Here is a 144179-nt window from a genome sequence, read left to right as displayed (position 1 = left end):
CATGTCTTTGGCACCCACTGCACTTCCTCAAAGCTTTTACTGCGTCTAAGTGCATTCCGGGCCAGTAGTACCCGACATTCATCATCTTTGCTACCACCATTCTCAGTCCAGCATGTATGCCACAGATTCCTTCATGTACTTCTCTGATCAAATAGTTTGCGTCTTCTGGGTCAACGCATCTCAACAACGGCCCAAGGTATGATTTTCGGTATAAGATTCCATCAACCATTTGATAATGTTCGGCCTTGTATTGGATTTTTCTTGCTTCAGCTTTGTTCTCCGGGAGTATCCCAGATTGAAGGTGTCACACCCTGGCTTTTGCGGAAGCGTGGGTTAATTTGGTGTGACTTCTTAATACCATAGCTTAATCACAACAAAGCTATATGTAAATAAAACCATGCAGATCATCCATTGATTTAAGTTTGAAAAGTAAAATACCATAACATTGTCTTAAGGTGTTGATACATGCAACGAAAATTACAACCTAATAACATAAAAACATTGTTTGAAGGACACAACCACAAATTTAAGATAGACGTAGTTTAAGAACTGTGACTCGTCCAGGTAAAAGCCACAACCCCTAAACTTGGATGATCCCATAACTCTAACGCAGCGTGAAAACGTAGCATACCGTGCCAGATCCATAGTTCCCTGAAATACATGTAAGTTGGAAAAATCAACAATAATGTTGAGCGAGTTCATGTGTAAGTGAGTATGCAAAACCTTTTTAAGTATAAAAATCCCTGGTATGTAGCAAATAAGGAAAAAGAGATCACCAATGGTTTGGAAGGCCATTGATATGTGTGAAGTGCAAGTAGGAAGACTCAAACCTAGCGGATTTTGCGTTGGGCACAAAGTCACCCCGAGGTCCGTTCTGTTGGGCCTGGGGCTGGGCTCGCTACACCCAGATAGATCTACCGCTTACGTCTCTCGGTCCTACAATGAGGATTAATGGCCTCCAGTTCCCGCCTACCCACTCACATGATCTAAGTAGTAACCCTCCTTACGCTAACCATACCATGTAAAAAGTACTCGTAACCATAGTAACATAGTAACATGTGTTTCACCCCGCAGTTAAAAACTGAAAACAGTTAAGAGAAAAGGGGGACATGAACTCACCGAAGTGCGTCTGTGCGACGACCTACACGTACTAACTTCTATTAGACGGACGATCGTGCCTTGGTTTAAGGTTAAATGTCTTTGGGAAATAGTTAGGCAACTTTTCGTAATTACACTTCGTAATTATTTTGTAAATATATTCCTTCCCAAGGATGGGGGTTTTAGTACAGGTGCGTTCATATAACTCCGAAATATATTATTAAGTCTCACCTAAAATATATTTTATTTCATTTGTCCAAAATACTTTATTTCCAAAATATAAATATTTTTCCCAAAAATATTATATTTTATTCCATATAATTATCCAAAATAATATCCTTGTCAAAATACACACTTATGAGTATTTTCTGAAAATACGTAAGTTACGTTGTAAGGTTCGGGTGGTATAAATAATACCGGCGTAACTTAAATATTTGTTGTGACGGCGTTCGTATTATTTTGGAGCCGTGAATATCCAGTGTATTCTAGTGATATTATTTTTACCCTAAAAATAATATTTACGTAGTTCACAAAATAATCATAAAAATTTACACAAGTGTTGTTATGAAAATATATATTCTAAATATATATTTTAGCAAGTTTTATTTGTGAAAATCCCACCTCCGACACTTGGTTATTTTGTAATAAAAATCATGGCGAAATTTGTTTGGAAAAACAAGTTGAAAATATATTCATAACACTTGTCGTAGAAATATTTTCCAAGTGTGATATTTCTGGAAGAATTTCGCCAGAGTTTCCTTTCCTCTGTAACTGGAGGTGGCCACGCTTTCGAGCGTATCATTTTCTTTTAAGAATTCAAATCAACAATGTTCCCAACATTAACAAACAATATTTCAACATTGACTAGATCAAAATAGATATAAATCGCAAAACACATGAACTTGTGGTTTATGTAGAAGTGCGTAGTAACTTTCCATTTTTTTATAGATCTTTCTATTTTTATAAATGAGATTGGTTTCTCGAAAATCTTATTTTTACAGAAAATGCATTTATACATCTTCTAGTCAAAATTTTACAAAAATAATTCTTTGTTAAAACCTTTCGTTACACAAGTGTCTACACACTTGTGTGTTCATAAAATCACCTTTAGTTTATGAAAGATCCGGTTTCTAAAACATGATTTCGTTTGACATTTGGTTCTTCGAAAATACCACTCGTAGATCTTTAGATCTACTAGTTTTGGACTCTATGTTATAAGAAAAATTCTTTTTACACAAGTTCATGTAAATAAGTAGTGGTGTTATTTATTTGACCACTTTCACACTTAAACATACACTAGGTCATGTTCCATAAACATGACTTAGCCGGGGTTAGATGACGATCCGGACTATTATTAGCATAAAACAACACAAGATAATCATAACAAAACTAGTTTCACAAGTTTTACACTAATATCTATCCATTAACCACCTAGTTCATCATCTTTAGTAGACTTTTAATTTTGTTCTTACATGTTCATGATTTTCAACCGTCAAAATTCTTATTAACCACTTTAGAATAGAACAATAGGGTGTTTAGAGTCACTTACTACTAGCTCGAGGCTAGGGAAGAAACTAGACGAAAAATAGGCGGTTAATAGCGTTGTGGTGAGGTCCTTGCGATCCCGTATGCACCGAGCCTCCTTGTATGAGATCCTTCACACTTGAATGTGAATAAAACGCCTTGATAAATTTGAAAAGTGGTGGTGGATGGGGCTTGGTGGTCGGCCGAGAGTAGTAAGCAAGAGGGAGAGAATGAAATTTTTCTAAGTGTGTAATGTAAATGAAATTTTGATCTTGCATGCAATTATAATAACCCATCCTCCACCATTATCCGTTAGCTAATATGTAGTGTAGATATTAGGCCAATCAAATAAAATATTTAAAATGTAAGTGGGTGTGTCTCACATGGGGGAACAATCGTTGGGGGGGGGGGAACATGGTTAGTTTTCAACTAACTTTGTTAAGTTATATGTAGTTTAGTTAATAGGAACTTTAATTAATTTACTAGTGTGTTATAATTTATAACGGGTGTTAGGGTGTTCGGGTACCCTAACTAGCTCAGAAAAGGAAAAACAATGTCCATGACAATATTTTTATGTTCCGGGTAAAGTCCGGTCGTACGGTTGGATATCAATCCGTTAATGTGCTATATAAGCGTTTAAAGTGCCGTTAATATTATTTTTAGTGACACAATTTATTCCCGACACTTTGGAAAGTGTCTAGTATTATTTTTCCAACTTTTTGCACTTTACTAGTTTAGATAAATGCTGAATTTTTATTTTAAGTGCAGAATTTTGTTCTCAAAGTACGTTTTAGGCACATCCGGTCACTATAATTATCACCTAGTGACGCAGTTCTACAATCCTCACCTCCTTACACTCCCTACTAGTGTAGTAATCTATTCCCGGCTCATACTGGCCTTAGAGACAGTAACTGTCTGATGCTGGCTATGTCAGCATGTTTACTGGGTATCCCGTATAGTGTGCTCACTGTGCTTTTGTGCATCAAGGTTATCACTAAGGTTTGTGTGCAAATAATAGAGTGACAGTATAAGATGTGATGCAAGAGTATGTATGTATTAGAAATCCGTAAGCAGTTTAATCACAGTTGTAAGCCAGCACAGTAATTGAGCAGTAATTAAATATTAATTAATTCGTACGGATACCTGGTTTGGTGAGGGTTGTCACATTCTCCCCACGTTAAAGAAATTTCGTCCCGAAATTTAAGCTCTGCTACTAGATGCAGGGTTCTTAGGAAATAAATGGGGGTATTTCTCTTTCATACGATCCTCACGTTCCCACATGAATTCAGGTCCATGCCTTGCATTCCAACGAAATTTGACGAGTTTGACACTGCTCCTACGAGTTTTGTTAACTTTCCAATCCGTGAACTCAACAGGTTCTTAAGTGAAGTGGAGCGTGTCGTTGATATGAACTTCGTCAACAGGAATGATCACTGTTTCTTGTGTTGGACTCTTCCTTAGATTTGATACATGGAATGTATCGTGAACACCATTGAGTTCCGCAGGTAGGTCCAACTTGTAGGCTACAAGCCCAATCCTTTGCAGGATTCTGAAAGGGCCAATGTAACGCGGATTCAACTTCCCACGCTTCCTGAAGCGTGCCACACCCTTCCAAGGCGAAACTTTCAATAAAACCATATCCCCAACTTGAAATTCCAAAGGTTTCCGTTTTGGATCCGCGTAGGCTTTCTGTCTTTCGCGAGCCGCTTCAATGCGTTTTCGAATTTGTGCGATCTTGTCTGTAGTCTCCTAGACTATTTTGGAACCAACAAGCTGTCTATCACCTGCATCAGCCCAGCATAGTGGTGATCGACACTTGCGTCCGTAAAGAGCTTCAAATGGCGCGGCTCCAATGCTGGTGTGGTAGCTGTTGTTGTATGAAAATTCGACCAATGGTAAATGATTATCCCAGCTCCCACCCAAATCCATAACGCATGCTCTCAGCATATCCTCCAAAGTCTGAATAGTTCTTTCACCTTGCCCATCAGTTTACGGATGAAACGCAGTGCTCAAATTCAATTGTGAGCCAAAAGCTTCTTGGAAGGATTGCCAAATCCTTGATACAAATCTCCCATATCTATCTTATCTATCTGAGATAATCGAGAGAGGCACTCCATGACGTGCAACAATCTCTCGCATGTATATTTCTGCCAGTTTACTCGTGTTGTCCTTCTCTTTGATTGGCAAGAAATGTGCGGACTTTGTTAGGCGGTCAACTATTACCCAAATCATATCATGGCCTCTGGGCGTCTTGGGCAACTTCGTTATGAAATCCATTGAAATCTGTTCCCATTTCCACTTGGGAATTTCGGGTTGTTGCAGAAGTCCTAAAGGCTTCTGGTATTCAGCTTTCACCTTGGCGCACGTTAAACACTTGCTAACATAAACAGCAACGTCGCCTTTCATTCTAGGCCACCAATAGTAATCCTTAATATCTTGGTACATCTTATCCGCTCCTGGGTGGATAGAGTACCGTGATTTGTGGGCTTCATCAAGGATAACTTTTCTTAAACCACCAAACAGAGGAACCCAAATCCTTTTCATAAAACATAACGTTCCTTCCTCGTTTGGCACTAACTGCTTCTCCATCCCACGGAGATATTCCTTTTCAATGTTCCTTTCTTTTAGAGCCTCTTTCTGAGCGGCACGAATGCGCAAAGCGAGATCCGTCTGGACGGTCATTTCCAAAGCCCTAACCCTTATGGGCTTGATCCTTTCTTTTCGACTCAGGGCATCAGCGACCACATTCGCTTTCCCTGGATGATACTTGATCTCGCAATCGTAGTCGTTCAACAATTCGACCCAACGTCTTTGCCTCATATTAAGCTCTTTCTGGTCGAATATGTGCTGCAGACTTTTATGATCCATAAAGATTGTACACTTTGTACCATACAAATAATGTCTCCAGATTTTCAGCGCAAATACCACTGCGCCTAGCTCCAAATCATGCGTGGTATAGTTCTTTTCATGAATTTTCAATTGGCGTGAAGCGTAAGCTATAACTTTCTGGCGTTGCATCAACACGCAACCCAATCCTTGACGCGAGGCGTCACAGTATACCACGAAATCGTTTGTACCTTCCGGTAGTGCTAAGATCGGCGCATTGCAGAGCTTGTCCTTTAACAACTGAAATGCTTCCTCCTGTTTGATTCCCCAATCAAACTTCTTATCCTTCTGCGTGAGGAGTGTCAGTGGTTGAGCGATTTTTGAAAAATCCTCAATGAACCTTCGATAGTAGCCAGCCGAACCTAAGAATTGTCGAATCTCGGTTGGCGTCCTTGGAGTCTCCCAGCTCTTTATCGCCTCGATCTTTGTGGGATCAACATGGATTCCATTTCCATTAACCACGTGTCCAAGAAACTGGACTTCGCGTAGCCAAAACTCGCACTTTGAGAACTTGGCGTATAATTTTTCCTTTTTCAGCAACTCCAAAATAGCTCTTAGGTGCTGTTCATGCTCGTCCTTCGTCTTCGAGTAAATTAAGATGTCATCGATGAACAAAATTACGAACTTGTCGAGATACGGCTTGCAGACTCGGTTCATTAGGTCCATAAAAACAGCAGGCGCGTTTGTTAACCCAAACGGCATAACTAGGAACTCGTAGTGTTCATAACGAGTTCTGAAGGTTGTCTTCGGGATACTCTCCTCTTGTATCCTTAGCTGATGGTATCCGGATCGAAGATCGATCTTAGAGGAAAAGCTTGAACCTTGGAGCTGATCGAATAAGTCATCGATCCTTGGCAGGGGATACCTATTCTTGATAGTCAACTTGTTCAACTCCCGGTAGTCTGTCACACCCTCAAAATACCACGTAGGGAGTATCCCTATTAGGCGTGTGACCCACTAGCAACGAGCCACCAGTTACATTGAATCCATAAGTTTAAAAATAAGGTTTCATCATTTAATATTAAAATCCAAACATAAGTTATTCGACACCAGCAAAATTCAGCGGAAGCGTTAACGTATCACAATATAAACATTTTCCAACAAATGTAAGAACCAATGTTCAATGAATAAAACCAATCGGTGTGAACCATGACCACTCATGCCCTCCAGCCAGCAAGTTCCTATTCCAAGATACCTAACGACCTGCGAGCATGTAACAAGTGCATCAGACAAAGCTGGCGAGTTCACAGTTTTAGAAAACGTTTGTTACCCGTTGTATGTAAAACAATTCAATAACCAATGCAAGTAATATTGTTAATATCTCGTTTCCGAACAATGACGGCTCCTGAAATACACGACTGCCCTTCCCACGTACTCCTATCTAGTACTGGGCCAGACTGGGTCATTAGTTCACCTCCGTCCTCTACAGGCCCGGGGTGAGGGTGCCAAACCTAAGTAGCGCTACTAACTAATACCCGATGAGGGACTTACAAAAGATGATAGGTGAGAATATTAACCAATATACCCGTTTTTACCCCAAAGACTTATCCCCCCTTGGGATACCCACTGACTGTCCCCAACCACTGGGACGCATGCTCGAATGTAGTGAACTCACCTTGATTTGCTCGGTAAAGACTGGTTAACTGCTTTACAGTCGGTCAAACACGTCCTATCATTGTTTACCAACAACGATCAGTTTATATTCACATTGCATCACGTAGGTTGTCACGTATTACACAAATAGCAAACAAGTACGACACATATCCCTACTGCTTATCATAGCAAGTGTACAAGCCACAAACACCTTCAAGTTACAAGTTCGTATTCTTCAATATCATGCGATCAATTAGCTAGGTTCACAAGCTAGACCCCATATTACATAACACACATTCAGGTCACAAGTTATTTCGTTTCACGACATGCCCGACTAACCACCCTTACCCGCTCATTACCTCATTCACAGTTAGATGCGGCCCACTTGACTTTACCGATGTACGTGTAACGTGTGCGAGTGTGTGGCCCAGGTTTGTTTGGCCGAAATCCAGCTCATGGCCTATGGCCCATAATTAATTTACTAAGGTGATCCAGTTGTAACCCAATCCGGCCCAACCCACTATGTCTTAGACATTGACCCCTATGAGTGCAGCCCACAACCAACAACCCACGCGGGTGTTTACTTAGTCACATGGCCAGCCCCCATTATTCAAATGTACAGCAGGCATGGTCCATGTGCCTATCATTGCAGCCCAAAATCCTTATTGTTCAGTCTAGCAACAAATCGAAAATTTCATTTCTTGAGTTATTATGCTATCTTTTTGTATGATCCAATAAGTTGATGTGTAAATCATGCCAGTCATGTATTCTCTCAATATTCATGGCAACCTTTCTTTTTATAATTAACCATCCGAGCACAAAACAAGACACCTCTACTTCTCATTAAGTATACTCGGTTCATCAACATCGCACATAGCATAATATTACCCATTCCCTATTTGAAATAATCGGCCCAAAACAACCTGTATGTTATTGTTTCTATTTTGCTATTACCCTTATTATAATCGATCCTCGGTTTAAATCATGAATTCATATATCATAACAATTTTAAATCATCAAATGTAATCTATCATGATCCATTAGTTTATTTACATGGTTATCACATCTGATCAAAAGCATGGCAAGTCATCGATTAATGGGAACATTTAGTAGACTATATCCATTTTAATTACCAATTTGCACACATAACAACAAGCACATGCTTCCTGACAATGCACATGCAACTTGAAACATAATGGTAGACAATATGAAGTGATCATTATCAAATTGGCTGCACTATCATTACATCTCATGCAAATAATCGGCCCACAATTCTCTTTTAATCCATATCCATCTAAATCAATTAGTTTGGGTTTAGCAACAATCATTTGATCATACAGTGTTATGTTATTAGAATTGAATTGTCATTAAAATCATGACCCTATGAATTAACCATTTAACATTCCCAATCATGATCCTAACCTGTTACTACTCGATGACCATTAACGGCTCACCAGACATTAACACTAGCCGATTACCCACATTCAATTCTACTTAACCTACCGAATGATACATCCCAAAGCCCGACTTCCCAGCAACATACTTTATTCATATAGCATAGATGTCACATATCACATGTAGGTATTTTGTGTTAATTCGGCATACATATAACAAGATCAAACTGAGTAGAATCTAGCATGAATATGAATCACTAACCACAAGCTTGTTTCTAAAGATTGATGTTTCGAAGAGGGGGCTGGGGATGCGTCCACTGTTGTCACGATCCAAGAGAGGAGTAGGGATAATTAGGGTTTGCCAATAATAAAGTATTCTTATACAACTCTATGCCGATAAGAATTTAAGAAGATGGACTCGGTTTACTATAGTTACAAGATCCTAGTTCAACACATTCAAAGCCCATGAGGAACGGGCTCAATTCTAAGGTTCAGTTGGGCTCTAGACCCAAGCATAAGTTTGATGTGATTTCATATGTAAGTATGCGGGCCAACATATGTTATTTAGCCGAGTTATCACAAACGTCTAAGTTTTAACGGAGTTAAGATCACAATATCAAACGTCACTAACCTTAAAAGTTCGGGTTGTCACATCATCCCCAACTTGAAAGAAATTTCGTCCCGAAATTTGACAAATACGCACAGCGAAGTGAAGTGATAAATCAAGATTGTTGTGGATTTTTCCTCAGGTGCCACATCATCCCCAACTTGAAAGGGAATTTCGTCCCGAAATTTGCCAATATTAACAAACGTCGACACAATCGTTTAGATAACTGTGGATCCTAGAGTTTACTCCGACCATTGCGTTCCTACGTGAACTCCGGTCTACGTCTTGAGATCCAACGAACACTCACCATTGGAACTCGACTAAGTTAACGAACCTTCACTTCCTGGTCCAGGTGTCCGATAAATTCCTCTAGTAAAAGTATCGCATGCGTTTCATCAGACAACCACTGCCTTAGATCCGAAACATAAATGACATCGCGTACGTTACCGATTCGTCGGGTAACTCGAGTGTGCAGGTTACGCTACAGATTCTTCCCAGACTGTTGAATGGTCCATCATGACATCAGTTAAGCTCGCCATGTTTTCCAAGCACTCCACACCCTCCCAGGGTGAGACTTTCAACATGATACGATCGCCCACAGCGATCTTCCAGCGTTTCCCAGGTTTATCAGCTTTACTGATGGTCACGCATTGCCGCCAATCGATTCCCGATCCAATCAACCTTCCCAAGAGTTTCGAGTACCTGTCCTGGACCAGTAATTAGGTTGTCACCCACCTTGATCCAACCAGGAGATTAACGTTACTGTCCATGCAATGCCTCAACTGAGTTGTCTGGACACTCGAATGGTAACTGTTGCAGTAAACTCAACCAAGCATGTCTTCGAGTGTCTGAATGATTCGCTCGCTCTGACCATCTGTTCGAAGGTGATAAGTAGTGCGCATGTGTAGACGTGAGCCACAGGATCTGCGTGTTGCCTGTTACAAATCGGGTATAAACGCAGATCACAATAAGAGGTAATAGAAGTTGGCACCCCGTGCGTAAAAACCGCCTCTCCCAGAGAAATGTACACAAGCTGCGAAGGTTCTCTAGTTTCCTTGATTGCAAGAAAGTGTGTTGGTTACGTGAGACAGTTAATGATTAATCAGGTGATATCGTTTCCGTTTCGAGTTTGAGGTAGGCCAGTGATAAATCTATGATAGCCTGTTTCCCCTATCCACAGGGGTGTTTCTGTCTGCTGCAACAAATTAGATTGTTCTTGATCTCCTACCTTGACTTTCGCACAACTCAGATATCGCTCACATACATGGTTATACGGGCCTTCATGCCCTGTCATCCACAAGAGATCCTTAGATCCTAATACCTACTATCAAAACCCAGACGGGTAGAATGTCGAGACTTGTGTGCTTCGTCCTACACAAGTTCCTTAAGGTTGCCGTATTATGGAATCCATATTCGTTCCGTGAGGTAGCAAATATCGTCCACCCTACCAAAGGTTGCTTCCCCATGCCCCGCATGGGTCAATATTGAGATCTCTCTTCCTTCAGTTCCTCAGTTTGAACAAGGCGAGTCTGATCAGGTATGTTAGAGTCGATAACAAGATGCAAAGCTCGTGCACGTCCAGATTTCATTCAAAAGCTCCATCCAGTATTGCCAACACATGTTTAGCTCTCTTGAAACAAGGGTACACGGGAGGCCCTTGTGATCGGTCTGAGGGGTGCATTCGGCACCGTCCACGTAATGCCTCCAATTTAAATCCCAAGACTACGGTTTCCCCATAGGTCATGACTCGTGTAGTTCTTCCTGTAAGTCCACCACGTAAGCCATCGCCCTCTCATGTTGCATCGGTGTGTAAACATTGCAAAGTTGGGATTCGAAAGCTGAAAAGACGTCCTCCTGTTTTGTCTCTCACAACGCCGCACCCTACTGTGCCAAAGAGGTTTAAGCTGCGTGATCTTCGAAAATCCTGTGGTGAATCTGCGACAGAGTCTAGTGTGACTAAGAAGTCGCTGCATCCTCGAAGGGATCTTTGGTGCCGAACAATATCTAACGGAATGATTCTTTAGCAAGATCTACGTGTATTCCCACTTCGTTGATCATATTACCAAAAAGGTATCTCTCGAATCCGGAAGTTACCTTTAACAAGACTTCGCGCGGAGTGTCTGCTCCCTCAGAAGCCCTAAAATAAGATACAAATACCGCCCATGATGTTCCTCCCTCTTGGAAATGATTCAGAACGTCATCCCTAAATACGGTCGATTCATGTGATCCATAAAGCTACTGGTGTGTTGATTAACCCAATGGTCATGGTGTGCAAAGTCGCAATGGCCATATTGCGTTCGATATGCCGTTTCAGGAACATTCTCTTCTTGGCCTTCCGTCAATACATGGTCGAGGAAAACAGTTCTTGATTGTCACCTTGCTGAGTTCTGGATAATTAGTACACATACGAAAATGCTTTATCTTCCCGAATATAGCTGGGGCTTCCCAAAGCGAGTAAAAACTATTTCCGATAAAACTACTGTCCAACAGTTCCTGTAGATAGTCCTTACAACCCCCTGGTGCAAAACGGTATGCAGCATGAGTAATCAGGGTTGTCTCTGTCGTGAGGTCAAACTGAGATTCTGCCTAACAGTGGTGGAAGTAAACCTGTAAGCTCTTCGGGTAGTACACTGAGAGGAGTCTCGAACAATTTCTGGGCCTTCATAGCTGATATGGCGCTAACCTTTGCACCACTCTGTTGATGTAGAACAAATAACGATTCCCCACCAAAATTTTTCTCCCCACAAGGTATGTCTGCGCGATTTTTGAATAACCAGTCCACACTAACTACTGCATTGTAACCATCAGGGGTAGTAGGAGGAAGGTCGATGTCGAATACTTGTCTCCCAAGGTCGAGTTTGCATCCCAGCGAACATATAAGGCTTCTATTGACTTGCATCAACCGACTCCATAACAGGTTCGGTTTCAAAAAAAAAACATCAGGGTTAGACAGAACAAGGACGATGCGAATAGCTACTCATCCAAGCTATCGTGTTGCTATTACGCCTGGTATAGTCTATGCCAATACTGAATGTCCTTCCACGAGCTTCATTCTCAGTGTTGTTTTCGTCACGAGAATTTCCAGTACTGTCGTCATTCCCTTGGTTGTCGTCCCCTTAGCACAGTCAATCCCTGTCGAGGTCACCTTCGTTTCCATACTGTAAGCTACGATCACGAGTACCTTAATGTTGCCATGACTGTTGCCTTTAATATTGTTGCCTGTAACGGTGTCCTGCGTCCTTTCACCAACAAGGTCCATCTTTTCACATTCCATCTTTTCACATTCCATGCCACCTCCTAAGGCACTACTCATGGTGCCGGCGGTTGCATAGTCCGTTCTACAGTCGATCGTCATCGATGTTGCCCTGATTGGTTCGTAAGGGTCGACTCCCATGAGTTGCTGGCTAAGGTTAAGGATTCAATTGGAGTCAAATCACTGTTGTTTGTTACCGGTAACTAGGGTCATTCAAATGCTAAAGTCGGTAAGGTACTACGTTTACCCTCTTGTCCATCGTTCTTGCAAGTTGACTGAGTAATACACGGTACGCCACGAGAGTGTTGCAGAAGTGATCGCACTTCAGGGTCTAAGGCATCAACACACTAAGTTCCAGCAAACAAAGATAAGTGAAGGAAGTATAGTCCAATCATTTGACGCTGAGCCATCCAACTCAGGGATGTTCGTACTAGCACCTAACATTCTACACCGTTCGCTAGGCGTTCAGGTATGTGATCAGGTGATACTCGATAGCATCGAGATTCGTAAGGATTCAGGAAGGGGTGAAAAGATCATGTTCGATTAGGAGATAATCACTGCTATGACTCCTATAGACTGCTGAGTTCTAACATAACATCAATTAACAGAGCGGAACCCCTCTCACACTCGTTAAGCCTCACTGGGACTCGCATGCACCCCCCATTATTATTATGTGTGCACCCACAATAATATTGTGATTTGCATGTTCATCTCAGCTCCTCCTAACTCATGTCAAATGGTTCCCCAACCTCGAGTAGCAAACAAAGAGCATCACGAAGGGTAAGTCATGAATGTTTAGGGAAATACCACCCTATCAGTCACATAACACATGCAAGTAATACATGAATTCATTATGTTGTGCTAAATGTGTAATCACATGCACTATCATATGTAAGTGTTCGCTAGTTATACAGTACAATGAGTATACGAGAGACGAACCTTGCAGTCTGGAGCTGAGTGTCATGGTCGTATTCACGTATTCAGAATTGTTCGGTTATAGTCTGGTTTTACAAAACGTTTAAAAAACCAAGTTCACTATAACCAATGGCTCTGATACCAAACTGTCACACCCTCAAAATACCACGTAGGGAGTATCCCTATTAGGCGTGTGACCCACTAGCAACGAGCCACCAGTTACATTGAATCCATAAGTTTAAAAATAAGGTTTCATCATTTAATATTAAAATCCAAACATAAGTTATTCGACACCAGCAAAATTCAGCGGAAGCGTTAACGTATCACAATATAAACATTTTCCAACAAATGTAAGAACCAATGTTCAATGAATAAAACCAATCGGTGTGAACCATGACCACTCATGCCCTCCAGCCAGCAAGTTCCTATTCCAAGATACCTAACGACCTGCGAGCATGTAACAAGTGCATCAGACAAAGCTGGCGAGTTCACAGTTTTAGAAAACGTTTGTTACCCGTTGTATGTAAAACAATTCAATAACCAATGCAAGTAATATTGTTAATATCTCGTTTCCGAACAATGACGGCTCCTGAAATACACGACTGCCCTTCCCACGTACTCCTATCTAGTACTGGGCCAGACTGGGTCATTAGTTCACCTCCGTCCTCTACAGGCCCGGGGTGAGGGTGCCAAACCTAAGTAGCGCTACTAACTAATACCCGATGAGGGACTTACAAAAGATGATAGGTGAGAATATTAACCAATATACCCGTTTTTACCCCAAAGACTTATCCCCCCTTGGGATACCCACTGACTGTCCCCAACCACTGGGACGCATGCTCGAATGTAGTGAACTCACCTTGATTTGCTCGGTAAAGACTGGTTAACTGCTTTACAGTCGGTCAAACACGTCCTATCATTGTTTACCAACAACGATCAGTTTATATTCACATTGCATCACGTAGGTTGTCACGTATTACACAAATAGCAAACAAGTACGACACATATCCCTACTGCTTATCATAGCAAGTGTACAAGCCACAAACACCTTCAAGTTACAAGTTCGTATTCTTCAATATCATGCGATCAATTAGCTAGGTTCACAAGCTAGACCCCATATTACATAACACACATTCAGGTCACAAGTTATTTCGTTTCACGACATGCCCGACTAACCACCCTTACCCGCTCATTACCTCATTCACAGTTAGATGCGGCCCACTTGACTTTACCGATGTACGTGTAACGTGTGCGAGTGTGTGGCCCAGGTTTGTTTGGCCGAAATCCAGCTCATGGCCTACGGCCCATAATTAATTTACTAAGGTGATCCAGTTGTAACCCAATCCGGCCCAACCCACTATGTCTTAGACATTGACCCCTATGAGTGCAGCCCACAACCAACAACCCACGCGGGTGTTTACTTAGTCACATGGCCAGCCCCCATTATTCAAATGTACAGCAGGCATGGTCCATGTGCCTATCATTGCAGCCCAAAATCCTTATTGTTCAGTCTAGCAACAAATCGAAAATTTCATTTCTTGAGTTATTATGCTATCTTTTTGTATGATCCAATAAGTTGATGTGTAAATCATGCCAGTCATGTATTCTCTCAATATTCATGGCAACCTTTCTTTTTATAATTAACCATCCGAGCACAAAACAAGACACCTCTACTTCTCATTAAGTATACTCGGTTCATCAACATCGCACATAGCATAATATTACCCATTCCCTATTTGAAATAATCGGCCCAAAACAACCTGTATGTTATTGTTTCTATTTTGCTATTACCCTTATTATAATCGATCCTCGGTTTAAATCATGAATTCATATATCATAACAATTTTAAATCATCAAATGTAATCTATCATGATCCATTAGTTTATTTACATGGTTATCACATCTGATCAAAAGCATGGCAAGTCATCGATTAATGGGAACATTTAGTAGACTATATCCATTTTAATTACCAATTTGCACACATAACAACAAGCACATGCTTCCTGACAATGCACATGCAACTTGAAACATAATGGTAGACAATATGAAGTGATCATTATCAAATTGGCTGCACTATCATTACATCTCATGCAAATAATCGGCCCACAATTCTCTTTTAATCCATATCCATCTAAATCAATTAGTTTGGGTTTAGCAACAATCATTTGATCATACAGTGTTATGTTATTAGAATTGAATTGTCATTAAAATTATGACCCTATGAATTAACCATTTAACATTCCCAATCATGATCCTAACCTGTTACTACTCGATGACCATTAACGGCTCACCAGACATTAACACTAGCCGATTACCCACATTCAATTCTACTTAACCTACCGAATGATACATCCCAAAGCCCGACTTCCCAGCAACATACTTTATTCATATAGCATAGATGTCACATATCACATGTAGGTATTTTGTGTTAATTCGGCATACATATAACAAGATCAAACTGAGTAGAATCTAGCATGAATATGAATCACTAACCACAAGCTTGTTTCTAAAGATTGATGTTTCGAAGAGGGGGCTGGGGATGCGTCCACTGTTGTCACGATCCAAGAGAGGAGTAGGGATAATTAGGGTTTGCCAATAATAAAGTATTCTTATACAACTCTATGCCGATAAGAATTTAAGAAGATGGACTCGGTTTACTATAGTTACAAGATCCTAGTTCAACACATTCAAAGCCCATGAGGAACGGGCTCAATTCTAAGGTTCAGTTGGGCTCTAGACCCAAGCATAAGTTTGATGTGATTTCATATGTAAGTATGCGGGCCAACATATGTTATTTAGCCGAGTTATCACAAACGTCTAAGTTTTAACGGAGTTAAGATCACAATATCAAACGTCACTAACCTTAAAAGTTCGGGTTGTCACATAGTCAATGCACATACGAAAACTGCCGTCCTTCTTCTTGACAAACAGGACCGGAGCTCCCCAAGGTGAGAAGCTTGGTCTGATGAATCCTCTGTCCAGCAACTCTTGGAGGTGTGTCCATAATTCCTGCATTTCTGACGGTGCAAGTCTATAAGGTGCCCTAGCTACAGGCGCGGCGCCTGGAACTAAGTCTATACGGAACTCCACTTGCCTCTGGGGTGGCAATCCTGGCAAGTCCTCAGGGAAGACTTCCGGATACTCCCTTACGACAGGGATGTCTTCAATTTTTGGCTCAGCAGCTTTCTTATCCACGATGTGTGCTAAGAATGCAACACATCCCTTCTGTAAATACTTTCGCGCTTTCAAGCAGCTGATGATTCTTAAAGGCGTATCACGCTTTTCACCATGAACCACAATCGTTTCACCATCTTCGGTTGGGATGCGAATGATCTTCTCGTGGCAGACAATTTCTGCCTTGTTACTTGATAACCAATCCATTCCTACTACCACGTCGAAGCTTCCCAACTTGACTGGTAGTAGATCCAAAGCAAACTCACGCTCTCCCAATTCGATTACACAACCTCTGACCACTTCATTAGCTTCTACTAACTTCCCATTAGCCAGTTCAATTGAGTAGGGAATATCTAATTTACTAGCGGCTAACCCGAGCATATTTTTAAACTCTAACGATACGAAGCTATAATCGGCACCAGTATCAAATAAAACGGATGCAAAGCGTTGGTTTATAGGGAACGTACCAGTAACAACATTGGGATCCTGGCACGCTTCCCTCGCTTCGATATTGAAAACCCTTCCCCGTGCTTGGTTCAATTCTGAGCAGTTTCTTTTAAAATGCCCAATGTCACCGCAGTTAAAGCAACCAAGTCTTTGACCATTTCCTGCTCCATTCCCAACTTGATTGCTGTTTTGGTTTCAGCTTGATTCGCGTTGTTGCCTCGATTTCCATTTCCTCCATTATTTCCTTGCGCACGATTTCCATTTCCACCCCGGTTATTGTTTCTATTTCCAAAACTTCCTTGGCCTCCCCGGCCAACAGTGGCCCAGCAAGTATCCTTCGAGTGACCAACCTTTCCACATGCTTCACATACTTTTGACCCACACCGGCCAGAATGGTGACGCTGGCAGGTGTTACACTTGGGATGGGTACCCATATACCCTTTTCCTTTCTTTCCGCCACCGGTTGCAGCTTGAACCGGTGCGCTCGGTTCTCCGTTCCTGCCATCACTGCTTGTGCCTTGTTTGAAGTTCGAGAATTTTCTTTTATTACCCCCGGACGACTCTACGTGAGTCTCCTTCTTCCTTTGCTCAACATCAGAAAACTTGTTCAACCTAACAACCTCCTCGGTAAGCGCCACACTTAAGTCGATGGCTTCTGTGATCGTTGCAGGCTTGGATGAGGTAACCATACTCATGATTTGTGGAGCTAAACCCCAAATAAAGCGTTCGATTCTCTTGAGTTCTGGTGTAACCATATAAGGTACCACATGAGATAGGTCGTGGAATCTCTGAACGTATTCTGCGATTTTAGGACCATCCATTTTCAAATGCCAGAACTCGGTCTCCAACCTTTGTATCTCAGCATGAGAACAATACTTCTTCCTCATCAACTCCTTTAACTCAACCCAGGTCAATGCGTAAGCAGCGGCTTCACCAAGAGTTTGCATTTATAAGCTCCACCAGGACAGGGCTCCGTCCAAGAATAGCCCAGAAATGTAGGTAACTTGCTGGTCTGGAGCGCACTTGCTCATTCGGAGAACAGAGTCTGTTTTCTCAGCCCATCTTACAAAAGCAACAGCACCTACAGTGCCGTCGAAGTTTACGGGCTTGCAGTCTAGGAACTGCTTGTAAGTGCACCCATGTGGTTGATGGTTATTGTCGTTATTGTTAGAATTACTTCCTTCCTCCTTGTGAGGCTGTGTACTGTGCAATGGCGGCAGCGATGATTTGTTGAAGTCCTGCCTCGTTGGCAGGCATGCGCGGATCGCGTTTTGGTGGCATCTTCTAAAAGATGGTTCACGTTGGTCAGGTGATAGTAAGTAAAGTGTACGTATGTAATATCAACACATAACATCTCATGTTATAAATAAATCACCCATATCGATAGCCTCTGTAATGGTTGAGGGCTTAGAGGTAGTAACCATGCCCCTGATCTGGGGTGCAAGTCCCCAAATGAATCGTTCAATCCTTTTGAACTCCGGTTTGACTAAGTAGGGGACGACCCTAGACAAGTCGTGAGATTTCTGGACGTATTCAGGAATCTCTGGTCCGTCCATTTTCAATTCCAGAACTCCACCTCAAGCTTCTGGATTCCAGCCCTAGAATTGTATTTCTTCTCCATCATTCCTTTGAGCTCATCCCAGCTCAGTGCATAAGCAGCATCTGTGCCAAGGGTCCGAACCTGAAGGTTCCATCATGAGAGTGTATCATCTAGAAATAACCCTGAGGTATAGGTAACACTCCGTTGGGGCGAACCGTTACTCATTCTTAGAATGGGGTCAATCTTTTCGGACCAACGAACAAATGCAACGGCGCCTCCTGTTCCGTCAAAGTTCAAAGGCTTGCAGTTCAGGAACTGCTTATAGGTGCAGCCAGTTGGCGGGTTATTTCCAGTAATGCCATCGCTGTGCTTAGAGCGGAGGGCTTCATGTCGTGCATTTGCCTGTGAGATGCGTTCTTGCAGCTCGGCTTTTGTCCTTGGCAGTGTAGTACTGTCTGTGACACGTCTGGTTGGCGTTCTCTTCTGTCGAAGTGGTATGAAGTGGGCTAGACAACATTTCAATTGTCTATGAGATACATAGCACCATAAGCCATCATGTAACCACCCAATTTTACACGTAAATATACTCAATGTATGAGTGGGGAAATAAATTTCTGAGCCTTCACATAGGCTTGCCAATTTGGCTTGTTGCTTGTAATAGAATGAACTCGAGGCTACATCGCCTCGCCTTGGTCATTCGTTTTTTAGTTATTTCCTGCTACATTGGTTTTCCTAGGTCTTTAGCTTTACTAGTGCGTATATTTTCCTTTAGATGGGGTTGTTCGTGTAGGGGTGTTAGAGAGTGTATCGTCTCTAATTCTTTCTGAATGATACTCCTCTTCACTTGCTTAAACGTCGTTTCCTCAAACGCCTCGTATGTAGGTAGAAGTGTTAGTCATGAAGTAGGCTAAGATAGGCTTCCTACTTTCTAACGTGCTCAAGCACTGATCTATGGATTGTTCTACCAGATGAAGGTGAGGACACCTATAGATAAATTTTGTGTGGTTTTCATTAGCTTGACCCGCAGAGTCCACCAGAATTTCTGTGCACTACAAGTCGTTATTACGTGGGCCCCGTAATAATAAATTGTCTTGCACAGTTACCCCAATTTTCTCTTGTCCAAGCAGATGATCCATCAAGGAGCAACAGCAGGTGCATTGGCATGAACAGGGCCATGCTCCAATGCGGGGTCAGGAGCAACGCCTGGCTCAGGGGCCACAGTCGGCTCCGGATCAACAAACTCCATCTCAAAATAAGTTGGACCAACAATAATAGGGTCGACAGGGGCTACAGGATCCTCCAAGTGCTGGTCTAAGTGTATGAACTCAATGTCATGATCGATAGCAAAACTAGGGGCAGGGGCAGGGGCAGCGGATGATGCTCTATCAGGGTCTATAACATGCGAATAGTGTTGCGCCCTGCGCGTGTGATGGAGCAGATGCCACAGACTTGGAAGAGTCTGGACAGGTGAATGGATAGGTGCCTCCTCTGCAGGAGCATCCGCGAGAAGTAAGAGATCGCCAGTAGCTATGTGGGCCTCGCCCTCAAAGTCGTCCTCTAGTGGATCCTCGTCAAACAAGTCGACGTCGTCGTCAGCACCTACGTCAAGGGGCATGTGAACAATAGGGTATGCGGCAAGGGGTACAGGGGCAGGGATCACCGCGAGCGGCAAATCCCCAGCGATAGGGCCATCAGCGGGCTCAGCAACGACATCGGGCAGCGCGAATGGCTGAAAATCGTCCTCATCCGTGCTGGTGGTGTCTGACGTGTACACCTCACGCTCTGATGACACCATGTCGTCCGATACTATAGGCATGGGGTCTGTGGCGTCCGACTCTCCGGTGCCTGAAGAGGAAGCCATGTCGTCTGTACTACATACACACATATGCATAAATATTCAATCACATAGTCAAATAAGCACATTAGTCCAATAAGCAATCAAATAGTCCTCCTAGTCCCACTAGCCTCCCAGCCTCCCAGACTGACTCCCTAGTCCCACTAGACAACTCTCCCAGCCTCCCAGACTGACTCCCTAGTCCCACTAGACAACTCCCTCGGCCTCCCAGACCGAGCCTCAGCCTCTCAGACTGAGCCTCAGCCTCCCAGACTGAGCAATAACTAACAAATAAAATGTGCTCAACATTTGTTTGTAAAAACGTTTTGGATCTGGACTTAAGTGGTATGCAATGTAAAAATGTTTTTGTGAGAGCCCTAGTGATCATAGTCTAGACTCGAGAAGGAATCCTAGTTCGCTATGATCAGAGCTCTGATACCAAGCTGTCACACCCTGGCTTTTGCGGAAGCGTGGGTTAATTTGGTGTGACTTCTTAATACCATAGCTTAATCACAACAAAGCTATATGTAAATAAAACCATGCAGATCATCCATTGATTTAAGTTTGAAACGTAAAATACCACAACATTGTCTTAAGGTGTTGACACATGCAACGAAAATTACAACCTAATAACATAAAAACATTGTTTGAAAGACACAACCACAAACTTAAGATAGACGTAGTTTAAGAACTGTGACTCATCCAGGTAAAAGCCACAACCCCTAAACTTGGATGATCCCATAACTCTAACGCAGCGTGAAAACGTAGCATACCGTGCCAGATCCTTAGTTCCCTGAAATACATGTAAGTTGGAAAAATCAACAATAATGTTGAGCGAGTTCATGTGTAAGAGAGTATGCAAAACCTTTTTAAGTATAAAAATCCCTGGTATGTAGCAAATAAGGAAAAAGAGATCACCAATGGTTTGCAAGGCCATTGATATGTGTGAAGTGCAAGTAGGAAGAATCAAACCTAGCGGATTTTGCGTTGGGCACAAAGTCACTCCGAGGTCCGTTCTGTTGGGCCTGGGGCTGCTCGCTACACCCAGATAGATCTACCGCTTACGTCCCTCTGTCCTAAAATGAGGATTAATGGCCTCCAGTTCCCGCCTACCCACTCACATGATCTAAGTAGTAACCCTCCTTACGCTAACCATACCATGTAAAAAGTACTCGTAACCATAGTAACATGTGTTTCACCCCGCAGTTAAAAACTGAAAACAGTTAAGAGAAAAGGGGGACATGAACTCACCAAAGTGCGTCTCTAAAAAGTAAACTCCTGGTCAACCTGCTGTGCGACGACCTACACGTACTAACTTCTATTAGACGGACGATCATGCCTTGGTTTAAGGTTAAATGTCTTTGGGAAATAGTTAAGCAACTATTTCGTAATTACACTTCGTAATTATTTTGTAAATATATTCCTTCCCAAGGATGAGGGTTTTAGTACAGGTGCGTTCATATAACTCCGAAATATATTATTAAGTCTCACCTAAAATATATTTTATTTCATTTGTCCAAAATACTTTATTTCCAAAATATAAATATTTTTCCCAAAAATATTATACTTTATTCCATATAATTATCCAAAATAATATCCTTGTCAAAATACACACTTATGAGTATTTTCTGAAAATACGTAAGTTACGTTGTAAGGTTCGGGTGGTATAAATAATACCGGTGTAACTTAAATATTTGTTGTGACGGCGTTCGTATTATTTTGGAGCCGTGAATATCCAGTGTATTCTAGTAATATTATTTTTACCCTTAAAATAATATTTACGTAGTTCACAAAATAATCATAAAAATTTACACAAGTGTTGTTATGAAAATATATATTCTAAATATATATTTTAGCAAGTTTTATTTGTGAAAATCCCACCTCCGACACTTGGTTATTTTGTAATAAAAATCATGGCGAAATTTGTTTGGAAAAACAAGTTGAAAATATATTCATAACACTTGTCGTAGAAATATTTTCCAAGTGTGATATTTCTGGAAGAATTTCGCCAGAGTTTCCTTTCCTCTGTAACTAGAGGTGGCCACGCTTTCGAGCGTATCATTTTCTTTTAAGAATTCAAATCAACAATGTTCACAACATTAACAAACAATATTTCAACATTGACTAGATCAAGATAGATATAAATCGCAAAACACATGAACTTGTGGTTTATGTAGAAGTGTGTAGTAACTTTCCATTTTTTTATAGATCTTTCTATTTTTATAAATGAGATTGGTTTCTCGAAAATCTTATTTTTACAGAAAATGCATTTATACATCTTCTAGTCAAAATTTTACAAAAATAATTCTTTGTTAAAACCTTTCGTTACACAAGTGTCTACACACTTGTGTGTTCATAAAATCACCTTTAGTTTATGAAAGATCCGGTTTCTAAAACATGATTTCGTTTGACACTTGGTTCTTCGAAAATACCACTCGTAGATCTTTAGATCTACTAGTTTTGGACTCTATGTTATAAGAAAAATTCTTTTTACATAAGTTCATGTAAATAAGTAGTGATGTTATTTATTTGACCACTTTCATACTTAAACATACACTAGGTCATGTTCCATAAACATGACTTAGCCGGGGTTAGATGACGATCCGGACTATTATTAGCATAAAACAACACAAGATAATCATAACAAAACTAGTTTCACAAGTTTTACACTAATATCTATCCATTAACCACCTAGTTCATCATCTTTAGTAGACTTTTAATTTTGTTCTTACATGTTCATGATTTTCAACCGTCAAAATTCTTATTAACCACTTTAGAATAGAACAATAGGGTGTTTAGAGTCACTTACTACTAGCTCGTGGTTAGGGAAGAAACTAGACGAAAAATAGGCGGTTAATAGCGTTGTGGTGAGGTCCTTGCGATCCCGTATGCACCGAGCCTCCTTGTATGAGATCCTTCACACTTGAATGTGAATAAAACGCCTTGATCAAATTTGAAAAGTGGTGGTGGATGGGGCTTGGTGGTCGGCCGACAGTAGTAAGCAAGAGGGAGAGAATGAAATTTTTCTAACTGTGTAATGTAAATAAAATTTTGATCTTGCATGCAATTATAATAACCCATCCTCCACCATTATCCGTTAGTTAATATGTAGTGTAGATATTAGGCCAATCAAATAAAATATTTAAAATGTAAGTGGGTGTGTCTCACATGGGGGAACAATCGTTTGGGGGGGGGGGTACATGGTTAGTTTTCAACTAACTTTGTTAAGTTATATGTAGTTTAGTTAATAGGAACTTTAATTAATTTACTAGTGTGTTATAATTTATAACGGGTGTTAGGGTGTTCGGGTACCCTAACTAGCTCAGAAAAGGAAAAACAATGTCCATGACAATATTTTTATGTTCCGGGTAAAGTTCGGTCGTACGGTTGGATATCAATCCGTTAATGTGCTATGTAAGCGTTTAACGTGCCGTTAATATTATTTTTAGTGACACAATTTATTCCCGACACTTTGGAAAGTGTCTAGTATTATTTTTCCAACTTTTTGCACTTTACTAGTTTAGATAAATGCTGAATTTTTATTTAAAGTGCAGAATTTTGTACTCAAAGTACGTTTTAGGCACATCCGGTCACTATAATTATCACCTAGTGACGCAGTTCTACAATCCTCACCTCCCTACACTCCCTACTAGTGTAGTAATCTATTCCCTGCTCATACTGGCCTTAGAGACAGTAACTGTCTGATGCTGGCTATGTCAGCATGTTTACTGGGTATCCCGTATAGTGTGCTCACTGTGCTTTTGTGCATCAAGGTTATCACTAAGGTTTGTGTGTAAATAATAGAGTGACAGTATAAGATGTGATGCAAGAGTATGTATGTATCAGAAATCCGTAAGCAGTTTAATCACAGTTGTAAGCCAACACAGTAATTAAGCAGTAATTAAATATTAATTAATTCGTACGGATACCTGGTTTGGTGAGGGTTGTCACAGAAGGTATGCGATTATTGGAGTCATCCATGATGTTGTTCCTACTTGAATGACGCTTACTTCCCTTTGTGGCACTGATGGGTTGCTCAAAACTTCTATGCGTACATCCTTTGCCAGGTGTTGAAAACTTGTAGATGCGAGCTTGCTCAGCGCGTCTGCTGGTTTATTCTCGCTCCTGTTGATATGGTGCACCTTGTAGGAATAGAAAGTTTGCAGCAATGTCTTTGCTTGATTCAGGTAGAGCGCCATTACGTCTCCTTTGGCCTCATATTGCCCATTGACTTGTCCGGCCACTAACATGGAGTCTACGTGCGCTTCAATGTGTCTAACTCCCATCTTGATTGCCAATCTTAAACCAGCAAGGAAAGCTTCATATTCGGCCTCGTTATTCGTGCTTTTGAAATCCAACCGTATGGCATACGTAAATTCATGTTTGTCAGGGCTCACCAACCGAAGCCCTGCGCCTGCGCCGTCTTCGTTAGACGCGTTGTCTGTGTATAATAACCACGGTTCTTCTACTTGTTGTTTTTCGGCTTTCTCCATTGCTTTACATTCCCGATCCTTGTCATCAGGTACTTCTGTCATGAAGTCTGCTAGCACTTGGCCCTTGATTGCTGGTCTTGGCCTGAAAACCACATTATGGCCCCCGAGTTCTATTGCCCACTTTGCTAGTCTTCCCGAAATCTCTGGCCTTGCGAGGATGTTGCCAATATTATAGTTTGTTAATACGTGAATGACGTGGTTGGCAAAGTACCTGCGTAGCTGTCTTGAAGCATGGATTAGCGCGAACACTAGTTTTTCCATTATGGCGTATCGGGTTTCTGGATCGGTCAAGGTTCGCGACACATAGTAAACTGGTGTTTGGACACCTTGTCGATCAACGAGTAAAACTGCTTCGACTGCTCTGTCAGAGGCTGACAAATACAATACCAAAGGTTCTCCCTTGACTGGTGCAGTTAATGTTGGCAATCTGATAAGGCAATCTTTCATCTCGCGGAATGCGCTCTTGGCTTCCGGAGTCCACTGGAATTGGCTTTTCTTCATGCAGTTGCGGAGTGTCTTGATGAACGGGAAAGATTTGGCTGCGTGATTGGCTAGGAATCGGTTGAGTGCTGCCAATCGTCCTGCCAATTTTTGCATCTCTTTGATGGTTGATGGGGAAGGCATTCTGTCGATTGCTTGAACTTTCTCAGGATTCACTTTGAAACCATCTTTCGTAACAATGAAACCCAGGAACTTTCCTTCTTCCATGCCAAAAGAACATTTCGCTGGGTTTAGCTTGATACTTACACCTCGCAAGGTGTCAAATGTCTTTTGAATATTCATCAGCATCATACTTTCCTCTTTACTCATAATCACCAAGTCGTCCATATACACTTCGATATACTTGCCGATGGCATCTTTGAACGTTTCATTCATCAATCTCTGGTAGGTCGCCCCTGCATTCTTTAGGCCGAAAGACATTTTGGTGTAGCAGTATAGCCCTGTCGGCGTGCGGAATGCGGTTTTGTCTTCATCTTGGACGGCCATTTGGACTTGGTGGTACCCCTTGTAGCAGTCAAGGAAGCACTTCGATCTGAATGTTGCTAGCGAGTCAATCATTTCATCGATATCTGGTAAGGCGTAACAGTCGCGCGAACATGCCTTGTTTAGATCCTTGTAGTCTACACACATTCTCCAACTACCGTTTGGTTTCTGTACCATTACTGGGCTCGCCACCCATGTTTGGTATCTGACTTCCCTGATGATTCCCGCATTCAACAGCTCCATCACCTGCTCTTTCATAGCATCGTGTTTTATGTCTCCTAAGTGGCGCTTGGCATGTACCACCGGTTTTGCTTCTTCTGAGACCTTTAGTCGATGTTCTGCTATGTGCCGTGGAACACCCATCATGTCAGCTGGTGTTCAGGCGAACACATCCATGTTTCGAACAACAGCTTTTTTAGCGCCGCGCGCGTTAGATCGGACATTGCAGGTCCTAAGGTAACTGTCTGTTCTGGGTACGCGTTGTTCAATACCCATTTTTCTGCTTCCACGCGTGGTGCTGGTTTGCTTGCCTTTGCAGGTCTGACTTCATCTGTTGCTAAGACCTCCTTGCTTGCGTATATTATTGCTATCCCAGTTTCTGTTAGGAATCCCACAGCTAAATGCGGACCGGAGCAAATCATACTGAAATCTCCTTGAGACTCTCTTCCTAGGAGGATATCGTGTCTTGAATGTGCGGGCAATACCATAAACTTGACTTCTTCTGTTCTTGAATTTCTTCCATCCGAGAGTAACACCGGGAACGATATCTGCCCGAGAGGAAAGACGGCTTCATTGCAGAAACCAGTGAGTGGGTAATCAACTGGCTCTAAGCGCGCCTTGTCCTCTTGATCGAATTGATTAAAACATTGTTCATATATGATGTCCGCGGTGCTCCCTGGATCAATGAAAATGTAGTCGGTTTGGTAGTGACCGATTGCGCCCGGGATGACTATGGGTCTTCTTTCTCTTGGGCCTCCTCTTACAATAGGGAAAACAACTTGCCTTTCTTGCCACGAGTCGTCTTGTGTGCGCTTGTTATAATTTTTTCTTGGCCTTCGCGGACCCCCTTGAACCATGTAGGTTTCTAATTTCCGGAGTTTTTTGTTATCTGGCCCTTCTTCTCTTCATTGAATTTGGCGGTAGTCGCGCTTTCCGCCCTTTACCAAATGAGTGAGCTTTCCATCTCTCAAGGCCCTTTCTATTTCTTGCTTTAAGCTAAAGCAGTCGTCAGTTAAGTGGCCCGTGTCTTTGTGAAATTCACAGAAAAGATTGGGATCTTGACCCCTCTTGTTTCGCATTTGTAGGGGTGGTTTGAACTGGTGATTCTCGGTGGCCAAAACCTCGGAAGGGGTCTTTGTTAGTGGTGTCCACTGTTTCTCCCTGTTTTCTCTTTTTACCTCTTTCCGGTGGGCTATCTGATTGATTGTGTGGCGCGCATCCTCCCTTGCTGGGCTTCTTTCTCTATGACCGGACGCTTTCCATGGTTGGCTTCTGCCCTTTTTGTTGTGCCGGTCATTGTGGTTATATCCGCGCTGATGGTGATCATCACCAGTCAACTGTTTGTCTGTTTGCGCAATGGTCTTGGCTGCTTCAATGAAGGTTTCCCAATCTTTGGGTCCTCCATCTCTTCCTTTTACTCGCTTGATTAGATGGTCGCATTTGACTGCCCTCATGAAGCGCGCGCGCATCATCTTCTCGCCTACATCCCCAATTTCCAGACATTCTTTGTTGTATCTGGTGATGAAATCTTCCACGCTTTCGTGGTCTTTGCGCCATATGTTTAAACAATCAGCTGGATCTCTGGTGTGCCGACGTTGCTGGGAGAAGTGTGCCAGGAACTTTTCCCTAAAATCGATCCATGATTTGATCCTTCCTGCTGGTAAGCTGTCAAACCAAATGCGCGCTGCGCCGACGAATGTTTGCGCGAAGAGATGACACCAAGTTGGCAGATTCCATCCACCTGTTGCTCCTGCGCCATTAAAAACCTGGAGGTGATTGTCGGGATCTGTCAAGCCATTGTATTTGCCCACGTTGTGTGGCAATTTTGTTTTGTCTATGGCTGTAGGATCGTTTGCTGACCCGAACGAGTCGTTCAGAGGTTAACTCTTGCGTTTCAGATGCGGAATAATAAGAAATACAAGTAGAAGTAGCTTGTTCTCCTTTCTAACTGCTTGTTTTATTGATTTGCAACGTTTTACAGCTCGATCTTCACACCGGCAGAGCTTCGGCGTGGAATTTCACATACACACTATGAGGATCGCCCTAATGACAACTATATATAGGCGTTCTGGTCCACTCATGTGACACATGTCCATAAAAGCGGTCCAGACATGTCCATAAAAGCGGTTCCAGACATGTCCATAAAAGCGGTTCCAGACATGTCCATAAAAGTGGTCCAAGAACTCTATGACCCTATGAGCGATCCTAGGCTATAAACCCTATACAGACTCTTGTTTTCTCGTATTTCATGCCCTATGTTATACAATATGATGTAAGACTTGATCCTAGACACCTAGACGGAATCAACAGATGTAGTGCACCAACAGACTCCCCCTCAGATGTTGATGGAGTCGCCAACACACCTTGACTGTAAACTTATGTCTTCACATCTGCAGTCTAGATCAGTCTCTGGGCTTTCTCTTTCTCTCTATCTTCAGACTCCCCCTCTCGATTTACTGGTATTCTTTTGTTCTTCAGCAACATCTTCAGGATCGACGCCTGGCTATCCTGCATAAACTCTACCTCAAAGTAAATTTCTTTCACATATATACAAACATATATCACTGCACCAATACAGATTCTCTTTCAAAACGAACACAGATTGTGATGAACCACTTGAAAGGTTAGATTATAAAATATTTAATTTCACACAAACACTCCCCCACAAGTATTGCTCATCATGTTTAGCACTCGGAATTTTGAAAATCAGCTATCCAACATCAGTTGTCGAAAATCTTTTTGATTTTTTCAAAATTTATGCTAAAACACACCAAAAATCTTTTTGAATTTTCTGAAAGCAAGTAAAATGCAGAAATAAACTATTTACAGATAATATTTTTGTGAACTCGTGCAAGAGGATCATATCAGTTTATGAGACAAATCACCAACACCGTTAAGCTTTAAACATTCTCAGTTCTAAACAATTTACCTAGATTGTCAGTATGTTTGTCCACTTAAATTTTCAACACAAATTTCAATCGATTCGAGATACGATATTAATGTTTTAGAGACTTAAACTTAATTGTGTATCACTCCACTTGAATATACTCCTGTATCCAGATCCCAAATATTCAGTCTTACAGGTGAGTATACCACAGATGATATCTGTAAAAGGGTTAGATGCGAAACCGTGAGAGCTCAGGTCAGAACTTCCGTTCAGCAGAGAGATGACGGTTCGACTTTTGGTGGGTCCCCTTTAGAGGATCTTTTGCATTTCAACAGCAGCGACTATCAATTTTATTGTTTCATTAGCATGCTGAGGGCTGTGCTTTTTCAAGCATATGCAAAAAGTATTATCCGGGGACTAGGTCAGAACTTCCATTCAGCAGAAGTCCCGGGATAATACCCCAGATATCACTGAGTATAAAGACCTAGTATCTCAGAATATGGGACCTTTCAAACAAGATTTCGGGGGTTACCCATATATTCAAGAATAGTTACCCACTAATCAAGCAAGTTTAAATTTAGGTTTATATCTCGTTTCAATTTACTAAATGTATGAAAATCTACTGACACATCCGCAGTAAGATTGTTTAACACTTTTTAGACTATTCAATTCTTTAGCGTGCCGTGATAGTCCACTGATGTACTATCATTTCCTCTTTTTTGCAACAAAACTCATTTTTGAATTTTATCATGTTTTTGGCTTTTTTCAAATTTTCAAATGTTTTTGGATTTTCTGAAATTTCCCTACTCCCCCTAAAATGCAAACACATTTTGAAGAAAATTTTAAAACTTCTAGACTCTTGACCCACTAGAAACATAAAATGCAAAACAAACTGTACAAAAAAAAAAAAAAAACTTGACAACTGACACTGAATCACATCAAATCGCCATTCACTAGGCATAAACAATCTGAACTCCCCCTATCACAAACCATTTTCTCATTTAGATTTCAAAACACTTAAGTTTGTTTTAATCAAAATGACTTTTCCGGAAAATGAATTTGTGTTGATAACAACCACTTGTAGGTCTATCTTTTAAAAACGGGGATGTGGTTCATCATCTTGTCTATCTTTTGCCATGGATAGTAAATCAAGTACAATTTAATGTCCCTCATTTACCATTTTCATTTAAGAACCTTCTGTACCACTTGTAAATGTAATTACTTCAAAGTATACAAACATCTCAAAATTTAACCACAAATACCACTAGTGGGATCAAGATTACCACTTGTAGGAATGTTACGTCTACATCACCATTTTACCAATCAGGATGCCGATTCCTGCTTCGCAATTACCAACCTGGAAGCTCCGGCGTAATCCTTCAACCTGCAAAACATTCAAACACTATTCAAAATCTTTCAAACAAATTTTTCAAACACTAGAAATATGCCGATTCCTGATCCACGATATAAACTTGGGATCTCCGGCATAGTCCTTCAACCATCATGGGAAACAGACTTCCATCCAAGTCTTCTCAGACTTGATGGCTTTCAGTTCTTGAGCTGTAGGGTTGTATGTTGCCTTTTTAGTCGCATAAAAATCTTTAACCCCTTTAGCTCTCCCACTCAACATCTTCCCAAATTCATCCTTTTCTTTGTAGAACTGATTTGAAATATCAGTTTTTCCAACTTTCTTTTTCACTTCTTCAAACTTCGATGATGGAAACTCCTCATCATTCACTGAAATCTTCTTTTCAACCTGTGGCTCTTCTGGCTTTGTGGAACCAGATTCATCGCCGACATTCACTTCACCTTTCTTCGCAACCCACACCTGGTTGTCTTTTCTTTTCTTCTCATACTTGTTCTTTTGTGAACATTCACCAACCTCGAATTTTGAATTCTCAAAAATTCTAAGTTTTTCAGTCGGTGATTCAACATCAACAACTTTCTCTTTCATTTTCTGAGAAACTCCCTGTTTTGTTTTGGCATTCTGTGTACAGTTCCATACAATGTGACCGACTTCATTGCATCTGTAACAGGTTCGAGTCTCTCTTTGATAACAAACATCAACTCCATTCTTCTTTTTCTCAGTAAGAAACTCCTGGTTTGACTGTCTCCAGAACGGTTTCTTCTGTTCCTCCTCAGCGCTTCCACCTGTCACAAATTCAGATTTTGTTTTAGAATTTTTCATATTCTTACCATTTTCTGGTGGAACAAAACCAAGACCTTTCTTTTTGTAGCTACAATTTTGGTTAGGTTTCTTTTGAAAACCAAAACCAAAATTGTTGCCCTTTTTCTTGTTTAGACGTTGTTGAACTCTTGAAGTGTATTTTTTAGGTTTTTCAGTAAGATTCAAATCTTTTATTTCAAAAATAGTAATTTCTGTCATTTTGAAAACCTTTTTGATCATGTCAAAGCGAACACTTCTTATTGGAAACTCTTTATTGTAATATAATTTGTCCGAACCATTCAAAGTATACACAACCTCGAATGTTTCATCATTCAAATCTGCCTTTGACAATAAAAATTCTTTACTATAAGACCGTTTAACCGACGAATTTTGGCTGTTGACTGACGACTTTGACTTTCCAGACCCAGATTTCGACTCAGACTCCTCATCAGTATCCAACACCTGATCGACCACCTTTTTAATTAACTCAGACTCATGATCAGTATCGGACGAGGTATACGTGACATCTATATTATCTGGTAAAATGTCAGTTGTGTCGGTTTTAAGCTTTATATTGACTGCTTTTTCCAATTGCTCCTCATTTGGTCTCCTAGGTGAATAACCATCCCAAATCGGAGGCGGACATTTGTTGTAACTAACAGTCGATTTCTTACCACAGTCTTTCTTCTCTTTCAGCTTCTCATCTTTGAAAGCTTCCATACCTGCAACAGTTGGGTAAGTACGGTCAATGAGATAATCAGAAGTAGTATAGCTTAACAATAACCGCCTAATTCTCTCATTTTCAATTTTTTCCGTTTCCAACTCTTGCTTCCAGTTGGCACTCTCTTCAATGTAGAAATTTATAGCTTTTTGCTTTGACATTAAAGTTGCATTCATCATTGTCAGCGCCTGTTCTCTTTCTGAGTTTGTTGTTTGGAGACCAGTTCCTGTTTTGTTCAACACGTCGTACGATTCCTTCACATAATTGAGGTTGAACAGTAACTGCTCCTTCTTTTTCTCGTACTCAGCTATGATGTCATCTTTTGCTGCACACTCTTTGCAGGCCTCCAAGCACTTTTCACACGGCTTGACAACTTCAACAATCTTCTCAACTTCTATTGTTTTTACAACTTCAATCACCTTTTCAGCTTCGGTCACCTTTTCTTCTTCTTTCTCTTTCTCAACTTCGGTAATCTTCTCAGCATCACTTTCAGCATTTTGAACATCACCATCAGATTCTTTCTGTTGTTCTCTAGCAGCTCTTTTCTCCTTTAGTTTCTCCATGCGATCTGCAAAATAAACATGAAAACTTTTAGGAGAAAGATGAGTTTTTGCAATATTTATATGTTTTTCTTCCTCATCATCACTGCTGCTGTGATCAGGTGACTGATCAAACTGAACTGATTTATCAGACTCAGCATCAGAAACATCAGAAATAGTCGGTGTTTTATCAAAAACAACTGTCTTTTCTGAAACAATCTCATTCTGTACACTCTCATCAGAACTAACAACATATTCAGCATTTTCATCTGAATCTGCTGAAATTTCTCCAGATCTTTCAGAAATTTCATCATCAACACTATCTGAATTTTCATCAGATGTAACAGACTTTTCATCCCCACTGGATACATTCACTCCAATCGATTTCATCCAAGTAGCAAACAAATCTGGCTCTCGGACGATCTTGGCAATGAACGCTTTGAATTTTCCCTTCTCATCCACAAACATATCCCAACTGAAACCTTCTGGTAGTTTCTCATCATCTTGATCGATAATGCGTGCAGCTGTGGCTTCAGATGATATATAATCATTCCAGCTAAAATCTACAACACATGCTCTTTTGGAGTCTTCAATCTTTCTCCCGTGAGCTGTCTGCGGTTCTTGTGATTGACCAACTTGTTGATAGATAGCTTTGCGGTAGTAATCATCTTTCCCGAATGGATTCTGTGCTCCGCTAGCTTCTCTTCCTTTGCACTCCCGCTTGAAATGGCCTTTCTCCCTGCATCGAAAACAAGTAACTTTAGATTTATCAAAACCTAAAGTAGATACATGAGCATCTAGAAAGTCATTTCTCCCGGTAATAGTTTTGAATTTCTCAGCACGTCGAAGAACACTTGCAAGACACCACTTGATATCCATGAGTTCCATCTCTTCGGCGTCTATCTGATCGTAATCCTCTTTGGTAAGCATAGGATTTCCGATCCGACCAGCAACAAGACCTTCATAAGATAATAGAACTGAACCCAGAAGTGCCATATGGTCTTTTGCAGTGTCTTCAGAGAAGCTTTGACCTTCTGGAAGGTTGAGAGCTATGTTGCATTGAATCACGTATCCGTTTCCAGTTTTTGTACTCTGAGACTGAAAGCTTGTGTTAGTCTCTTTCGGATTCACACTCGGAAACGATGAAAACCCGCTGCTAATCTTGTTTGAACCCTGATCAGCTTTTTCTGATGAATCTCCAGCACTGAAAGCAGTTTGAATCTTTGGGCTTCTTTCAGCTTCAGAAACTGGAATACTACCTTTATAATACATCTTTACATCCTGTTGACCACTCGGGTTATTCATCCTGGCTATCTTCTGTTGTTCCAGATCCTGTCCCTCTAACTTCTCAATAAACTGTCCGATTGTCAGTCTGTCATAAACACCCGTGTTTTTCAGTATCATCAAATACGTTCCCCATTCTTTCTGAGGTAACGCATCAGCCAACTTATCAACATATTCTTCACGAGCTTTATCGACACCCAACATTGACAATGATCGCACCAAATGACAGTATCTCTCGATCAACTTCTTAGTGTCCTCTCCTGGCAAACTACAGAACAAATCAAATTCTTTCTTAAGCAATGCCTTCTTGCTTTTGATCATACTTTCACTGCGCTCGAATTTAACTTTAAGAGCATCCCATATCGACTTAGCAGTTTTGTCGTGCTGTAACAAAATGAATATGCCTTCTTTAATCGCCTGCTGTAACAGACTGATCATCATTTTCTCTGCTCTGTACATTGCACGTTCTTGTTCTGAGAACTCGGATATTTGTTTAACAACTTGCAATTCTGTTCGAGGCAATGTGTACTTTTCCAATATGCATTCCCACGATCTGAGATGATTTGCCTGAACCCAGTTTTCAAACCGATCCTTCCACCCATAATACTCCTCAATGCTCATCAATTTCGGGGGTTTCTGGGTAGTTCCCGTTTCGTTTTCTAGATTCATGGCTTGAGCAATCGTGGCTGGAGTAGTCGATGCAGCAAAAGCGTTGTAAAACTCGGAATCCATATTGACTCGGCACGATTTTCAAGGCAAGTGACAGAAAAGCGAATCAACTTAATGTTCGTCCGAGCGAACCAACAGATAACCAAAAGAGCGAACCAAATTGATCCAAATAAGCGATCCAGAAATTGTTCTAAGAGCGGTCCAAGATTGTTCGTTCGAGCGGTCCAAGATTGTTCGTTCGAGCGGTCCAAGATTGTTCGAATGAGCGGTCCAAGATTGTTCGAATGAGCGGTCCAAGATTGTTCGAATGAGCGGTCCAAGATTGTTCGAATGAGCGGTCCAAAGATTGTTTGAATGAGCGGTCCAAGATACTAATTTGGAGCGAACCAGAACCAAATTTGTATGATAAGCGGTCCAAAACGTGATCTAAGAGCGGTTCACGATGACGTCACTTCGAGCGGACCATATTGCTAACATGATTTGACCTGTTAAATCTTCGAATTTTGACCTCAAACTTTCAAGGGTTTTTCTTTGTATGATAATGAACAATCTGTGAGTTTTTGAACGAAATTTGACCGTGAAATCTCCTGGAAATGAGAAAAGAAGGTGTAGAAGTGAGAAGAAACACTGAAAATCAGCTACAATCTGTAGAAAACCTCCTCCCAAGCTCTGATACCACTTGTAGGATCGTTTGCTGACCCGAACGAGTCGTTCAGAGGTTAACTCTTGCGTTTCAGATGCGGAATAATAAGAAATACAAGTAGAAGTAGCTTGTTCTCCTTTCTAACTGCTTGTTTTATTGATTTGCAACGTTTTACAGCTCGATCTTCACACCGGCAGAGCTTCGGCGTGGAATTTCACATACACACTATGAGGATCGCCCTAATGACAACTATATATAGGCGTTCTGGTCCGCTCATGTGACACATGTCCATAAAAACGGTCCAGACATGTCCATAAAAGCGGTTCCAGACATGTCCATAAAAGCGGTTCCAGACATGTCCATAAAAGTGGTCCAAGAACTCTATGACCCTATGAGCGATCCTAGGCTATAAACCCTATACAGACTCTTGTTTTCTCGTATTTCGTGCCCTATGCTATACAATATGATGTAAGACTTGATCCTAGACACCTAGACGGAATCAACAGATGTAGTGCACCAACAATGGCGGCTGTGGCAATTTCCTTGATGAATTTTGAATTTTCAGCCATGTCGTCTGGACGATAGCTCAAGGTGTAGTCATGTTCTGCTTTTGGGTTGTACCCTGCGCGCTTGGGCGGTTTGTATGCTTCATGATCTGGGTGCAATCTGCTGAATACTGTGCTTTCCCCCTTGTACGTCGGATCTTCTTCTTCATCGTCCCATTCAGCGTTCATGTTGCGCGCGCCCAAACGGCTTTGAATTGGCCTTCTTTGAGAGTGTTGTACGTAATTGCTTTCTGTTTCGCCATAAGTGTCGCGCGTGTCGTGCGCACTTGGTTTTCTGATGTTTGGCACAGGTCCCTTCTCTGCGCGCAAGTTCCATGCATTGATCTGCTGAGTTGTGTGCGTACTCAGAGATCTTTGTGGTGGAGTAACAAATGCGGACTGGTTGGCTTGCGCTTGGAGCAAAGCTTGATGTGCGCTAAGTTGTTTTTAAACGAGATTTATAGACGCCATCTGTTCAGCCTACCAGGAAGCCAGAGTTTTTCCTTCGGGTAGCCCTAGAAGTGCAGAGAAGTTCAGTTGTGCTTGTTCCGATGGAGCTGAGGGGCCAGGTCCATGGTTAGGTGTTTGCACTGGTGGGGGTGTTTGTTGGACTACCCCAGATGAAGGTTGGATAGTGGCTCCGTTTGTAGTTCGGGTGATGATCCTAGTTGGAGGTTGGAAAGTGGGTCCAGTTGTGGTTTGGCTAACAACCCTGGATGCACTTCCAAAGATACTAGGAAAATCGTTGTTTATCTGCCCTTCTTGGATGATTTCGTCCCTTTGGCCCCTTTGGACGTGTGCTGTGTCCGAAATGAGCTCAAAGGAAGAAACTTCTCCGTCCACCTGGTGTGAAGGGTTTGTTTTAGCCATTTTGACGAGTGTTTTTCAAAGAGAAAAGAAATGAGTGTGGTTTTTGCAAAAAGCAGATGGTGCCAATGATGAAACACATGATAACGCTGAGGTTAATCTGTGGGGTTGTTTCTTCTGTGGGTTCAATCTCCTTTCTTACTCGTGAAAATGACCTGGATCCTGCAAAACAGCAACACCGTTAGTCTCGTTAAGAGGGGAATATGGGGGTTTCCCTCTTAACCAGGCTCCGGCGTGAGAATAAGTATTGTTCTGAGGGAGAATAAACAGTGTGTGTTGAGTGTGTGAGTATGGAGAGAAAGATGATTCAACCTGAATGATGAAGGGTCCTATTTATAGCCGGAGGGTGAAGGAGGGAGGAGCAGCTGTGCCAGCTGTGGTTGCGCGCCAGCTGTTCGACCAAGGGGAATATCCTCTTGGTCTCCTCTGCCATGGCCAGTGTAGTGGTACACGTGGCGCGCTTACATTTGCTCATTTTGGAGACGTCGTACTGGCGTTGTCAGACTGCTCCTTGATTTGTTGCAGGCCTATATGGCGCTCAATGACTGGTGACACGTTTTGTCCTTCTCGTCGGACGGAGCATCTTTGGTGCCACCTTGATGTCATCTAGAAGCTTCTAGAAGCTTCTGGATTACCTTGCTGATGTAGGCGCCATGTAGGTTGAAAAAGTGGTGTGATCCTTGCCATGTGGGCAAGGAATTGGGACCATACCTCTTCATCCCCTCTTTTGAAGGTGACGTTACCCTCAACCCAGTGGTTTGAGTCAGCAAGGATACAATCCCAAAGGGTCAGAATATTGAAAGATAATTAATTAAGTTATTAATGAGAAAGTGGTAGGCCCCACTTTTGAAGGTGACGTTACCCTCGGCTAAGTGGTTTGAGTCAGCAGGGATACAATCCCAAGTAGCCGGTTTAATGTATTAATAGTAGTTTACATATGAGGGGTTCAAGTCATTCGCACCTCCGCCATCCAATACCAGTGGGTATTGAAGGAGGTCCTAGTAAGCTTGAACCAGGTCCTTGCAGGATCTATACACTGAACAAGGCAAGAACCTTACTAAACCATTCCCTTAACCCCTGACCATATAGCCAACATACCTCTATATAAACTGTAGAGACATGAATGGTGTAAATCTTTTACTTTATATAGACAGTAAAGTAATGCCAAGACACCACGGACAAATGATAAAGAAAATTCACCTTCAACATAAGAAACTAGTTATTAAAGTCATTAATACAAAACCAAATAAAAAGTGCCGAATAATTAAAAATCAAAAGTAATACATAAAAGACTTGTCTTCACCAAGTGATGTAAGAGGCTTAACCAAACATGGCCTTTGATTGGTAAGAACTCTTACAATCAATCTTGGATCCTGAGACTACTACACACTCTAAAGATGGATGATGGTGGTGGGTGTTGGTGGTGTAGTGGTGGTGGAGTGGTGGCAAAGTGGGAGAGTAGTGGCTTGCCAAGGGATGCCTTTGAAGTGAACCAAGCACCCCTATTTATAGCCTGCACAGAGCCCTGGCCACTGCCCCGTGTCCATGGGCACGCCCCCGTTGCCAGCCTTTTCTCTTCCTTCATTAAATGCAGTTGTCAGCAGAGGGTCCCACACAGCCCCGTGTCCGGCGGGCACAGCCCCGTGGTCAGAATCGTATCTGTACTATCAATAGTTTGCAAGATTCTGCGTATCTTAGCGTTGACCACGCCCCGTGTCGAGCTGGGCACGCCCCCGTGGTGGGCGTAGAAGCTTCCACAGCTTTGTCTTTTCTACAGGTGCCTGACCACGCCCCCGTGTCCAGTGGGCATGGTCCCGTGGTCAGTCATCTGTTTCTTTGTTTGTGCTTTGGGGATGCTTCTGAGGGGTCGAGCATGTCACGTTTATTCCATTTCTTTGTATTTATGTTGGTTTTGGTTGTATATTTGCTCCTTTTGCTCGTTTAAGCTCATTTGGTCCTGTAATTTCAAAAGGAAGACAAAAACACTCTTTTTCCAACATTAGTACTAAAAAAGGGTTAGTTTTATGCCTCATTTGATGTAATTTATATGTTACATTTTGCACACATCATAAACTTATGTGTATTTTACCTTCAAGTATTCAAATGGATAGCAAGGGTTCAGTCCATAGAGACACCCTGATATTCGAATATTTGGATGGTGTAATTTACTAAATTGAAAATTCAATCCTCGGGACATTTTCATTTATGCATGAGTTTGAGATCTTTGAGAACTGAGTTGAGTTAATCATGGATATCACTAAAATGGGGGAGGAATGTTTGTAATTTTAGTGATTATCAACATTTATAGTTGTATTGGATTAACTCGTTGAATAGGCATTCTCGTTATATATTAATCAAGTTAGGTGATGCAAGAATGGCGGACTTGGTTGTTATAACGAGCTAGTGTGTTTAATCGGATTCGGCCGAAGATGTATTTTTTGTGAAACATTCAAGACCGGCATGGAACTTACTTATACCGTATGCTTGCCAAGCAATCAAACCTCCTCCTTTTTAACTATAAACCTTTGTAAATATCAAGAGGACTTTGGGAAAGGGTTAGGCTTGGGCTAAGGGTAGGTGGTCTTGGTTAGTGGTTAGTAAAAAGGGCTAAAAGCGTAAAAAGCGTCGGTCGTCGTAAAACTTTTTGTTTTTGTGACTTTTATTCAAACTAAGCATATTCAAACAAAGTTTCTTTGAGGAACTTGTTTGTTTATTGCTAGACTTTCATTTTTTTATAGGAAACGTCACAAGATAACCAAGCTTTTTACTAAAACAAAGGGGTTTAAAAGAAAAAAAGGGTTTTGGTGGGTAAAGGGTGTTTGTTTTGTGGGTTTTGAAATGAAAAGGTTGAGGCTCAAAGGGGTTAACTAGGGGGATTTTGGGTAGGTGATAAAAAAATGAAAAATAATGGTGTTGAAAGGAAAATGGGTTAGTTCTAATGCCTCCATCATTTACTTACTTGGGTTTAAGTTGGTAAGGATCGGGAATGTATCGTCGTGGCAAGTTCTAGAGTCGTAAGAACTAAGCGGCTATTCACACAAGAAACGAAAAATGAGCATTTAGTTTAAAGATATATGCTTGTATGCTCAATAAAGGCTCAAAACTCACTTATTGTGGGAATGGGTTTATAATGTGATCAAGTATATATATTCAAATTTTAATTAGATTTGTCATGCCTTTTCATAATTTTCTTAGTTGCTTCTTTTTATCACGATGCTATCGGTTGTAAATTTGTAAAAATATAACCTTTTTAGAACTTGTTATTCCCAAATTAAACCAAGACAAGTAAGAAAAAATGATTTTTTTTTTGAAAAAATTTGGGGTGATTAGTGATTCCAATAGAGTTTTGTGTAAGGCTTGCTATTAGGACTTGTGAGATTCAAGGTTTTAGCATCCCCCCACACTTAAATTACACATTGAACTATGTATCCCAAAAATAAGTTTTTAGGTTGATTGAATGTGTAAAAAGGTGTTGAAAAATAAAATTTTATGTTACTAGGCGTCTGGCCACGGCCCCGTGTTGGTCAGATTACCAGTAACAAAATTTAATAGAAGGTTGGACCCGGGGCGCGTTCAGTGATTACGACCCCGTGTCACACCCTGCTAGTTGCGGAAGCGTGTTGCGTGTGACGTAAGAAAGGTAATCATTGCCTCCAATCATGTATCACCGGCTCAAGACTTGTTTCCTGAAATACATGTAGTTTTAAAAAGTCAACAAAAGTTGAGCGAGTTCATGCGTTTTGTATGAGTTCCAATAAACTTGTAAACATTTGAGAGATTCCTTTGAAAACAAGTATGTAAAGCGTCTACGAATAGATCAATTAATGTTTTGCAAGAACATTAATGTATGTGAAAACATAGGGAGTACCCAACCCAAGTGGGCTATTATTAGTGTCGAATCCCCTCGACTGTGTCGAATCCCCTCCACTGTGTCGAATCCCCTCGACTGTGTCGAATCACCTCGACTGTGTCCAATCACCTTGACTGTGTCAAATCCCCTTGACCGTTGTCGAATCACCTCGACTGGGACATAAAAGCACTCTAAGTAGTCATAAATGGACCATGAGTGGGGCTCGGCCGTACCCGTTAGATCTAACCTTTGTCCATGTTTCTTATGAGAGTTTTTGGCATTTCAGTTTCAGCCTATGCTCACATGATCTAATAGTTCATTTCATAGCCAAATCATACCATTGAAACATATGTAACATGTATTTCACCCCCGAGAGTTATAAATTCCAAAATAGTTAAGAGAAAAGGGGGACATGAACTCACCAGTTTGCGTTCCGTGTACTATGATATCGAAGTGAGCGTCCGTACGTGTCAATAACCTACATGTGTACTAATCTCGTTAGACACTAGGTCTTTCGGACCTCGTACAAGTTGTTCATCTTGAATTCTTTATTATGTTCTCGTTTGTCATCTTTGGAACAACTTTGTATTTTAGAGCGTTGATAGCTTACTCGCTCGATTGTTATGTGCATACATGTATTCTATACGTATTGAATTATAGGTGAACGGGCTTCACCCTTCATATGTCTTCGTGCCGCACACACGTGTAATTGAGCCCTTGCTCATGCCATTGGGCCGAGCCCATGTCATCTATGTTACCGTATCTAAACCATGTCTTAATGTTATTGGGCCGAGCCCATGTCATTGGGCCGAGCCCATGTTATATTGTCATTGGGCCATAGCCCATGTATTAAGGAATTTGGGCCTAGCTCATTACTAGCTTTGATAAGCCTAATTCTAACTTTATGAGTCCATTAACATGATCTTGCAATTTTTACCAAAATGTTACCAAGTAGTAAACTTTAAATAAGTTCATTTTTCCTACGAAAAATACTTGGAAATTTGTATAGTTTTCGACTTTCCAGATTCTTGTTATCGATCGTTTAGATATGTGCTCGTTTTAATGTCTAAAATATGTTATTTTGGACTCGACTTTGTAGTAACTTGTTCACGATATCGATACGCCCAATTTGTCATCATCAAGTGTTATGTATTTCCGTTTCGACCATTCTATTTAATTGTCCGATTTTACTAGCATTTCTTGGACCATGTAGGAACATGTATGTGTATTTATTTTGATCACCCTATAGGTATCTAATACATACATATATATAGCACACATTACATGCACTTAGCAAGCTTCCAAAAATATATAATTTTTCTTACCAAAAATTATATTTACACATTGTTATATTTTTACCCATTTATTTTTGTAAAAATATAAGTTTAAGTTCATAAGAACTTCTTGAATATTTAACCCTTAAATATTCCCATCAAAGTTTCCATAATGACGTTTAAGACCACTAATCGCGTTTAACCTTGTTAATCACCCTTTAATCCCTCTTTAACCGTGATTATATTTTTAGAAAAATTCGCCATAGTTTCCCCTAAAACTATGACGTTTTCCCACGTTATAAAAACGCGTTTAAATCACCAATCAATTTCCAAATCACCCTTAATTCATCAAACTTACACTTTTCATTATCTAACCTCAACACTTCATGAGCTTGTATATATATACACTTTTCCATGTAGCAAAAAATTAGACTTTTTAATATGAACTTTTATAACAATTATTTTGTATAACTTATCCTAAAAAAAAGAACAAGTTCACTAATCTTCTAAAATTAGGTTTTAAGTTCATTTAAACCCTTATTTCTCCAAGTATTCCAAAAGTTATATACATGGCTCATGAGCATGAAGATGATGATCTTTTATGACTTAAACATATCCATGTTTAAATCATGTTTTTAAGTTCAACATAACCATATTATCATGCTTATAAATTACTACAACATATAAGCATTAAGATCATCATAATATCATTTTTTATACAACTAGTCTTAACATAATCAACATAAATAACAAGATTACACTAACTAGTTGCACTAATCTACACAAATTAACACATAATATGGTTATATTTAGTGTTTATTAGCTTTGAGATTAGGGTTTTTGGTGTGATCTTTATTAATCTTTGAGATGATCAACTTGTACATCCATAATCTATACATAATAATGAACTTAAATAAGGTGTTTAGGAGTCTTACAACTTTGCACAAGATGATTAAGAAGATTAAGAAGATGTTTAAGCTCCAACCAAGCTCCTAATGATCTTCCATGCTTAATCCATGCATTAATGACATTAATGTGCCTTGAAAGTAAGTAATTTATGGGGTTTAATGGTGATTAATGAAGTTTTATGGTGGCTTTGTGGGGTTCCTTGTTTGGCCGAGAATGGGAAGACAAGAATGGGGTTTTGGTTTTAATTTTCTTGTGATAATAAATGATAGAAATGGTAGTCTTCAAGTTATGGTGAAATGATGGTGTAGGCTAAATAATTTCAACAACCATGTCACAAGCCATACTCCATATCTTTCAAATTTCAAACAAGGTAAAGTGGGTGGGACCCACTAGTTAACCGAATTGACCATGGGGGGGGGGGTATCATATGATTTTTTTTTATATAAAAATGGTTAAAAATATAGATATTTTGGTCTTTAACCAAAGTACGGTGATTTAGGGTTTAATTACACCATTAAGAGGTAATTAGTGTTTCGGAACCAAAATTATTATTAACTAGATCCCTAAACTAGTAAAAATCATGTTTTGATACCTTGGATGCCTTTCGTTCTGTCGTCGGTGGATTTACGACACTTTTGTGGCGTACCGACGGATTTTGTCGCGAGTTGTTATTTCACATCCGAACGATGTAGGGAGTGGTTCCGCGTTCCAAATTAGGCTTAACTAGTTCACTAGAGTTTTCATTTGGTTGTTACGATGACAGAAATACTGCTTACTAGCTCGTCGGTTCGCTAACAGACTAGTTTAATGCATAGCGATATAATATCGGAAGCTTATGATTCTGGTCATCTCATTGATATCCTTAAAATGTTTTAGTGTGTTTTTCATCAAGTGACATAATTCCTAAGTCCCGGAAATGCTTTGTTATAGGTTCGGACAAGTTAAAAGTGCTATATTTTTAGCCGAAATAGACATTTTTGAGATTAGGGCGTTATACCGGAAAGTCTTGTTTCTTTGCAAGATGTGTTTTCATAATAATGTTTTCTTATATAAATGGACTCAGTTATGTTATCCGACTGTCGTTTTTCAGTGTTTCGGTCTGATTTCACAATTTGCTGGCATGAATAGTGTAACCGTGAATAGTGCACGTGGCACTTTCTACCAACACTTTTAGGACATTGTTTGCCTGATTTCGCAATGTGGCGAAAACCAACATATGTTTTAGCATTGTTTCCTTGTCCTAACCTTGTTATCCAATTAACGACACTGTTACGTAATTAAATTACGCTAAATGCATGAGATTATGTAAATAAAATAGTGATTAGTTTGTACGGAATTGTCAGTTTATTGCCATTTGTCACATTCTCCCCCTGTTAAAAAGAATTTCGTCCCGAAATTCACGTTGAGTTATCCTTTAAGGGACTCTTATCGACCAGGTGGAGGGGTACTTTGTATTGATCTGAACTCTACGTTCCCATGTATTCTTAGGTTCGTGACGTGAGTTCCAGCGGACCTTTACTAGTTTTATACGACTTCTCCTTGTCTTGTGGACTTTCCAGTCCATAACCTAAACAGGTTCTTTGGTAAACTGGAGTTTGTCGTCTACGTGAATTCCATCCGCTAGGATGATAACTGTTTTCATTTGTTGGACTTTTTTTAAGATTCGACGCCTGAAATGTGTCATGTACGTTACTGAGTTCTTCTGGCAGTTTCAACTTATACCCGATGGTACCGATCTTTTCTAGAATTTCAAATGGCCCAATGTATCTCGGGTTTAGTTTTCCGCGTTTCTCGAATCTAGCTACGCCTTTCCAAGGCGAGACTTTCAGTAAGACTTTGTCTCCGACCTCGAAGACTAATGGTTTACGTCTTCTGTCCGCGTAATTCTTTTGTCTGTCACGAGTGGCTTTGATACGGTCTCGTATCTTTGCTATCTTGTCAGTAGTCTCTTGGACTAGTTCAGGGCCAATGAGATGTTTGTCTCCGACTTCCGCCCAACACAGCGGTGATCGGCACTTCCGTCCGTATAGTGCTTCGTATGGGGCAGCTTTGATGCTTGTGTGATAACTGTTATTATAGGGAAAACTCCACCAGCAGTAAATGAGTATCCCAGTTTCCGCCCAAACCATCACACAGGCGCGAAGCATGTCCTCCAACGTTTGGATGGTTCGTTCGCTTTGTCCATTGGTTTGCAGATGAAATGATGTGCTTAGATCCAGACGAGATCTAAGCGATTCCTGAAATGATTGCCATATTCTTGACACAAAGCGACCATCGCGATCCGAGATTATTGAAATAGTTACTCCTTGACGTGCTATTATTTCTTTGAGATAAAGCTCAGCTAACTTCTTCTTTCTCGCGAGTTGGCAAGAAGTGAGCTGACTTGGTTAATCGATCGACGATAACCCAAATCATGTCATGACCTCGAGAGGTCCGTGGGAGTCCTGTAATGAAATCCATTGATATATGTTCCCATTTCCAATCGAGAATCTCGGGTTGTTGTAATAGTCCAGATGGCTTTTGATACTCGGCCTTGACCTTTGCACAAGTTAGGCATTTCCCAACGTAGGTCGCACTATCTTCTTTGAGATTAGGCCACCAGTAATATTCCTTTACATCATGATACATCTTATCAGATCCGGGATGTATTGAATATTTTGACTTATGTGCTTCGTCCAACACTAAGTCTAGCAATCAGCCAAAGTAAGGAAGCCAGATTCTTCTCATGAAGTACCTTGTGCCATCTTTGATCTCTTCCAGTCGTTTCTCTAATCCTCGCAAGGATTCTGCTTGAATGTTCTCCGGCTTTAGAGCTTCTAGTTGTGCATCGCGCACACGAGTAGTGAAGTTCATCTGAATGGTTAACTCTAAAGCTCGTACTCGTAAAGTTTTGATTCGCTCTTTCCAGCTCAAAGTATCCGCCACAATTTGCCCGGATGGTACTTGATTTCACAGTCATAGTCATTCAACAATTCTTTCCATCGCCGTTGGCGCATGTTTAATTCTTTTTGATTGAATATATGTTGAAGACTTTTATGGTCTGTGAATATGGTACACATAGTACCATAGAGATAGTGACGCCAAATCTTTAAAGCAAATACCACTGCGCCCAACTTCAGGTTGTGAGTGGTATAATTCTTTTCATGAACTTTCAATTGTCGTGACGCGTACGCGATGACTTTTTCATGTTGCATTAGAACACAACCCAAACCTTGGTGCGATGCATCACAATACACCACAAAGTCATCAGTACCATCAGGGAGTGATAAGGTTGGTGCTTGGCATAGTTTATCCTTAAGTGTTTGAAATGCCACTTCTTGTTTTTCACCCCAATCGACCTTTTTATCCTTTTGAGTGAGTGAGGTTAGCGGTTGAGAAATTTTTAAGAAACTTCTCGATGAATCTTCGATAGTATCCCGCTAAACCCAGAAATTGTCTTACTTCCGTTGGGGTCTTTGGAACGCTCCAGTTCTTTATAGCTTCTATCTTAGCTGGGTCCACATGAATTCCATTCTCGTTCACGACGTGATCGAGAAATTGGACCTCGCGAATCCAAAATTCGCATTTTGAGAATTTAGCATACAAGTGTTCTTTCTTAAGTAGCTCCAGAATAGTTCTCACGTGTTGCTCATGTTCCGCCTTGGTTCATGAGTATATTAAAATGTCATCAATGAATACGATCCCGAACTTGTCGAGATATGGCTTAGATACCCGATTCATCAAATCCATGAATACGACGGGAGCGTTTGTTAGGCCGAAAGGCATAACCAGGAACTCGTAATGCCCATAGTGAGTCCTGAACGCTATCATAGGAATGCTTTCCTCTTGGATCCTCAGCTGATGGTGTTCGGATCTTAGATCAATTTTGGAATAGAAGCTAGAACCTTGTAATTGTTAGTGCATTAATGTCTATCGCCTCCGTCAATTCAAACCGTAGCTGAAACAGAAGAAGTTTATTGCTTATACTGTTAAATTCTAGGCTTTATGTTGTATTTAGTAGAGAAAAGGCAAGGTGGCATAATTGTAAATAAGGAGAGTCTCCTTATATCCTTTGCCTATAAATAGGAGCCTTAGGGTTTCATTTAGAGACTTTTGGCCATTTGTGTAACTTGGAGGTTAGAGGTTAGAGAGAGAAAGTGCTCCAAGTGGTGATTCAAGGTTTGTACAACTTTCAGATTTATCAATGGAATCACGTTAAATTGTACGGTTTGTGTTTCGGTCTTGTTCGTGCACGGATTCCGCACGTCGCACGGTCGTTTCGCAATCGATTCGGAGTGAAAACCGAGACCTACAGTAACTGATCGAACAAGTCGTCAATCCTTGGTAAAGGATACCGGTTCTTTATGGTTAACTTGTTCAGTTCTCGGTAATCTATACACATTCGAAAGGTTCCGTCTTTCTTCTTGACAAATAGCACTGGAGCTCCCCAAGGTGAGAAACTCGGTCTATTGAATCCTTTGTCAAACAATTCTTGAAACTGAATAAATAATTCCTGCATCTCCAAGGGTGTGAGTCTATATGAAGCTTTCGCCACCGGTGCAGCTCCTGGCACAAGATCGATACTGAATTCGACTTGTCGCTGCGGAGGTAGTCCCGGCATGTCTTCTGGAAAGACTTCAGGGTATTCCATTACCACAGGGATGTCCTCCACCTTGCGCTACTCGGCCTTCTTGTCGACCACATGGACAAGAAAGGCGATGCATCCTGTTCTCAGACTCTTCTGAGCCTTCATACAGTTGTTGGTCAGCAGCCGTGTGTCGTGTTTCTCTCCGTGCACCAAAAGATGTTCTCTCGTCAGAGAGGAGGAAAAGAATAATAGTTTTCGCAGCACAACTACTTCTGCTCGGTTGTCGGCCAACCAGTCTATGCCAGAAGTTAAGTCGTAACAACCTAATTGAATGAGTGAAAAGTCGTTACTGAATTTTCGTGCTCCATGTTCGAGTGTGCATCCTTTGATGTCTTTCCTGACTTGACTAATTTACCATTGGTCAATCCTATTGAATGGGAGGACGTCTTGTTTACTTGACTCGGCCAAGCATACTTTGAATTTTATGGGGATGAAGCTACTACCGACACCGGTGTTAAACAAAACGGATGCAACGGGTCGGTTGATAGGAACGTATCAGTGACCCTTAATGACTTCACATGACTTCGCTAATTCCTCATTAGCTAACTTGATAGAGCAAGACATGTTTAACCTACATGACTCTAATTCGTGTATATGCTTAGTATCTAAAGACACTAAGTTAAGCCGGCGTTGGTATCCAAAGAATTGATACATGATGGTTGTAGAGTAGAGCATACCCCTGGACTTGCTTACTCACTAGCTTGATTCATACTTAACCATCCATGCTCGTAGTGACCTCCTTGCCACAGTACAAACCACCTCGTTCATTCTTAAATATAGCTAACTCATTAGTTTCTGTTTTGTGCCAAGTCTCACCACACTGCTACTCTTGTCACTTTTGCAAGTGCCCTCATGATGAAAGTTTCACCTATTTCATTCCGAATTTTGACAAGTTATTAGCATACTTCTTAATGCGAGCATCGATTATGGCAGTAATCGCCTTCGCTTTACGTGTCACGGGATTTCCCTTTCTCTTAAAACCCTCCTTGGGTAGTCCCCCATCCTCTCCACATCCTTGGCGAGACTAACTGAGAGAGTTACTTAAAAATAAATCTAGGTAGGGTGACATGATGTGATCATGATTCGGATCTCAGGGCTAAACCCAAAATGTAGCGCTCAGTGTGTTTAGATTCGAGTGTTATCCAATATGCAATCAATCCTTGACAGATTGTAGAGGCGTCGGGGTAACTAACAACATTAGCTCTAATCATGATCGAGTTCTAGAGCTCGGTTCCCAAACTTGGAATTTTTCCACTAGCGAGCAATACTCTTCTCGCTTAAGATTCTTGAGTTCTTCCCACAATAACATCTTGTTGTATTACTCCCTATAGTTTGCACTTGGAGATTCCACCAAGTTAACGCCTCATTCAACAGAAGGATATTAGTTTACCCAAAATGTTTACTTAGGAGTACATTTATTAGCAAGGTTAACTGACTTCCTTGTCTTTATCTAACGGATAGAACTCATCGCACCTTCCGTATCAATGAGGTCTCGCGGCTTATAATCCTGAAAAGCCTTAGGATTAAAATCTAGTGTGATTGCATCTCCAAGTGTGGCATTGCCACTCATTCTCGTCCTATCGGGATTTGAACCACTTGAACTACCGGTACCATCAGTACCATCACTAGTGTCGACTCGACAACCTCATGTTGTTCCATATGACCTCTAGTTCAACTTTAATAGTAGGGCGCTGATTAACTGACCCTCTTCTAGGCGTAAATTTTCTTGTCGATGCCACGTTGTTTCCGATACATAGTATCATTGGGTCTAGGCTTTTATTTGGACAGATGTAGCCTATTATGCGCCTAAGAATTAACAATGTGATTGGTCATGGAAACCTCAAGATAGCGTTGCTCTGGTATGTTTAAACAATGATATACATGAATAAATGCATTCCAAAATGCATAGTACCTCTTGAGTGTATTAGCCATGTGCCTAAATGGGAAAAGAAGTAGTTCGTTGAGGAGGAGAAATCAAACGGTCGTTTCCAATTTTTACAACGTGTATCCCATACTTCCTGGATCTCGATCGCCCAAAGTAGGAAAAATCCTTCGCCGCACTAGCCCGTGTGACGAATACGTTGATACTCCTTGAGCTCCATGAGCTTCGACAAGATTGTTATAATTTCCATAGATGTCGAATAATAAAATGAAATAGTTGTAGCTTGGCTCATGCCATAGTATTCCTTGGAATAAGACAAATATCAAACGACGAAGTTTAATGTAATCATCTCCGATAATAAGATAAGGTAAGGTGTCATTGACACCAAAGAACTAGCCCATGTACAAGAATTTCGAGAATGTTGAGGAAAAATCCTCCACGAGTGGCTAACGAGTTTTGTTTGCTTTCGATGACTAGTCTCAGACGACTCGTGTTATAGATCGAATGTTAAGTGCAAACAATACTTGTAGTCTTCCTGTATCGTAGAGTGTTATAGTAACCATTCCGGTTAGTGTTCTACTAGATAGAAATTTGAACAACTTAAAATTCGAATGGATAGTGACCTCTTGGTTTGACCCGCAGAGCCCACCAGGATTCCCATGCACTACAAGTTGTTATTACTTGGGCCCCCGTAATAATAAATTGTCTTGCATGGTCACTCCAGTGTCTCTCGTTCAAAGCAGTCGATCAGTCAGAGAGAGGAGTCTATTGTCTACATACCTTCAACATAGAAGGGACCTTCGTGCTGGTCCACGTGCCAACGCCCATTGTCATTATTCGTAAAAGGGCACAACGTAAGACAAAATAGAAATATAGAGAATCCGTAACAATAGCAACTAGAGGGGCAACTTTAAGATGAGTACTTCATCTCCCTTTTCTGGACGAGAGTGTCATCAATCACGATTAGTACGAGCCTCAGGGACCTCGTCCCACTAGTAGAGTTGTTGTCCAAGGCCGCCACCTCCGCCTCGTCGTCACTACCGAAGCCGGACATATACCATCCGAGGGAAAACAACCATCTTCCACGGGATCAATGCTTTAGGGTCTCGCTTAGGGACCACGACCACCAGAAGCTTCGTAATAGACACGAGGTCATCATTCTCATCATGTGAGTCATGGGTAATAATAGAATTCATAGTCGAGGGTATTTTCGTTCTTGGCAAATATTTCGTACAACATATATACAAATACATTATATATATAATCACTAAATCTCATGTTTCACATGTAAGCCTTAGTGTTTTCAAGTCTATTCCTTATAGACTAAACATGTATTGAACCATATCAGATACTTATGATTGAGCCCGCGTGATAGATCCTCATGTTATAGTGACACAATGAAAACCTTTTGTCATTTTGTCATACTTTTTGAATCATCTTTGTAACGTTATCAACTTTGTTTTCATTTGAGAGCCCTTGGCGATTGTAGACCAAACTTTATAAAAGTTTGTCGCTGGTTCACTACAATCGGAGCTCTGATACCAACCTGTCACACCCTGCTAGTTGCAGAAGCGTGTTGCCTGTGACGTAAGAAAGGTAATCATTGCCTCCAATCATGTATCACCGGCTCAAGACTTGTTTCTTGAAATACATGTAGTTTAAAAAGTCAACAAAAGTTGAGCGAGTTCATGCGTTTTGTATGAGTTCCAATAAACTTGTAAACATTTGAGAGATTCCTTTGAAAACAAGTATGTAAAGCGTCTACGAATAGATCAATTAATGTTTTGCAAGAACATTAATGTATGTGAAAACATAGGGAGCACCCAACCCAAGTGGGCTATTATTAGTGTCGAATCCCCTCGACTGTGTCGAATCCCCTCGACTGTGTCGAATCACCTCGACTGTGTCAAATCACCTTGACTGTGTCAAATCCCCTTGACCGTTGTCGAATCACCTCGACTGGGACACAAAAGCACTCTAAGTAGTCATAAATGGACCATGAGTGGGGCTCGGCCGTACCCGTTAGATCTAACCTTTGTCCATGTTTCTTATGAGAGTTATTGGCATTTCAGTTTCAGCCTATGCTCACATGATCTAATAGTTCATTTCATAGCCAAATCATACCATTGAAACACAGGTAACATGTATTTCACCCCCGAGAGTTATAAATTCCAAAACAGTTAAGAGAAAAGGGGGACATGAACTCACCAGTTTGCGTTCCGTGTACTATGATATCGAAGTGAGCGTCCGTAGGTGTCAATAACCTACATGTGTACTAATCTCGTTAGACACTAGGTCTTTCGGACCTCGTACAAGTTGTTCATCTTGAATTCTTTATTATGTTCTCATTTGTCATCTTTGGAACAACTTTGTATTTTAGAGCGTTGATAGCTTACTCGCTCGATTGTTATGTGCATACATGTATTCTATACGTATTGAATTATAGGTGAACGGGCTTCACCCTTCATATGTCTTCGTGCTGCGCACACGTGTAATTGAGCCCTTGCTCATGCCATTGGGCCGAGCCCATGTCATCTATGTTACCGTATCTAAACCATGTCTTAATGTTATTGGGCCGAGCCCATGTCATTGGGCCGAGCCCATGTTATATTGTCATTGGGCCATAGCCCATGTATTAAGGAATTTGGGCCTAGCTCATTACTAGCTTTGATAAGCCCAATTCTAACTTTATGAGTCCATTAACATGATCTTGCAATTTTTACCAAAATGTTACCAAGTAGTAAACTTTAAATAAGTTCATTTTTCCTACGAAAAATACTTGGAAATTTGTATAGTTTTCGACTTTCCAGATTCTTGTTATCGATCGTTTAGATATGTGCTCGTTTTAATGTCTAAAATATGTTATTTTAGACTCGACTTTGTAGTAACTTGTTCACGATATCGATACGCCCAATTTGTCATCATCAAGTGTTATGTATTTCCGTTTCGACCATTCTATTTAATTGTCCGATTTTACTAGCATTTCTTGGACCATGTAGGAACATGTATGTATATTTATTTTGATCACCCTATAGGTATCTAATACATACATATATATAGCACACATTACATGCACTTAGCAAGTTTCCAAAAATATATAATTTTTCTTACCAAAAATTATATTTACACATTGTTATATTTTTACCCATTTATTTTTGTAAAAATATAAGTTTAAGTTCATAAGAACTTCTTGAATATTTAACCCTTAAATATTCCCATCAAAGTTTCCATAATGACGTTTAAGACCACTAATCGCGTTTAACCTTGTTAATCACCCTTTAATCCCTCTTTAACCGTGATTATATTTTTAGAAAAATTCGCCATAGTTTCCCCTAAAACTATGACGTTTTCCCACGTTATAAAAACGCGTTTAAATCACCAATCAATTTCCAAATCACCCTTATTTCATCAAACTTACACTTATCATTATCTAACCTCAACACTTCATGAGCTTGTATATATATACACTTTTCCATGTAGCAAAAATTTAGACTTTTTAATATGAACTTTTATAACAATTATTTTGTATAACTTATCCTAAAAAAAAAGAACAAGTTCATTAATCTTCTAAAATTAGGTTTTAGGTTCATTTAAACCCTTATTTCTCCAAGTATTCCAAAAGTTATATACATGGCTCATGAGCATGAAGATGATGATCTTTTATGATTTAAACATATCCATGTTTAAATCATATCTTTAAGTTCAAATAACCATATTATCATGCTTATAAATTACTACAACATATAAGCATTAAGATCATCATAATATCATTTTTTATACAACTAGTCTTAACATAATCAACATAAATAACAAGATTACACTAACTAGTTGCACTAATCTACACAAATTAACACATAATATGGTTATATTTAGTGTTTATTAGCTTTGAGATTAGGGTTTTTGGTGTGATCTTTATTAATCTTTGAGATGATCAAGTTGTACATCCATAATCTATACATAATAATGAACTTAAATAAGGTGTTTAGGAGTCTTACAACTTTGCACAAGATGATTAAGAAGATTAAGAAGATGTTTAAGCTCCAACCAAGCTCCTAATGATCTTCCATGCTTAATCCATGCATTAATGACATTAATGTGCCTCGAAAGTAAGTAATTTATGGGGTTTAATGGTGATTAATGAAGTTTTATGGTGGGTTTGTGGGGTTCCTTGTTTGGCCGAGAATGGGAAGACAAGAATGGGGTTTTGGTTTTAATTTTCTTGTGATAATAAATGATAGAAATGGTAGTCTTCAAGTTACGGTGAAATGATGGTGTAGGCTAAATAATTTCAACAACCATGTCACAAGCCATACTCCATATCTTTCAAATTTCAAACAAGGTAAAGTGGGTGGGACCCACTTGTTGACCGAATTGACCATGGGGGGGGGTATCATATGATTTTTTTTATATAAAAATGGTTAAAAATATAGATATTTTGGTCTTTAACCAAAGTACGGTGATTTAGGGTTTAATTACACCATTAAGAGGAAATTAGTGTTTCGGAACCAAAATTATTATTAACTAGATCCCTAAACTAGTAAAAATCATGTTTTGATACCTTGGATGCCTTTCGTTCTGTCGTCGGTGGATTTACGGCACTTTTGTGGCGTACCGACGGATTTTGTCGCGAGTTGTTATTTCACATCCGCACGATGTAGGGAGTGGTTCCGAGTTCCAAATTAGGCTTAACTAGTTCACCAGAGTTTTCATTTGGTTGTTACGATGACAGAAATACTGCTTACTAGCTCGTCGGTTCGCTAACAGACTAGTTTAATGCATAGCGATATAATATCGGAAGCTTATGATTCTGGTCATCTCATTGATATCCTTAAAATGTTTTAGTGTGTTTTTCATCAAGTGACATAATTCCTAAGTCCCGGAAATGCTTTGTTATAGGTTCGGACAAGTTAAAAGTGCTATATTTTTAGCCGAAATAGACATTTTTGAGATTAGGGCATTATACCGGAAAGTCTTGTTTCTTTGCAAGATGTGTTTTCATAATAATGTTTTCTTATATAAATGGACTCAGTTATGTTATCCGACTGTCATTTTTCAGTGTTTCGGTCTGATTTCACAATTTGCTGGCATGAATAGTGTAACCGTGAATAGTGCACGTGGCACTTTCTACCAACACTTTTAGGACATTGTTTGCCTGATTTCGCAATGTGGCGAAAACCAACATATGTTTTAGCATTGTTTCCTTGTCCTAACCTTGTTATCCAATTAACGACACTGTTACGTAATTAAATTACGCTAAATGCATGAGATTATGTAAATAAAATAGTGATTAGTTTGTACGGAATTGTCGGTTTATTGCCATTTGTCACACCCCGTGTCCAGTTACCTGAACTGGGCAAATTTTTGCAGAACCTGGGCACGGGGCGTGTTGGGCTGAGCACGGCCCCGTGCTAAACTTGCTGTAATGCTGGAAAATTGTCGGGAGGCTCTGTTTTTCCAAGGGGTGTGGTTTCAACGTTCCCTTGGTAACATCCACCTTTTCGAGTGTGTTTAACCATTATAACATCATCTAAACACCATTTGCTAAATTAAACCATCATTCATTTAAGAGTGCCAAGTACATAGATCCTAAAAATTAAAAATAAAGTTGCTAAAGATGAAAAACTACAAAGGTCCTAAGATAGACAGGTCATAAAATGCAGGAAATCTAAATCACTAAGGAGTTCTACCCTAAATGTTGTACATTATAAGAATGACAAAAACCCGGAAATGACTTTCTGGTGCTTAAGGACTTTTTAGAACTCGAAACCGGAGGATGTCCCTCAAATGTCATTGAGCCATTCCTCTATCTCCCTAGGGAGAAAGAAGGCGGGCTCATTCTCCACAATGTTTTGTGGGGGAGGCGCAACGGCTACCGGAACCCCGTGTAGTATGTTTAAAGGAGGCTCCGGAGGCATGACATTCCACTCGGTTGGAATAATGATTTCTGGCATGACATTCCACCCTCCTTGTGTGACGATTAGCACTATAGGAGGTGAAGCAAGAATATTCAACCTTTGGTGCAAAAGGTGACTTCTTGGAGGCACCCCTCTAACCCCACCGACAAATGGTTAATACGGTCAATTAAGGCTTCTTCCATTGATTTCATCTCATCAATGGCTTCTCTCAAGGCGTACACATAGTTGACCAAGGAGTCTTCCACTGAGGTTCTTCTTCCCCATCGATTGTTTCTTGAGTGAGCTGAAGATGTTCCGCTGTTCTGGCTCGACATTCTAAGAAAACAAGTCGAAAAGTTCAAATTAATGAAATAGTAACTCCGACCATGGCCCTGTGTTCACTGGGCACGGCCCCGTGGCCACCATTCTGCAGATTTTTGAATCAAGGAATCTTATTGTTTTAAATTATTTTTCTGACTTTTTAGACATTTCTGAGCATAAATAACTTAAAATAGTGTTATAAAACTTATTTTTAATAAGATTCCTTGGTTAAAAACCTAGCAAATATCACAATAAAGCTTGAAGCCATGGAAGTTTCAAGCTTTAATGGAGGTTTGAGGAGTTTTTGGAGAAGAAGGCAAGGGACAAAAGTGGTAAAGACAAGATGGTTGTTGGGAACCTTTTTTGGAATATACCTTGTAGGGTATGTGTGAAGATCCCAGCAGATCATGGTCTTTGGAATGGGTCCAAATGTGCAGGAATCATGCTGACTTTATAGAAAACGATAGCACGCTGACCACGACCCCGTGGTCAGACAAGACTTTGACACATTTTGTTCGTATTCTGAACATGGGGCGTGTTGGCCTGGACGCGACCCCGTGGTCAATTTTTAGGTGGGCACAGGGCGTGTTGACCTAGACACGGCCCCGTGGCTAGAGAGTTTTATGAAGTTTTGTCTTATTTTAAGGAATTTATCCGAATCGGGTGGTTCCTTACTAGAGGGAGCAACACCGAAGTGCCTAAGGTACCTTAATTGCTCTTGATTTAAACAAGAACGCAAGAGGTTATCGGAAAGGGTAAAACCTAAACTAAATACCGGTGGGCGAAACCGACCTTTATTCCCCTTATCCGGGCTCTCGTTAAAGATAGTGTATGTCGAATCGCTCAGGTCTATGAACGCATCGGTGGAGACCGATGGAGAGCCCTTCACGGCACAATCGACATAGGGACGACTATCGCTCATGTCCTCACAGGAGTTCGAGGTGCTTTCGGTATCGTCGATGTTGTTAGAATCTGAATGCGACCCCAATAATTCTCCTTGATTGTCTTCTTGTGATGAATAACTAGTTTTCATCTCAAGTTCTTTTAATTTTTGGAGAATTATTTCTTCGAGCTGACATAATTCTTCGGAAGTTATGTCATCTAAAAGAAATGGTTGAGGGTGTGACAGCCCGTATTTTCAAGTCTTTTAGTTTCATATCACTTTATTCCCTGTTGTAACGAGGAGCTAAACTTGCTAAACCTTATTGAGAATACCGACTCGCTATATTCAAATATTATAAACGACATGAAATACTAGTATATATGGTACCATTTAATCATACTTAACTTCCCATCTCTCATCTCGCACTACACTATCGGCCGCACACCGTTGTGCGGGTATGTCTTGTGTTTTTGGGCCGGTCGGCCCAACCTAAGCCGCACCCTCCTCTGCTTCGATCCAGTTGCATGAGAGCCCAACCCAGCCTATTTAGTATACGGCTATAGAGATGGGTGCGCATGAAATCCCTTACCATCCATTAGCAAACCCTAGATCCTCCCCACATCGGACGATAACCCCAACCTTCTCTCTTGGCGTCAATGGCGGTTCTGGTCGTGAAACCTTCTCTCGGCTCTAAACACTCCCGCTCACATCATCTGAATTGGTAAGTTTGTTACCACAGTTTGATTTTGGTTTACATGTCTGCGATTACTAATAAGACATTATCCTGAATTGCATGATAGATGTCATTGGCTTAGGGTTATTATATAAAAAAAAAGAGAGCATGCGTGGACTTGTTGAATGTATGAATTATATTTCGACCAATTAGGGATTGATATGGTTACGTGAACCTAGGGATGAATCAGCTTGAATGTTAGTGTTTCTTATGAAATTAGATGCTGATGTGTGATTGGCTACAATCTATATATTACGTTTTGGTAGCATAGGAATAATGAGAAAATTGTATTTTTGGATTAATGGAAACAAGTTGTCCTGCACGTGATTCCAAAAGTCCTCCTAGTATGCATTGACTTTTGTATATCTTGACTTAGAAAAGTGTATAGGCATGTGGTTTATAATCGGCTGTTAACACTAGTATCCAGTTGCTTGCATGATGCCAATGTCTATTAATATTTGAAATAAAGAATTGTTGCTGTTGTGTTAAGCGGCCCAATAAGACAACGTTTTGAATTTAGTTGTCGGCCATGATTATAAGAATCATCAAACTTCATTTATTATCTAGTTATTTGTTCCTTAACATGTCAATTCATGACATCAGGCTCATGTGTTTATATTTAGTATGTTTTAGCTGGGCATGAGACTAGTGGACCTCACCCACACCCGCACACTATGCGTTACGGGCCAAACACAAAACTGTGTTAGACAAGGGTTATGGGATTGGCATAACTGGGCCGCCCGTCAATGGGCTTGATGAAACCATGAACTAATATGAAATCGGAATAGGTGGTTATGTGAACAACAATTTGTTGCAAATCAGGATGTTAAAACTAGTGTTAACATTTAGTTGTGTTATTAAAGTGAACTTGGGCTCGATGGGTTACACACACTTACATCGGTAGAGCCCAGCGGGCCGCACCTTGATTTGAATAATGTAACGAACTGTCAAGTGTTGTTAGTCGGTTATGTTTGTGTTACGTAATTACTTGTGATTCGAATATTTATTGTGGATTATGTGAATTACGTGTGATATGAACTTACGTGAACTGTTACGCCATACGTGCCATGCGATGACCAATCTGTGTTTACAACTTGTTATAATAAGTGGATTTTTGGTGCATGAGTCTGATTGATATCGGTAACTATGTTAGGATTGATTTGAGTAACTGAACACGTAACTAGTCTTACCGAGCAAACCTAAGGTGAGTTCACTACATTCGAGCATGCGTCCCAGTGGTTGGGGACAGTCAGTGGGTATCCCGTGGAGGGATAAGTCTCTTGGGTAAAAACGGGTATATTGGTTAATAATCTCATCTATCATTCTTGTAAGTCCCTAATTATGTTACCTGGAGGGTAACGGGTATTAGTTGGTAGCGCTATTAGGTTTGGCACCCTCACACCGGGCCGAAAGGACGGGCGTGAACTAATTACCTGGACTTCATGACCAATGCCTAGTTAGAGGCATTGGGGTTGGGCATTCACATCGTGTACATATAAGACCCCTTACATCTATTCAAGGTTGTTTGATACCTTGACATCATGACCAATGCCTAAATGGAGGCATTGGGGTTGGGCATTCACATCTAGTCGCCACATACGGTAATCGAGTTAATAACAACATCAAGTCAAATCGTTGAACCGTTTTATACACATATTTGGTAACTAAACTGGTTAACAAAACTTTGAACTCACCAGCGTCGTCTGAAACACTTGTCTGCATGCTTGCAGGTCTATAGGTTATATCATTTGGAACTTGCTGTCTGGGATGCTGGAGTGGTCATGGGTCGAGATATTTGGAATCGCAAGACACGTCTAATGGTTTTGTACATGTGGTTTATGAAACGTCTAACAAATGATTTATGCTTCCGCTGTATACAATGAATTACGTTAAATGTTTTGTAACACTTGAGGATAATGAATGAAAGTTTTTATTTAAATATATGCTATAGTTCAATGTAATTGGTGGCTTGGATCCTCGTACGTCACACGACCCGCGGTGTTTCCGCTTGTGGTAGTTTGGGGGTGTGACAGTTTGGTATCAGAGCCACTGGTTATAGTGAACTTGGTTTTAAAACGATTTTTATAAAACCAGACTATAACCGAACAGCTCTGAAATCGACCATGACACTCTGCTCCAGATTGCAAGGTTCGTTTTCATTTACTTTATGCATTACATGCCCTAGCGTGCACCTACTTTGGACATTGCATATAGTTACACACACAACATTATAGCACGATTATGTATGTTATCTATCCATGATAGGACGAGATGTTATGATGACGTTGTTTCTAGACCTTTTGTGATTTGTATTGTTTCAACAACACCCACTTTTTTTTACAAGCGAACCTGAGGATCTTTTGACACAAGTTAGGAGGAACTGAGATGAAACTGCAAATCACATTATCATTACGGGTCTTTTCATCTCCAAGAACTCCTACTCGAGCAGTAATATTGGACCGGGAATCAAAAAGGGAAATGCACACGTAATAATAATTTGGGGTGCATGTGAGTCCCAGTGAGACCTTGCAAGTGTAAATGATTCTGACCCATTATTCGACACGATTGGGGATTCAACAATCTATTGGAGTTATAGCGATGATTGACTTCTACTCAATCTTGAACCTTACTCTTTCCACCATTCTTGTGGATCATGTGAATCTTGTGAACCCTTGTGTGTGGATATTGTCCTAACCTGTGATTTTTATTGCTTATAACTTCCGTAGCCAGTAGAAGCCCTCGTAAACCACTCAACAACTAACTGGTACCGTTAAACCCATTCGGTAGTTGACAGACGCAACTATCCGATTGAAGATGTTCTCGAGCACACTAAGCTTTCATCAATGAAATCCCTCATTATTTGTTTTAACCAATGTAAGAGTTTTAATGAAACTAAGATTCTCGCCAGAACTTGTTGCTTTGAACGAAACCCTACCAGAATTGAAAGGTAAGCCTTTCAACATCAGCATAAATGAAACATGAAGAATCCCTCGTACGCTTACACTTTATCCCTTACGCTCACTTGTAAAATTTACCTTTGACCCCGTTACTCTACCATGTGGCTAAGTCTCATTCTAACTCGAGTTACATCCCAAAACGGCCCTATCATCTCAAAAATGTTGGAAGACGGAGATACAAGTTATTCAACACCTAGATGAACGTGATGACCTACCTAAAAAAAAAAAAAAACTTACCTCTTTGCATTGGTCGATCACATAGTTAAATCTATCATTTCATTGCCATGGTCATACTATGTCTTGATTCTCTACGCATAAACTCTCATAAAATTTTACTCTAATTTAAAAGAACTTGGTAAACTCGTCTCTTTGATCCTTAGTGACACTTCATGAACTCTAAAGATGGTGATGTATTGTTAATATGACCATGTCATCTTGAAATGCATTTTTTTTTTGCGCCCTTGTAATCTCACCTTTGGCGACGTATGTGAAGTTCTTAAGACACACGTTTTAGCTCAACCCTTCCAAATCGGCTGCATACATGATCGAATAACTACACACTCAACTACATACACCGATCTTAGTGAATCTACTCTTATTCGCATACGGGCAAGCTCGATGATTGCGGAGAACATTTCGATTAAACCAAAACGCTGCATACTTAGTCAACTATCACCTTCATAGATAATTATTCTTGCGCCAACACCTTCAAAGTAACACTTTATTTTTATTTATATCACTTGCGTACGAACTACTACATCCCCATCATCGGATTATTTTATTTTTGCTAGTGATTCGAAAAAAAACAAGTATATTTTTTTGATACATTAAATGGAACACATCGATGCCAAACCACGTGTTATGGTCCTCACATCTTATTCTGTTGTTCTAGGATAAATATGATAGTTTCTGTCTAACCCTATTATACGTTAATCCCTACCTAGCTAGCTGAATCACTTTCTACGAACGCTACCCGAGGATCATCGAGCCATACTTAAGTTTATCAAGTGAAGGAGCAGAAAATCCTACCTCTATGAAGTATGTCGAGGTCAACACTCTTTCCGTGCGAAAGCACCACACTTGCTACATACTTATTCCTTGTTGACTGAAAGTTGGTCTATCTATTACAACCAACTACCACCAAAATACCATGATTTATATCAACTGATAATCTCCATCCCCTCCGCATGAACACGTCAAGGCGCTACCATTCTTAAATAAAGGGTATAATGCCTTACTTGAGTTTTCGTCCAATCTGTTCATAAATTAACTTGAATCACCAGTTTCATGCAATTATTACTACTTCTTTCTAGAAGCCTCACGTACGATGGCATTGCCACTGTTATTTGGTAGCAGTGACTCGACCAATTCTGATCTCCGGTAATGATACCACATAACAACTGATCTCTCCGACACTCACTTTGGATTATTTTCACGTTAATTTTCTTGGGTAAATTCTCGGTGGTGCTCCCAACACACGTGATCCTACAATATGAGTAATTTGGCCTTTAACAAACTACTTTAACACAATTCCAGTTCGGTTTATTTCGTCGACCTTTTGTTTATGACGTATGACATTCGCGCCCATTCGGGTAACCTCAAAATATACATTAGATGCACTTACTTTGTGAAACGTTGGTTACTTAATATTCAGATCACCCCTTTGATAACAAAATACTGTCTTCTACAACTCACTCAAATCCAAACGCGTTGAGCTCACCTAAACTATATATTGTGCAACGACCACCCCCCCCCCCAACCAAGCACCAAATTGGCATGCATCGGTGTTTTTCCTTGGTTAGCCTAACTGGATATCGAAATAAAAAAAAAACTATTTACGAATTCACTGTGATGAATCACGTTCTCTTCGAGCCATAACAGCTTCACCTACTTAATCATTAACATTAATATCACTTAAGTGACGATAACTATACCGTGTGATTAGGTATGATACGAACCTCATCTTGCTCGTGAAAAGGAAACTGAACCACCAGAATTCAATACCATGGTATCATCTTGGAAGTGTGTCATTTTTTTTTCTTTTTCGTGTATACTTGCATTGTAAGAGACCCCCCCCCCCATAACTCTTGATAGTCGCATTTATGTGCACCTACTCTTGCTAACATCGATTTGTCGCTTCAAAAAAAAAATTCTATATTTAAATTCGGATAAACAATTGAATCTCATTTGTCATCAACTGTTATCTCAATCATGTAGCCTGATTTTATCTCACCTCGTTGTACCGTCATATGTTTTGACGCTCTCCTTAGCAATGAATTTCCAACAATGGTCATAAAAATATCACAATCTAAATTTTCGGGACGAAAATTCTTTCAACAAGAGGATGATGTGACACCCGCCAATTTCTATTTAATTCCATTAGCACAAACTCCGTTATTTCAACCACTCATTCATGCAATACACTTGATTTGGGTAAATTAAGGGTGTCAGTTGTTTCACAGACACTCACGAAATGGTAATTCGGGGAATTGCGGAATCACACATGGGCTTGTACATGAACGTCGATAAACAATCGAATTAGTATTCCTGAACAAATAAATATAAGTTATGTGAATGTATATGTTATGTGATTCTATATGATATGCGACTTATATGTTATTTAGTGAACCTTCGTGAAAGCGTATTTATTTACGTGCAACCACGTGTTATTAACGAACCCATAACTGGAGCGTATAGTACAGCTGAGTCTAAATTTCGAGGACGAAATTCTTGTAACATGGGGAGGATGTGACAACCCGTATTTTCAAGTCTTTTAGTTTCATATCACTTTATTCCCTGTTGTAACGAGGAGCTAAACTTGCTAAACCTTATTGAGAATACCGACTCGCTATATTCAAATATTATAAACGACATGAAATACTAGTATATATGGTACCATTTAATCATACTTAACTTCCCATCTCTCATCTCGCACACTACACTATCGGCCGCACACCGTTGTGCGGGTATGTCTTGTGTTTTTGGGCCGGTCGGCCCAACCTAAGCCGCACCCTCCTCTGCTTCGATCCAGTTGCATGAGAGCCCAACCCAGCCTATTTAGTATACGGCTATAGAGATGGGTGCGCATGAAATCCCTTACCATCCATTAGCAAACCCTAGATCCTCCCCACATCGGACGATAACCCCAACCTTCTCTCTTGGCGTCAATGGCGGTTCTGGTCGTGAAACCTTCTCTCGGCTCTAAACACTCCCGCTCACATCATCTGAATTGGTAAGTTTGTTACCACAGTTTGATTTTGGTTTACATGTCTGCGATTACTAATAAGACATTATCCTGAATTGCATGATAGATGTCATTGGCTTAGGGTTATTATATAAAAAAAAAGAGAGCATGCGTGGACTTGTTGAATGCATGAATTATATTTCGACCAATTAGGGATTGATATGGTTACGTGAACCTAGGGATGAATCAGCTTGAATGTTAGTGTTTCTTATGAAATTAGATGCTGATGTGTGATTGGCTACAATCTATATATTACGTTTTGGTAGCATAGGAATAATGAGAAAATTGTATTTTTGGATTAATGGAAACAAGTTGTCCTGCACGTGATTCCAAAAGTCCTCCTAGTATGCATTGACTTTTGTATATCTTGACTTAGAAAAGTGTATAGGCATGTGGTTTATAATCGGCTGTTAACACTAGTATCCAGTTGCTTGCATGATGCCAATGTCTATTAATATTTGAAATAAAGAATTGTTGCTGTTGTGTTAAGCGGCCCAATAAGACAACGTTTTGAATTTAGTTGTCGGCCATGATTATAAGAATCATCAAACTTCATTTATTATCTAGTTATTTGTTCCTTAACATGTCAATTCATGACATCAGGCTCATGTGTTTATATTTAGTATGTTTTAGCTGGGCATGAGACTAGTGGACCTCACCCACACCCGCACACTATGCATTACGGGCCAAACACAAAACTGTGTTAGACAAGGGTTATGGGATTGGCATAACTGGGCCGCCCGTCAATGGGCTTGATGAAACCATGAACTAATATGAAATCGGAATAGGTGGTTATGTGAACAACAATTTGTTGCAAATCAGGATGTTAAAACTAGTGTTAACATTTAGTTGTGTTATTAAAGTGAACTTGGGCTCGATGGGTTACACACACTTACATCGGTAGAGCCCAGCGGGCCGCACCTTGATTTGAATAATGTAACGAACTGTCAAGTGTTGTTAGTCGGTTATGTTTGTGTTACGTAATTACTTGTGATTCGAATATTTATTGTGGATTATGTGAATTACGTGTGATATGAACTTACGTGAACTGTTACGCCATACGTGCCATGCGATGACCAATCTGTGTTTACAACTTGTTATAATAAGTGGATTTTTGGTGCATGAGTCTGATTGATATCGGTAAAGATGATCAATATCACTCATGTTTTTGTCAAAAATTACCAACCGTCGGGATCTTACAGTTTTGCTTTCAGCAACTGAAGTTTGGACACGGGGGCGTGTTCAGTGGGCACGGCCCCATGGTCAGCTACTGTCTGACTTAAAATAGGATTGCCAGTAACAAAGATGGACACGGCCCCGTGTCTGGCTGAGCACGACCCGGGCTGAAGTCTGCAGAAGCCGAGAAATTAATGAAAAAAAAAATAATTAGGCCGTTGATTCCTAACTTTCTTAAAATCCTTGTGTCCCCGGAAACAGCGCCAAAAACTTGGTGTGTGCGAAGCGTGATATGATTTTATTGATATTTTAAGCCCATTTTTCGCATTAGTCAAGTCTTAAATTTATAAAACACATTAAACACACACTTGGGCAAGTGCACCCATCGTGAGCGTAGTATAACGTTGGTAAGATACCGAGGTCGTCCAAGGACACAAGAGCTTTTAGTACCGGTTTATCCTCAACGTCTAATCAATCTAAATTTTTGAGAAAATGTTTAAAACATGAAAATAAAAACTAAAAATACAGAAATAAAAATAAAATAAAAACAGATAGACAAGATGAATCACTTGGATCCGACTCGCCTTTAATGTATCCTTTGATGATTTTCGCACTTTCGGACTTTTTAAGAGATTATCTTAGTTATAGTAGTAGGCCCCTCTTTTGAAGGTGACGTTACCCTCAACCCAGTGGTTTGAGTCAACAAGGATACAATCCCAAAGGGTCAGAATATTGAAAGATAATTAATTAAGTTATTAATGCGAAAAGTGGTAGGCCCCTCTTTTGAAGGTGACGTTACTCTCGGCTAAGTGGTTTGAGTCAGCAAGGATACAATCCCAAATAGCCGGTTTAATGTATTAATAGTAGTTTACATATGAGGGGTTCAAGCCATTCGCACCCCCGCCATCAAATACCAGTGGGTATTGAAGGAGGTCCTAGTAAGCTTGAACTAGGTCCTTGCAGGATCTATACACTGAACAAGGCAAGAACCTTACTAAACCATTCCCTTAACCCCCGACCAGGTAGCCAACATGCCTCTATATAGACCGCAGAGACATGAATGGTGTAAATCTTTTACTTTATATAGACAGTAAAGTAATGCTAAGACACCACAGACAAATGATAAAGAAAATTCACCTTAAACATAAGAAACTATTTATTAAAGTCATTAATACAAAACCAAATAAAAAGTGCCAAAAGATTAAAAATCAAATGTAATACATAAAAGACTTGTCTTTACCAAGTGATGTAAGAGGCTTAAATAAACATGGCCTTTGATTGGTAAGAACTCTTACGATCAATCTTGGATCCCGAGACTACTACACTGTGACAACTGTCACTTTTCCGTACATTCCGTACACTAACTGAACAGTAATCTGTGCTTTAATAACTGTGCATGATCTAGTTTACAAGACAAATGAAATTCTGATTACTGTTATATACATACTATGGCATTTCATGTTACAAGACTTTATTCGTTGCTACATGCAACACGATATAGTTCTAATAATGCACAGAACAAAATTGGCACCATTACTAGACAAACTAAAAATGCTGACGAAGTTCAGTACATAGACAGACAGTATTTTAAGGCCCAGTAAGAGCCAGAGACTACGTATTACACTAGTATAGTGTAGGGAAGTAAGTACCACAAAACTGCTTTTCTAGGTGATAGATAAAGTGCCGGAAAGTGCCTAAAACCCACATAAAGTGCAGAATTCTACATATTTCAGCAAAAATCAGCTTTTTAACATGCTAGTAACATGCAAAAATATGGCAAAATGGTCTTGTATGCTTTCCTAAGTGTTGGGAATTAAAAGTGTCACAAAAAGTTACATAAAGGATGTTGGACCGTGTTCCGACCCTGAAAAGTCAGTCGAGATAGTTCATCTTCGCGTATAAAGGCGGAATCAGTATATATGAAGTTACATAGCTTGTCCTTTCAATTCCTATGCTTTTTATTGCTTTCTGAATAAATTTTGACAGAGTTCCGTTCCACAAGCACACACATACATCCGCTCAAATGAACATGCACATCAGATATTTATAGGCTGAGAGGTTCGCTCATATGGACTGCCATATGAGCGGACCTGCCACACTGTCACATAAGCGAACCACCCTAATGCATAATAAGCGAACCTAATACGACCCTATGAGCGGACCTACTCACATAATGTACATAAAAGCGAACCTATTACATATTATGACATTCTATATCCTCTGTTGACCTATCTTGACCTAAGACTTCACATAGACGTAGTCAACAGACATCCCATACATCAACAGACTCCCCCTTGGATGTTGAAGTAGTCTTCATCAGTCTTCAGCTCCTGAGTCTTCGGTCTTGGCCTTTTCTCCAACTCTGTCTTCTCCTCATAAGCATTCTTCACAAGTTTCAGAATTAACACCTGACTCTAACTTCAGACTTCCCTTTAGCTGTTGATCCAAACTCCCCCTTTCACAGACTCCCCCTCTCATGCTGGGATCTGAGATATCTGGTTCAAGCTTTAACAATTTGCCTCCGTTGGGAATAATGAAGTCTCCAAACCTGTTACTCAAAAAATAACATTAGAATTTATCTTTTCTAACAATAAAACACAAATTCAATAAGTTTTAGAAATCCACTCAAGTCTTCAAGTTCAAATTAATGACCCTGATCACTTGATTAATCTACCAAGTTCAATTTAATGACCCTGGTTGATCTTTTGACAAAACAAACTGATTTAGTAAAAACATTTTCAACTTTTTCTGAAAATAACAAGTATCAAGTTAATGAACTTGTTTTTGACTTTGAAAACAATCAAACTTCCAACAAAGTAAGCTCTCCTCACTCTTCAGCTCAGAATCTCCTGCATCTACTTCATCTTTCTAGAATCCGACAATCAACTTTCCACTCTGGTTTGTCTAAAATAAAGCAGAAATAAAATCTTTTTGGATTTTAATGTGATCTAAACTAAGAAATGAAATAACAGAAAACTTAAATTGCAGAAAGTAAACTATTTACAGATTTATTTTTGGCGAGCGTGTCAGGGAATCATATCAGCTTTTCAGACAAATTACTAGTACCGTTAAGCTACATTACATACTCAGACTTAAACAATTCACCTCGATTGTCGATATACTGATCTATCTTAAATTCTCACACAAACTTCAATCTATTCAGGATACAGTTTAAGTGTCTTAAGAACTTAGATCAATTCATGTGTCCCACCTCTTGAATATACTCCCGTATCCAGAATCCCAGATATTTAGTCTTACAGGTGAGTATACCACATATGATATCTGTAAGGGGTTAGGTGCGAAACCATGAGAGCTCAGGTCAGAACTTCCGTTCAGCAGAGAGATGACGGCTCGACTTTTGGTGTGTCCCCTTTAGAGGATCTTTTAATTACAACAGCAGCGACTATCAATTTTATTGTTTCATCAGCTTGCTGAGGGCGATGCTGTGTTTCAAGCATTTTGCAGAAGAAAAGTCAGTCGAGATAGTTCATCTTCACGTATAAAGGCGGAATCAGTATATATGAAGTAATACAGCTTGTCATTTCAATTCCTATGCTTTTTATTGCTTTCTGAATAGATTTTGACAGAGTTCCGTTCCACAAGCACACACATACGTCCGCTCAAATGAACATGCACATCAGATATTTATAGGCTGAGGGGTTCGCTCATATGGACTGCCATATGAGCGGACCTGCCACACTGTCACATAAGCGAACCATCCTAATGCACAATAAGCGAACCTAATACAACCCTATGAGCGGACCTACTCACATAATGTACATAAAAGCGAACCTATTACATATTATGACATTCTATATCCTCTGTTGACCTATCTTGACCTAAGACTTCACGTAGACCTAGTCAACAGACATCGCATACATCAACAAAGGACATTAAACGGAATAACTTGACACTTTAACGAACCGGTATCTAACCGAACAACAGGACATTACCCGGAACACCAAAATATTGCTAGAAGCATTATTTTACTTTTTTTGAACTAGTTATGGTTCTCGAACACTCTAACATACTATATAATGCAAGATATACATAAAATACTAGACATTATATTTATCTTCCAACTAATTACCCACTTATCATTCAAAGTTGCACATAACCCCTCCTCTATGTCTACGGCCCAACGGAGGACCCCACCATAGACCCCACTAAATCTTCACTTGATTCCCTTAAATCTTCCATAATCTTGTGTAAGATATTGTTTGTACCATGAGGAACATTATGCCCTTTGGACAATAGAGAATTGGTTATAAGTACCCATCATTTTCTACATCTTCACAACACACTAAACACTCTCTCTCCCTCCTCCTAACTCACGGCCGTGAGCCACCATAGCACCACCACCATCTTCAATTCAAGTCCATCCATTCCAAGCTCATTTCATGGTGTAAGAAGGTGTATAAGGAAGTGTGGAACTCCTGAATCTTGAAGGACCTCACCCGTTTGCTTTTATCCACTCCATATTCATCATTGTTCTTCCCTAGCTTGAAGCTAGTAGTAAGATTCTTGTTAACTCTTGTTTACTTCATATTTTTGGTGGTTAAAAGATATATTTTGTTGAAATCATAAGAACACTAAAAGACTTGAACTTGAATCTTGAAACATATGATGAAATATGATGATATAAAGATGATATGGTGTTGTCTACTATATGTATGATGATTGCTTGTTGATTTCTTGAGTTGATGATGTTAATCATCACTGAAGCTTGCTAGATGGTGATTAAACACATAATCTAGCAAGTATGAAGATGATTAAGTAACAACATAAGATAATCATCTTCTAGTGAAGACATGAACTTGAAAATAAAATGATTCTTGTAAAGTAATAAACAAAGTGAACTAGTAAACTTATAGATCCAAGATTTGTGAATGATTTTTCTAAAAGAACCAAGTTTAAAAAGGTGATTTTTGAAAGATCATGGTTTTTACTAAACTTGCACTATTTTTAGTGATAAAGCAAGTGTAGAAATACTTATGAAACAAGATGATGTTATAAATAAACATTTTTGTAAAATGTGTTTACAAGTTGTAAACACTAAATCTTTTCAAGAATGAAGTTTACCAAGAAGTAAATATATTTTGGAAAGTAACTAAGGCTACTAAACACTTTACCAAAGTTACTACGCGTTTTTGTGAAAGATCAAGTTCATGTTATATTGTAAACGAAATAGTTTTTGCACTTGGTAAGTACAAGATGATTAGTGATTTGTTGTTGATTGTTTGAATGATTTTTGAAAAGAAAATGATATGCTAAATAGCATGGACACCTCCATTTACAAAGGAAACTATGGCGAAATTTTCTAAAAATTCCAACACTTAAAATATTTTCTAAACAAGTGTTCACAAGTGTGTTTTAAATTATGATTTATAACATAAATTTTGCTATAAATTTTTGTAACAAAAATACAAGTATTGGAGGTTGGTTTTTGTAAATAAAAATGAATAAATATATATTTAGAATGTATATTTATATTAAGGACACTTGTGTGAATATTTGTATACCTTGTGGACTAGTTAAATTATTTTAGGGTAAAATAATGTAACTTAACAAATGCCCTGGAATTTACAACTCCAAAATAATACCAAAAATCACAAGGAATAAAATATAAGTTACACACTTAATATTGTAAAACCGAACGCAAAAACGTAACTTATGAAATATTCCAGAAAATACCGTTACAATATATTTTTGGTAAACATTATTTTGGAAACGAAAGAAGTGAAAGTATGATTTTGGATTTTTATTACAAAGTATATCATATTTTTGACAAAAGAGGAAATATATTATTTTTGGATGTAACAATATATTTTCTTAGAATATTTAGAAGATACATGATTTTTGAGACAAAACAAGTTTAAATATATTTTCTGAAGTAAGACTTGAAAATATATTATGTTGGAAACTACAAATACGAGAATACAAATACACATGTGTTAAATCCTCCCATCCTTGGGAAGGAAATACGAGAATAAATACTTGAGAAGTATTATAACTTCGGATAATGTTAAAGACATAAAGGAAACGTAACTCAAAACATGAATACTAAGGCAAGGCACGGCCCGCTCGTCTAATAGACCCTAACACATTGTAGGTAGTCGTGTTTGCTGACGAGATTTGAGTTACGAGTACCGAAGACGCAAAACAGTGAGTTCATGCTCCCCCTTTTCTTTAACTGTTTTTGGTTTTATAACTCTTGGGGGTGAAATACATGTTACGAATACTTAAACGGTATGAAATGCCTATGAAATACTAGAATCATGTGAGCATAGACTAGATATTGAAATGCCATTAAACATTCATTAGGGACGAGGGTTAGATCTAACGGGTACGGCCGAACCCTACTCATGGTCACAACTAGTACCTAGTAGTGCTTCGGAGTCCTAGTCGAGGTTAATCGACACAGTCGAGGGTAATCGACACAGTCGAGGGTAATCGACACAGTCAAGGGAAATTGACATAGTCAAGGTAAATTGGCACAGTCGAGGTTAATCGACACAGTCGAGGAAAATCACCAAGGGTATAAGCCATTACGAGTGCTTCCTATGTCCTCACATGCCTTAAAGTCCTTGTAAAACATTCATGTTCATACACGCTTTTCATACTTGTTTACAAAGGAGTCTCTCAAAGATTTACAAGATTACAATACTCGTATAAAACGCATGAACTCGCTCAACTTTTGTTGATGTTTTCCAAAATTACATGTATTTCAGGTGACAGGATGGATCTTGGGCGCGGGTGTCGTAACTAGAAGTAGACTTCAAGTTTAGATGTCATCCACTTTTGTTGGATTGTAACCTAGTTGAAGGTTGTGTTTTAAAACTTAAATAACCAGTGTTTGTATTATTCAAATTTTATGAATGGATGAACATCGTTTTGATCATGTAGTTGTTTATTACGATTGAATGCAATGATATTAAACCAGTCACACATCATACGCTTCCGCAAAAGTCAGGGTGTGACATACACACTCTAAAGATGGATGATGGTGGTGGGTGTTGGTGGTGTAGTGGTGGTGGAGTGGTGGCAAAGTGGGAGAGCAGTGGCTTGCCAAGGGATGCCTTTGAAGTGAACCAAGCACCCCCATTTATAGCCTGCACAGAGCCCTGGCCACGGCCCCGTGTCCAGTGGGCACGCCCCCGTGGCCAGCCTTTTCTCTTCCTTCAATAAATGCAGTTGTCAGCAGAGGGTCCCACATGGCCCCGTGGTCAGAATCGTATCTGTACTATCAAGATTTTGCAAGATTCTGCGTATCTTAGCGTTGACCACGCCCCTTGTCGAGCTGGGCACGCCCCCATGGTGGGCGTAGAAGCTTCCACAACTTTGTCTTTTCTGCAGGTGCCTGACCACGCCCCCGTGTCCAGTGGGCACGGTCCCGTGGTCAGTCATCTGTTTCTTGGTTTTTGCTTTGGGGATGCTGCCGAGGGGTCGGGGATGTCACGTTTATTCCTTTTCTTTGTATTGATGTTGGTTTGGCTGTATATTTGCTCCTTTTGCACGTTTAAGCTCATTTGGTCCTGTAAATTCAAAAGGAAGACAAAAACACACTTTTTCCAACCTTAGTACTAAAAAAGGGTTCGTTTTGTGACACCCGGCTTTTCAGGCCGCACCGTACAATTGTAACACGTGTTGTGAATAGATAAAAGGATGTATATATGAAATTTAATGAGTTGATAAATTTAAACTTTGGTAAAAATTATGTTGGCAACGGAAATTAAACGCTTATTGTGTAACGGATAAAATGCGAAACGAACGTTGGTGACCACCCGATCAGGGTTAAAATCCTAAAAATAGTCTGTTATAATTAGAATAATAATTGTCATCATATTCGTGAGGAAAAATAAATAAAAACGCTTAAATCCCTGTTTTTGCGATTTTAAGCGCGTACCGCGCAGCACAGCGCGCATACTGCCAAATACCGGCAACGCAGCCAGTCAAGGCAACTGGTAATTATTTCAGTAATAATTTTGAGTGATTATTTTTATAGAATGGTAAAAATAATTTAAAACGCACTAAAACGGGATTAAAACGCTAGATAAAATACCCGTTATCCAGTAAAATACTAGTTTTTAGCCAAGATTTACATATATGTATATATATACATATGTAATCGGTTATATATGTGTGTGGGGGAAACATATGGCAGCCCAACAACACTTTCTCCCTCCTCTTTCTTATATCTATTGGCTAAAAAGGGAGGTGGTGGATGACTAATGATCATCACACTCTCCAATCTCTTTCATAAACCCAAGACATCATTCAAAACTCAACATTCACATTCTCTCCCTTAGTAAGTCAGCCGAACACCCCCTTTCCTTCTCTAATTTTTGAATTTCCAACTTGGTTTTTGGGGATTCAAGATCATTTCAAGATGATTTCAAGTATATTTGAAGGTGTAAAGGTGATTCCATGGAGTTTCAAGCAAAAACCCACTAAGAAACTTGAAAGGTATAAGATTTATCTTAAAAATACATTCTTGATTTTTAGTGATGATAGAGATGATGTAAAGTTTCTCTTGAACTTGGAATTTAACATAAACTTGAAAACTAAAACAAATGGGTTTTTCAGGAAAACTAAAATGGATGAGCTTGTATGTATATGCGTGGCCGTATGTGTATATATATATGTATGGAGTTTGAGTTTTAATCTTCTTGATGTTCTTGATTGATAAAAATCAAAAAGGTGAATGCATGCATGTTTAAAATGGTGTCATATGAAAGCTTTTTGATTTGAAATGAGTTTATGTGAAAAGTGATGATTTGATAATGATCACAGGAAGATTAGAATGTTCTTGAATGCTTGAATATGAGTTAAATGCATGATGGATATAAATTAGATCATGCATGTTGATGATGATGTTATATGGATGCATTAGATGCATTTACTTGAACATGCATGATGATTGGTGGTCATGAAATAATGATTTAAGCATGATTTGATAAAAATGAGTTTTGATCAGATTATAAACACTAAAATATGATTATTTTGATGTGTTAAATAATATATAACTTTGTCATAATGTTTGCTAGCTTTGCATGTTGTACTTGGTGCATTAAAAGTTATAAAATACGTGAAATCGCATGATATGTGACTTACACAAAAACTGCACTTATCTGATTATAACCACGATTTTATTCAGTAAATAGCATGTATTATGTTAAAATATCAAGTCATTTTGAGTTGGGATGATTATAGTAACGTTTAACGCAAAACTATGCGTTAAAACGGTCAAAAATCGGCTTTTCGAGTGATTTTTATAAAACTGATTTAGATCAGTAAGTAAACTGATATTTTTAATTTAAAAATAAGTATTTTAACTAATTTTAAGTTTACTTGGTGGTTGGTTAGTCAACGTGACTTCCGACGCCCGAAAACGTTACCGAATCGCTAAAATACGCATTTTTCAAAGTACACTAGTAAGGGTAAATTTTGGGTGAACCTTACATGTTAAGATGTGTTATGTGATTTAAACATGAGAATGTGAAAATATGTTAAGTTTTAACATGATTTTCGAGAATTTGTATTATGCATGTATACTTGTGCGTTTTGTGCGGTAGAAACGGTAAAAATCGCGTTAAATGTGTAACTTATTAGTCGAGCATGAAATTTGATACATAGGAGATATTTTATGTATATTTGCTTTAAAAATGACAAAATAGATAAGTTAACAAGATTTCGCGTGTTTCGATGATAAATTATTGAACGTTTATGTATATATATTACGACGCGCAAATCGTAGATATATTGCGTATAAACGGGAGTGTTAACGGATTTACACAATAATGGTCACCAATAAAATCGTTGAAGTCGCAAAATCATATATATATATATACATATATATATATATATATATATATATATATATATATATATATATATGGACCCATATATATTAACGTGCCAACATAATAAAAAATGATAACTTTTCGAGAAAATCTCAAAGTTATGTGATAATTCTAAGAAACGGAGAAACTTAGGATTTTTGTGTTATGAATATTGATTTAAAATCATTCCTATATATATATATATATATATATATATATATAGGGTAGGGATATGGTAAAAAGTGTCTAAAATGTAAGAAGGGTAAGAAGTGTTTTAAACCATTGGATATTTGATCTAATGGTTGAGATCAATAGGGTACAAAATGTAAATTGTGTTTTAATTAGAAGGACCTTATGTAAAAATTGAAGGGCAATAGTGACTTTTCCAACGTTTCAAATATGGTAACCGTTTCAAAACCCCCCATCAACTTCCTGAAGATCAGCGAATTATATGGTAACCGTCATCAATCTCCAAAAAATCAACGAATTCCTTCATACGTTATCATAAATAGATCTATAATCAGATTCATGGCGTGGTGTTTTAAAACAACTGGATAAATTGACAATGATTCAGGTCATGGTGTTTTATCTGGAGACATTGTTCATGTCGTGGTGTTTTAAATGCTTATGATTCAAGTCATGATGTTTTATCTGGAGACATTGTTCATGGCGTAGTGTTTTATCAATAGAAAACATTCCCAGATTTTAAAACACCATGACTATGATTCAAGTCATGGTGTTTTATCTGGAGACATTGTTCATGGCGTGGTGTTTTAAAACATCTATGATTCAAGTCATGGTGTTTTATCAGGAGACATTGTTCCTGGCGTGGTGTTTTATCAATACAAAAACATTCCCAGATTTTAAAACACCAGGACTATGATTCAAGTCATGGTGTTTTATCTGTAGACATTGTTCATGGTGTGGTGTTTTAAACATCTATGATTCAAATCATGGTGTTTTATATGGAGACATTGTATAATCAGATTCATGGCGTGGTGTTTTAAAATAACTAGATAAATTGACTATGATTCAAGATGGTCGGAGAAGATGATCTGAATCGGAGATGGAGATGAAACGATCAATCCCTAAAAATTCTCATCGCCAGTTTTTTTCCAGTTATATTGTAAATCAATTAAATGACAAAAATGTACAATTACCAATCTACCCTTTTGAATTAATTAAGAGGAGGGACACTTGTCATTCCAAGATTATTTCTTACACTTCTTACAAAAGATGGACTTTTTACAGGATCCTTTACCTATATATATATATATATATATATATATATATATATATATATATATATATATATATATATATATATATATATATATATATATATATATATATATATATATATAATAGGACGTGTAGAAATCAAACTGTGGGATTGCGCTATTTAAAATACGCGCCCAAAGGTGAGTGTCACTAAACCCTTCTTTTTACTGCTTGTTATATGTTTTGGGGGTAGAACACGCCAATAAAAGGGTTTAATAATGTTTTTGGATTAAAACGTACCTTTTAATATAAATTATATTTTTTTTGTTGAAAATACATGGAGTTGATAAATTATACGTTTCGAGATAAAATGTTTTTGATGAATATATGTTTGGGGGAAAACAACTGTATAGCTGGTACGAATATTGCATGGTCTCAAGAGAGTAAGTAACATCATAGGCTTACATTTCGGTGGGGATTTCAGGGGATTCGTACAACATCGTGTATTAAATTGTCATATTAGTAGGATATATATATTGTACGTAAGGCAGACATCATAAATGGTCTCAATATGGACCAAGCGCCAATAGTGTCGTTTAATCATTTAATTATTGCACGCGATAAATTGTTGGTAGATCTATCGGGTTGACAACCCCGTCGTCACCGGTCGCCCTGTGTCAAGTCAAACGACGAATTTAAATTATGTTTATTGTCTAGCTTTGATTATCCCTTCATGGTTAATATATAGTTCATATCGTCTAGCTAACATACGAGTCTGAAAATTGATGCAATAATTTAATATACAAAACCTGGGCATGAGTGCTATTGTCGGGTTTATGAACCGACGGAAGGCCCATGGATTTTATTAAAGAAGTAAAATGGACTTTCTAAAATATTATGGATGTTTTCAAATAAACACCTAATCAGAAGGTTTTCCTTTGGAATGAATTGTTTGTATGAGAATATGTGAACTCACCTTCCTTTGTGTTGACACTTGATTTTAACGTGTTCTACAGGTACTTGAGTTCGGCTTCGGGAATCATGGCGTATCTTGTGGTTGTTGATGCATGTTTTGTCACTTAATATGTTAGACTAACTTTTAAAACTTTCTGGGACGAATGTAATAAGATCCATAAGGATCAAAACAATTTAACTATGTCATGGTTGTGTAATGTTTTGAAACCTTAAGTTTAAAACTTATGTTTTAAATTTAGTTATTATGTCCAACAATTTAATGCATCGATCGTCAAGATATAAATGGGCACCAGCTTCCGTCACCACTATGTTTTATATTCCGCTGCGACGTTTTTGGGGTGTGACAGAAGTTGGTATCAGAGCCAATGGTTGTTAGCGAACTAGATGTTTTCGGAGGAAAACACTAGACTTCAACCAAAGAATTTTGAGATTTAAAGTCCAAAATTCTCTAAGCCAAGATTTTAAATAAACATGGAAAATTTTATCATGTATGAAAACCCTTGTGTGTTTATGTGCATACGTGATTTTCTGCTTATTTGGGCCTTATGTGTTACTATTCATATTGACCACACATTTACTTTGTACGGTTATGATATGTCATGTCTCGGCCTATAGAGCCATTAGTAGTCCTGCTCACTGTTCTATTATTCGAGTCACGTGTTTTGCTACACCTCTTTTAGTCTACACTTGTCATAGGAAGAGGACTCGACTCATTAGAGAGATCGTATCGACTTTGAGAGTTGAGACAGCGTCCACTTTGAAGAGGCAGAAAAGGGTTTGGGACAATTGCTCTCACTGTGATTGTCAGTTCGCCACGTAACGCGGAGGCATGGAGACGATGAAGGACTCAGAGGGACAGATGGACTGTTATGTTGAGCTAGAAGAGCTTGTTAGGAAGATGTTGGACTTCCTGGGTTTGAAGCGTTAGTTGTTGGTTGTTTCTGTTGTTTGCTTTGTATATCTCATTTGATGAACCCTATTTATGGCTTGCATGCCAAATTTCCAGATATTTAGGAAGAAATTTCATATAGACTTGTTGTGGGTGTTGATGTAGACACGCCGAATATTGATTAGTCTTAGCACTAAAAACAAGCTTTGTAAATTTCTGGTATAAATATCGAATGAGTTCCTTTTTGGCTTAAAATTTTATTCTCATTAGTATGTGGATATTATACATGGGCAATGTTTGGTCCACTAACACGTAATGATTGAATTATTTTGGAAATCGTCTTATGTTGATATTATGTTGTAATAATAGAAATGACGAAATGCCGCCAAAAGCGAGACAGGGTTCTGGACTACCTATTACCCCGAAAGAGTTAGCACAACTCATAGCCCAACACGTTAATACTGCTATGGAACAGCGCGATGCTAACCAAAATAATGGCCAGGAACGTGGACGCGATGCTCATGGGCATGGTTTTGGTGGGACACAGATCGGAAACCCTTTAGGTGATATAATGATCCGAAAGTTTTAGTAGTTCTTGTGTTATGATATAATCAGAGCTTAATTTTGATTTTTCATTAACTTTGCGAACAGTACATAGATGTACACATAAAACAATCCAGGGTTGTAACCCAAGATCATTTACTAGTACCCTATGCAATGACATGGCAATGGTATGCGTGATGTCGAGCCGTCAGAGCGGATCGACCATTCAAATAATTCCGCATTCCGAGCCTAGATCTGGGGATTCGCGAGAGTGAAAGTTTGAGAGTTTGAGAAAAGATACCGATGACAAGGGTGATGAGAAACGCAGTTCGGGGAAAGCATATGTGGTTAACTCTAGAGGTTTGAGAAAGGATAATGCCAGGGATGGCAGGAGTAGTTTTGAGAAGAAGACTCACGAGGATAAGCGGAGAAAGTGCGCCAGATGTGGTCGGACTAGACATATGACCCGCGAGTGCTATGCTAAGAGTACATCGGAGGGAGGTACACTCGAGGGATGCTACGTGTGTGGTGAGCGAGGACACTACAAAAGAGATTGTCTGAAAATGAAGGGTCAGGTTGCCAGGGGTAGAGATTATCCAGAAGTTTTCCTAAAAACACTTACCTGAATTTCCCCCTGCGAGACAGATCAAATTTCGGATCGATCTAGCACCCGGTGCTGTACCCATTTGCAAAATCTCCTTATAGATTAAGCACCGTCTGAGATGATAGAAATGTCAAATCAGCTTCAAGAGCTGCTAGACAAGGGTTTCATTCGATCAAGCTCTTCGATTTGAGGTGAATCTATTTTGTTGTGAGAAGGAAGGATGGATCCTTCAAGATGTGTGTTGATTTCAGAGAGCTGAACAAGTTGACTATCAAGAATCGGTACCCTTACCGAGAATTGACGATATGTTCAATCAAACTACAAGGATCCAGCTACTACACGAAGATCGATCTACGATCAGGATATCATCAGTTGAAGGTTGCTGACGAAGATATTCTGAGGACTGTTTTTCGAACACAATATGGCCATTACGAGTTATTAGTCATGCCTTTTGACTAAATTAATGCGCCATTTATATTCATGGATCTCGTGAACAGGGTATGGAAACCCTAATCGGATGAATTCATGATAATATTCATCGACGACATACTTGCCTATGTGCGGACCAAGGAGAATCCTGAGTAACGTTTGAAGTTAACTATGGAGCTGGTGAATGATGAGGAGCGCCAAAGACCCGTCGGGAGTATGATGATCTATATGACTAACTAGGTGCTACCAGAGAATTATTAAGAATTTCCCTAAATTAGTGCAGCCTTCGACACTAATAACCCCAAAAGGAAAAAGGGAATTTGATTGGACAGCAAGATAGTAGGAAGCTTTTCGGACCCTTGAAAGAAAAGTTGGGAGTGTGTATGATGGACTCTGAAGGAAGTTAAGATACTCACATGCCCTTGGCAGAGTTATCTCACAATAATAGTTAACACGCTAGTATTCAGGTTTCTCCGTTTGAAGTCTTGCATGGATGGAAGTGTTGATCGCCACTTTGTTAAGCTAACATGACAAAGGACAATTAACCAGACCTTAGTTTATCTTGGAAACCAGCGACAGGATTTGACTGGATCGAGAGAAGGTTAAAAGTCGCCAATTGATCAACAGAAGGATTACATGGACAATTGAAGGAACTATTGCGATTCCAGATTGAAGATTTGGTTCTGTTAAAGGAGTTATCTTGTGAGAGATGCAATTAGGTTTAGCAGAGAAAAGAAGAGCTGAGCCACAACGATTAGGTCCTTTCAAGAGCCCATCTTGAGTTGGATCAGTCGATTATAGGTTCAAGCTACCATAAGGATGGAGTAGTGTACATGATGTATTGTTTGGGTACAGTTGAGAAAGTGTATAATGGATAATACACTAATTTTGTTCTTTATAGAGATTTGTTTGGAAGATAAACGGAAGTTTATCGAAGAACCGTAGAAGCAGTACGTATAACTAGAAGAGTTATGCTAATAACCGGACATGCGATTACAGCATTCTATTCGTGTATGCGATTTATTGATTTGGCGATTTGTGGATATCTGAATGAATGCAAGAAGGAAGGAAGACGAGTTTATGAGATTTGATTCATTCGAGAGCCCATCTCGAGTTGGATCAATCGGGTGTAAACTCAGACTACCTCGGGTACAGGGCAACGTATATGTAAATATACGTATGACAAACCCGAAATGGTGGAACTTTGACTTAATCTTCTTAATTAAGTGCTCGTAAATGTTGAACCTTGGAAAGAGTAGAGAGCGTTGAGATGTGAGATTAGGAATTAAGGATGTGTGTAATATAGGTCTATGAAGATTCTTCGTAAGAATCAAAGTTTCTCCCAGAAACTACAAGACCATATTCATCAAGCTTGTTTTCATCGTTTTCATCTAGTGCGAAAACAAAACCTGTAGAGTAAAATTTCAGGGACAAAATTTCCTAAACAGGGGGAGACTGTGACACCCGGCTCTTCAGGCCGCACCGTACAATTGTAACACGTGTTGTGAATAGATGAAAGGCTGTATTTGACTGATTATGATGTTTATATGTGAAATTTAATGAGTTGATAAATTTAAACCTTGGTAAAAATTATGTTGGCAATGGTAAGATGAACGCTTATTGCGTAACAGATAAAATGCGAAACGAACCTCGGTGACCACCCGATCAGTGTTAAAATCCTGAAAATAGTCTTTTATGATTAGAATAATAATTTTAATCGTATTCGTGAGGAAAAATAAATAAAAACGCTTAAATCCCTATTTTTGCGATTTTAAGCGCGTATCGCGCAGCACAACGCACATACTGCCAAATATCGGCAACGCAGCCAGTCAAGGCAACTGGTAATTATTTCAGTAATAATTTTGAGTGATTATTTTTATAGAATGATAGAAATAATTTAAAACGCACTAAAACGGGATTAAAACGCTAGATAAAATACCGGGTATCCAGTAAAATACCAGTTTTTGGCCAAGATTTACATATATATGTATATATATACATATGTAATTGGTTATATATGTGTGTGGGGGAAACATATGGCAGCCCTACAACACTTTCTCTCTCCTCTTTTATATATCTATTGGCTAAAAAGGGAGGTGGTGGATAACTAATGATCATCACACTCTCCAATCTCTTTCATAAACCCAAGACATCTTTCAAAACTCAACATTCACTCTCTCTCCCTTAGTAAATCAGCCGAACACCCCCTTCCTTCTCTAATTTTTGAATTTCCAACTTGGTTCTTGGGGATTCAAGATCATTTCAAGTTGATTTCAAGTATATTTGAAGGTGTAAAGGTGATTCCATGGAGTTTTAAGCAAAAACCAAGCATCATATCACCCTTTTATTCAAAAACCTACTAAGAAACTTGAAAGGTATAAGATTTATCTTAAAAATACATTCTTGATTTTTAATGATGATAGAAATGATGTAAAGTTTCTCTTGAACTTGGAATTTAACATAAACTTGAAAACTAAAACAAATGGGTTTTTAAGGAAAAATAAAATGGATGAGCTTGTACGTATATGTGTGGCCGTATGTGTGTATATATATATATATGTATGGAGTTTGAGTTTTAATCTTCTTGATGTTCCTGATTGATAAAAATCAAAAAGGTGAATGCATGCATGTTTAAAATGGTGTCATATAAAAGCTTTTTGATTTGAAATGAGTTTATGTGAATACTGATGATTTGATAATGATCATAGGAAGATTAGAATGTTCTTGAATGTTTGAATATGAGTTAAATGCATGATGGATATAAATACATCATGCATGTTGATGATGATGTTATATGGATGCATTAGATGCATTTACTTGAACATGCATGATGATTGGTGGTCATGAAATAATGATTTAAGCATGTATTGATAAAAATGAGTTTTGATCAGATTATAAACATTAAAATATGATTATTTTGATGTGTTAAATAATATATAACTTTGTCATAATGTTTGCTAGCTTTGCATGTTGTACTTGGTGCATTAAAAGTTGTAAAATACGTGAAATCGCATGATATATGTGACTTACACAAAAACTGCACTAATCTGATTATAACCACTATTTTAATCAGTAAATAACATGTATTGTGTTAAAATATCAAGTCGTTTCGAGTTGGGATGATTATAGTAACGTTTAACGCAAAACTATGCGTTAAAACGGTCAAAAATTGGCTTTTCGAGTATTTTTTATAAAACTGATTTAGATCAGTAAGTAAACTGATATTTTTAATATAAAAATAAGTATTTTAACTAATTTTAAGTTTACTTGGTGTTTGGTTAGTCACACGTGACTTCCGACGCCCGAAAATGTTACCGAATCGCTAAAACACGCATTTTTCGAAGTACACCAGTATGGGTAAATTTTGGGTGAACCTTATGTGTTAAGATGTGTTATGTGATTTAAACATGAGAATGTGAAAATATGTTAAGTTTTAACATGATTTTTGAGAATTTGGATTATGCATGTATACTTGTGCATTTTGTGCGGTAGAAACGGTAAAAATCGCGTTAAATGTGTAACTTGTTAGTCGAGCATGAAATTTGATACATAGGAGATATTTTATGTATATTTGCTTTAAAAATGACAAAATAGATAAGTTAACAAGATTTCACGTGTTTCGATGATAAATTATATGAACGTTTATGTATATATATTACGACGCGCAAATCGTAGATATATTGCGTATAATCGGGAGTGTTAACGGATTTACACAATAATGGTCATCAATAAAATCGTTCAAGTCACAAAATCATAAATATATATATATATATATATATATATATATATATGGACTCATATATATTAACGTGCCAACATAATAAAAAATGATAACTTTTAGAGAAAATCTCAAAGTTATGTGATAGCTCTAAGAAACGGAGAAACTTAGGATTTTTGTGTTATGAATACTGATTTAAAATCGTTCATATATATATATATATATATATATATATGTCACACCCCAACCGATGGCGGAAACATCGGGATGAGATGAACAAATTGCTCAAAACAACATAACACTAAATGTGACAATATAATTTAAATTCAATTTCATAAATGCTAAAATGTCATACATTGTTCAAATAAACAAAACAGGATTCCAACATAGTTTATTTCTAGGTGTGTTTCTAATCCACCCTAACTTGAATATTGAATTCTTCATCTATCAACCTGCAACATGTATTAAAATAACATCAACAAAAATATGTTGGCGAGTATACAAGTTTGATACATAGCATAAAGTAGAATAAAAGTTTAAATACTCATATCCAACACGAATAACATGATCCACTTTGCCTTTCCCAATAGACTAGCGGGAGGTTAACACGTTCAACTTGTTCAATACGATCAACTGGTTTTATACGATCAACTTGTTTTATACGATCAACTTGTTTTATACGATCAACTTGTTCTATACGATCAACTTGTTTTATACGATCAACTTGTTCAATACGATCAACTTGTTCAATACGATCAACTTGTTCAATACGATCAACGTGTTTTATACGATCAACTTGCATAGCATATGAGATTAACAAGCAGTAAAATGTTTCGTGTTTAAATGTGGATAGAGTGTGAATGTAACAAGTTTCAAGTGTGGTGTAATTTGAATATGGAATACATGTTGCACCCAAAGTGTTTAAAACGAAAATGGGATCGAGTATACTCACCTTAGTTTGCGTTGCGTTTCTTGGTAAAGAATTACGAGAGTGGATTGGATCCAAGAGGTTTGCAAGAGATTACCCTATTTAGGATAAGAGGGATACGTTAATATTATTGGTAGTTACAAAGGTTGTAGTAAATTGAGCTAATTAGTAACAATACTTAAAATAATGATAAATAACAATAATAATTATATCCGAAATAAATTATAATCATAATATCATTTCCGGTTTTTGTTAAATAATAAGAGTAATAATATTATTTAGGATTCTAGTAATAATATTACTAATAATGCTAATAATAGATGTTAATATTTATAATTATAATAATAACAATGATAATAAAAGAATAGTAGTTTGGTATACTAATAATTATCATGGTAATAAATAATTAGAGTTTATAATTTTAATAATAATACTAAATATTTTATTTCTGATTTTTAACAGATTTATTATTAGAATTTCATGCTAGTAATAATAATAATAGTGGTATTAATGATAATATTAACATTATTTTATAATTCAAATAATATTAATAATAGTTATAATTGAAATAATAATATTATAAAATACTGATTTATAAATCTGGTAATTTTAATAATCATAATAATGGCTGAATTTTATTTAAATAATATAAATATATAATGTCATAACTATAGTTGGCATAATTATAATAATAGTTACTGAGTTTTTAATTAATTTAATAACTGATTTTAATAATAATAATAATATTAATAACAATGTTTAATAGTATAATAATAATAATAGTATTATTACTAGTATTTATTTGATAATAATAATAATAATAATAATAATAATAATATCAATAATAATAATAATAATAATAATAATAATAATAATAATAATAATATACGCAGGTAATGATAATAATAAAAGTAAAATTTAAACCGTCGGTTAAACGGAAAAGTAACCGGAGGAGGGAAACCGATTACCGAAAGGACGAACGAAGTTCCGACGTGACTCCGATGTAGGAAGCCTCGAAGTTCCCGGCGACGAAACGAGTTACAGTCGATCCCGTGCGGCTCCTGTGGCTTCGGTTATTCTCCGTCGTCTTCGCGATCCGTTCCGATGCGAGCTCCCGGCCACTTGCAGGTTTCCGGCGAGAGCTCCGAGTTCAAACAACAGGCCGGTGATTCGAGATGGTAGTGATAACGAGATGTAGGTGTGAGGATGGTGTCGAGAAGGATCGATATTTATAGTTGATCGAGTGGGTCATACGGTTTCGGAAACCAAATCGAGTCTTATGGTATGATTGGCAATCAACCATAAATATAGAAATGATTGGGGAGGAATAAATTTGGTAAACTGGAAATCACGTAGCTGGCCAGAAATTTGAAGAGGAAAGTTGACTGATGAACACTTTTTGGCGGTAGAAGTTTAAAAAAAGGAAGGTTCGAATCAGTGCATAAAATTAATATGTTTCCTAATCTGTTTGGATGTGGCATGCCCGGCCGAGTGGTTGAGACGATGTTTATTAGCGCGAAGGTCACGAGTTCGATCCCGGTTGGGGCCGGTTCCTTAAAGAGGAACCCCCCTTTTTGTTCCCCTTTTTGACACTTAACAGCACTAACTGAGTTTCCTAACTCAGTTAGTGATTTGCTTAATAAAAACTAACCTAGTTGAGCTAACTAGGTTAATTTTGAAAGTACAAAAGGACTTATATATATATTTTTTTAATTTATTAAAATATTAGTTTATTTAATTGTTTAAAATATTAAATTATTTAATAATAAATATTGTACTTATTTGATTTAATCCAAACTTCTGATAATTTACCGAATTAACGTATAAATTCCCGATTTTTGTCTGGTTTAGGGTAATCTCTTGATAATACTTGTTTCGAGAGCCAAGATTAGGATATCTTTCCATTGTTTTTACGTGTTCGACATAGTTTAACGTGTTTTAACGTGTTTAACCATAACATAGAATTAAAACAAACATGTGATCAAAACGATGCATTTTTCATTATGATTCAAGTCTCGAGGTACAAATTGGAAATGAATGAGAGTACAATTGACGAAATTGGAAAGTACAACCCATAAAGCTATAAATAGAAAGATCAAAAATACGGAACGTTACAATATATATATATATATAATAGGACGTGTAGAAATCAAACTGTGGGATTGCGCTATTTAAAATACGCACCCAAAGGTGAGTGTCACTAAACCCCTCTTTTTACTGCTTGGTATATGTTTTGGGGGTAGAACACGCCAATAAAAGGGTTTAATAATGTTTTTGGATTAAAACGTACCTTTTAATATAAATTATATATTTTCGTTGAAAATATATGGAGTTGATAAATTATACGTTTCGAGATAAAATGTTTTTGATGAATATATGTTTGGGGAAAACAACTGTATAGCTGGTACGAATATTGCTTGGTCTCAGGAGAGTAAATAACAGCATAGGCTTACATTTCGATGGGGATTTCAGGGGATTCGTACAACATCGTGTATTAAATTGTCATATTAGTAGGATATATATATATATATATATATTGTACGTGAGGCAGACATCATAAATGGTCTCAATATGGACCAAGCGCCAATGGTGTCGTTTAATCATTTAAGTATTGCACGCGATAAATTGTTGGTAGATATATCGGCTTGACAACCCCGTCGTGACCGGTCGCCCCGTGTCAAGTCAAACGACGAATTTAAATTCTGTTTATTGTCTAGCTTTGATTATCGCTGCATGGTTAATTTATAGTTCGTATTGTCTAGCTAACATACGAGTCTAAAAATTGACGCAATAATTTAATATACAAAACCTGGACAAGAGTGCTATTGTCGGGTTGATGAACCGACGGAAGGCCCATGGATTTTATTAAGGAAGTAAAATGGACTTTCTAAAATATTATGGATGTTTTCAAATAAACACCTAATCAGAAAGTTTTCCTTTGGAATGAATTGTTTGTATGAAAATATGTGAACTCACCTTCCTTTGTGTTGACACTTGATTTTAACGTGTTCTACAGGTACTTGAGTTTGGTCATTGCGTATCTTGTGGTTGTTGATGCATGTTTTGTCACTTAATATGTTGGACTAACTTTTAAAACTTTCTGGGACGAATGTAATAAGATCCATAAGGATCAAAACAATTTAACTGTCATGGTTGTGTAACGTTTTGAAACCTTAAGTTTAAAACTTATTTTTTAAATTAAGTTATTATGTCCAACAATTTAATGCATCGATCATCAAGATATAAATGGGCACCAGCTTCCGTCACTACTACGTTTTATATTCCGCTGCGACGTTTTTGGGGTGTGACACGTTTTATGCCTCATTTGATGTAATTTATATGTTACATTTTGCACACATCATAAACTTATGTGTATTTTACCTTCAAGTATTCAAATGGATAGCAAGGGTTCAATCCATAGAGACACCCCGATATTCGAATATTTGGATCGTGTAATTTCCTAACATGAAAATTCAATCCTCAGGACTTTTTCATTTACGCATGAGTTTGAGATCTTTGAGAATTGAGTTGAGTTAATCATGGATATATCACTAAAATGGGGGAGGAATGTTGGTAATTTTAGTGATTATCAACATTTATAGTTGTATTGGATTAACTCATTGAATAGGCATTCTCGTTATATATTAATCGAGTTAGGTGATGCAGGAATGGTGGACTTGGTTGTTATAACGAGCTATTGTGTTTAATCGGATTTGGGCCAAATATCTTTACTGAACGGGGTAATTAATTGGATCTTGTTAAAAAATTCAATGGGCCGGCTATACTAACTAGTATGTTAATGATCTATATGCAATTATGATTTATCAAATATTTGAGGGTAATATATTAGTGTTAATATATATTATATTAATTGTAATATATGTGAGTAGATATATCCAAATTTCAATTGTCACAGATCGTTGGTGTAACAACCCGCACGTTCGTGCGTTGTTACTACTCGTTATACTCATTACGCCTAGCAACAGAGATTCCTATCATAATTACCTATAATTACCTGATGTGCGTGAAGTGTGTTATAATTTGGATGTATATTTTAAGCCCTTTTTACACTTTTAGCCAAGTTTTAAATTTATAAAACACGATATTTACTAACACTAAACACACATATGGGCAAGTGCACCCATCGTGGACGTAGTATAGTGTTGGTAAGATACCGAGGTCGTCCAAGGACACAAGAGCTTTTAGTACCGGTTTATCCTCAACGTCTAATCAAATCAAAATGTTAGAAAAAGATTTTAAACTAAGAAAATAAAACTAACTAAAATACTGAAAATAAAAATAAAAATAAAAACAGATAGACAAGATGAATCACTTGGATCCGACTCGTGTGTTAGTGTTACCTTTGATTATTTTCGCACTTTTGCACTTGTTTAAGAGATTATCTTAGTTATTGTAGTAGGCCCCTCTTTTGAAGGCGACGTTACCCTCAACCCAGTAGTTTGAGTCAGCAAGGATACAATCCTAAAGGGTCGGATTATTGAATGATAATTAATTAAGTTATTAATGCAAAATGTGGTAGGTCCCTCTTTTGAAGGCGACGTTACCCTCAGCTAAGTAGTCTGAGTCAGCAGGGATACCATCCTAAATAGTTGGGTTAAAGTTTTAATAGTAGTTTAACATATGAGGGGATCAAAGAGTTTGGACCCCCGCCATCCAATACCTTTGGGTATTGAAGGAGGTCCTACTAAATTTGACCCAGGTCCCTTGCAGGATCTCTAAACGCTGAACAACGGCAAGACTCTTACCAAACCGTTCCCTTAACCCCCGACCAGGTAGCCAACATACCTCCATATAGACCGTGGAGATATGAATGGTGAAAATCTTTTATTTTATATAGACAGTAAAATAATGCCAAGATACCACGGACAAACGATAAGGAAGAATCACCTTCAACATAAGAAACTAGTAATTAAAGTCATTAATACAAAACCAATTAAAAGTGCAAAAGATTAAAAATAAAAAAGTATTACACTAAACACTTGTCTTCACCAAGTGATGTAAGAGACTTAGGCAAACATGGCCTTTGATTGTCAAGAACTCTTACGATCAATCTTGGATCCCGAGACGACTCACACACTCTATGATGGATAATGGATGATGGTGGTGGATGATGGTGTTATGGTGGTGGTGGGTGGTGGGTGAAGTGTGAGAGAGGTGGTGTGCCAAGGAATAAGTTGAAATGTCTCCAAGCACTCCTATTTATAGGCTGAACAGAAGCTCGGGCACGGCCCCGTGTCGATCCTTGTCTCTCTCCTTATTAATTGTAATTCGCAATTACAATAAATGCGCCTGCAGGAGTCTGACCAGGCCCCCGTGTCCACTGGGCACGGCCCCGTGGTGGGCAAGAGAAGCTTCTAAAGGTTTGTCTTTTCTGTTGCTTCTTGGGCACGGCCCCGTGCTCGCTGAGCACGGGGCGTGTTCAGTCTTCTGTGTCCTTGGTTTTGCTCGGGAAGATGCTGTTGAGGGGTCGGGCATTCCACTTTTGTTCCTTTTCTTGTATTTATGTTAGATTTTGCTGTCTTTTTGCTTCTTTTGTTAATTTGAGCTCATTTAATCCTGAAAATACAAAAGGAAGACAAAAATACACTTTTTCCAACATTAGTACTAAAAAGGGTTAGTTTTATGCCACATTTGATATAATTTATATGTTGCATTTTGCGCATATCAAATACCCCCACACTTGAATCTTTGCTTGTCCTCAAGCAAAACTCTTTATAATGTGGCTTTATTCACTCCCAAATGGAATGGGTAGAAGAGAAGGTTTTTGGGCTTGTCATAGAGTGTCGGGATTTCCAAGATTCTTTATTGAGGTTTTATTTTTATTTATTTACAATCCTATTCGGCATGATTTATTAAGAACATTCTTTAAGATAAATTACTTATTTGGGCATAACATACCTTTTTAAAATCTCATATATATACAAGTTCACATACCTCACGGGAGATCACTCAACACTCGGCCGAAGGTGTATTTTTTTAGTGAATCACTCGAGAGTGGAATGGAACTTACTTCTACCATAAGCTTTCCAAGCAATCAATCCTCCTCCTTTTTAACTATATACCTTTATAGGTTTTTTTTTGGCTTGGGCTAAAGGTGGGTGGTTGGGTTAGTGGTTAGTAAAAAGGGCGAAAGGAGTAACAAACGTTGGTTTGAAAGACTTTTTTATATTTTCATATTTTTATTTTATTTCGATGGATTGTTCAAACAAAGATATTTGATAAACTTTGTTTGTTTGCTTAGCTTCATCGAAATTTTTTTTATTTTTTTTTTTTCAAGGAAGTCATAAGAGAACCGAACGTTGTTACTAAAAAAAAAAAATAAAAAGGTTTAGGTGGGTAAAAAAAGGTTGTTTTGGGTTAAGAAATGAAAAGGTTTAGTCTCAAAGGGGTTAAATAGGGGGATTTTGGGTAGGTGGTAAAAAAAAACAAAAATAATAGTGTAGAATGAAAAAGGGTTAGTCCTAATGCCTCCATCATTTACTTACTCGGGTTTAAGTTGGTAAGGACCGGGAATGTATTGTTGTGGCAAGTTCTAGAGTCGTATGAACTAAGCGGCTATTCACACAAGAAACGAAAAATGAGCATTTAGTGTAAAGATATATATATATATATATATATATATATATATATATATATATATATATATATATATATATATATATATTTGTATGCTCGTTAAAGGCTCAAAACTCACTTTTGTGGGAAAAGGGTTTTTTATGTGATCAAGTATATATAATCGTATTTTAACTAAGTTTGTCATGCCTTTTCATAATTTTCTTATGTTGGTTCTTTTTATCATGACGCTATCGGTTGTAAATTTGTAAAAATATAACCTTATTAAGACTTGAATTCCCAACTTAAACTTAGACAAGTAAAAAAAATGAAAATTCTTGGAAAAAAATTTGGGGTGATTAGCGGTTCCAATAGAGTTTTGTGTAAGCTTGTTATTAGGACTTGCAAAATTCAAGGTTTTAGCTTCACCCCCACACTTAAATTACACATTGTCCTCAATGTGTCCAAAAATAAGTTTTTAGGTTGATTGAATGTATAAAATGGTGTTAAAAGCATAATTTTATGTTACTGGAAGTCTGGACACGGCCCCGTGGGGACCGGGCACAGTCCCGTGTTCAGGTGCCAGTGACAAAAATTTAAGAAAAGAAACAGAAGCCTGGGCACGGGGGCGTGTTCAGTGAACACGGCCCCGTGTCCAGTTACCTGAACTGGGCGATTTGCTGCGGATTGTGCAGCGTGGGGCCGTGTTGGGTGGACACGGCCCGTGCTGAGCCTACTGTGATGGGAGATTGTTGTCGGATTGCTCTGTTTTAGTGCATGGGGCTATGTTTCTCGTTTCCCTTGTTATCCTTCACCATCCAGAGTGTATTTTATTTATTACAACACCATCCAAACCTTAAAACCATCATTTCATTCATAGAGAGAATTACACAAGTTCCTAGAAAAGTAAAAAAAATAAAAGCGAAAAATCTTAACTAGATAGGTCAGGAGGTACATAAAGTTATCATAAAGAGTTCTACTTCTTTGTTGCGAAAATTTCAGGAATAGTTTCCCGACGTAGTAGGACTCTTGGCCGATGGTTTTCTTCCTAGATGTTGTTAAAGCCATTCTTCTATCTCCCTTGGGAGGAAGAAGGCGGCTTCATTTTCCTCAACATCTCGCGGAGGAGGGAACACCCACCGGGACTCCTTGCACTATCCCTTGCGGAGGCTCCGGGTGTATGGCGTACCATTCGGCGGGTATGATGACTTCGGGGACCACGTTCCATGCCCTTTGGGTTATTATAGGTACCAAAGGAGGAGAGGCGAGAAGGTTTAACCTCTGGTGTAAGAGGTTTACTTCTCGGAGACACCCTTCTAGTCCCACCGTTAGATGGTTGATACGGTCGACCAATGCTTCTTCCACCCTCGTCATTTCATCAATAGCCTCTCTTAGGGCGTAAACATAGTTTACAAGAGAGTCTTCTGCTGTTGATGATCTTCTCCCCTGTCGGTTATTTCTTGATGAAGACGTCCTGCTTGTCCTGCTTGCTATTTCTGGGGAAATAGACCGAAAAGAGCTCAATTTTTACGAAACAGTACCTCGGACACAGCCCCGTGCTTGCTGAGCACGGCCCCGTGTCCAGTTGTCTGCAGGTTTTTAGATTAAGGAATCTTGGAGTTTTAAATTATTTTCATGGTTTTTAGTCGAGTTTTTAAGCACAGATAATTTAAAACAAAGTTGCACAACTTATTTTGAGTAAGATCCCTTGGATAATAACCTTACAAACTTTACACTAAAGGTTTGAATCATGGAGTTTCCAAGCTTTAATGGAGGAGATGGTTGAAAAATTGAAAGAGAAGGTAATGAACAAAAGTGGGAAAAGAGAAGATGGTTCTTGGAACCTTCTTTTAGAACTTACCTAGGATAGTATGAGTGAAGATCCCAGGAATCTCTGTCTTTTGAAGTGGTCAAAATGAGCAGGAATCAGGCTGCATTTAAAGAAAACGACAGCGCGTTGGACACGGCCCCGTGTTGGTTGGACACGGCCCCATGTGCAGTTAAAACCCTGACACATTTTGTCTGTATTCTGACAAAATCAGAAGAGAATCTTTTAGGTGGACACGGGGGCGTGCTGACCTGGACACGGCCCCGTGTCTGGAAGCTGTCTTATGGTGTTTTTTCTATTTACTAAGAAACTTATCCGGATCGGGTGGTTCCTTACTGGATGGAACAACCCCAAAGTGCCTAAGATACCTTAATTGACCTGGGTTAAGACGAGAACGCAAGAGGTTGTCGGTGAGGGTGATTCCTATGCTATATGTAGGTGGACACGTCCAACCCTTTTCCGGGCTCTCGTTAAAGAAGGTGTATGCCGAATCGCTCAGGTCTATGTATGCACCGAACGAAGTCGATGAAGAGTCCTTCATGGCACAATCAGCACAGGGACGACTATCGTCCAAGTCTTTGCTAGAGTCGAAGGTATTATTGGGAGCAACGAGGTTGTTTGAATGCGATCCCAACACTTCTTCTTGGTTATTGTCTTGAGATGAATTTAGAAAATCCATCGTAAGTTCTTTTAACCAATTAAGAATCAGATCTTCTAGTTGAAATAGTTCATCAAGAAGCATTTCTCCTAAAATATCTGGTTGGGCGCCTTCGAGGGAGAGATAAGGATTATTTTTACTTTCGCCCCTCTTAAGGATACAGGGAAACGATGGGTCTATATAGCGGGGCTTATAGTTTAGAAAATAACATTCTAATTCTTTATGTCCGCCTCCACATAATTGACACCATGTACCATAAGAGTGCCGAAAGTAAAAAAAAATCGTCATCACTAATTTTTGTGTCAGAATTTACCAACCGTCGGGATCTTACGGTTCTGTTTTCAGCAACTGAATCTTGGGCACGGGGGCGTGTTGAGTGGACACGGCCCCGTGTTCAGCTTACTGTCTGACTCTACCGATCCAATCAAGTTGTGCCCTCGCTAAATACGCGCTGTGAGTATACTCGAACCACTTTTAATCTCATTTTTGGGTGTAACATACGTTCCTAATAGATTGAACTTATCAAACGAATTATTCAATAAAACTATTTATCACTTGCGAATGACTGTTATGCATATTTACACGTGATGCTAGTTACATATGTGTTAGGACTTATACTCGCGAGGTCCCGCCTTAACTAGTGTAGTACTGTAGCACCTGACAGGGTCTAGTTAGGATGAATATCAATCACAATCGCAGCTCGAGTGACTTAGCTGGTAGTATCTATCTTTTTGCATGTATGTTGTGGTATCCCGTTTATGTATTTGGTAATTCGCAGCACTTTTTAACTATTTTACGCTACACTATCAAAACTTGTATACTCGCCAATACTTTCGTATTGACGTTGTTTTAACGTATCTTGCAGGTTAAATCGCTATCTACATCAAATCAAGCTAGGAAGTCTAGAAACTCGCCTAAAAATCTAGGTTGTCGGATTTGTATTGTTCGAGAGGACAAGAAATCTGTGATAACTTATGTGATTGTATTATTTGTTGGTATGGGATAACGAATGTAATAAATATTATCGAAATATAGTTGTTATGGATTCTCTTGAGCAATCTGATTCGCCTAGTGTCGCGCCCCGATGATTCCGCCATCGGTTGGGTTGTGACAGATTGGTATCAGAGCCATAACTATAGGGAATTAGGCAAGACATGACCTAGTCCGGGTCGACATCTTAGAAATTGACCTAGTGTATAGTCTAAGTACCAACAGGCCGACTCGTACGAACCCAGTAGGGTTCGTATTGGGCCTACTTGATACGCTCATTCGAAGTCGCTAAAACTACTACTTCGCGTGAACACCGCATACTACAATCTCACGTGAAGGGCCTTTCCTAAGGCTGGAATGTTACTTTGCCTTTCCTAAGGCTGACACAATACACATGTTTTTTAAAATACTCGCATAACGAAACCGAGTGATCCAGTTGAGACCAGGTGTGAAAACCAAGAACTCTCGATGAGATCGCTCACTCAGCGCATTTTTTTCTAGCACGAGAACCTTTCATCGAGTTAGGAGTGATATCCACATCTCGACGAAAGTCTCCATTTCGAAATCTAGTGGAACTCACGAAATTATTCGAAGAGCATAACCACAATTAGGAACGAAGTTGTTAAGTCAGGGGTGAAACCCGTAACTTAATAAACCGTTCCACTCTCTAAAATGGTTTTCGAAAAGCTCTCACCAATGACTCGACCATAAGGATGACTCGAGCCGCGCGATGACTAGGAGGACGAATGCCATGAGCTGCATCCCAGTGGAAGCATAACTCTTCTAGGTCAACGCGCGTGCACGAACTTGTTGGGTATAGTTGGGTTACCTTGGGTAGTCGACGCCTAAACACCCGAGGCACTCTGATTATTTTGCTAAGCCTACGACTCGCCGGTTTTACGCTTTAATGAACTAAATTACACTTTATGTGTTTATTTTACGCCTTATCGATTTCTCGATTTATCAATTTTCGCTCCTTGTTTTACAAAACGCACAACTCGCACAACCATCGCAATCTAAAACAAAGACCGAATGATCGCAACAAAACGAATGCCCAATCACTCGCTTACGCTCTCGCTCTCACCCTCTCATCGCGTCCTCGCGTAATCTACATCGATATGTGTGTGTATAAGTGTAAACTACAACTCTCTATATCTAAACACAAACAAATCATTGTGTGAGAACCTAGGAATTTCGTGTCTCCTATGTGGCTCCTTTGTGAAATCTAAAGTTTTGATCGCGCTCAATTGCAACGCAAACTCAAAAATCATTATTATCGAGTCTCATTCCAAATCTCTCTCTGTCTAGATGCCTTCCAACTGTAACACTCTAGTTAATTTATATGTAAATACCACAATTAGATGTGTAGTTAAGACCACACATATTATATGAATGCGGGTTTATTTAAAATTTTTACAAATTATAAATTAATCTACATAACGTGATCGAAGTTCGTTGTTTAAAATTGACAACGTGGCGAAGTGCGGAAGCATGTAACTGTATCGTGTTCGGTTCTTCGTTGAGCTTGATCGTCTTCCGGCTTCCACAAAGTACCTACATTTCATAAAAACATGAAATGCTTTAGTCATACGGGAATAAAACGTATCTAAACAAGTCCGGGAAACAAAACTGATCAAAAATACATTTTGTACAGGGCCCACCGTAAATTACGGTGGACACCGTAATTTACGGTAGTCCTTGTTTTGACTTGTTTCCATCGTAAATCAGGAGTGTTTCACCGTAAACCATTTCAGGTCCACCGTAAATTACGGTGGCACCGTAATTTACGGTGGCACCTGCATCCCACCTTTCCATTTTGCCGTAATTTGACACGAAATCTTTCGTATCTTTCAAACCGCTTATCCGTTTGACCTACCGTTTCTTCCCACATGTTTATAATTTAATTCTCCATTATATGGAGTTAAGATCTAACATCCGGATTAAATAAAATTGAGACTTTTAAGCCTTCGGCTTATTATCTTTTCAACAATTTTCGACCCGACTATGTGATTATCAAACAAACATGTTTGTTTGACCACCATTCATCATAAACCCTTAAATTCTAATATTGTCAATCATATTAAGTACTGAGCACGGGTTTCTACACAATTATTTACCCGTTTTCGTTTAAAATCTTATTTTGACCCGTTAAGGGTATTTACGACCATTTTAGCACGGACGGTGCTCATTTCTCATGTACCTCATAGTTCCACCAATTTGTTATTAGCTAGACTTCCACCACAACTATGAATGTGGTGGATTTAACGAAATGGACTATTTATTCCGACTTTAATCCTACGGATGTGTTATTTTTGCGGCAACACACAATTTAAGCATTTAACTCTTGAAAGTTTATGTCTACAACTTACATGCGCGTCTAAAGGTTACAAGATCGTAAGATAAGTTCCTAAACAACCTTTATACGTTGTTCGCTCAATTTACCCTTCAAGGGCTTTTTAGTCGACATTAGCCCCTCTTTTACTACGAGGGGCTTTCACTACTTATTTGACCAAGTTTGTATGTTAACTATAATCGTATGCATACGTACCTGGCTAGGGTCAACATATAGACCCAATTTATACCTTGCTTTTATTCATCACACTTAGTGTGGGCGAAATTAACTGAATCGATAATCGCTCCTGTTAACACAAGACTTGACAATCGCATTAGTCGATATTGTCAAATAGTGTTATCACCACCATTTGACCCGTTCGGCCTATATGCCCAACGTTGCCTACTAAATCAAAAACATGGTTTTTGACTTCTAATTCATACATCCATCCTGTGACAACTCAAACTTTAGAACCCGTCTTTGCAACGTATGTAACGTGTGTGAACTTAATTGACTTATTGAATGATATGACATTACGATATGTGATTATGTGAATTTACGGAAATGAATGATTACATGAATGTTATATGGTTATGTGAGCGTTATAAATTGAGTGATTATATGATTATGTTATACGTTATGTGCATTGTGTAAATATGTGTATGTATAAATAATCCGAACCGCACAACACTCACACTAGTACAAGCCCTTTTGGGCCGTGTCCTTTGTAATCGGACTCTAGGGCGGCCCAAGTGAGGGTCCGGCCTATCCACCTTACACGTTTAACCTATGGGAATGTGATAACCCTTTGGCACTTTTACAAAACATAATACACACACAAAACCCTAGGCTTCCTCTCTCTCGTTTTGCTTGAAACCCGACGGCTCAGGATCATTCTCTCTCGGTTTGATTGTAATCGGTTAGTATGCTTACAAATGTTTCATGATTGATTTGTTATGTAGTTAAATGATTTGTTATACTAATAATTGGCCACATGTATGTGTTGAATTGTGAATTGATTTGAATGATAATCGGTCCAATCACGTTGGGCGGCTATTTTTGTCTTCAATGTATATGAATAGTCAGATTAATTATATAAAAATTGAACTAAATGAGATCCATGGTGAATTACATACAAATGGTCGGCTAGATTATTGTGAACCGACCACCTTTATAATCGGTCCAATAGCAGGGAGCCGTCACTTAAGCTAGTCAAATGCCACTAATGGCCGGTTCACTATAAGTAATAATGGTCAAATCAGTGGTCAATGTTTGGGCACGTGAACTGCCGATCTAAATATTGATGTGTGCTAGTGAAATTGATAATTCATATGCTTCATATTATGGTCCAATCACAAATTGCTTTTATTAAATGTTGGCATGACCTTGATGATGAATAATGACTATACATGGAATGATGAATTGGTGATAGTAATTGTCAGATCCACTAAAAGGGTAGGTCCTATAAGCTTTAAGGGTTTGGATAGTTGTTGTCGTGTATTGATTGAGAAGGGCATTATACTAATAATTGGCCGCATGTGCTAGTTGGAATTCATAGGAAGTAACGGATAACTCATTGATTAATCGATAAATGCGTTGTAGGAAACTGTTTATAACTGATTGCCAAGATATAATGTAAACTTGTAACAAATTGCCAAAAATTTACGGCAGCAATTGACACGACACACACACACTTGTGCGATCACACAATACGATTATAGTCGCACAAGGGTATTAAATCACACAAGGGCAACTCAATCGCACAAAGACATTTGAGTCGCACAAGACCGTTTGCCAGTTTGTCTTTTGGGCCGTATGTTGGGCTGGGTAATAAGGCCAATCGCACAATTTAGCTTAGTCGCACAAGGTTATATGAACAGCATGTATCGCACAAGTTAATTGTTGGGTTTCATGTTATTGGGCCGGGTACTATTGGGTATCAACGGGCGACTCGCACAAGGCCGTTAGACTTGTGCGAGCCCAATCTTTTGGTCACACAAGTTTGGATACGCTAAGACTGTACAACGTGATGCGTGTTACCATGATCCGTATGTGTTTCCTATATGTTAACTTATGTGATAATTATGTGCATTACCTTAGTCAAAACCTGACTCGTACAATAACCGTGATAGGACGTGGTTGACCTTTTACTAGCTAATTGTACTCTTTGTGTGTCTGCCGAGCAAACCAAGGTGAGTTCACACAGCCATGGCATGGGATTTCCCGGGTTGGGAATTGGGTTGGATATGTTGACATTGAAAGAGTTACTCGTACTTACGCATTCCTTAGACTATAGACCATCGTCCTCAGGTTAGTCAGGACACGTTACGTAAAGCCTACGTAACCCAGTAATTGCCATTTGTCTCCCGGGTCGGGAGGACACGTTACGTAAAGCCTACGTAACCCAATACCATCTACTGGCTTCCAGGACGGAAGGCCACGCTGCGTAAAGCCTACGTAGCCCCCACGCGTACCCATGTCCTCGGGGAAGGGCACGTCACGTAAAGCCTACGTGACCCTGTACGTTATCCTGTTCTCGGTAAAGAAGAACACATGGTCGGAAGTTAGTCTAGTAAGTACCACTGATGAGAAGCCCTCATTAGCCAGGATAAACATGGGAAGCCCCCACCTTTAGTACACACTAGTATGGGAAGCCCCCACTAGCTATACTTATGCACTATGTTATGAACTTACTTCCTGTGAACTCGCTCAACTAGTTTGTTGATTATTTGCTGCATGCCTTGCAGGACCTTAGGTATACTTGGAGCTTGCACCAGAGGAGAAGCGGGTCGTTGTGGACAAGAACATGTGAATGCTTATTAAACACTTTTACATTCACACATTGATACTTATGTTTTGGGTTTTACATTTAATGCTTCCGCTACATATACAGTGTTTGGTTTTGAACATCAATTATGTCTTGATTATTATTAAATGCTATGTTTGATATAATTGGTGGCTTGATCCTGGTCATGTCACGCCTCCAAGCGGTGGTACTCCGCGTGTGGGATTTTGGGGGTGTGACAGATTGGTATCAGAGCCATTGGTTATAGAGAACTTGGTTTTAATACGGGGAAACGTTTTTATTAAAACCGGACTATAACCAGGACAGTGCTCTCAACGATCCACAACGACGCTTCGCTCCACGTGCAAGACTCGACATCCTAGGTAATAAGGTTTATGTTTATTGCCTGTTTGATAGAACTGCTTAGAACTTTGCTCGCATTACGTTTTGATACACATGATACTATAGCATGAGAATCCCTACGTGCTTACTCTTTTCTGTCATCGCCCTATTCGCGAACCATTCTTACCTATGCTACTTGTTACAATGAAGATCATGTCTGGAAGAATCAACATGACACAAGCCCAGCTAGAGGCTCTCGTTCAAGCTCAAGTTGCTGCGGCAGTTGCAGCAGCTCAAGCAGGTAGTATATCCTGCAGTATAGGCACACACTAGGATCTTTAGATCCTACATTAACACTCGTATTTAACTTCGTCCTATTCGTACACAATAGGTCAACACGCGCAGCAGCCTGTCTGCACATTCAAGAACTTCATGGACTGTCGTCCGAACTCTTTCAGCGGCATCGAGGGGGCAGTGGGACTCCTCCATTGGTTTGAAAAGTTAGAATCGGTATTCGAAATGTGCGAGTGCCCTGAGGCTCGCAAGGTCAAGTTTGCTACTGGCACCTTGGAAGGAATCGCGCTAACCTGGTGGAACGCGCAGGTGCAAATTCTGGGATTGGCAGCTGCTAACGCCACCCCATGGAATGATTTCAAGGAACTCATCAAGCGTGAGTATTGTACGCGTGAAGATATTCACAAGCTGGAAGACGAGCTGTATAATCTGAAAATGGTTGGATCAGAAATCGAAGCGTATACTAAACGGTCGAATGAGCTGGCCGTGCTGTGTCCAACTATGGTGGACCCTCCATACAAGCGCATCGAAATGTATCTCAAGGGGTTGGCACCAGAGATCCAGAGCCATGTTACTTCGGCTAATCTCGATAACATCCAGGAAATCCAGCGTCTCGCTCATCGTATCACCGACCAGGCAGTGGATCAGAACAAACTGCCTAAGCGTGTTAGCGCTACTGCTACAGTCACTCCTTCAGCTACACCTGCTACTACTAGCGAAAGCAAAAGAAAATGGGATGGAGATTCCAGCAGGGGTTCAGCGACTGTTCAGCCACAAGCTCAGCAACAGAAGATTGACCACTATCAGAGTCCCAGTCAGCAATCCTCTGGTGGTTACAGGCAGAAGAGATATCAGGGAAGTCAACCTAAGTGTTACAATTGCCACAGGCATCACAATGGCCCGTGTAACAAGGGTCGTTGTCAAAGGTGTCTTAAGATGGGTCACGAGGCCAAAGACTGTAGGAGCCCTCGTCCTGCAAATCAGAACCAGCAACCTCAGTTACCAGCTCCTCAGAACCAGAACCAGAACCAGCAGCAGCAGCCACAGCGTGGAAACCGGGGATGTTTTCAGTGTCGGGCTGAAGGTCATTTCAAACGCGATTGCCCTCAGCTGAACCAGAATCAGAATCGCAACAACAACAATAACCAGGGCAACGGGAACAATAACGGGAATAACAACAACAACGGCAATGAAGCTCGTGGTCGTATGTTCGTGCTAGGTCAAGGCGACGCAAGGAACGATCCCAACGTCGTTATGGGTAAGTTTCTCCTCGACAATATTTATGTTACTGTTTTATTTGATTCGGGTGCGGATACCAGCTATATGTCTGTGAAAATGAGTCAACTGTTAAAACGTGCACCAAAACTTTTACCCACCAAGCATGTAGTAGAGTTAGCTAACGGTAAAAGTCTAGAAGCCACGCACGTAGTTCAAGGTTGTAATCTTATCCTAGTTGGTTAAGCTTTCTCTATCGATCTCATTCCCATAGTCTTGGGTAGCTTCGACGTCGTGATTGGGATGGATTGGTTATCCCAACACCAGGCAGAGATTCTATGTAGTGAAAAGGTAATTCGCATTCCTCGTTCGGGTCAGGAACCTCTTGAAGTTCAAGGCGACAAGAGTGGTGCTGTGGTTGGCATCATCTCTTTCTTGAAGGCTCAGAAATGCTTACGTAAGGGTCACGCTGCCATTCTGGCACTAATTTCAGATGCATCAGCAAAGGAAAAGAAATTGGAGGATATTCCAATTGTACGTGATTACCCTCAGGTGTTTCCTGAAGACTTACCTGGCTTACCGCCTCATCGTCAGGTCGAATTTCAAATCGAGCTCGCTCCAGGAGCAGCACCCATAGCTCGCGCACCATATCGTCTAGCTCCATCAGAATTGGAGGAACTGTCAAAGCAACTGCAAGAACTCTTGGAAAAGGGTTTCATTCGTCCAAGCTCTTCGCCTTGGGGAGCTCCAGTACTTTTTGTGAAGAAGAAAGACGGTACGTTCAGGATGTGCATCGACTACCGTGAACTCAACAAGGTGACGGTGAAGAACCGTTATCCTCTTCCGCGCATTGACGACTTATTCGACCAGTTGCAAGGGTCGTGCTACTATTCGAAGATAGACTTAAGGTCGGGGTACCATCAGTTGAGAGTCCGGGATGAGGACGTCTCCAAGACAGCCTTCAGAACTCGTTACGGTCACTACGAGTTTCTCGTCATGCCATTCGGGTTAACGAACGCGCCTGCCGTATTTATGGATCTGATGAACAGGGTGTGCAAACCCTATCTTGACAAGTTCGTCATAGTATTCATCGACGACATTCTGATTTACTCCAAGAGTCAGGAGGAACACGAGCAGCATCTTCGCCTTATTTTGGAACTCCTTCGGAAGGAACAGCTGTACGCTAAGTTTTCTAAATGCGACTTCTGGCTTCGTGAAGTCCACTTCTTAGGCCATGTAGTGAACAAGGATGGGATCCATGTCGATCCATCTAAGGTAGATTCGATCAGAAACTGGCCCGCACCGCGTACGCCAACGGAAATACGCCAATTCTTGGGTTTGGCGGGTTACTACAGACGGTTCATCAAAGACTTCTCAAAGATCGCGCAACCGCTTACGCTACTGACACAGAAGGGTGTCGTTTATCGCTGGGGAGAGCCCCAGGAGTCTGCTTTTCAGTACCTAAAGGATAGGCTTTGCAGTGCACCTATTCTTTCATTGCCAGAGGGCACAGACGACTTCGTAGTATATTGTGACGCATCAATACAGGGTCTGGGTTGCGTATTGATGCAGCGGGATAAAGTTATTGCCTACGCCTCTCGTCAGCTAAAGGTTCATGAACGGAACTACACAACGCACGATTTAGAGCTGGGAGCTGTTGTTTTCGCGCTTAAGATATGGCGACACTACCTGTACGGTACCAGGTGCACGATTTACACCGATCACAGGAGTCTCGAGCATATCTTCAAGCAGAAGGAATTGAATATGCGTCAACGACGATGGGTCGAGTTGCTCAATGATTACGAATGCGCTATCAAGTATCATCCAGGCAAGGCCAATGTTGTGGCTGACGCCCTTAGTCGAAAAGACACTCTACCGAAGCGCGTGCGAGCGCTCCAGCTTACCATTCAGTCTAGTCTTCCTGCTCAGATACGAGCTGCTCAGACAGAAGCACTGAAACCAGAAAACGTCAAGGCTGAAGCCTTACGCGGCTCACGACAGCAAATGGAACTAAAGGAAGACGGCGCCTATTATGTAACGGGGCGGATTTGGGTCCCACTTTATGGCGGTTTACGCGAACTTGTGATGGACGAAGCACACAAGTCTCGCTATTCGGTACATCCAGGGTCGGATAAAATGTACCACGACATCAGCACTACTTATTGGTGGCCTAGTATGAAGGCCCATATTGCTACGTACGTTGGAAAATGTTTGACCTGTGCAAGAGTGAAGGTTGAATATCAAAAACCAGCTGGCCTACTTCAGCAGCCTAAGATACCTCAATGGAAATGGGAAGAAATTTCCATGGATTTCGTTACAGGCCTACCTAGATCCCAGCGTGGGAATGACACCATATGGGTAATCGTGGATCGACTCACCAAGTCTGGACACTTCCTACCTATAAAGGAAACAGATAAGTTCTCCACTCTCGCAGACGTCTACCTTAGAGAAATTGTTTCGAGGCACGGGGTGCCCACGTCTATCATTTCGGATCGCGATACACGATTCACGTCAGAGCTATGGCAAGCGATGCACAAATCTTTCGGCTCAAGGTTAGACATGAGCACAGCTTATCACCCTCAGACGGATGGGCAGTCTGAGCGAACAATCCAGACTCTTGAAGACATGCTCCGGGCATGTGTGATTGATTTCGGCAACGGCTGGGAAAAGCATCTCCCTTTGGTGGAGTTCTCGTACAATAATAGTTATCACACTAGCATTCAAGCCGCTCCATTCGAGGCATTGTACGGGCGTAAATGCCGGTCACCTCTCTGTTGGGCGGAGGTGGGAGATAGTCAGATTACGGGTCCAGAAATTGTAGTGGATGCCACAGAAAAGATTGCACAAATAAGACAACGCATGGCGGCAGCACGCGACCGTCAGAAAGCCTACACGGACAAGCGTAGAAAGCCATTGGAATTTCAGGTCGGGGACCGGGTTTTACTAAAAGTTTCACCCTGGAAGGGTGTGGTTCGTTTTGGCAAACGGGGCAAACTGAATCCGCGGTACGTCGGACCATTCGAAATTATAGAAAAGATTGGCAAAGTAGCATACAAGTTGAACCTACCAGCTGAACTTGGGGCAGTTCACAATGTCTTTCATGTATCGAATCTAAAGAAGTGCCTATCTGATGAAAACCTCATCATCCCTTTCAAAGAACTCACTATCGACGAGCGGTTGCAGTTCGTCGAGGAACCAGTAGAAATCACGGAGCGGGATGTGAAGGTCCTCAAACACAAGAGAATCCCTCTTGTTCGAGTTCGTTGGAACTCCAAACGTGGCCCAGAGTACACCTGGGAACGCGAAGACAGGATGACAGAAAAGTACCCTCAACTGTTCGCGAACAGTACAACCACTGCTGAGGCTGAAGCTACTACTTCGGAATTTCGGGACGAAATTCCAGATCAACGGGGGGAGGATGTGACACCCCAGGAAAATCAGTGAACGATACAGTTTACCTAGCTTCCTCAGTGAGTGCATACCAAATTTCGGGACGAAATTTCCAATTAGTTGGGGATAATGTGACAACTCAAACTTTAGAACCCGTCTTTGCAACGTATGTAACGTGTGTGAACTTAATTGACTTATTGAATGATATGACATTACGATATGTGATTATGTGAATTTACGGAAATGAATGATTACATGAATGTTATATGGTTATGTGAGCGTTATAAATTGAGTGATTATATGATTATGTTATACGTTATGTGCATTGTGTAAATATGTGTATGTATAAATAATCCGAACCGCACAACACTCACACTAGTACAAGCCCTTTTGGGCCGTGTCCTTTGTAATCGGACTCTAGGGCGGCCCAAGTGAGGGTCCGGCCTATCCACCTTACACGTTTAACCTATGGGAATGTGATAACCCTTTGGCACTTTTACAAAACATAATACACACACAAAACCCTAGGCTTCCTCTCTCTCGTTTTGCTTGAAACCCGACGGCTCAGGATCATTCTCTCTCGGTTTGATTGTAATCGGTTAGTATGCTTACAAATGTTTCATGATTGATTTGTTATGTAGTTAAATGATTTGTTATACTAATAATTGGCCACATGTATGTGTTGAATTGTGAATTGATTTGAATGATAATCGGTCCAATCACGTTGGGCGGCTATTTTTGTCTTCAATGTATATGAATAGTCAGATTAATTATATAAAAATTGAACTAAATGAGATCCATGGTGAATTACATACAAATGGTCGGCTAGATTATTGTGAACCGACCACCTTTATAATCGGTCCAATAGCAGGGAGCCGTCACTTAAGCTAGTCAAATGCCACTAATGACCGGTTCACTATAAGTAATAATGGTCAAATCAGTGGTCAATGTTTGGGCACGTGAACTGCCGATCTAAATATTAATGTGTGCTAGTGAAATTGATAATTCATATGCTTCATATTATGGTCCAATCACAAATTGCTTTTATTAAATGTTGGCATGACCTTGATGATGAATAATGACTATACATGGAATGATGAATTGGTGATAGTAATTGTCAGATCCACTAAAAGGGTAGGTCCTATAAGCTTTAAGGGTTTGGATAGTTGTTGTCGTGTATTGATTGAGAAGGGCATTATACTAATAATTGGCCGCATGTGCTAGTTGGAATTCATAGGAAGTAACGGATAACTCATTGATTAATCGATAAATGCGTTGTAGGAAACTGTTTATAACTGATTGCCAAGATATAATGTAAACTTGTAACAAATTGCCAAAAATTTACGGCAGCAATTGACATGACACACACACACTTGTGCGATCACACAATACGATTATAGTCGCACAAGGGTATTAAATCACACAAGGGCAACTCAATCGCACAAAGACATTTGAGTCGCACAAGACCGTTTGCCAGTTTGTCTTTTGGGCCGTATGTTGGGCTGGGTAATAAGGCCAATCGCACAATTTAGCTTAGTCGCACAAGGTTATATGAACAGCATGTATCGCACAAGTTAATTGTTGGGTTTCATGTTATTGGGCCGGGTACTAATGGGTATCAACGGGCGACTTGCACAAGGCCGTTAGACTTGTGCGAGCCCAATCTTTTGGTCACACAAGTTTGGATACGCTAAGACTGTACAACGTGATGCGTGTTACCATGATCCGTATGTGTTTCCTATATGTTAACTTATGTGATAATTATGTGCATTACCTTAGTCAAAACCTGACTCGTACAATAACCGTGATAGGACGTGGTTGACCTTTTACTAGCTAATTGTACTCTTTGTGTGTCTGCCGAGCAAACCAAGGTGAGTTCACACAGCCAAGGCATGGGATTTCCCGGGTTGGGAATTGGGTTGGATATGTTGACATTGAAAGAGTTACTCGTACTTACGCATTCCTTAGACTATAGACCATCGTCCTCAGGTTAGTCAGGACACGTTACGTAAAGCCTACGTAACCCAGTAATTGCCATTTGTCTCCCGGGTCGGGAGGACACGTTACGTAAAGCCTACGTAACCCAATACCATCTACTGGCTTCCAGGACGGAAGGCCACGCTGCGTAAAGCCTACGTAGCCCCCACGCGTACCCATGTCCTCGGGGAAGGGCACGTCACGTAAAGCCTACGTGACCCTGTACGTTATCCTGTTCTCGGTAAAGAAGAACACATGGTCGGAAGTTAGTCTAGTAAGTACCACTGATGAGAAGCCCTCATTAGCCAGGATAAACATGGGAAGCCCCCACCTTTAGTACACACTAGTATGGGAAGCCCCCACTAGCTATACTTATGCACTATGTTATGAACTTACTTCCTGTGAACTCGCTCAACTAGTTTGTTGATTATTTGCTGCATGCCTTGCAGGACCTTAGGTATACTTGGAGCTTGCACCAGAGGAGAAGCGGGTCGTTGTGGACAAGAACATGTGAATGCTTATTAAACACTTTTACATTCACACATTGATACTTATGTTTTGGGTTTTACATTTAATGCTTCCGCTACATATACAGTGTTTGGTTTTGAACATCAATTATGTCTTGATTATTATTAAATGCTATGTTTGATATAATTGGTGGCTTGATCCTGGTCATGTCACGCCTCCAAGCGGTGGTACTCCGCGTGTGGGATTTTGGGGGTGTGACACATCCCGTCCCGGATTTCATTACCGAATCCCCTTTTTGCCATAAACATGGTTTTTATCATCTTTATATGTTCCGACTCGTATCAATCACGTCGGAAATCCATATTTTCAATATTAGCATTATTGCATCTATAACGTATAGAATGAACAAGTAATCTACACAATTATGTAAGTTTCACTTACCTTGCATCCGAGCTACGCTTTTCTTCCATGCTTGACTTGTTTGACCCGCTTTCACTCCAAGCTTCCACCTAGCTTGTTACGCGTCAAACTATCATCATCGTTTTCAAGGTGGTTAGTTTAATCATATTCTAATACGATTATTCCACCTTATGTATTTCATATCAAAATCGCTATTTATCGTATTATAGGTAAGTTTGACCTTTTTAATAGTCAAATGCCCATTAGTATACTAATTTGCATTTTCGAGTTATCAACTAGTTTTAGCACTCTTTAACTACTCGGTAGGCGTTATCTTTAAACCTCCGTTTTAACCAAAGTTCTAATCGCGTTTAACACATTTAGAACTCTCTCTTTAATCACTTTTTGCATAATAGTCGAAACATCACAACTAGGTGTTTTAACTACAAAATTCTAGTTTCGAGCCTTCTTTGAGGCATTTCAACGAACACCTTAAGGGCAGAATTTTACATGTTTATTTATCATGTCTCTAGCTTATCTCTTACCCCAAATTTCACATAAATTAACCATCTTACAAAGTGGTTAACTTCTATAATTTCTGAATTCACTTCAAAATCGTCAATTTACACTAGATCAACAATCTATTTCCTAGTGTTCATCATATTAACATAAAACCCACTTAGCTTATCAATGGATTATCATAAATCTCATAGTTTTTTCCAACAATCTAACATGTTATTGACTAGGGTTTACTCCTAGACATCATATTACTTCAAGATTCACTCATGCATGACATAATCAAGCTCAATTTCAGTTTTTTTACAAATAACCTAGAATTTTGAGATGGATCAAAACGTCACAATTTTACATACCTTGTGATCCTTTCAACTTGGTGTTCATGAATACGAGCTTGGATTTCGATTTGGGACTGATTTGAACCCTCAATTTGATCAGGTTTGACATGCACAAGGGTTTGGTGGGGAGCCTGTGTCGCCCCCTGTGTTCTTGTACGACCAGACATCCCAAATGGGGTGTTTGGTTTGTTTTTTATTTGTTTTATCAATTAAGTTTCACTTTTAACAACTTAGGCCCTTCCACTTTGTTCAACTTATAGTTTAGTTGCTTTTAACCTTATTATAAGCTATTTCTAGGCTTGTAACTAACTAGGTTAAATTTCCTAATTGGTAAATTCTCATCTATTTATACTTTATAATTCTAATATAAAGTTTTATATTTTTGGGGTGTTACAAGTCTACCCCCCTTAAAGAGGTTTCGTCCTCGAAACCTTTTCTTACCTAATTTATTGAGTTTAACTCAATGTATTCGATCCGAGAAATCTTTTAAACATTACTTATACTTTCATCCGATAGTTTGTATCACCAGAAAGGTATGGTAACTCCTTTTTGGTTACTTATTGTCTACATAACTCATACGACATAGTGCAACTTGAAATATCGTAATCTCGTTATTTCCACTAGTTTAGTTAACTTAGCGATATCCATCGCTTTCATATACTATCGAATTCTTTATGTATCCGTTACTTTGAACCGTTTAAAGGTCTTTAGTGAAATCTTTCACTTTTAGCAACAATTTTCTTTTTGTTTTCAAATTCATTTATTCGGTTTAGTTATACCGAATCTACCGCTTACAAGCAACCAGATTACTTAAATGACCTTTACCGCTCGCTTGGTTATAATGTGATTCCACTTCACATTGCATTTCTTGACCGTGATCGTGTCACGCATGTTTAATTTATATCAACCTTTCATTTTCAAAAAGATCATTTTTCGAATATATCGTCTTGCGCCTATCAGCGTCAAGACTTGAACCCTTTATGATTACTATTCAAATTCCTGTCAGAATTTATATTTATAAAAATATTATTTCTTACTAAATCTGAATTTTAGTCTAACGTTTTTCTCTTAACTATGTCAATTACTCATGTCAAGGGAATTGACAACCCCTAATTTATTGTTTTTCGTTCTCGTTTTACGCGAGGGATCGTAACAAGTTCCTCACCTTACGCTATTGACCCGTGGGTTCTTTCACCTAACCTCGTAGGCTATTTTCTTAAGCTTTCGTCTCTTTAAGACGAGGCCCTTATGATCCCTTTGCTTTAGTTCATGACCCGTCGGTCATTTTGGCCCCTCCATTTTTCCTTAATTGACTCGTTTGACTCATTTTAGGTGAATTTTCATCACCTATGAATGTCAGACTTCGTTCTTTATTTGACCCGTCCAACTTTGAAATGGTTGAACGCAATTACCAAAATTTATATTTGCGAAGATTCTTATCATCTTTTAGTCATGACTCATATTCTGAGTCTTTTGACTTTCTATTTCGCGTTCCTGTTTCTCAGTCTACGCATGTGTTTAAATCCTTACCCACCAACTGGGTGTTTTACCGAAGTCGTTATTATTGCAACCCTTACGGTATGTATTATGACTTCGTTTTACTTTTATATTCCTACTTCGTTCTCAAATTTGGTGTTTTACAAAATCGGCCTGTTAAGAGTCTTATTTGTATTCTTCGGGTTCGAGTGTTAGTACACTACCTCCTAATGCATATCTTGATCATTTTACATGTTTATATTCTTCGGGTTCGAGTGTAAGTATCACTCCCTCCCAATATTTGTCTAAATCGTTTTACATGCTTGATGTTTTCTGGGTTCGGGTGTAAGTACACTCCCTCCCAATAGCTTGATGTTTTCTGGGTTCGAGTGTAAGTACACTCCCTCCCAATAGCTTGATGTTTTCTGGGTCCGAGTGTAAGTACACTCCCTCCCAATAGCTTGATGTTTTTCTGGGTTCGAGTGTAAGTACACTCCCTCCCAATAGCTTGATGTTTTCTGGGTTCGAGTGTAAGTACACTCCCTCCCAATAGCTTGATGTTTTCTGGGTTCGAGTGTAAGTACACTCCCTCCCAATAGCTTGATGTTTTTCTGGGTTCGAGTGTAAGTACACTCCCTCCCAATAGCTTGATGTTTTCTGGGTTCGAGTGTAAGTACACTCCCTCCCAATACTTGTCTAAATCATTTTACATGCTTGTTTGTCCCTTCACTCGGGCTCATTATCCTAATGTAATACGCTCCCGTCACTTGGTTGTGCGTTTACATTATTATCAAATATTTTGTTTATCTGATTCATTTGGGCACTTTTTAATTAGTCCCATTCACCCTGCCCTTACTACATCGGATGTAAACGTGTCCGCCATAAGAAGTTCATGGTAACATATGCCGCTACTTACTTGGCCAGAGTAAGCGTTTAACACATGACACGCATGACCTTTTTACAGTTTTCACATCACGCCCTATGTAAGTAATACCTCTATCTGTTTTTCTTGGAAACAATATCCCGGATAGGTTTTCTATTCAGGTCTTTCCAAGTTTTTAATTTTACATATGCAACTTTTAGGTTCCTACTTATTGTTGCATATTACTATTTATGCTATTATTTAAAATGTGCACCTGGTACTGTTTTCCCCTACGGGCGTTCTTTGCCTTTAACTTTGTTCGCGGTCATTACGCGATTTAGTCCTCGGTGAGTATGCTCCTCTTGTCATACTTCGGACCGTTCCATCATCATATCCACAATTCTTTTGACTCTCGTCGTCTTCAAACGCGAGTGTCCTTCAATTAAAACATTCACAAAAGTTAGTAACGTCAACCTCAATAATCGCCCGTATTATGATACAAGGCTTTTTCTACTATACGCGTCAACGCGCGTATTTTCGTCAACTATTTCAATCATTTTAATTGGGGTAACGCGTATCACACGATAGCCCTATGTGTTGTTTACAACACTTTAGCATACTAACTATTCACGTACTTGTACTTACCGGATTTGCGATCAAGCCTCAAACCGAACACTATTCTTTGTCAAGAGCATAAGGTTTAAGTCCAAGCATGGTTCCTCCCCACCATACTCGAATCTCTTAAACCAAGGCTCTGATACCACTTGTAACACTCTAGTTAATTTATATGTAAATACCACAATTAGATGTGTAGTTAAGACCACACATATTATATGAATGCGGGTTTATTTAAAACTTTTACAAATTATAAATTAATCTACATAACGTGATCGAAGTTCGTTGTTTAAAATTGACAACGTGGCGAAGTGCGGAAGCATGTAACTGTATCGTGTTCGGTTCTTCGTTGAGCTTGATCGTCTTCCGGCTTCCACAAAGTACCTACATTTCATAAAAACATGAAATGCTTTAGTCATACGGGAATTAAAACGTATCTAAACAAGTCTGGGAAACAAAACTGATCAAAAATACATTTTGTACAGGGCCCACCGTAAATTACGGTGGACACCGTAATTTACGGTAGTCCTTGTTTTGACTTGTTTCCATCGTAAATCAGGAGTGTTTCACCGTAAACCATTTCAGGTCCACCGTAAATTACGGTGGCACCGTAATTTACGGTGGCACCTGCATCCCACCTTTCCATTTTGCCGTAATTTGACACGAAATCTTTCGTATCTTTCAAACCGCTTATCCGTTTGACCTACCGTTTCTTCCCACATGTTTATAATTTAATTCTCCATTATATGGAGTTAAGATCTAACATCCGGATTAAATAAAATTGAGACTTTTAAGCCTTCGGCTTATTATCTTTTCAACAATTTTCGACCCGACTATGTGATTATCAAACAAACATGTTTGTTTGACCACCATTCATCATAAACCCTTAAATTCTAATATTGTCAATCATATTAAGTATTGAGCACGGGTTTCTACACAATTATTTACCCGTTTTCGTTTAAAATCTTATTTTGACCCGTTAAGGGTATTTACGACCATTTTAGCACGGACGGTGCTCATTTCTCATGTACCTCATAGTTCCACCAATTTGTTATTAGCTAGACTTCCACCACAACTATGAATGTGGTGGATTTAACGAAATGGACTATTTATTCCGAGTTTAATCCTACGGATGTGTTATTTTTGCGGCAACACACAATTTAAGCATTTAACTCTTGAAAGTTTATGTCTACAACTTACATGCGCGTCTAAAGGTTACAAGATCGTAAGATAAGTTCCTAAACAACCTTTATACGTTGTTCGCTCAATTTACCCTTCAAGGGCTTTTTAGTCGACATTAGCCCCTCTTTTACTACGAGGGGCTTTCACTACTTATTTGACCAAGTTTGTATGTTAACTATAATCGTATGCATACGTACCTGGCTAGGGTCAACATATAGACCCAATTTATACCTTGCTTTTATTCATCACACTTAGTGTGGGCGAAATTAACTGAATCGATAATCGCTCCTGTTAACACAAGACTTGACAATCGCATTAGTCGATATTGTCAAATAGTGTTATCACCACCATTTGACCCGTTCGGCCTATATGCCCAACGTTGCCTACTAAATCAAAAACATGGTTTTTGACTTCTAATTCATACATCCATCCCGTCCCGGATTTCATTACCGAATCCCCTTTTTGCCATAAACATGGTTTTTATCATCTTTATATGTTCCGACTCGTATCAATCACGTCGGAAATCCATATTTTCAATATTAGCATTATTGCATCTATAACGTATAGAATGAACAAGTAATCTACACAATTATGTAAGTTTCACTTACCTTGCATCCGAGCTACGCTTTTCTTCCATGCTTGACTTGTTTGACCCGCTTTCACTCCAAGCTTCCACCTAGCTTGTTACGCGTCAAACTATCATCATCGTTTTCAAGGTGGTTAGTTTAATCATATTCTAATACGATTATTCCACCTTATGTATTTCATATCAAAATCGCTATTTATCGTATTATAGGTCAGTTTGACCTTTTTAATAGTCAAATGCCCATTAGTATACTAATTTGCATTTTCGAGTTATCAACTAGTTTTAGCACTCTTTAACTACTCGGTAGGCGTTATCTTTAAACCTCCGTTTTAACCAAAGTTCTAATCGCGTTTAACACATTTAGAACTCTCTCTTTAATCACTTTTTGCATAATAGTCGAAACATCACAACTAGGTGTTTTAACTACAAAATTCTAGTTTCGAGCCTTCTTTGAGGCATTTCAACGAACACCTTAAGGGCAGAATTTTACATGTTTATTTATCATGTCTCTAGCTTATCTCTTACCCCAAATTTCACATAAATTAACCATCTTACAAAGTGGTTAACTTCTATAATTTCTGAATTCACTTCAAAATCGTCAATTTACACTAGATCAACAATCTATTTCCTAGTGTTCATCATATTAACATAAAACCCACTTAGCTTATCAATGGATTATCATAAATCTCATAGTTTTTCCAACAATCTAACATGTTATTGACTAGGGTTTACTCCTAGACATCATATTACTTCAAGATTCACTCATGCATGACATAATCAAGCTCAATTTCAGTTTTTTTACAAATAACCTAGAATTTTGAGATGGATCAAAACGTCACAATTTTACATACCTTGTGATCCTTTCAACTTGGTGTTCATGAATACGAGCTTGGATTTCGATTTGGGACTGATTTGAACCCTCAATTTGATCAAGTTTGACATGCACAAGGGTTTGGTGGGGAGCCTGTGTCGCCCCCTGTGTTCTTGTACGACCAGACATCCCAAATGGGGTGTTTGGTTTGTTTTTATTTGTTTTATCAATTAAGTTTCACTTTTAACAACTTAGGCCCTTCCACTTTGTTCAACTTATAGTTTAGTTGCTTTTAACCTTATTATAAGCTATTTCTAGGCTTGTAACTAACTAGGTTAAATTTCCTAATTGGTAAATTCTCATCTATTTATACTTTATAATTCTAATATAAAGTTTTATATTTTCGGGGTGTTACACCAACGACTCTATCTTGAGACGAGCAGCGAGGAGAAGAGCCAAACGAAGCGCCGAGAAGAGGATTGCCTCGCTAGTGGTCAAGGAAATGGCCAAGGTTGTTCCTCAAATTGTCTCTCAAGTGCACTCTCTCAGCCACTCTCGAACCACGGAAGACATCAAGACGGAAGCGCCGCAATCTGCTTTTCTCTACAAACACTTTAAAGCCTGTGATCGGATGGAATTCACGGGTGAAGGAGGTGTGACCCAACTACTCCAGTGGTTCGATTCTATCGATGTTACGCTTCGTCAAAGTGGGTGTCCCGATAATTTCCGTACTACTTGCGCAACCGGAGTATTTCAATCGCGAGCACTCGACTGGTGGACCGCCGAACGCAACAAACGTGGGATCTCCGCAGCTTACGCTCTCTCTTGGGATGAGCTGAAAGAGCTTATGAAGAAAGAGTACTGCCCTCCGCACGAAGTCCAGAAGCTAGAAGAGGAATTTTGGAAAATCAAGCAAGTCGAAGGTGACAATGCTGGCTACACCGCAAGGTTCAAACAGCTTAGCGCAATCTGCCCAAGTCAAGTTAACACTTCAGAAAAAGCCATCCCAAAATACATTCGCGGCTTGCCAGAGTGTGTGGGTGATTTTGTCGAAGCTGCAAGACCTGCCACCATCAAAGAAACCTACCGTTTGGCCGCAGAAATCAACGACAAATGAGTCTTGGACGGATTCTTCTCTAAGAATCCTGTCAAACAAGCTCATCAAGCAATCATCATCAATTCTTCTGATGATTCTTCCAGCAAGTCCGCCAACGATGCTTCTGAAGATTCCTCCGACGATGTCTCCAGCAAATCATCAGACGAATCCGCCGACGACACTGCATCATCTCAAGAAGCCCAACCCAGCCGCAAACGAAAGACCATGAGCCCAGACTCCTCAACAACTGGACTGTCGCAACCAGAACCTCTCTGAGCAGCTCCAGTTCACTTGAAGCGCGCCTACAACGGAACTCATCCCCTGTGTTTCACGTGTACGTATCATCACCCACCAGAAGCTAACTGCCGCTACTGCACAAATTGCAACTGGTATGGTCATCTTACGCAGCACTGTCGCACGGGACCGCAACCTTGAGGAATTTTAGCAGCAACCACAGTCCCGCTGAAGTCCTCCACAGCAACGTTATTTTGCTTCTAATGTTGTTGTGATAATACGACTTATCGCCATCAATTTCTGTTTATGTGTGTGGAAACATATTCTATCTCTCGACGCATGTGGATTCTATTTCTCTCTTATACTCGCGCACAATCTAGATGCTAGCACTATGTACTATATAATGTATTTTACCCCTACTATGCATTCTTGAGATAAGGTACGATAAACGCGCAAGAATCAAATTAATCATGGGTGAACACGGGATTATTTTGGTTAGTGCACGAAGATCGTAGTGAGTTTCAATGATGCCTTAACGTTCAGGGCATGGTTAAGCGTGGTGGATACGCCGCTGGTACTTCCTATATATAAGCGTCTTGACCATGTCTGACGAAATGTGACACCTATTCACGGAACAGAGGCGCATGGTTGAACATAACGGTGTTTCGCTGTGCCAACCGAAGTTTTTGTGAAGAAAGTGCCATGTGGAGTTGGAACGTAGACCTATTATACTATTATGGTTATTTTCGACACACTAAACTGTACATCGCAAGGCGTAACAATCTCAATCGCAAACCAAAGCGTGTAATCGCAAGACTTTTCGTAAGTCAACATGCTCGCAATCCCATTATCGCTAGAATCTATCTCGCAAATCGCAATCGTATATTATGTGTCTCGCGCTATCGCTTATCGTGTGTTCACAATCTCAAAACGCTTATTCTGTGGCTCGAAATCGCAATCGCATATGGTAAGTATCTCGCAGTCTCTACCGCTGGTTATCGCTTATTGTGTGAATCGCTATCACTTTTAATGTGTTCTCGCTTAATCGCTTATGTGTGTGTGTCGCTAGTTATGCATCGCTTACTACGCATGTTTCGCTTTATCGCTTACCACTACTGTTCATCGCTTGCTGAGAATCGTGTATCGTGAATCGCTTGACGAATATCGCACATCACTCGTCGCTTTTCTCCGTAACGCTTCTTGCACCTATCTCATCGTTTCGATACTCTCATCGCTTATCACCATCGCTATTTGTGTTATCTGTGTTATCTGTGTAATGTTAGCACACACGTCCTCGCCTCACGGGACGAAACTCATATGGTTAAAACATGGTGGAAACGCCGCTGGTACTTCCTATATATAAGTGTTTTAGCCATATCAGCAGACTTTCATGGAAAAAGACCATGTGGGCTAATGTTAGTTTAAAATTGTGGTGTTATTAAATCTAATCAAATCGCATGTCTTCATCGCTTGCAACGCATCGACTGTCGCTTATCACTCGACGGTTGTTGGTACCACTTGACGCTATCGCTCATCGCTTTTCGCGTGTCGCTTTTGCTTATTGTGTTATGTTGTGTTACCAATCGATTAATTACCTCACTTATATCGCTAACCTGAGTTCGAAAACGACTTCATCGCTCAGTTCGCCCTTTCAAGACGTAATCCAACCCTTTCTCGTTTGGATTGAGTCACCGCAATTCTGTCTGTACTATGTCGACACGGATGACACTGCCTCACGAGACGGAAGCCATCTGGCTAAAACATGGTGGATACGCCACTTGTACTTCCTATATATAAGTGTTTTAACCATATCGTAGAACTTTCATGGGAAAGTGACATGCGGGGCCGACTTTAAATTTAAATTTTTGATATAAATAAAAGGCTTTGTTTACGCAAATTTTAAAACTGACCTTTTTCTTACAAAACTTTTTCTAAAAACTAATCACAACCTTTGTACAAAACGAGATTTTCTTGTGACGCTGGTGTGACAATCGACTCAAGTCAACGCTGTGTGGCGAGAAAATTTCGTAAAACGAGCTTTGATCACTTTAAAATGTTTTAGTAACCTAACAAAACCCTTTCCATCGTGCTGGTGTGAACATCGCTACAGTTAACGTCGCACCATGGGAAGATTTTCATCGACTTTTTGAAGATTTAAAACGCTTTGGAATTGCAATCTTGTGTGTGTAATCGCCTTTTTAGATAAATGAACCGCATTACCCTTCGCTCTCGCTTGGTCTTCGCAATGCCCTCGTATGTGTATACCCAATCGATCGCTCGCTCTCTCGTCGCTTTATTGCTTACTCGCTCGCATAAACTCTCGCGACCCTTCTTGTCGATTAATTTCGGGACGAAATTTCCTAAAGTAGGGGAGACTGTAACAACCCGCACGTTCGTGCATTGTTACTACTCGTTATACTCGTTACGCCTAGCACCAGAGATTCAGATCATAATGTACCTATATCGTATATGTCGCTAAATCGCAGTATTTTCGCATATTTTGCATACTTTATGTTAGAAAACTTTATTTGTAAGTACTGAAGAAAATCTCAATCAACTGAATCTCTGAAGAAGATAACAGTCCTGAAGAACACAGCAAGATGAAGAAAAACAGTTGGGACAACTAAAAGGCAAAGTATCTACTACAAAGAATCTCAAGTTGATAAAGAGTTGATTTGGATTATCAGAGAAGGTCGTTTCTGATGGATCTGATGATATTTCTGATGAAATATCATCAGTTTCTGACAAATTCTGATCATCAAACTTTCTGATGATTTGTTCACCAGAATTTCTGATGAAGTGGCTTATCAGAAATTCTGATAACAGACCCACTTGTCTAAAATCACAACTCTATCCTGCCACCCATGACCGAAGCATGACATTATTGGTTTTCATGATTACAAATGCAACTTGAATGATGGATTCAATGAATATGTCAAATTGCTACTTTATGCAGGACTTATTGCATGAATAAACAATTGTTTATTCATGTCCACAGCCGTCTATAAATAGAAGGCTCGAGTGGCAGAAGATACTTGAGTTTGAAGCTTAGCATTCACATACAAAGACTCAAACTCCAACTGCTCTTCTCACCCACAGAAATCAAGATTCATTTATATTAGATAATAATCTTACAATCACCTTGTTAAACTAATTTGTTTCAAAGTGATATAAACTTGATAATTCTGTAGGTCTTGTTTCTTGAAAGTCTGATTTCCATTTCCGCACATCTTTTTCACATATACTGAAATCACTTGCCATATTACGTAAAAAGAAGTTGTTAAGGCCATACTGGGTCCAATAATTGGTATCAGAGCAGATTGAATAAATTATTTTCAAACGATCAATCGCTCTTCTTCTTTTTTCTAAATATGGCCAACTTTCAAACCTGGAATAATGCTTTTAACATTGGTTCTATGTCCAAACCTCTGACTCTGGTCAGAGAGGAATACCCCCAATGGAAAATCAGGATGGTCAATTTCCTTAATGGTCATGACCGAGCTCTGTTTCAATCCATTGAAAGGGGTCCACATATACCAATGATTGAAATACTAGCAATTCCAGCAACTGACCAAACACCAGGAATCCCTGCCTCTCGTGCTCCCAAAAGTGAAATAAACTGGAGCCCGGAAGACAAGGATCTGGTGGTTAAGGATGAAAGAGCAAAATCACTCTTAATAATGGCCATCCCTAATGACATATTTTCACAAGTTGATGCTTGTGCATCAGCCAAGGAAATATGAGATCAGTTGGAAAATCTTTGTGAAGGAGGAGAAAGGATGAAGAGAAACAAGAGAACAAACAACGTCTCATCCTATGAAAGGTTTAAAAGTTTACCTAATGAAAAGTTAAATGACACATATCAAAGGTTCACAAAACTTTTAAACGGGCTAAAGAAATTTGGAATAACTAAATCAAATGATGAAAGAAACATTAAATTTCTTGATGCTTTGCCTAGAGAATGGAGAAGTCTCACAATGACTTTGTCCTCAACCTTAGAACTAGGAAACATGAGTCTTCACGACTTATATAGCATCTTGATCTCCAGAGAGGAAGAAATATTTGAAGAAACCATTCAAAGAGGGGGATCTTTAGCTCTTATCTCTAACTCACAAAGACAAACAACTTCCAATGATCCACAACCATCAAACAGCCAGGCCTTTGAAACTTCTGATTCATCATCAGATTTTTCAGCCGTTGCTGATGCAATAGTGTCACACCCCGACCACGTAAAACAACTAAACGTGGCGGAATCGTCGGGGAGTGTTGTAACAGAATCATTGTTTCATAACACATGGAAAATTGAAATGTTGTTTTATTGATTAAAAGAGTTACAATGTCTTAACAAACAAATAAGTATAACATAATTAACTAGTCTTGCATCTTTTATTGTCACTAAGGCCCAAGTCCGCCTATGTGTATCTTGATTAATCCTATGCATCATCTCTTGAAACACATGTGAAAATAGGTACGTCAGCATAAAAATGCCGGCGAGTACACAGGTTTTATTGATTTAGGATTCATGACTTATAAGTTTAGAAAAAGTTGTTTAACAAAAAGTCAGCCATGATCCTTGTAAAACGTTTTGTTTTATAAATCATTTGAAAAGCGATGATGGATATGTATATTTAAAAGAATAATGTAAGGTTAAATGAATAATCAAGTAAAATGAATTTGTATAAAACAAACTGTTTTGTAAAACAATGTCCTGTGAAAAATATGTTATTTGTATAAAATGTATAAGTCCAAATTGAATGATTTAAATAACGCTACGACATGTAATATAATACAAGCACTTATATATAGGAAGTACCAGCGGCGTATCCACCATGCTTGTATCACATTACACACGTCTCGTTACTCAAATCACTTACCCAAACAAACCACCAATGTAAATTGCCCATGTCTAAACCACTTGTCAAATGTCTTTGTGAAAACCATGTCAAAATGTTTATGTCAAAATGTTTATGAAATGTATATGTCAATATCAAAATGTCTATGTCAAATGTCAATCATGTAATGTGTAAACAAAATGTCATGTATGGCAAGTGATATATGTATCAACTAAACCATAGGTAAAAATGCACAAAACAATGTATTGAAGTAAAACTTGGTTTAAATCAATGTTATGTTTTGTGGTAATGCATGCTATACTGATACTAACATTTATGCGGTGTGTTAAACGCATACATTCAAGCCTTGAGACAGACGGATAACCCTAAGTAAAGGTTATCAAAAGAAATGTTTTCGGATTCAGTCATTCCTTTCATCCAAACCAACCCGGGATGTCAGGAACGGGATTTGTCAAGTCCTATGGTACCATTACTTACTACCGAGCGGCGTAGCTAATGTTAATGAATGTATATAAGTCTCGTTTTTACAAACCAAATGTCATACCGAATGTAAGCATGTGATGTGAATGTACTAAGTATGGACCAAATGAACATACATAGCATGAAAAGGTAAATGTAAATCAAATGTACTAAGTATGCTAAGTTAACATACGAAGCAGAAAAGTCATGTAAAACAATGTGCTAGCATGTTAAGTAAACATACATAGCAAAAGAAATGTGATGTAAAACAATGTGCTAGCATGTTAAGTAAACATACATAGCAAAACATAATGAAATCATGTACTAATAGTGTACTAATGAACATAGCAAGTATATGATATGAAAACATGAAAAGCACAAAAGTAACAAGTAGGCACATGTGTTTCACCCCAAAACGTTTGAAAAACAGTAAAAGAGGGGACTATGTACTCACTTGAGGGTGCTTAGAAGTCTTGAACAATAACCAAGCAAAGCTAGAGGGATCACGGAATCAAACGGCACCCTATATAGATAACTACATAAATAACCGGACCTAAATCGGGGGATTGGATAGTATGAGGTTTCATAAACCAAATGAGTATTGGAACTCATATGATATGGTTAATCAAAGCCCACATACTAAAATGAAACCTAACCTAAGTGCTTACGACCCATTACGACCCGTTTAGGTAGCTTACGTTACTTTAACGCGTCGTTCGCGTAAAACGCGTTCGGAACGCCTAGCTAGTCCTATGACAAGTAATGTATGCCTTAACATGTCTAATATTATTGTCTAATCAGTTTAGATTTCAAAACTTAGGTTACATATGCTTAAAATGAATTTATGCGTAAAAAGGGCATTTTGGTAATTTTCCTAAGGCATAAGAATTACTTATCATACAACTACTTAAACGACGTGACCATAAGGTATAACCTTAAAAGGTTTTTTTATATACAACTATGGTCACCTAAAGTGTTTGGTCGGATCCTAATGATCGACCAAATGGGTCGGGTTCGAAAGTATAAGCGATTGATTAGATCGCTTACCTTTACGACCCTAAACAAGCACAAATCTAAAAGCGACGAGCTAAACATGCTAGAACATGTTTAGTAAGGTTAGAAAATAGGTTTGGTATCAAAACAAACGGTTTTGATACCCTAGAGTAGTTTGGTTACAAAATACGCGAGGAAACGCATTTTGGCCGAAACTACGACTCGTCACTGAGCCTAGATAACGTGGAAATCAGTAGGTATAGTCACTAGGGACTATAACCATCGTGATTACGCTCACGTTACGAAGTTCAAACAAACTTCGCGTTGACCATAAACTGGTCAATGCAGAAAGTCAAACGCAGTTTGACTTTAACGCTAAAACGAATGAAAAACGCGAAAGAATACTTACAGAAGGTCCCCGCAAGATTTAACCCGATTCGCTTTCAGGTAGGAAGTATTTCCACTTAGAAAGCTTTGAATCAGATTAAATGTGGGAAATGAATGAAGTTGGGTTGGGTATTTATAGATTTCCTTGAACCGTTAAGATCGTTCGTCGAAAAACGTGATTTAATCTCAACCGTACACATGTGCCCATGGTTTTGTAATACCATGGGCACCCCTAGAATGGCCCATAATATTTTATAAACCATTAAATACCAGCCCATGGTATTTTAAAACCATGGGTTCAAACCATCATATCTCAAAAATGGACCAGATTCAATGTATCTGCCAGAAATTTCAAAAATGGTCTCTACACTTGTAAAACTTGATTTGTTTTTGCACTTTTAAGCCCCGTTAACCACATTTCAAGGCTCTAAAATAAAGTTAAAGTATAGGGAACTTAAAATATGCTCAAAAACATCTCGGATGTCGGTTTGTTTGGTCATACACATATTTATACAAATCCCAAGTATGAAATACAATATTTCATTGGTTTGGTATTTTTGTTTGATGGTTGAAGTGACAAAGATGTCACAAATAGCAATGCTCACCAAAACATTTGAGCAAAGGTTGAGGGGAGGAGGCCAGAGGTACCAGAGGAGTGATAGAAGGAGGATGGATGATAGATCTAAAGAAGATGTTAGATCTAAGGATAAAGGAAAGGTTGAGGTGGTGTGTTACAAGTGCAAGCAAAAAGGTCATTATTGTCACACCCCCAAAATCCACCCGCGGAGCATCACTGCTTGGGAGCGTGACTGACCAGGATCAAGCCACCAATCATATTGAACATGCAAGTAATAAATAAAAGTATGTGTAATTCAACCAAACCAATATGAAAGGTGTTCAAAACATAAGTATAAATTCAACGTTTAGCGGAAGCATATGAGTAAAAGCCCTACATAAGTAAAGTATGAAATGTCAAATGTTTAATCAAAGTTTTTCACGATCCTTGTCAACAACGACCGCGCCTCCCAGTGCAAGCTCCATGACCTAACGACCTGCAAGGCATGTAACAGAGAGTCAATAACTAGTTGAGCGAGTTCACAGTAAGTAAGTTCGTAATAGTAAGTTGTTTCGTAACATGTGGCTCTACTAGGCCGATAGTATGTTCTATTGGTGGGGGCTTCCCATAGTTGCATATACACTAGACTATTTGTAACCATAAGTGTTCTTCTTAACCCGAGAACAGTAGTACGTACAAGCTTTAAGTAGGTTTTACGTAAGTGTCCTTCTTTACCCGAGGACAGTGGTACGCGTGGGGTTTACGTAGGTTTTACGTAAGTGTCCTTCCTGACTCCGGAAGACAGTAGCATGTGTGAGTTTACGTAGGTTTTACGTAAGTGTCCCTCGAAATCTGAGGACAATGGTAAGTACTTGTTTACGTAGGTTTTACGTAAGTGTCCTGCTTAACCCGAGAACCATGGTAGATAGTCTAGTAGCCGTGTAAGTACGAGTAATTATTCAATTCCATCATTCAACCCATTCCCAATCCCCGGGAATCCCATGCCTTAGTAAGAGTGTGAACTCACCTTGGTTTACTCGGTATGTTATTGCTTCTAGTGTTAATTAATGGTTAGGTCTGTTACACACGACCTAAGGTACATTGCACATAAACTCAATGTAAGTGTTTACATTCAATTAGGGTTTACAATTCCTTGATGTCCAAACAACTGTGTTCCATGTGATAATCGTGTACAAATGACATGACATAGATTGTTCATACATACAGTATCATCCAGTAACATTCAGTATCATACAGTCATATACAGTAGCATACAGTAGCATGTTGTTCCTCATACAGGGTTTTGAACTTCGCAATATAAGTAAGCTCGGATCATGTATTATTCATAAAACTCAGATCATGTATCACATACAACCTCGGACTATATAGCATCAAACAAAACTCAGACCAAACACCCCTCTTGTAAAAATCGGACCATACATCCCTTAACAAAGTTCGGACTAGGCATACCCTAGATAAAAGTCGGACTACCTGCATTCTTTAATAAAATTCGGACACTTATTATCTAGGCATACCCTAGATAAAAGTCGGACTATATGCTATAAAATTCGGACCCATGCTTTCCTTAATCAAAAGTTCGGACCCCCTACCTTAGTCACAAAACTCGGACCTTGACCCCTTTACAAAGTTCGGACCTATCATCATAAACTCGGACCATTACACGTTAAACAAAAATTCGGACCATTACAAGTTAAACAATATTCGGACCTTTACAATTTAAACAAAATTCGGACCTAAGTTAAACAAAATTCGGACCATTATCATTCAAAAGTCGGACTAAGCAATCATCAAAAGGTCGGACTTGTGACTTCACAAAGTCCTGACACTTAACTCCGAGTTATCAATCATGCGTGAATTCCAAAACCATTTTACAGTTTTCAATGGAACAGTTACATTTGCAAAACTACGATCAAAACCCTAATCCCAGACATTGCCAGTGTTGTAATCTAATTAACAATCAAACAATTCTAACATATCATGCATCTCATTGTCAAGCATTTGATTAAGCAACTATTCACAACCCATATCACAATAATCAGGAGGATCAATTAAACACAGAGCCATTATATGTAGAACTAGGGTTTTGCATGAATCACATAATCAAGGATTAACAACAAATAATCATTAAACGTTTACCTTAGATTGATTCTAGATGAAGAGAGATCAAAAGTGATGAAGAGCTTGTGCCACCAAGAATGATGAAGAAGATGATTGTAGGAGAGGATTGTAGAGGAAGATGTGAAAGTACGTATGTTGATTTTGTGAGATGATTAGGGTTAAGAGTTATTAAGATTTCACTAACTACTCTACTCACCCCTAAGTATCATCTTTTACATAAAATACACCCATCCCAATATAATTTACAGTTTCATCACCAAGTTCATGTATTTGTCAAATCATTCGTAAAATAACACATAACCATGCAACAATCACAATACACTTTATCAAATCACAACGTATACAGTTACAAAGCAAACCAATTGTGTAAGTAAGCAACTAAACAAACAGTGAACGTGCAATAAGTGCGAAAGTGGAATCTCGGAAACTCGAGTTGTCACAATTATGCATCTGAGTGTAAGACCAAGAAGCTGAAAGATGTTGCTTACTATGAAAAGAAGCTTGAGGAAGCTAAGAAGCAACAACAGCAAGTCAGCTTAATTGCTGGAACAGATACATGGCTATCTGATGACTCTTCTGATGAAGAAGAAGAAGAAGAAATGGCCAACTTCTGTCTCCTGGCACTTTCTGATGACATACCAGAGACTTCAGGACAACAGGTAAGTTTAGACAATCTTGATCTTGAACAAAAGCTAAATGAGCTCATGTCAGATTTTTTGAACTTGCAAGTTAAACACCAATCAGATGGTAAAACATCTGATGAGTTGCAGAGGACCTTGAATAAAATCATTCTTGAAAACCAATTACTGATAGAACAAAGTTTAGATCAAAGAGCTAAAATTGAGTTCTATGAAAATGAAAGAAGAGATCTTTACAAGAAAATCAATGATAAAGAAATTAATGTAAGAGGTTTTCAAGAAGCAAAAGAATTTATAAATTTCATAGAGTCCACTCCAAAGAACAAAGGAGAAGGGTTGGGTTATGTAAGAACAAACAATAACAACCCTACTGTCTTTGTAAAAGCTACTCAACAGAATTCTGATAAAAACTTGTCAGAATCTGATTCTGAAACTTGCAAATCAACATGTTCTGAATACTCCTTTGACAAGCCAAATTTTGAACCAAAAAGAAGTGAATGTAGTCAAGAGTTTGTAAAAACTCCAGAAGCAGTTCACTCATCTTTTCAAAACTATCCCTTCACTCCATCACAAGAAGGAAAATCAGAAATTTCTGATGATTCCTGTATGTGTGTTGAAATACTGAAGCTTGTTCAACACCATCTCCAAAAGAAAAACAAAAATTCTGTTAATGGCTCAGCATCCAACAGAAATTCTGATGAAAGGTCATCTAGAAGAATTAATAGAACCAGAATATCATCAGAAAGTGTACCCAAGCATGTCTGGATACCTAAAACCCTCTAATCATTTCATTTTAGAACCATCATGTGCAGCAGATCTGGTACTGCGACTAGGGCTGTAAACGAACCGAACGAACACGAACAAGGCCTTGTTCCTGTTCGTTCGTTAAGGAAATAAATGTGTTCACGAACGGTTCATAAACACTTACCGAACAATATTTTATGTTCGTGTTCGTTCATTAAGGAAATGAGCGTGTTCGCGAACGGTTCATGAACACAAGCGAAAAAATAAATTTAGCGAACACAACGAAGGATAAGGATAGATGGCCTAGAGAGTAGCACTCGAACTTGAATCCCTTATTGTGGAACGGAGGTCGATTGTATTCGTGGATGTAAATAATGAGAAATGAAAGCGAAATGATGTATAAACAAGGTGAAAGTGGATTTCCTAGTTTAATTGTTAGGGAAATAAAATAAATAAAAGTTTAATAATATAAAAAGTACAGATAAAATATAAGAAAGTACAAAGATCTTCAAACTAAACACAAACATACGAACATAAACGAATGCAAATCAACGAATGTTCACGAACACGTTCACGAACACCTTACTGAACGTTCACGAACACAATTGAACGAACGAGACCTCTGTTCATGTTCGTTCAATTAACTAATCGAAGGAAATTTCTTGTTCATGTTCGTTCGTTTATTAAACGAACGAACATAAATGAACTTCCCGTCAAACGGTTCACGAACTGTTTGCTGAACGTTCGGTTCGTTTACAGCCCTAACTGCGACCCAGGAAGCTCCAAGCACATGACTGGAGATAGGAGCTTATTCCGCAACTTTGTCTCAAAGCTGGGTAAAAGGGTGAATTTTTGAAAATGAAATAAATAAAAGGAACATCTGACCATTGAAGAAAGTAGCCTATAGAGGCTTAAGGTACATTCTGCTAAATCATGGTCAAAATTGTGATAAAGTTCTCTGTGATTTGTAACTTGTTTGAATAAAAAGAATCATAAAAAGAAAAATTACATTTCTGATAAAACACCAGAAGATCTGATAAAATTTAAGAGAATCTGATACATCATCAGAAAAATCTAACAAATTATCAGAATGTCACACCCCCAATTTACCACCTAGGGCGTATCCCTAATGGAGGTGTAACGATTCAACAAAGAGCCACCAATCATATCAAACACAAGTCATAGGGTATTAAAATACCCAATTGAAATAAATATAACGTTGGAAAAGTTTAACCAAAACCAAAGTATTGAGCGGAAGCATAAAAGTATAAATGTATAAATGTGCCGAAACCCAATCAATATAAATGTTTATCATGACCATAACCACTCCAGCAGCATCAGACAGCAAGTTCCCAGGTTCCTTCAGGAATTACCTACAAGCATGTAAACAAGTGTGTCAGACTACGCTGGTGAGTTCAAGGTTTGTGTTTGTTTACCAAGTTGAGTTACCAGTCATGTGAGTAAAACAGTTTCCAAAACGATATGTTGTTTGTTGTTAAGATGTTTAATGTTTCGATGTTGCTCATGTTAGATACCCTAGGGAGTGTGCCCATAAGTATCCGGGGAGTGGGTACCCCTTAACGACCGTTTGCTATGTTGCCTTCGTTAGATACCCTAGGGAGAGTGCCCATATGTATCCGAGGAGTGTGCCTCTAACAACCATAGCCATACCCAGATAATTAGTTCACGCCCGTCCTTACGGCCCGGTGTGAGGTTTCCCACCTAATAGCGCTATCAACTAATCACCCCCATTGCCCTCCAGGCAATAACCAAAACCGATTAAGTTATTTACCCAATGTTTCCCTTCCAAATGTTTACCAGTTGTCCCAAACCACCGGGACGCATGCTTGAGAAAATGCAATGAACTCACCTTTGGTTTGCTCGGTAGAACAATTTACCCGTTTAACAAAAATGATCAACCAAACCCTATGATAGTTACACATAGCAATCAGTTTGCATATAAATACAACACGTAGCATACCACATGGATTCATCGGATAATGCACAAGAATACAAGTACTGATATTGTTAAGCATGTCGCATACAAGTTCATCAATCATGTACGGCCCAATAAACCTAAGGCCCAAACAGCATGCGGTTCATTTATTAAAGTGCAGCCCCTTTTGATCGAGGCCCGGCGAAAGGACACAACCCAGCAGGCCTCGCGGCCCAAGATGCTCAATGTGAGTATCGTGGCCCAATTGTACAAACGGTCCAACTGAACAAGGATCCAAGCACATGTAACTGGGCCCCGGGATCCGAGTACAATCCCGTTCAGCCGAGGTTAAAACAGATGCAGCCCATAACCTTGGTTCGGCCCACTTCTTAAAGTGAGGCTCATGCTCATAATTCCCATGTGTATCAATTACCCACCAGCCCACACTTTTGCACAAGTTCTGCGCCCCATTTATATTATTTAGCCAGTTAATTCTTTGCACAATTTACTACCGATAATTACTGTGTTAATAGGTCAATTCTTGTTATTGTGGACTACAAGTCCTCGAACCCCATGATACTGCTAGTTGGTGTCCGGCCCAGCATGTTCCATCATAAAAATTGGCCCAACAACAACCTAAATAACAACAATGTGGGCCGGCTCTCATTGGATTTCAACCCTACCTGTGATATTCGATACCCATGTGCCCTTGACTTTCTACATCATTAGATTACCCAACATACTAGCAATCAAGTATTAGATCACATGTAAAAGAACTAATCAAACGTACATATGCAATTTGGTACCTTAGAACACACCTAAACGAGATTATCATATAGGGATTAATTCAAACATGTTTCCCATTTAAGGTTTGCATGATGTATAACTTGTACAACCTGACCACTACCACACAACCACGAACATACATACTCATCATATAACTGGACTAAATCCAACAGTATGTTTCATACGATATCTATCATAACCCTAATATTATAATCCTAATACCATGCACATCATGTAACAAACTTATCAACACAACTTGAATAACGTAATTTACTCACCGGTAATTGATAGATCAGAATGTAGCTCGAACAAAAGAGGGGGTCTCCTACGGTCTGATACGAATCAAGAAGAAGAGGGGGTAGGGTTTGCTTTGGTTTTAAACTAACCGGAATTCGTTTTTGAGTCTGATACGTGCTCCCTATCTATAAGAATTATAGGCCGGTTACAAACACATGACCCTATAAGGAGTTGGGCTGATTATTCGATCTAAACAAATCAATAATGGGTTGGGCCGGTTTCCTTTCCTAACAAACCGTAAACAAATCAATAAAGATCCATACATATGGGCCGGTTAACTAGTCAATACATATGAGCCGATTAACTAGTCAACAGGTCTGTTGGGCTTAATGTGTGTCGTGTAATTCATGTTGTGTGCTTATCACTTGTGCAATCCAAGTGTTTTGCAAGTGTTTTGGGCCGCAATAGTTAGGTGCCCATAAGGAGGGGTGCGACCCACTTTAAAACAACGGTTCTATTGGAAAGGCACTAGGGTGCAGTCCAGTTTTACATACCGTGTAGCATACTCGCGGCCCAAGCATAAAAACATATAGCTTAACGGCGTTACAATGTGCGTTTTGTTAACAAGGTGATAATAGAACAAAAACATAAGACAAGCTTCGTCTAAACAAATAATATCAGTCAGAAATACGTCACAAACTTTGAAAGTTCGAATTGTCACATCATCCCCAACTTGAAAGAAATTTCGTCCCGAAATTTAGCAAACAGTCACTGAGGAAGCTAGTTTTGTTAAACGTTTCGCGGGGTGTCACATCATCCCCAACTTGAAAGAATTTTCGTCCCGAAAATTGATCTAAAACAATGGTTTAAAGTAAGTTCCGACGAACTCGATCTATAGATACTTTACAACGCCTGGGGCTAATCTTGTGATCAGTGGAAATCATGGTATGGTGGTTAGCGTGTTGTTATATCAGTTGCCAATCAATGAAACAGGGGATTAATGAGGTTCGTACCAAGAATCGAGCGAAACAGGGGTCCATTAAATTTGTTGTCAAGAAGCAATTTCCAGTAGTGGTGCATGGCGGCATGGCACAATAGGGAGGTTCGTTACAATGCGGTCGCGCGAGTGTATCATTTGTCCAAAACAAAGTTTGGTGGGTGAAGGTTAGTGTTGCAAAACGACATACGCGTGTAACTGTGACTGCTTCACTTCTAGCGGCGATGACAAGTGAAAGTGATAAGGTTCGTCTACAGGGATGCGTGGGTATAGTTCTTCTAATCCCGTGTTCGTTCGGAAGTTCCATTCTAGCGATGCCTTCACATGGTTAGCTCTATTGGAACAAGGGTGCACTGGAGGCCCTTGTGATCGGTCTAATTGGTGCATTCGGTACCGTCCAAGTAATGCCTCCCACTTAAATCCAATGACCACGGTTTCCACCGGAGGTTGTAGGTCGTGCAGTTCCTCTCCGTAACGCCCTCATGGTATATCGCTGGATCATCGGTACCCTCGGATAGAAGCGATGCTTCGCGTGTTGTAGGGTTGGGTTTCGAAAGCTGCAAAGACGTTTCCCCGATTTTATTTCTCAGGAATTCACAGCTCCCCGCTATGCTAAGGAGGTTGAAGTTGCGAAACCTTCGAAAATCCTATGATGAAGCTGTGACAGTATCCAGCGAATCCAAGGGATTGCTGTATCCCAGGGGAAAAATCAGGAATGGCATAAGGTCAATTCTGGAACTCAACCTAACGATGTGGAAGTAAACCAGGTAACTCCTTAGAAGACACGTCAGAAATTCCACGAATACTGGAAGATACTCTATCTTCCTTTCTTAGAGGGGCGAATCGGTGACAAGAGCTAACATAGCAGGGTAGCCCCTCCGTAGACACTTCCGGGCTTTCACAACTGTGACAACGCCAACAACGGCGCCACTACGATGGTCTTAAACTGATAAGGATTCCCCACTGGGGAGCGGGAACGCACGATTTTCTCTTTGCAGAGAATTTTCCGCTTGATACCTAAATAACCAAGTCCATGTCAACTACCATGCCAAAACTTACAAGAGTATTGCATCAACCAATAGGCACCGGGTAGTACAAGGCCAGCGAGAGGTTTACCATAATTAAGGTAACTGTCGTAGAGTTAAAGATGTGACTCTTGTGGTGCAAGGGTAAAAAGAGGTAAAGTGACGATTCAGTACAAGAAATATCCTTTAAACGATAGAATAAGAAACCCATTCAAATTAAACCATATAAGTCACTACGTCGAATATTCGCAAAAGTTTTAATCACCATGATTGTTTATACGAAAACAACTGAAAGAAAAATAACTAGATAAACGATTGAAAGACGAGTCAGTCGTCCACGTCACCATCCCCGAGGTCACTACCATCATCATCGTCTCCGTCGTTATCCGAGACCTCCTCTGGCTCTTCTTCCTCCTCTTCCGGCTCTTCCTCCTCCTCTTCGGGCTCTTCATCAGACCCTTCCGCCTCTGGTTCGGGAGGCGCCGGGACTGGGGCTGGCTCGGGTTCAGGTGCGAAGCGAGCTTCCTCCAAGTGATGGACCCTCCAATCTATCATACCTACCTTTTCAGCAAGCGAGTTAAGCCTTTCATAATCCACTCGAGCGTCTCTCAGTATTAGACCTTGTACCTCACGCCCTTTTAGGGCTTCTGCCTTCAAGTCAGTAGTCCTCCTAATAAGTTCCTGTATCTGCTTCTCTTGAGCTTCCAATCGCCCTCCTTGGGTATCAACCTTTCTTAGTAATTTCTGATTTTGCTCCATTAAGACTTGGTTTTGTTCTATTAGAATCTGGTTATAATCTCGGAGGGCCTTACTCACAGCCGACTCGGCCTGAGCGCTGAGGGAGTTAACCGGTAGTGCATGCGTAGGTCGGGAGGACGACTCCCCGCCCTGTGCGAGTCTCTTCCTATAAGCAGCACGCGTCTCCATCTGACGCGGGGGTGAGTGAGTATCAGCGGGTGCCCTCCCTGGCGCCCGGGATTGGTCGGAAGATGCGGACGATGTAGACATGCCTGTCGAGTTGATGACGTAACGCAAGTTAAACGAAAGAATGCACACTCACAACGTTCCAAAAGAGGGTACTAACGCAGAAAGGAAATATGACAGAAAGAGTAAGCACACAAAGTTTCAATCAATAGTTGCTACGTCCGTTTCCTCGCCCACTCATGTTTCTATATATGGGAAATGAACTAATTTAGGGGTCGAAAACGAGGAAAGTGTTCAGGTTTATCACGTTAAGAACAATTAACTACCATATTCATACACAAACAGGGAAGAACCCCTCTCACACTCGTTAAGCCTCATTGGGATTTGCATGCACCACGCGTTATTATTATGTGTGCACCCATGATAATAAGGCGGTTTGCATGCTCCTCTCAATGCTTCTTAACTTATTTTTGAAGTTTCTCCCACCCCAATCAACACAGAATGAGCACTACCAACAAGATTAGAATTTACTACATGCAAGTGTTATGTTACACTATCAATGTGTCATGGTGTCTACCATGTCGTATCGTGCATGCTATAAATGTAGTTACGTTTACTAGGCATATAAAGCATAAGCTAAGGAGGAACGAACCTTGCAGTCTGAAGCTGGGTGTCATGGTCATCGTTTGGATCAATTCGGTTATAGTCTGGTTTTATGAAAACATTTTTAAAACCGAGTTCTCTATAACCAGTGGCTCTGATACCAAACTGTCACACCCCCTATTTACCACCTAGGGCGTATCCCTAATGGAGGTGTAACGATTCAACAAAGAGCCACCAATCATATCAAACACAAGTCATAGGGTATTAAAATACCCAATTGAAATAAATATAACGTTGGAAAAGTTTAACCAAAACCAAAGTATTGAGCGGAAGCATAAAAGTATAAATGTATAAATGTGCCGAAACCCAATCAATATAAATGTTTATCATGACCATAACCACTCCAGCAGCATCAGACAGCAAGTTCCCAGGTTCCTTCAGGAATTACCTACAAGCATGTAAACAAGTGTGTCAGACTACGCTGGTGAGTTCAAGGTTTGTGTTTGTTTACCAAGTTGAGTTACCAGTCATGTGAGTAAAACAGTTTCCAAAACGATATGTTGTTTGTTGTTAAGATGTTTGATGTTTCGATGTTGCTCATGTTAGATACCCTAGGGAGTGTGCCCATAAGTATCCGGTGAGTGGGTACCCCTTAACGACCGTTTGCTATGTTGCCTTCGTTAGATACCCTAGGGAGAGTGCCCATATGTATCCGAGGAGTGTGCCTCTAACAACCATAGCCATACCCAGATAATTAGTTCACGCCCGTCCTTACGGCCCGGTGTGAGGTTTCCCACCTAATAGCGCTATCAACTAATCACCCCCATTGCCCTCCAGGCAATAACCAAAACCGATTAAGTTATTTACCCAATGTTTCCCTTCCAAATGTTTACCAGTTGTCCCAAACCACCGGGACGCATGCCTGAGAAAATGCAATGAACTCACCTTTGGTTTGCTCGGTAGAACAATTTACCCGTTTAACAAAAATGATCAACCAAACCCTATGATAGTTACACATAGCAATCAGTTTGCATATAAATACAACACGTAGCATACCACATGGATTCATCGGATAATGCACAAGAATACAAGTACTGATATTGTTAAGCATGTCGCATACAAGTTCATCAATCATGTACGGCCCAATAAACCTAAGGCCCAAACAGCATGCGGTTCATTTATTAAAGTGCAGCCCCTTTTGATCGAGGCCCGGCGAAAGGACACAACCCAGCAGGCCTCGCGGCCCAAGATGCTCAATGTGAGTATCGTGGCCCAATTGTACAAACGGTCCAACTGAACAAGGATCCAAGCACATGTAACTGGGCCCCGGGATCCGAGTACAATCCCGTTCAGCCGAGGTTAAAACAGATGCAGCCCATAACCTTGGTTCGGCCCACTTCTTAAAGTGAGGCTCATGCTCATAATTCCCATGTGTATCAATTACCCACCAGCCCACACTTTTGCACAAGTTCTGCGCCCCATTTATATTATTTAGCCAGTTAATTCTTTGCACAATTTACTACCGATAATTACTGTGTTAATAGGTCAATTCTTGTTATTGTGGACTACAAGTCCTCGAACCCCATGATACTGCTAGTTGGTGTCCGGCCCAGCATGTTCCATCATAAAAATTGGCCCAACAACAACCTAAATAACAACAATGTGGGCCGGCTCTCATTGGATTTCAACCCTACCTGTGATATTCGATACCCATGTGCCCTTGACTTTCTACATCATTAGATTACCCAACATACTAGCAATCAAGTATTAGATCACAGGTAAAAGAACTAATCAAACGTACATATGCAATTTGGTACCTTAGAACACACCTAAACGAGATTATCATATAGGGATTAATTCAAACATGTTTCCCATTTAAGGTTTGCATGATGTATAACTTGTACAACCTGACCACTACCACACAACCACGAACATACATACTCATCATATAACTGGACTAAATCCAACAGTATGTTTCATACGATATCTATCATAACCCTAATATTATAATCCTAATACCATGCATATCATGTAACAAACTTATCAACACAACTTGAATAACGTAATTTACTCACCGGTAATTGATAGATCAGAATGTAGCTCGAACAAAAGAGGGGGTCTCCTACGGTCTGATACGAATCAAGAAGAAGAGGGGGTAGGGTTTGCTTTGGTTTTAAACTAACCGGAATTCGTTTTTGAGTCTGATACGTGCTCCCTATCTATAAGAATTATAGGCCGGTTACAAACACATGACCCTATAAGGAGTTGGGCTGATTATTCGATCTAAACAAATCAATAATGGGTTGGGCCGGTTTCCTTTCCTAACAAACCGTAAACAAATCAATAAAGATCCATACATATGGGCCGGTTAACTAGTCAATACATATGAGCCGATTAACTAGTCAACAGGTCTGTTGGGCTTAATGTGTGTCGTGTAATTCATGTTGTGTGCTTATCACTTGTGCAATCCAAGTGTTTTGCAAGTGTTTTGGGCCGCAATAGTTAGGTGCCCATAAGGAGGGGTGCGACCCACTTTAAAACAACGGTTCTATTGGAAAGGCACTAGGGTGCAGTCCAGTTTTACATACCGTGTAGCATACTCGCGGCCCAAGCATAAAAACATATAGCTTAACGGCGTTACAATGTGCGTTTTGTTAACAAGGTGATAATAGAACAAAAACATAAGACAAGCTTCGTCTAAACAAATAATATCAGTCAGAAATACGTCACAAACTTTGAAAGTTCGAATTGTCACACAGAATTTCTGGTAACAAATAAGAAAGCTTCTTAAAACAAAACTGTCGAATGATTATTTGAACAAGTTCATTGATCGATGTCGTAAGGTCGGTCAAAAATAAAGTTAAAAGTGTCCTATTCACCTTTTACTAGTAAAGGGCAAGTAGGGTGTCGAATCCACGGGGAATCAGTGGAAAGTATGAAAGTTCGTTGCTTTAATTACCATCTACGTCTAACTAATTGCTTTTTGCAGTTTGTGAGAGTAATTATGAAAATGGTTGTAAAATTTAAGTTGTAAACAATTGTGAGAAGAGGGACCAATCTCCGGGTTTTCAGGTTGTGTCGAAACACGGGTAACCTAATTACTACCAATTGGAAATCACATAGACATGATTTGCTAACTACTTGTTTTGATAAATAATTAACAGATAATATATTTGATTGCAATGATCCACGATCGAAACCAAAAGATTGATGCAACTGAATAGTAACCTAGATAATTACCAATCCTAGATTTCATAAACACGAACAAGTTCAATGGTTAAAGGTTGAAGACAATGACAACTTAGAATTTAATCCCAATTGTTGATGACAAAACCAAATAACTGATGAACAAGTATGCAAATGATAATCCAACAATGTTTAATCAAAAACAAATAAACAATAAAGATAAACTAACCGAATGATTAGTCAAATCTCAATCCAAAAGTTTGTAAAACTAAGTCAACCCGGTTCCTAACACAAACCCTAGTCCCGGAGATGAACACGGGTGGTTTAGCCGCTCATGTTCTTGATTTGATCTTCAATCTTGAAGAGGAATTGCATGATTGATGATTGGATTGAGGTTTGGAACTCCAAAATTCGTTCTTGGGAAGTGGAAAACGGCTAGGGTTAATGATAATTTTGTTTGGGGAATGTTTGTGCTTAAATATGGTGGAAAAAGAAGAAATTCGCAAGTCAGATCTGGGTTCAGCGCCCAGTGCGCCAAAAACAGCGCCTAGTGCGCCAAACTATACTTTCCTTCTGTGGTGCGCTGAAATCAGCGCCTAGTGGCGCCGATTGTTACCGAACTTCCCATTTTTCATATTTTGGCCTTCCAACTTGTGTGTATGCTTCCAATACTCCATAATGCTCCTCGAAAACCTTCCGTCAAGCTCCAAAAGCCATCCGTTATGCTCCGAGTACATGCAAATCAAAATCAACTCAAAGTAACCCGTTTTCATACACATAATCATGTAAAACCTCATAATTAAACACTTTAAAACATGATTAAACACCCTCACATCACATCCCCACACTTACCTTTGATTGTCCTCAAGCAAACCAATACGGAACTACTCACCATAGTAACAACACCTCTAAGCCACTTAACCAGTTCAACAATTTAAGTCCCAAGTCATACCCGTCCCATAGACTGACACAATCGAGATTGACAGTCCGACAAGTAATTGATGCACTTTCTAAAACTTAAGACTTGTCTATTCAAAGATTATACACATGCTACACGCCCCTCACAATTAACTCTCCTCTCGGTTTAAAAACTGAACTAGCGTGTAATGTGCAAGTATGTATAACACTCAAAACCAAACATGAAATTCTGTAAATCATAAGCTTGTATGACAATCACACCTCCATTGTATCATATAACACGGCACATATCAAAAGGACTTTCGGTTTTGGGCTTAGGCTAAGGGTAGAAATTTTTTTTGGCTTACATTTATATTTTTTTTGGCGAACAAACAACAAACGACCAAACCGTGACAACTTTATTTGCAACACATAACGACTAACACTTTTGGGTTGGTTTCTACCCAAAAACATAAACGAAATTCACAACACTTCTATTTTTGCTCTTTTTCTTTTTTCTTTTTCAATTTTTTTTCTTCTTTTTTTTTTTGTTTTCTCTCTTTTTTTATTCATAATTTGCCGTTCACGGTCGGTATCAAACAATTCACATTGGGTGGACAAACGAAAGGTAAATGAGCTCAACAGGGCTACTAAGGGTGATGAGGAGGTAAACATAAAACAAACACAACGGGTGTAAGGTATATCCTAATGCCTTTATCATTTACGTGCACATGTCAAACCACAATCTCAGCATGTATCAAATCATACAAGTTCTAACACAGAATAACATGCGGCATGCTCTCAACAAATGAATTCAATGTGTAAAGCATTCTATCATTCTACAGGCTCAAAATTCTCACCAAAGAAGGGGTAAAAGGGTTACTGACACGTAGCATATGCAATCTAAAGCATGTTACCCCTAAATAGACATTTCTTCTCAATTCTTTTATACTAAAAACACATGTCGGACCTACTCTCATGAAACTTAAAGGAACGACCATGACAAGGGACTATATTAGATTACTACCTGCAAGGAACCCATTAGTGTTTGAAACGTTCGGTTTTCGTGTCCATTTAGTTCACTTAAGGCGATGAAATTCTTTAAAATTTTCAAAATTTTCAATTTTTTCAGTTTTCATCATTTTCAACCTCTTTCAAACTCTGTCCCAAACCTTTCCCTCCCGGGTTTCCATATCCCCACACTTGGGCGACATTGTCCCCAATGTATGGTGCTTTTAAAAACAAAACCCGGGAATACCAACTAACAAACCTCATGAGTGAGCGTTCCTAAAACAAATAATTTAAACACATTCCCTAACACATGAAGTTTTACACCACCAAAAACACGAATAGAAATGCAATAATAAAATTGGAACAGACTCCCCTGGTTTGAAGCGTCTAATCCTCATGCGTCTTGTTCCACCACGACCGTATAGCATTTCATTCGCGGCCGTGTCCACAAGTACTCGGGTCAATCTCTATAATTAGTGTGCAAATCATCCTCGTCCAAATGGAGATTGAGTATGGACGGTTTTGACTGAACTCTAATTCGTGCATTGTTCGCCACTGCAACTAGAACGTGTCGGGACTTCACCAAACATCCCCACACTTGGACCATTCCATCCGTACAGATTTATAACCTAGTAACCTGCAAAAATACTCATGCAAAAACAAAACAAATATACACTACTCTACATCCTCGGGCTGCCTCCTGAGAGCGCTAAGTTTATAGGTCTTCAGCCAGACCGTACCTGATATACTCTCATGGTGGTCGCAGTGAAAATTTACCCACCGAGTTTCCTGCATATGCTCGGTGATTGACATTCCAACTTCCTATCTGCTTTCTTGTGCCAACAATATTTGTTGAATCAGTACGGAACCAGTGAAATCCACATCTGCCTGCCGAATTTCCACGGTGTGTTCGATAATGGACATGTCGAGTCTTCACCTTTTTTCCTATCATGAATACGTCTGTTGGATCATTGTATAGCCAATTCAGTATACCTTGTCCGAGATCTTCTCTACTCACCTTTCTTTTATTCCCACTCGAGCCATCATCCCCGACTTTGTTAGTTGGAGTAATCAAAATATGATGCGGTTCGGGATAAACTTGGACTACATCGGTCTCTAGTTCTTCAGTAGGTGCTAAGTCTTCATGTAGGTTTAAACATATGACTTCAAGTTTAGGAAGACTTTCAACCTCTTCTTCATCTTCAACAACCAAAACCGGTATTTCTTGTGTTTCTTCAACAAATGCAAGAATGGATGTGGTGTTATCCTCCACAACCTTCAATGTTGCAATTTGTTCGTCTATTCGATTCGATCGTTGGATCATAGCCTCAGTTCTCAACCTGCTCTCTTGTGCCACCTCCATCATAATGTCCATGATTTCATCAAGTTTAGAATTTTGGTGTTTACCTTGACAATCATTTTGACTTTGGTATTGCTGATCTGAGCTCCCTTGGTAATTACCATGATTACACCATTGATTTTGCATATTAAAATCATTGTATGTGGACTCAGGGTAGTCATGGTAACGACCATTATAATCTTCTTGGTATCTTGAGAAGGGAACCACCTCAGATTCGTAATCATCATAATTAAAATTTTGCTCATACTTGTGGGGGAAATTTGACTGATAGTGTCCATGATATGAAGGTGCCTTGTACCCAGACATTAATTTTTCTTTCCAAAACACCGGGTCTATCCAAAACAATAGGCAATCTTCATCTATGTGAATTCTCCCACAACAAGGGCATGACTGATGAGCTCTATCCATGATCCAAAGATTTCACTTCCTACACAAACAAACTAAAACACCCGCGTAGAAACTAACATATAAAAAAACTAAAAACTACAAGAAATATTTTTGGAATTTTTTTTGTTTTTTCTATTTTTTTTAATTTTTTTTAAGAAAAATAACTTACTAAACACTAAGCGCACCGATTCCCCGGCAACGGCGCCATTTTGATCGATGTCGTAAGGTCGGTCAAAAATAAAGTTAAAAGTGTCATATTCACCTTTTACTAGTAAAGGGCAAGTAGGGTGTCGAATCCACGGGGAATCAGTGGAAAGTATGAAAGTTCGTTGCTTTAATTACCATCTACGTCTAAACTAATTGCTTTTTGCAGTTTGTGAGAGTAATTATGAAAATGGTTGTAAAATTTAAGTTGTAAACCATTGTGAGAAGAGGGACCAATCTCCGGGTTTTCAGGTTGTGTAGAAACACGGGTAACCTAATTACTACCAATTGGAAATCACATAGACATGATTTGCTAACTACTTGTTTTGATAAATAATTAACAGATAATATATTTGATTGCAATGATCCACAATCGAAACCGAAAGATTGATGCAACTGAATAGTAACCTAGATAATTACCAATCCTAGATTTCATAAACACGAACAAGTTCAATGGTTAAAGGTTGAAGACAATGACAACTTAGAATTTAATCCCAATTGTTGATGACAAAACCAAATAACTGATGAACAAGTATGCAAATGATAATCCAACAATGTTTAATCAAAAACAAATAAACAATAAAGATAAACTAACCGAATGATTAGTCAAATCTCAATCCAAAAGTTTGTAAAACTAAGTCAACCCGGTTCCTAACACAAACCCTAGTCCCGGAGATGATCACGGGTGGTTTAGCCGCTCATGTTCTTGATTTGATCTTCAATCTTGATGAGGAATTGCATGATTGATGATTGGATTGAAGTTTGGAACTCCAAAATTCGTTCTTGGGAAGTGGAAAACGGCTAGGGTTAATGATAATTTTGTTTGGGGAATGTTTGTGCTTAAATATGGTGGAAAAACAAGAAATTCGCAAGTCAGATCTGGGTTCAGCGCCCAGTGCGCCAAAAACAGCGCCTAGTGCGCCAAACTATACTTTCCTTCTGTGGTGCGCTGAAATTAGCGCCTAGTGGCGCCGATTGTTACCGAACTTCCCATTTTTCATATTTTGGCCTTCCAACTTGTGTGTATGCTTCCAATACTCCATAATGCTCCTCGAAAACCTTCCGTCAAGCTCCAAAAGCCATCCGTTATGCTCCGAGTACATGCAAATCAAAATCAGCTCAAAGTAACCCGTTTTCATACACATGATCATGTAAAACCTCATAATTAAACACTTTAAAACATGATTAAACACCCTCACATCACATCCCCACACTTACCTTTGATTGTCCTCAAGCAAACCAATACGGAACTACTCACCATAGTAACAACACCTCTAAGCCGCTTAACCAGTTCAACAATTTAAGTCCCAAGTCATACCCGTCCCATAGACTGACACAATCGAGATTGACAGTCCGACAAGTAATTGATGCACTTTCTAAAACTTAAGACTTGTCTATTCAAAGATTATACACATGCTACACGCCCCTCACAATTAACTCTCCTCTCGGTTTAAAAACTGAACTAGCGTGTAATGTGCTAGTATGTATAACACTTAAAACCAAACATGAAATTCTGTAAATCATAAGCTTGTATGACAATCATACCTCCATTGTATCATATAACACGGCACATATCAAAAGGACTTTCGGTTTTGGGCTTAGGCTAAGGGTAGAAATTTTTTTGGCTTACATTTATATTTTTTTTGGCGAACAAACAACAAACGACCAAACTGTGACAACTTTATTTGCAACACATAACGACTAACACTTTTGGGTTGGTTTCTACCCAAAAACATAAACGATATTTACAACACTTCTATTTTTGCTCTTTTTCTTTTTTCTTTTTCAATTTTTTTTTCTTCTTTTCTTTTTTTTTTTTTTGTTTTCTCTCTTTTTTTTATTCATAATTTTCCGTTCACGGTCGGTATCAAACAATTCACATTGGGTGGACAAACGAAAGGTAAATGAGCTCAACAGGGCTACTAAGGGTGATGAGGAGGTAAACATAAAACAAACACAACGGGTGTAAGGTATATCCCAATGCCTTTATCATTTACGTGCACATGTCAAACCACAATCTCAGCATGTATCAAATCATACAAGTTCTAACACAGAATAACATGCGGCATGCTCTCAACAAATGAATTCAATGTGTAAAGCATTCTATCATTCTACAGGCTCAAAATTCTCACCAAAGAAGGGGTAAAAGGGTTACTGACACGTAGCATATGCAATCTAAAGCATGTTACCCCTAAATAGACATTTCTTCTCAATTCTTTTATACTAAAAACACATGTCGGACCTACTCTCATGAAACTTAAAGGAACGACCATGACAAGGGACTATATTAGATTACTACCTGCAAGGAACCCATTAGTGTTTGAAACGTTCGGTTTTCGTGTCCATTTAGTTCACTTAAGGCGATGAAATTCTTTAAAATTTTCAAAATTTTCAATTTTTTCAGTTTTCATCATTTTCAACCTCTTTCAAACTCTGTCCCAAACCTTTCCCTCCCGGGTTTCCATATCCCCACACTTGGGCGACATTGTCCCCAATGTATGGTGCTTTTAAAAACAAAACCCGGGAATACCAACTAACAAACCTCATGAGTGAGCGTTCCTAAAACAAATAATTTAAACACATTCCCTAACACATGAAGTTTTACACCACCAAAAACACGAATAGAAATGCAATAATAAAATTGGAACAGACTCCCCTGGTTTGAAGCGTCTAATCCTCATGCGTCTTGTTCCACCACGACCGTATAGCATTTCATTCGCGGCCGTGTCCACAAGTACTCGGGTCAATCTCTATAATTAGTGTGCAAATCATCCTCGTCCAAATGGAGATTGAGTATGGACGGTTTTGACTGAACTCTAATTCGTGCATTGTTCGCCACTGCAACTAGAACGTGTCGGGACTTCACCAAACATCCCCACACTTGGACCATTCCATCCGTACAGATTTATAACCTAGTAACCTGCAAAAATACTCATGCAAAAACAAAACAAATATACACTACTCTACATCCTCGGGCTGCCTCCTGAGAGCGCTAAGTTTATAGGTCTTCAGCCAGACCGTACCTGATATACTCTCATGGTGGTCGCAGTGAAAATTTACCCACCGAGTTTCCTGCATATGCTCGGTGATTGACATTCCAACTTCCTATCTGCTTTCTTGTGCCAACAATATTTGTTGAATCAGTACGGAACCAGTGAAATCCACATCTGCCTGCCGAATTTCCACGGTGTGTTCGATAATGGACATGTCGAGTCTTCACCTTTTTTCCTATCATGAATACGTCTGTTGGATCATTGTATAGCCAATTCAGTATACCTTGTCCGAGATCTTCTCTACTCACCTTTCTTTTATTCCCACTCGAGCCATCATCCCCGACTTTGTTAGTTGGAGTAATCAAAATATGATGCGGTTCGGGATAAACTTGGACTACATCGGTCTCTAGTTCTTCAGTAGGTGCTAAGTCTTCATGTAGGTTTAAACATATGACTTCAAGTTTAGGAAGACTTTCAACCTCTTCTTCATCTTCAACAACCAAAACCGGTATTTCTTGTGTTTCTTCAACAAATGCAAGAATGGATGTGGTGTTATCCTCCACAACCTTCAATGTTGCAATTTGTTCGTCTATTCGATTCGATCGTTGGATCATAGCCTCAGTTCTCAACCTGCTCTCTTGTGCCACCTCCATCATAATGTCCATGATTTCATCAAGTTTAGAATTTTGGTGTTTACCTTGACAATCATTTTGACTTTGGTATTGCTGATCTGAGCTCCCTTGGTAATTACCATGATTACACCATTGATTTTGCATATTAAAATCATTGTATGTGGACTCAGGGTAGTCATGGTAACGACCATTATAATCTTCTTGGTATCTTGAGAAGGGAACCACCTCAGATTCGTAATCATCATAATCAAAATTTTGCTCATACTTGTGGGGGAATTTGGCTGATAGTGTCCATGATATGAAGGTGCCTTGTACCCAGACATTAATTTTTCTTTCCAAAACACCGGGTCTATCCAAAACAATAGGCAATCTTCATCTATGTGAATTCTCCCACAACAAGGGCATGACTGATGAGCTCTATCCATGATCCAAAGATTTCACTTCCTACACAAACAAACTAAAACACCCGCGTAGAAACTAACATATAAAAAAAACTAAAAACTACAAGAAATATTTTTGGAATTTTTTTTGTTTTTTCTATTTTTTTTTAACTTTTTTTAAGAAAAATAACTTACTAAACACTAAGCGCACCGATTCCCCGGCAACGGCGCCATTTTGATCGATGTCGTAAGGTCGGTCAAAAATAAAGTTAAAAGTGTCCTATTCACCTTTTACTAGTAAAGGGCAAGTAGGGTGTCGAATCCACGGGGAATCAGTGGAAAGTATGAAAGTTCGTTGCTTTAATTACCATCTACGTCTAAACTAATTGCTTTTTGCAGTTTGTGAGAGTAATTATGAAAATGGTTGTAAAATTTAAGTTGTAAACAATTGTGAGAAGAGGGACCAATCTCCGGGTTTTCAGGTTGTGTAGAAACACGAGTAACCTAATTACTACCAATTGGAAATCACATAGACATGATTTGCTAACTACTTGTTTTGATAAATAATTAACAGATAATATATTTGATTGCAACGATCCACGATCGAAACCGAAAGATTGATGCAATTGAATAGTAACCTAGATAATTACCAATCCTAGATTTCATAAACACGAACAAGTTCAATGGTTAAAGGTTGAAAACAATGACAACTTAGAATTTAATCCCAATTGTTGATGACAAAACCAAATAACTGATGAACAAGTATGCAAATGATAATCCAACAATGTTTAATCAAAAACAAATAAACAATAAAGATAAACTAACCGAATGATTAGTCAAATCTCAATCCAAAAGTTTGTAAAACTATGTCAACCCGGTTCCTAACACAAACCCTAGTCCCGGAGATGATCACAGGTGGTTTAGCCGCTCATGTTCTTGATTTGATCTTCAATCTTGATGAGGAATTGAATGATTGATGATTGGATTGAGGTTTGGAACTCCAAAATTCGTTCTTGGGAAGTGGAAAATGGCTAGGGTTAATGATAATTTTGTTTGGGGAATGTTTGTGCTTAAATATGGTGGAAAAACAAGAAATTCGCAAGTCAGATCTGGGTTCAGCGCCCAGTGCGCCAAAAACATCGCCTAGTGCGCCAAACTATACTTTCCTTCTGTGGTGCGCTGAAATCAGCGCCTAGTGGCGCCGATTGTTACCGAACTTCCCATTTTTCATATTTTGGCCTTCCAACTTGTGTGTATACTTCCAATACTCCATAATGCTCCTTGAAAACCTTCCGTCAAGCTCCAAAATCCATCTGTTATGCTCCGAGTACATGCAAATCAAAATCAACTCAAAGTAACCCGTTTTCATACACATAATCATGTAAAACCTCATAATTAAACACTTTAAAACATGATTAAACACCCTCACATCATTCATACATTTCATCACCTTTATTCATAACTCAAAATTGACAAATTCATAATTTTTTTTTGTTTTTTTTTATTTTTTTTGTTTTGTTTATTTTATTCTCTTTGGCAAACGTCACATGACAGAAGATTTTCTGAAAATTATCAATAGGTGTAGAGATTTTTTTGCCTTTCTTTCTTCATTAAATACACTGAAATGACAACAGTAGGCAATCATGATAGAAAACTGAAAAATAGCCGCCTAAATCATTTAATGAAGAAGGGTTCAATCTGGG

General features: G+C 39.3%; 1 protein-coding gene across 2 annotated transcripts; it reads right to left on the bottom strand.

Annotated features, from left to right (window-relative positions):
• Positions 1–110454: 110454 nt before the first annotated feature.
• Positions 110455–113018, bottom strand: LOC118479796. Of its 2 annotated transcripts, XM_035974584.1 has the most exons (3): positions 112860–113018; positions 112031–112098; positions 110455–110624 (listed from the first exon to the last, which is right to left on the bottom strand). In XM_035974584.1, exons 1-3 carry the CDS (start codon positions 113006–113008, stop codon positions 110530–110532), a joined length of 312 nt encoding a protein of 103 aa, XP_035830477.1. In that variant the 5' UTR covers positions 113009–113018; the 3' UTR covers positions 110455–110529. The 2 variants fall into 2 exon arrangements, 1 of the variants encoding a protein (XP_035830477.1); XR_004860851.1 differs by lacking the exon at positions 110455–110624 and having other exon boundaries at positions 111711–112118.
• Between the last annotated feature and the right edge of the window lie 31161 nt (positions 113019–144179).

Source organism: Helianthus annuus, chromosome 6, assembly GCF_002127325.2.
Source record: "Helianthus annuus cultivar XRQ/B chromosome 6, HanXRQr2.0-SUNRISE, whole genome shotgun sequence".
In the NCBI taxonomy this organism is placed as follows: Eukaryota; Viridiplantae; Streptophyta; class Magnoliopsida; order Asterales; family Asteraceae; genus Helianthus; species Helianthus annuus.
Note: the sequence above shows the minus strand (reverse complement) of the source record. Positions and strands in the feature narration are given on the sequence as shown.

Coding starts and splice junctions, on each gene's coding strand:
- LOC118479796 (XM_035974584.1), bottom strand. CDS start 113,008: ATGTCTGGTCGTACAAGAACACAGGGGGCGACACAGGCTCCCCACCAA. Junction 112,099..112,859: donor CAAGTTGAAAGGATCACAAG/GTATGTAAAATT, acceptor GTAACAAGCTAG/GTGGAAGCTTGGAGTGAAAG. Junction 110,625..112,030: donor AAGCGTAGCTCGGATGCAAG/GTAAGTGAAACT, acceptor TATGAAATGTAG/GTACTTTGTGGAAGCCGGAA.